The sequence below is a fragment of the Gorilla gorilla genome, chromosome 7 (assembly GCF_029281585.2).
Source record: "Gorilla gorilla gorilla isolate KB3781 chromosome 7, NHGRI_mGorGor1-v2.1_pri, whole genome shotgun sequence".
Lineage (NCBI taxonomy): Eukaryota > Metazoa > Chordata > Mammalia > Primates > Hominidae > Gorilla > Gorilla gorilla.
Window position 1 is genome coordinate 149,289,570 of NC_073231.2, and position 116,575 is coordinate 149,406,144.

The following is a 116,575-nucleotide window of genomic DNA, read 5'->3' on the forward strand; positions in this document are numbered from 1 at the left end:
AGCATTCTCCCCGCCCGAGTGTGGACCAGGCCAAGGGGCCCTGCGGGGTGTGGGGTGGGCAGTGGCAGTGCCACCCACCCAGAGCCCAGGCAGGCAGAGGGCACAAGGCTCGTGCATCTGACTCCAGGCTGTGCCGTGGGGCCCCTGAAGGTGTTGCTGGCCTGCCTCGCCCAGGGGCCACCCCCCATTTCTTTGGAGGTGAGGGAAGGTGGGAGCGGATGCCTAGAGGAGCCTTGCCCCTCCAGGCCTTGCCTCTCCCAATCCAGGGTCTGTGGCACAACCTCAGCCAGGCCTCCTGGTCAGGCCCCTCCAGCACGGGCACCCGTGCAGGGCAGGGGAACCGGGAGCTGGCCGAGCTGCCCCACCCACCATGGCTCTAGCCTGTTGCATCCGGGTCCCCAGAGTGCCCCCTAGGCCTTCCCCACCCCAGATGGTGCTGCTCAGGTCCAGGGAGAAGTGCCTTCTGACTTCTGAACCATCGTGGGAGGTAGGAAAGGGGCCCCATACTCCTGCCCAGAGGGGCAGTGCTTTCCGCCTGGTGGTGGCGCGGCAACAGTCAGGACAAGCCAACCAGTTACGGATAGAACCTTTATTGCTGAACATAAAACACCTGCCTGGGAGGCCTGGCCAGTGGCCTCTTCACTGGGCCGAAAACCTGGGTGGGGAGGGCTGGGGGGCTGCAGGGCCACTGTTGCCAATGGCAGTCGGGGACAGGCCTGGAGGCCAGCCCTGCCTGGCACCCTGGAGGGTGGTGGGGTGGGGACAGGGGCCTGGCTTGGGGGAGGAAGACCAGGCCCTGGGCACACGCTGGTCATGGAAGGTTGAGGGCCAGGCAGGCAGAGCAGTGTCCCTGTGGCCCCCAGGTGAGGCTTGGTGGCGGGCGGCCCTCCTGTGGGGTAGAGTGGTGGACAGAGCCTCTTTCCTCTCCAAGGATGAGGGTCTGAGGTAGGTGCAGGCCGGTCCCTGGGGTCCTCACAGACGTGGTTTGATGTGCAGAGGCTTCCCTATGCAAAGAGGGAAAAAGTTAGGTGCCCGGAAACACCTGGAAGAACCTCCCCAGGCTGCAAAGCTCCTGATCGGGCTCAGGATGGGGGGGCTCTGTCAGCCCAAGCACACACAGCAAGGTCTGCAGAGATATCCTCCTGAGTGCGAGGGAGAAGAGCACAGACAGGCCACAGGCTTCAGCTCCTGCCCCCTGCTGCTAACAGGTCCTGGTGAGCCTCTGTGGCTGTCTAGCCATGGTGCAGGCTCAGTCTATGAGGTCAACTGAGGCTTCTGCCTACAGTCCAGGGGTCCTCCTGGGTAGGCGGCAGTCCCGGCCACAAGGTCTGCAGGGTGAGCCATCAGTACTGGTGCACACAGCACCAGACAGCCCTGCACGTTCAGTGAGGCTGCCAGACACATGAGGCGGCCACGATGCACCTTCCATGTGGAAAGCCGGGGTGCACACAAGCTGTGGCGGGGAGGGGCAGGAGCAGAGCAGAGGCCCCAGGGTGAGGCGGGCAGGGCCTGGAGGCAGGCAGTGTGGAGGGAGCAGTTCCCCACAGCGGGGAAGCCCAGGAGCTCCTGCCCCATGAATGTTCACTCACTGGGTGCCAGCGCCTCTCCTCCCTCCCCAGATCTCCCCTCCAGACCACCCAACAGGCACCACGGTGGCCCGCTGAATAGAGATGCCTCCGTGTAGCTGCCCACAGGACTGGGCCTGCCCAGGTGCCCCTCTTCAGGGCCGATGAGCCCGCTCACCTGTGCACAGCTGAGTCGGGCCCAGCAGCCAGGGCCCAGGCTACAGACTACACAGGCTCTGACCCGTCAGCCTGCCCCTGTGGTGGCCGCTCCAGCAGCAGCTCCAGCTTCCTGCCCAGAGACTGTCCCAGGCACCTCCACCTGCCCGAGCTCCTGGCCATGGCCAAGCAGGGGAGGTTTCTGCAGCCTTTCCCAGGCCCCACCCAAGCTGCACACAGGGCCCCTCAGCACCCTGCCCACCTCCACTGGCTCTGGAATTGGCTGCTAGGTTCCTGATCTTAAAAAAAAAAAATACAAGTGGCTGCCTCAGGGCCCCATCTGCTCCCCGGCCCCAGAGAGGCCCACCCAGATGGAGGGAGCGGGTGCCCAGGTCTCGTGGGGCGGAGGGTCTGGCCACGGCTCCACGCCCCTGACGTGGAGGCTGCGAACAGGAGGCGGCCCCTCCGAGGCAGGCGTTTGAGCGTGCTCAGCGGAGCTGTTGGAGAAGGCTGCAGCAAGCATCTTCCATTAACGTTACGACCGTGAAATATGACAATAAAATGATAGCCGTATGGTCGCAAATTTGCAGCCCGCCGAGCTGCGTGGGGTTTATCGTCACTCAAACGCGCGGAGAGCTGTAAAATGTTTACAGAAAGGGTCGTTTGCAGCCATAAAATCCTCTTTTCTCTCCTAAACAAGGCTGAGTGGAGCCATTTACCAAGCCCCAAATGCTCATCGGGGGAGAGGGAACATCTGTTCTCTCCAGGAGTGCGTGGTGATCTTCCAGAACAAATTAACAGAAATGGGTGCTTTCTAATTAAATCAGCCCTCAGCTGGGGCAGACTGCGCAGCGGCCACCGCTACGCTCGCACCTTGGCTGGCCCTGCCCCAGGGCTAGCAGGTGCACCCCTGGCGCCCGTGGGACTCACCCAGGCCCCACCTGGAGATTCTGACGTGGTGGTCTGAGGGGGCATTTAAAGCTCCCCTGTGCCCGAGCCCAGCCATGCTGCCTACCTGAGCCCTTGGTGAGGGGGGCCCTGGGGGCCCGAGCCAGGCCATGCTGCCTACCTGAGCCCTTGGTGAGGGGGGCCATGGGGGCCCGAGCCAGGCCGTGCTGCCTACCTGAGTCCTTGGTGAGGGGGGCCCTGGGGGCCCGAGCCAGGCCGTGCTGCCTACCTGAGTCCTTGGTGAGGGGGGCCCTGGGGGCCCGGACCCTGGGCTGGGCTCCTGGGCTTGGCGAGGACTGCAGGGAGATGAAGGAAGGCAGCTTGCAGAGCCTGTTGGAGCATGCTGCTGCTAAGGCGGCCTCCTGGAGAGATGGTGCCTCGTGGTCCAAGGAAGCGGGAGGGGATGAGGAGGAGGAAGAAGCCTTCGAGGATGAGGGAGAGGCTGACCCCCCTGGGCAGTGGGGAGGTGCAGCCAGGGCAGCCGCAGTGAGGGCAGGGGAGCTGGGCGTCTGCCTGGTGGGGCGCTGGGCTGCTGAAGGCTTCCTGCAGGGAAGGAAGGGGCAGACGTGTGAGGTGGGGTGACGGGTGGGGATCCCAGCGACAGGCTGCCCATGCTCTTGGCTGCTTCCTGCTCCCATGGCCCTCCGTGGTCTCAGGGCAGAGCTGGAGGCACAGGTCAGGCCTGGCCCTTGGCCGCAAGGACAGGCTGGGTGCAGGGAAGGCCCCAGCTCCACACCAAGCCTGCCCCTCACATCCAGGGCCTTGGCTTCCTGGTCTCCATGGGGCTCCACACCCACATGGCAGGTGGGCTGGATGAGGGAGCCCCCAGACTCCTCCCGGGGCTAGGCCTCCCACCCTGTCCCAGTGAGCAGGTCTCTGTGAGGCCCCACCTTCCTCCATTGGCCAGGGATGCCCTTGGCTCTGTCCAGACTTGGAAGTGGGGTACGGGCATCTCTGGAGGTCATGTGATCCCCAGCCTTGGATTGGGATTTCTTTCTGGTCTGAGGCCCAAAGAGCTGGAGTTGGCGGGAGCTCAACCAGAGGGCCCTGGGCATCTCCCCAGACAGGGAGGGGCCACCCAGGCTCACATGCACAGTGCCCACTGCCCCATCACCTGGGCCCGTGGCTGGCCGAGACCCTGCTCCTGGCGGTTGCGTCGCTGGGCCCTGGGGTGGGGGACGTGGCTGCCCGCCGACTGTGGCGTTTCTGGGTACGGTGGAGCAGCTGGCACTGGGCGCCGCGGGGACACGCCCCCCTGCGGGCGAAGTCGGGGCACAGCAGCGTGTGTTTCTTCTTGCACTGCAGAGAGAAGGGGTGCAGGTGGGTGGGCCGGCTGGAGGCTGTGGCGCTGCACAGGGAAGGCAAGGAGAGCCAGGCCAGGCCCCCCGAGTACCCATGGGGCCCCATAGGCTCCGTCCAAGTCTTGGGGCCAAAGGCTTCCTCTTGGAAGGCTGAGGCCACCAGTCCAGAGAGGTTCCACCTGGGCCCTCACCCACCCACAAGAGGCCCTCAGCCAACTGCAGGCCCTGGGCACAGACTGAGAGCAGAGCAGGGCTGGGCCAGCATGGGGACTCCCAGAGCCTGCGGCCAGGCCATGGCTCAAGGCTCTGCCCACCCGCTGCCTCTGCCAGACCCCAGCCAGCCCATCCTGGCAGCACAGAGGGAACCACCCACAGAAGGTGGGTGTGGCTAGAGACCTGGGGGTCTTAGGCTGGGCCGGGAGAGGGTGGGGCAGGTCAGCCAAGGCCAGGCTGCACTGGGTCAGGGTTGGGCTGGGCACGCGATCCCTAGCACCTGTCACAGTGCTAATTATACCCACAGGGCAGGGGGTGTGCCAGCCAGCAGGTGCTCTGGGCAGCAACATGGCCCCAGCTCTCCTACCAGGCCCACAGGGAAACACAAAGAGGCTGCCCAAGGCCCCAGCGGCCCAGCCTGGCCTGTGGAGCAGGGCGCCCAGCCTGCCCTTCCTCTGCCCACCCCTCCTGGGCTCTGCTCTGCAGCCCAGCTGCCTGCCTGCCTCGTGCCCAAGGCCTTTCAGGGAGGGTATGCCCTCCCCCTCACCCTGCAGAGCCCACTGCATGGGGCACCCAAACTGCTCTTCATGGGACTAGGCGACAGGCGTCCCCAATGTGAACTGTGACAAGCTCCAAGAGTGGAGCTCAAATCTGTCACGGCACTAGAGTGGCCAGAGTGCTTCCAGCTCGTGGGGTGCCACAGCCTTGAACCCACATCCTCCCAGCCACACAGCCCCTTGCCAGGCACCTGACCTAAGAATCTGGGATCCCAGGTACTGCTCCTGTACCTGGGGCTGGCCGTGAGCACCTGCTCAGAACCGGGCCCTGCACTGTACCCCATACCTTCCCTGGATCCTGTGGTGTGGCCCCCGCCATACCCCCAGGTGGAAGCCAGGCTCAGGCCAGTGCTTGCACCCTCACTCACTCACTCATTCATTCATTCCTGCAACACGGAGTCTGAGTCCCTCTACACAGGGCCTGGCAGTGCTGTGGGGCCCAGAGACCCAGGGGCTCCTCAGGGGCCTGTGGCTGGAGAGATTCCCAGTCCTGCAGCAGAGCAGGCTTCAAGGGCCTGGGGGGGGGGGTGGGGGCAAGGCCTCCTGTGGGGGGCAGGGGCAGTGGCTGTGCCTGACAAGGAAAGCCCTGCCACCAGCACAGGCATCCCACGCAGTACTGGGACGGGCGTGGGCGTGTGCAGGTCCATTGTTCACAAAGGGGCAGGACTGCAGGCATCGCCAAGGCTGCGGGTGCATTTTATCAGATGCACCCACAGCCCCAACAACAGCTGGTGGGCAACACTGGATGCAGAGTGCCCAGCTGAGATGTCCAGAGAGCACCTGCCACACAACCAGTGTGAGCTGAGGTGTGGGTGTTGGTGTAAACCGCGTGCCAGGACTCAGACTCAGTAGGAGCAAAATAATGTAAAATACACATTTCTTTTTCCTTGATGACATGTTGAAATTTTTGATAGGATGGGTTAAATAAAACATGATTCCATTTGCTTTGGTGTATAATCTTTTTTAACCTTTTAAAGGTGGCTACTAGAAAAGCTGAAATTCACATATGACTCATACATGTTTGTACTGGACAGCGCCCATCAGAACCCTCCTGCAGAACACAAGCAAATACCGAGGATCAAAAAGAACTTTCTGAGGCCCTGCACAGTGGCTCATGCCTGTAATTCCAGCACTTTGGGAGCCAAAGCGGGTGGATCACTTGAGGTCAGGAATTCGAGAGCAGGCCTGGCCAACACAGTGAAACGGTCTCTCCTAAACCGTCTCTACTAAAAACACAAAAATTAGCTGGGTGTGGTGGCACACACCTGTAGTCCAAGCTACTTGGGAGGCTGAGGCAGAAGAATCGCTTGAACCTGGGTGGTGGAGGTTGCAGTGAGCCAAGATTGCACCACTGCACTCCAGCCTGGGCAACAGAGTGAGACCCTGTCTCAAAAAAAAAGAAAAAAAAAAAAAAAAAACTTTTTGAAATTACTTAGGAGCGATGAAGAAAGTAAAATGATGGAAGAAAATATACAAGGAAACACACTGGACATGAAATGAATCTTAAATTTCAAAGGCCTGAGACCTTCATCTCATGTTCACTAATGAAAAACCCAAACCAGCCAAACAAAACCCCCAGAAAACTCTCCAAAGATCTGGAAATGTATCATCATCTGTGGAACAGCAAAAACAGGGCTTAAAGGAAAATACATAGCCTTAAATGCTTATATCACAACAGAAGACCTAGCTTAAAAGTTAGGGGGAAAACAGCAAATGAACTCAAAGCAGAGGGAAAGAAAAACAAAATAGGAATTAAAACCAAGAGAGTTAAAAGTTTGTTCTTTTAAAACAGTAATCAATTTATCCAATAGGGTTAATCGGTAAATGAAGAGAAGGAAGATGTAAACAACGCTGGGAATGCTAAGCGTGTAACTAAAGATGCTGCAGATGATGAAAGACACCGCACGCTGTGATAACAAACATCATGCCAGTATGTTTGAAAACATCAGTGAATTGACAAATTCTAGAAAAACTGACAAGAAAAATAAATTCAAGTATTTCTATAACCATGAAGAAATTGGAATCAGTAGTTAAAAAGCAAAGCTCCAACCCAAAGGGTTTTACTTGTAGTTCTTGTTTTTTTTTTTTTTTCTGAGACAGAGTCTTGCTCTGTTGCCCAGGCTGGAGTGCAGTGGCACGATCTCGGCTCACTGCAACCTCTGCCTCCTGGGTTCACGCCATTCTCCTGCCTCAGACTCCTGAGTAGCTGGGACTACAGGTGCCCGCCACCATGCCTGGCTACTTTTTTGTATTTTTAGTAGAGATGGGGTTTCACCTTGTTAGCCAGGATGGTCTTGTTCTCCTGACCTCGTGATCCACCCACCTCAGCCTCCCAAAGTGCTGGGATTACAGGTGTGAGCCACCACACCTGGCCTTTACTTGTGGTTCTACCAAATACTCCAGATGTACAATTCCAGTCTTCCATGAACAAGTCCACTGTATAGAAAAACACAGAACACTACTCAGCTTATGGGGCCAGAATAATCTTGAAACCAAATCTGACCAGGACTATATGAGAAAAAAACATTTAGGCCAATATCACTCATGAAAAGAATGCAAAAGTCCTACACAAATTATAAATGAGAGTCTTGCAATGTGTAAAAACACTAATATATTAAGGAGCAAGTTGGATTTATCTCAGGAATGCAAGGTTGGTTTAATATTAGAAAATCAATGAACAAAAATTAGCACATTAACAGGTTAAAAGAATCATATGATCACCTCACAGATATGAAATAAGTATTTAATAAAATTCAACAGTTTTTTAAAAAGAAACATTTAGCAAATTAGTGATTGAAGGTAACTTCCTTAGCCTGATATACAGGGTTTCTTAAAAGATAACTCCCAGAAAGCATCACATGTCAAGGGGAAAGGTTGGAAGCCCACTATCATCACCAGTCAATATTGTATTGGTGTCCTATCCAATGCAGGAAGACAAGAAAAAGAAAGAAAACTTGTTTGGACTCAAAAGAAGAAGAAAAAAAAGTCACTATTTGCAAATGACATAATTGTTTATACAGAAAAATGCAAGAGAATTTATAAACTAATTACTAATATAGTTCAGCAAAGTTGCTGGAGATAAAATCCATATAAAATTATATTTCTATACGCCAATGAACAGTGAGATAATAAAAATTTTAAATATACTATTTACAGTAATAAAAGTATTAGGAATAAATCTAACAAAACCTAATCAACGGCTGGGCACAGTGACTCACGCCTGTAATCCCAACACTTTGGGAAGCCAAGGCAGGCGGATCACCTTAAGTCGGTGGTTGGAGACCAGCCTGACCAAAATGGAGAAACCCTGTCTCTACTAAAAATACAAAATTAGCCAGGCATAGTGGCACATGCCTGTAATCCCAGCTACTCAGGAGATTGAAGCAGGAGAATTGCTTGAACCTGGGAGGTGGAGGCTGCAGTGAGCCGAGACTGCACCATTGTAGTCCAGCCTGGGCAACAACAGTGAAACTTTGTCTTAAAAAAAAAAAAAAAGATAATAAAGAACCTTATTAAAACACATTAAAGGTGGGAGGCCAGGGTGGGAGGGTGGGAGGATTGCTTGAGACCAGGAGTTCGGAATCAGCCTGGGCAACACAGCAAGACCCTGTTTCTACAAAAGATTAAAAAAAACAAAATTAGCCAGGTGTCATGGCATGTGCCTATAATCCCTGCTGCTTGAGAGGCTGAGGCAGGAGGATTACGTGAGCCTGGGAGTTGGAGGCTGCAGTGACCTATCATCACAACACTGCACTCCAGCCTGGGTGACACAGTGACACCCTGTCTCTGTCTCTTAAAAAAAAAAAAGACATTAAAAGGGAGGGGTCTAACTGAAGAAATACAGATGCCATCCCCACAGGTTGGCAGCTCACTGCTCTGGGGACAGATGCCCATTCCACCAAACCAAGCTACGGATTCAAGACAATCCCAATCAAAATTCCAACTTTTTTTTAACCTGACAAGAAAAATCTAAAATGTATTTCTGGGAGAATAATGGTCAAGAATAGCTGAAATCGTTCTAAAAAAGAACAAGGTGAAAGAACTTGCTTTATTATTATGAAGCTCAAATAATTCAGAGCATGGTTTGGCTCAGGGACAAACTGACCAATGAACAAACAGAGAGCCAGAAGCAGAGCCCGCATCCACGCAGACCTTACCACAGGAGGGAGGGCTACACCGCACACCCGCTGGAAACAATGGGCTTTTCAAGGCCAGGCACTGTGGCAAAATGAAACTGGACCTCACCGCACACACCACACAAGAAAATCACCTCCAGCTGGATGAAAGTCTCAGTGTGAAAGGTAAAGACAACAAAATATTTAGAGGCAACTGAGCACAATCTGGTGTAGAGAAGAATTTCTTATTCAAGACACTAACGGTGCAAAATGTAAAGAAAACTATAAAACTACGTCCGTTAAAATCAAGAACTTCTGATTTTCAACACGTCACAAAGAAATGCAAAGATAAACCACAAACAGAGAAGACATGTGACTAACAGATTAAAGTCCAGGACATTATATATATTTTTATGTTTGTTTATGTTTATAAATTCCCTCTGAGTCAGTAAGAATCAAACAACCCAAAAGAAAAACACCCTCACCCTCACCAAAAAGATTCCAAAAATCACCAAAAAGATTTTCCAGAAGAGAAGACACAAAGGCCTTAGAAACATGGGAAAAGGTCTTCCACCTCAGTTTACATCAGAGAAATACCAATTTAAAATATCAGACAGCTTTTAATCCTTCTAATGGTCAAAAAGTAAAAAAAGGTTGAACACAGCCTTCACAGAAAGCACAGAGGCCCGTCCAAGCTGCCGAGCATGACAGGCCAGGCGGCCTGGGTGGGCTCATGTTTCCAGCTAAGCCAATGTCCACACTGCCTGGCCACGCACTGAGGCACTGCTTCCCACAAGGGGCCCTCTGGGGCCTGGACTGGGGTCCGCAACCGGAGAACTGTCTTCAGATAACTAATTGCTCGTCTGCCTTTTCTATCAGCACCAAGACAGTGGAGAGCCTCGGGTGAATCTCCCAGGCACCAGGTCACCTCTTCCCCAAGCCAGCCTGGCCCTGGGAGCATGGTCCATAGGGAGACTCTTCCAGCCTGTGCTTCCGGAGCTGACATGAGGGGTGCAGGGACTGGGCCAGGCTCCACGGCGCTCTCTTCCTTGGCCAAGAGCAGGCTGATTTGCCCAGCTGGCTTGACCACAGCAGCTCCCTCACCACCCGCGCTGGTTCAGCCCAGGGCCTGAGGGGCCCCTGCCCTACCACAGCACCCAGCCCTGCTTAGTTCTCTCCTGGGGGTGAGGCCCTAACCCCACAGCCAGCAGCACCTCTGATGGCTGTGACGCACCCTTTGTCCCCAGCAGAGTTGCCAGCTTCCTTCCCACTGTCCAAAATCAAAGCTGCCCCCTCTACCACCACCAGCCACCTTGGAGGACGTGTTCCAGACACTTCTATCCACGCTCTCCGTCTTTCTCATGCTCCCCTGCACTCCAAAATCAGTGACTTCATGGAATGTAGTATCTTGGAACAGAAAACAGCATCAGGGAAAACTGAGGAAATCCAAATAAGGTCTGGAGTTGACAGTTACACCACACCAAAGTGGATGTCTCAGTTCTGACAGCGAGATGGTACATGAGTCCATTCTCACACTGCTATAAAGGCATACCTGAGACTGGGCAATGTATAAAGAAAAGAGGTTTAACTGGTTCACAGTTCACAGGCCGTACAGGAAGCATGGCAGCATCTGCTTCTGGGGAGGCCTCAGGAAGCTTCCAATCGTGGCAGAAGGTGAAGTGGGAGGGAGGCACTTCACACGGCCGAGCGGGAGGACGAGAGAGAGCGGGGCAGATGCTACAGACTTTTAACTGACCAGATGTCATGAGAAGCCTACCACAAGAACAGGACTCGGGGGATGGTGCTAAGCCATTAGAAACCGGCAGGGATGGCCGGGGGTGGTGGCTCATGCCTCCCACCACTTTGGGAGGCTGAGGCGGGTGGATTGCCTGAGGTCAGGAGTTCGAGATCAGTCTGGACAACATGGGGAAATCCTGTCTCTACTAAAAATACAAAATTGGCCAGGTGTGGTGGTGCATGCCTGTAATCCTAGCTACTCAGCAGACTGAGGCAGGAGAATTGCTTAAACCCGAGAGGCAGGGGGTTGCGGTGAGCTGAGAGAGTGCCATTGCGCTCCAGCCTGGGCAACAAGAGTGAAACTCTGTCTAAAAAAAAAAAAGAGACAAGGCAAGTCCTTTCTACCTATGAACCCATAAAATCAAAACAAGTTAGTGACTTCCAAGATACAATGGAGGCATAGGTACTGGGTAAATACTCCCATTTCAAAAGGGAGAAATCCGCCAAAAGAAAGGGGCTACAGGCCTTATGCAAGTTCAAAACACGGCAACGCAGTCATTAAATCTTAAAGCTCCAAAATCATCTCCTTTGACTCTACGTTTCACATCCAGGGCACAGTGATGCAAGGGGAGGGCTCCCAAGGCCTCAGCCAGCTCCACCGCCATGGCTCTGCAGGGTTCAGCCCCCACAGCTGCTTTCAAGAGCCAGCACTGAGTGCCTGCAGCTTTTCCAGGTGCATGGTGCAAGCTGTCGGTGGATCTACCATTCCAGGGTCTGGAGGACAGTGGCCCTCTTCTCACAGCTCCACTAAACAGTGCCCCAGTGGAGACTCTGCATGGGGGCTCCAATGCCACATTTCCCCCTAGCAGAAGTTCTCTATGAGGGCTTGACCCCTGCAGCAGGCCTCTGCCTGGACATACGGGCTTTTCCACGTATCCTCTGAAATCAGGCAGAGGCTCCCAAACCTCAACTCGTGCACTCTGAGTACCTGCAGGCTTACCACCACGTAGAAGCTTCCAAGGCTTACTATGGTTTGCACCCCCTGAAGCAGTGACCAGAGCTGTGCCTTGGCCCCTTTGAGCCACAGCTGGAGCTGGACTGGCTGGACACAGGGACCCATATCCTGGGGCTGTGCAGGGCAGTGGGGCTCTGGGCCAGGTCCAGGACACCATTCAGTTCTCCCAGGCCTCATGCCAGTGATGGGAGGGTCTGACATGAAGGTCTCTGAAATGCCTTGAGGCTTTCTCCCCATTGTCTTGGTTATTAGCACTCGCCTTCCTTTTAGTCACACAAATTTCTATAGCCTGCTTGAATTCCTCCCCTGAAAATGGGCTTTTCTTTTCTACTACATGGCCAGGCTGCAAATTTTCCAAACTCTATTTCCCTTTTAAATATAAGTTCCAGCTTGAGGTCATTTCTTTGCTCACACATATGAGCACCGAATGTCAGAAGCAGCCAGGCTACACCTTGAAAACTTTGCTGCTTAGAAACTTCCACCAGATTGGTTGTGTACAGTGGCTCATGCCTGTAATCCCAGCACTTTGGGAGGCCAAAACGGGCTGCTCACCTGAGGTCAGGGGTTCAAGACCAGCTTGGTCAACATGGTGAAACTATGTTTCTACTAAAACCCCATCTCTACCAAAATACAAAAATTAGCTGGGTGTGGTGGTACATGCCTGTAACCCCAGCTACTTGGGAGGCTGAGGCAGGAGAATTGCTTGAACCCAGGAGGCAGAGGTTGCAGTGAGCTGAGATCGTGCCACTGCATTCCAGCCTGGAGCAAGACTCCATCTCAAAAAAACAAACAAAACAAAACAAAACAAAACCCACGACATTTCCACCAGATAGCCTAAATCATCATTCTCCAGTTCAAAGTTCCACAGATCCCCATGGCAGGAACATAGTGCAGCCAACCTCTTTGCTAGCACATAACAAAAGTAACCTTTGCTCCGGTTCCCAATAAGTTCCTCATCTCCATCTGAGACCTCCTCAGCCTGGACTTCACTGTCCATATCACTCTGAGCATTTTGGTCACAACAATTTAACAAGTCTCTAGAAAGTTCAAAACTCTCCTCATCTTGCTGTCTTCTTCTGAGCCCTCCACACTCTTCCAACCTCTGTGGGTTACCCAGTTCCAAAGCTGTTTCCCCATTTTCAGGTATCTATATAGCAATGCCTCACTCCTCAGTACCAATTTTCTATATTAATCCATTCTCGCATTGCTGTAAATAAATACCTCAGACTGGGTAATTTATTTCTTTATTGAGACAGTGTCTTACTCTGCTGCCCAGGCTGGAGTGCAGTCGCACAATCTCAGCTCCCTCTGCAACCTCCACCTCCAGGTTCGACCGATTCTCATGCCTCAGCCTCCCAAGTAGCTGGGATTACAGGCATGTACCACTGTGCCCAGCTAATTCTTTTATTTTCAGTAGAGGTGGGGTTTGGCCATGTTGGCCAGGCTGATCTTGAACTCCTGGCCTCAAGTGATCCGCCCACCTCGGCCTTCCAAAGTGCTAGGATTACAGGTGTGAGCCACTGCACCCAGTCAAGACTGGGTAATTTATAAAGATAAGAGGTTTAATTGGCTCACAGTTCACAGGCTGTACAGGAAGCATGGCAGCATCTGCTTCTGGAGAGGCCTCAGGGAGCTTCCAATCGTGGCAGAAGGCAAAGGGGAGGCGAGGCACTTCACGCGGCTGAGCAGGTCGAGAGAGGGGGCTGGAGCAGGAGGTCGAGAGAGGGAGGAGGTGCTACACACTTTTAAACAGCCAGATCTTGTGAACATTCCATCACAAGAATAGCACTGGAGGATGGTACTAAACCATTAGAAACCATCCCCATGATCCAATCACCTCCCACCAGGCCCCAACTCCAACATCAGGGATGATAATTCGACATGAGATTTGGGCAGGGACATAGGTCAAAGCACATCACACTGCTGGCTGTGGATCTGCAGGACGCTCCTGGCAGGGGAGGCTGGCTGAGGGTGTATGGGAACTCTCTGTGATATGTCTGCAACTTTTTGGTAAATCTAAAATAATAACAAGTATATTAAACACAGTAAGTGACTGGATGCTTTCTACCCTGACCAGCGAACAAACCACCAGAGAAGGCCTGTGGGGCTGCTGTGGGGGACTGCGGGTGCCCACATGGACAGCAGGGAGGGGCTCCTGAGAGGGAGGCCAAGAGCTCAAAGCACATCAGCCAGAACCCAAAACCTACAGACACGGGAACAGGTGCTCCCAGAGCAGAAGGCAGGAAGCGGGACAGGAGCCCGGGGAAAACCTAAAGCAGGAGGGAAATAATAAAGAGCAATGACAGAAGTCAATGAAAAAGAAAAGGAACAAGCAACAAAGAACACTAGCAAAACCAAAAGCTGGTTGTCTGAAAAGGGCAATAAGATAGACATGCCCCTGGCAAGACTGTTCCCAGAAACAAGTGAGAAAACGCAAATTAAATACAGATGAAAAAAACTCTAGACGCGATAAAGGATGTTGTAGACACACCGACATGCACCCGTACGTTGAAAACCTCAGTAAAACGGATCCACTTCTGGGGGAAAATAAGCCAAAACTGGCATTAAAAAGAAGTAGGCCGGGCACGGTGGCTCACCCCTGTAATCCCAGAACTTTGGGAGGCCAGGAGTTCAAGACCAGCCTGGCCAACATGGTGACACCCTGTCTCTACTAAAAATACAAAAATTAGCCTTGCATGGTGGTGCACACCTGTAATCCCAGCTACTTGGGAGGCTGAGGTGGGAGAATTGCTTGAACCCAGGAGACAGAGGTTGCAGTGAGCTGAGATCGCACCACTGCCCTCCAGCCTGGGTGACAAAGTGAGACTCTGCCTAAAAAAAAAAAAAAAAAAAGAAGGAGCTTGCATTGCATTGCTGGGAAGACAGACCCAGAGTACCAACCTACCATCCCTGTACTTCCCGCTAAGTGCCACCATAACAAACCCAAGCCACCTCTGGCTGCGGAGAAGGCGCTAATGGAAGGGATCGGGGCACGACTGGTGCTGGGTGCCCTTGGGCTGCTCCCTGCCCCATCCAAGACTTGGAGTCAAGGAAGCCACAGCCCAGAAATGCCCAGAGGCACAGGCAAAGGGCAGCCCAGCAAGACAGAAGGTCTCGGGCAACAGCCATCCTATTCCAGCCAACACGCAAAACCACTGCACCCCCAGCCAGACCAGCAAAGGCTGAGGAGGGAGCCTGGACTCAACCCTGGCCAGGAGGCCCTTCCCTTCCTTGCCGGGGTGGTGAAAAGCCAGGACATTCACCCCTTCTCCATCCCCCACGGAGTCAGTGGAGGCCATGTGGAAGAGGCACTGTAGAACTCCTTCCCCCAAGGCAGGGAGGGAAGGTTCAGGGAAGGTCTGTTTTCCACACCACCTTCCACAGTGTCAGTGAGGCCAAGTGCAGGGAGCTGGGTTTCCACTCCTAGCTGGCAAGAAGGAGGCAGCCCCTCCACCCAACAGCCAGCATGACTAGGCTCCCACAGAAAGTGGCTGCTCACACTAAGAACAAGGGAGGCTCCAAGCTCGGTGAAGAGGGGCAGCGCCAACGCTGACAGACAGGGCGTCGGAATTATTTCATAAAGACAGAACAGCATCACAAAGGCACTTCTACACGCAATACAAACATGCTGGAAACAGAAGAAAGTATCAACAGAGAAAAAGAAGATATAGTAGAACCAAATGAAAATTTTAGAACTAAAAAATACAATAACTGAAATAAAAAACTCAGTGTGTGGCTCAACAGCTGAACGGATGAGACAGAGAACTGGAAGACAGAATAACAGAAATTAACCCATCTGAACGACAGAAAGAAAATAAGGTTTAAAAAATGAACAGAGCCTTCGGGACCTTGGGACCACAACAAAAGACCTAACATTCATGCAACTGGAGATGCAGAAACAGAGGAAAAAGAACTCAAAGAAATAATACAAACTTTACAAATTTGGTAAAACACATAAGCCTATAGATTCAGGAAGTTGAGCAAACCTCAGACAGGATAGACCAAAGACATCTACCCCAGATGTCAGACAGGATAGACCAAAGACATCTACCCCAGATGTCAGACAGGATAGACCAAAGACATCTATCCCAGATGTCAGACAGTGAAAGTTAAAGACAAAGAAATAATCTTCAAAGCAGCCAGAGAGAAACTACATTATGTTTGTTTTTTTGAGACAGGGTCTCACTCTCTTGCCTAGTGGTACAATCATAGATCACTGCAGCCTCGACCTCCAGGGCTCAAGCAATCCTCCCAACTCAGCCACCTGAGTAGCTGGGACCACAGGCGCATGCCACCATGTGTGACTAATTTTTGTTTTTTTGTTTTTTTTTTTAAAGAGATGGGGTTTTGCCATGTTGACCAGGCTAATCTCAAACTCTTGGGCTCAAGCAATTTGCCCACCTGGTTCTCCCAAAATGTTGACATTACAGGAACGAGTCACAGCACCCCACAGAAACCACATTTTACCCACTGGGGAAAAATTCAAACAACAGTGGATTTCTAACTAGACACCATGGAGGACATAAGGAAGAGGCATAACATTCTTCAAGCTCAAAAGAAAGAACTGTCAACACGGAATCCCATATTCAGTGAATTATCCTTCTGGAATAAAGGGGCAATCAAGACATTCTCTGATGAAGAAAAACAATGTCACCAGCAGTCTTACCCTAAAAAGTGGTTAAAGTTCTCCAAACAAAAAGGAAACAAAAGAGAAAGGCTTGGAACAACAGGAAGGAATAAAGAACAAGATAAGCAAAAATATGGATAAACATACCAGACTTTCCATCTCTTCCCCAGTTTTTAAAATTATGTTTGATGATTGAAATAAAAATTATAACTGTGTCTGTTGTGGTTGTAACTTCTGTAGAGGAAGTATTCCAGATGGTTATAAAAGGGGAGGTTAAGGGAGATGAGGGAAGGTAGGGTTTCCACACTTCACTCAAACTGGCAAAACGACACCACCAGCAGACGTGGATCAGTCATGCAAATATAATATAATACCCAAGGTAAGCACTACAAAAGCTATATAGTGGTCCTCCCCTTTCCACTGTTTCACTCTCTGCAGTTTCAGTTACCTGAAGTCAACTGTGGTCCAAAAATATTAAATGGAAAATTCCAGAAATAAACAATTCATAACTTTTTCTTTTTTTTTTTTTCCCAGATGGAGTTTCACTCTTGTTGCCCAGGGCTGGAGTGCAGTGGTGTGATCTCGGCTCACTGCAACCTCCATCTCCCGGGTTCAAGCAATTCTCCTGCCTCAGCCTCCCAAGTAGCTGGGATTACAGGTGCCTACCACCACACTCGGCTAATTTTTTTTTTTTTTTTGTAACTTTAGTAGAGACAGGGTTTCACCATGTTGACCAGGCTGGTCTTGAACTTCTGACCTTAGGTGATCTGCCCAACCTTGGCCTTCCAAAGTGCTGGGATTATAGGTGTGAGCCACCGTGCCTGGCCAACAATTCATAATTTTTTTTTTTTTTTTTGAGATGGAGTCTCTCACTGTCACCCAGGCTGGAGTGCAGTGGCGCAGTCTCGGCTCACTGCACTGCAAGCTCCGCCTCCCGGGTTCACGCCATTCTTCTGCCTCAGCCTCCCAAGTAGCTGGGACTACAGGCGCCTGCCACCATGCCCAGCTAATTTTTTTTTTTTTTGTATTTTTAGTAGAGACAGGGTTTTACCGTGTTAGCCAGGATGGTCTCGATCTCTTGACCTCATGATCCACCTGCCTCGGCCTCCCAAAGTGCTGGGATTACAAGCATGAGCCACCGCGCCCAGCCAACAATTCATAAATGCTTAAGTGCATGCTATTCTGAGCAGTGTGATGAAATCTTGCACTGTCATGCTCTGTCCTGCCCAGGACATGAATCATTCCTTTTTCCACACTGTATACACGACCTAACATTAGTCACTTAGTAGCTGTCTCCCTCATCACACTGACTCTTGTGGTACTGCAGCACTTGTGTCCGGGTAACCCTTATTTTCATAAAAAATGGCCCCAAAGTGCAACAGTAGTGATGCTAACAATTTGGATAAGAGAAGCTGTAAAATGCTTCCTTTAGGTAAAAAGGTCAAAGTTCTCAACTTAAGAAAAAAAAAAATAGGCTGGGTGTGGTGGCTTACGCCTATAATCCCTGCACTTTGGGAGGCCAAGACGGGTGGATCAGGAGGTCAGGAGTTCGAGACCACCCTGGCCAACACAGTGAAACCCCATCTCTACTAAAAATACAAAAATTAGCTGGGTGTGGTGGCAGGCGCCTGTAATCCCAGCTACTCAGGAGGCTGAAAAAGGAGAATCACTTGACCCCAGGAGATGGAGGGTGCAGTGAGCCAAGATTGCACCACTGCACTCCAGCCTGGGTGACAGAGCTAGAGTCCATCTCAAAAAAATAATAAAAATAAAAATACAAAAATTAGCCAGGCGTGGTGGCGCGTGCCTGTAATCCCAGCTACTTGGGAGGCTGAAGCAGAAGAATTGCTTGAACCCGGAAGGCAGAGGTTGCAGTGGACAGAGGTTGTGCCACTGCACTGCACTCCAGCCTGGGTGACAGAGGGAGACTCTGCCCCCCCTCCCCAAAATAATAATAATAATATAATATTCTGAGGTTGCTGAGATCTACAGTAAGAATGAATCTTCTATCCATGAAATTGTGAAGAAAGAAAAAAAGAAATTAATGTTAATTTTGCTGTCACACTGCAAACTGCAAAAGTTAGGGCTACAGTGTGTGATAAACGTTTAGTTAAGATTTAAAAAGGCAGCCGGGCGTGATGGCTCATGCCTGTAATCCCAGCACTTTGGGAGACCTAGGCGGGTGGATCATTTGAGGTCAGGAGTTCAAGGCCAGCCTGGCCAACATGGTGAAACCCCATCTCTATTAAAAACATAAAAATTAGTCAGGCATGGTGGTACACACCTGTAATCCCAGCTACTCAGGAAGCTGAGGCAGAAGAATTGCTTGAACCCAGGAGGCGGAGGTTGCAGTGAGCCAAGATCACACTACTGCACTCCAGTCTGGGCGACAGAGTGAGACTCTGTCTCAAAAAAAAAAAAAAAAAAGACTTAAAAAGGCATTTGATTTGTGGGTGGAAGATAATAGAAACATGTTCCAAATGATGGAATTGGGTTCCATGACATCTATGGGTTCAGGTATCCATGAGGGATCTTGGAATGTATCCCCCACAGAGAAGGGAAGACTACTGAATAAAGATCTATATTGAAAAACACTATAAGTAAATCAAATAAAAATTCTAAAAAGTGTTCAAGTAACCCATAGGAAGGCAGTGGGAAGAAAACCCAGAGGGAAAAAAAGAACTAATAGAAAACAAAATAAATCAAATGATACACTTAAGCCCTAATATAGCAATAACCACATTAAATGTAAATGTCCTACATATATCAACTAAAAGACAGAGATTGGCAGAGTGAATTTTAAAACATGATTGAACTATCTGCTGTCTACAAGAAAGTCACTTCACCAGCCGCCCCGTCCGGGAGGGAGGTGGGGGGTTGGCCCCCCGCCTGGCCGGCCGCCCGGTCCGGGAGGTGAGGGGCGCCTCTGCCCGGCCGCCCCTACTGGGAAGTGAGGAGCCCCTCTGCCCGCCCAGCCGCTCCGTCCGGGAGGGAGGTGGGGAGGTCAGCCCCCCGCCCGGCCAGCCGCCCCGTCCGGAAGGGAGGTGGGGGGGTCAGCCCCCCGCCCGGCCAGCCACCCCGTCCGGGAGGGAGGTGGGGGGGTTAGCCCCCCACCTGGCCAGCCGCCCCATCCGGGAGGTGAGGGGCGCCTCTGCCCGGCCGCCCCTACTGGGAAGTGAGGAGCCCCCCCGCCCGGCCAGCCGCCCCGTCCGGGAGGGAGGTGGGGGGGTCGGCCCCCCGCCCGGCCAGCCGCCCCGTCCGGGAGGGAGGTGGGGGGGTCGGCCCCCCGCCCGGCCAGCCGCCCCATCCGGGAGGTGAGGGGCGCCTCTGCCCGGCCGCCCCTACTGGGAAGTGAGGAGCCCCCCCGCCCGGCCAGCCGCCCCGTCCGGGAGGGAGGTGGGGGGGTCGGCCCCCCGCCCGGCCAGCCACCCTGTCCGGGAGGTGAGGGGCGCCTCTGCCCGGCCACCCCTACTGGGAAGTGAGGAGCCCCCCCGCCCGGCCAGCCGCCCCGTCCGGGAGGGAGGTGGGGGGGTTAGCCCCCCGCCTGGCCAGCCGCCCCGGCCGGGAGGTGAGGGGCGCCTCTGCCCGGCCGCCCCTACTGGGAAGTGAGGAGCCCCTCTGCCCGGCCAGCCACTCCGTCCGGGAGGGAGGTGGGGGGGTCAGCCCCCCGCCTGGCGAGCCGCCCCATCCGGGAGGGAGGTGGGGGGGTTAGCCCCCCGCCCGGCCAGCCGCCCCGTCCGGGAGGTGAGGGGCGCCTCTGCCCGGCTGCCCCTACTGGGAAGTGAGGAGCCCCTCAGCCCGGCCAGCGGCCCCGTCCGGGAGGGAGGTGGGGGGGTCAGCCCACAGCCCAGCCAGCCGCCCCGTCCGGGAGGGAGGTGGGGGGGGGTCAGCCCCCCGCCCGGCCAGCCGCCCCGTCCGGGAGGGAGGTGGGGGGGGTCAGCCCCCCGCCCGGCCAGCCGCCCCGTCGGGGAGGGAGGTGGGGGTGTCAGCCCCCCGCCGGCCAGCCGCCCCGTCCGGGAGGGAGGTGGGGGGGTCAGCCCCTCGCCTGGCCAGCCGCCCCATCCGGGAGGTGAGGGGCGCCTCTGCCCGGCCGCCCCTACTGGGAAGTGAGGAGCCCCTCTGCCCGGCCAGCCGCCCCGTCCAGGAGGGAGGTGGGGGGGGTCAGCCCCCTGCCCGGCCAGCCGCCCCGTCCGGGAGGTGGGGGGCGCCTCTGCCCGGCCGCCCCTGCTGGGAGGTGGGGAGCCCCTCTGCCCGGCCACCGCCCCGTCTGGGAGGTGTGCCCAGCAGCTCATTGAGAGCGGGCCATGATGACAATGGCGGTTTTGTGGAGTGGAAGGGGGGGAAGGGTGGGGAAAGGATTGAGAGGTCGGATGGTTGCCGCGTCTATGTGGAGGGAGGTAGACATGGGAGACTTTTCTCTGTACTAAGAAAAAATTCTTCTGCCTTGGGATCCTGTTGATCTGTGACCTTACCCCCAACCCTGTGCTCTCTGAAACATGTGCTGTATCCACTCAGGGTTGAATGGATTAAGGGCGGTACAAGATGTGCTTTGTTAAACAGATGCTTGAAGGCAGCATGCTCGTTAAGAGTCATCACCACTCCCTAATCTCAGGTACCCAGGGACACAAACACTGCGGAAGGCTGCAGGGTCCTCTGCCTAGGAAAACCAGAGAACTTTGTTCACTTGTTTATCTGCTGACCTTCCCTCCACTATTGTCCTGTAACCCTGCCAAATCCCCCTCTCCGAGAAACACCCAAGAATGATCAATAAAAAATAAAAAAATAAAAAAATAAAAAAAGTCACTTCAAATATGACATATATATAAATTTAAAGTAAAAAGAGAAAAAAAGACATGAAAACTTGATTCAAAGAAAACAGGCGTGGCTATATTAATAGAAAAAGATGACTTCAAAGCAAAGAAAATCATCAGAGACAGAAACATTATATAATAATAAAAGAGTAAATCTATCAAGAATGCATAGTAGGGCCACACTTATAATCCCGGCACTTTGGGAGGCCAAGGAGGACCACTTGAGGCCAGGAGTTCAAGACTAGCCTGAGCAACATAGCAAGACCCTATCTCTACAAAAAAAATTTTAAAAGTAGCCAGACATGGTGGTGCATGCCTGTAGTCCTAGCTACTCAGGAGGCTAAGGTGGGAGGATCGCTGGAGCTCAGGAGTTTGAGCTTGCAGTGAACTGTGATTGTGCTGCTGAGCTCCAGCCTGGGCAACAAAGCGAGACCCAGTCTCTAAACAAACAACAACAACAACAAAAAGAATGCACAGCAATTCTAATGTAAATGCACCAAACAAAAAAGCTGTAAAATACATGAAGCAATAACTGTTAGCTATGAAAGGAGAAATAGACAAATCCACAATTATAGTTAGAGACTTCAGCACCTCTCCCAACAACTGAAAACTAGACCGAAAATCATCAAGGATATAGAGAACTCAAAAACACCTTTAACTAGCAAGCTCTATTAGACATTTATAGAGCACCAACAACAGTGGAATATACATTTTTTTTCAAGTACACATGGAACATATACCAAGATAGACTATATCCTCAGACATAAAACAAACCGTGAGAAACTCAAAATTAAAATCTGTATGATTTTAATCAATATAGATCGAACTAGAAATCAATGAAAGAAAGGTAACAGGAAAATCTCAAAACACTTGGAAACTAAATAACACACTTCTAAATAATCCATAGGCAATACTCTGGTTTCTCTTCAGATCATATGCCTCTTACGCCTTTTACTAAATAATCCATAGGGCAAAGAGAAAATCTCAAGGGAAATAAAACAAAAAAAGTCACAGGAGCTGGGCTTGGTGGCTCATACCTATAATCCCAGCACTTTGGGAGGCTGAGGCAGACGGACTGCTTAAGCTCAGGAGTTTGAGACCAACCTGGGCAACATAGCGAGACCTCATCCCTACAAAAAATACAAAAATTAGCCAGGTGTGGTAGCATGGACCTGTAGTCTCAGCTACTTGGGAGGCTGAGGTGGGAAGATTGCTTGAGGCCAGGAGTTTGAGACCAGCCTGGGTGACAGAACAAGACCCTGTCTTACAGAAAATTAAAAAAATTAATCAGGTATGGTGATATGCACCTGTAGTCCCACCTACTCAGGAGGCTGAGGCAGGAGGATTGCTTGAGCCCAGGAGGTTGAGGCTGTAGTGAGCTATGATTGCACCACTGCACTCCAGCCTGGGTGAGAGTGAGACCCTATCTCAGAAAAAAGGGAAAATATTCAAATCAATAATCTAAGCTCCCATTTCAAGAATGTAGAGGGAAAAAACCAGCAAAATAAACCACAAGTAAGCAGAAAGAAAGAAATAATAAGAGCAGAAAGCCCAATGAAATCGAAAACAGAAAACCAAAAGAGAAAAATCAGTAAAACAAAGAATGGGTACTTTGAAAAGATCAATAAATTGACAAACCTCTAGTAAAACAGACAATGAAAAAAAGAAGTCACAAACTTCCAGTAACAGAAATGAAATTTCCAGTATCACTGCAGATTCTGCAGACATCAAAAGGACAATTATTAAATACTTCAAACAATTATACACACATAAAATTGACCACTTAGATGAAATGGACCAGTTCCTAGAGATACACAATCCACCAAAACTGACTGAAGAGTAGAAAATCTAACTAGATCTAGACAGCAAGGAGATTGAGTCAGTAATCAAAATCTCCCAACAAAGAAAAGCCCAGGACACAGCTGGGTGCAGTGGCTCACGCCTATAACCCCAGCATTCAGGGAGGCAGAGGTGGGAGGATCACTTGAGCCCAGGACACAGCTGGGTGCAGTGGCTCACGCCTGTAACCCCAGCATTTAGGCAGGCAGAGGTGGGAGGATCACTTGAGCCCAGGAGTTCGAGACTTGCCTGGGCAATATAGCGAGACCTTGTTCTTCAAGAAAAAAAAAAAAAGAAAAAGAAAGAAAGAAAAGAAAAAAGACAGAAAAGCACAGGACCAGACGGCTTCACTGGTGAATTCTACTAAAACATTTAAAAGAAGAATCAACACCAATTCTTCTCAAACTCTTACAAAATGTTTAAGAGAAGGAAACATTTCCTAATTCACTCTGTGGGGCCAGTAGTACCCCGATAACAAAACCAGACAAAGACACTAAAAGAAAACTACCAACCAATATATTTTATGAATATTGATGCAAAAATCCTCAGCAAAACATTCAGCAACACATTAAAAGGATTACACATCAAGGGCCAGGTGCAATGGCTCATGCCTATAATCCCAGCACTTTGGGAGGCCAAGGCAGGCTGATCACCCGAGGTCAGGAGTTTGAAACTAGCCTCACCAACATGGCGAAACCCGCGTCTCTACTAAAAATACAAAAATTAGCTGGGCCTGGCAGCGCGTGCCTGAAATCCCAGCTACTCATGAGGCTGAGGCAGGAGAATTGCTCCAACCTGGGAGGCGGAGTCTGCAGTGAGCCGAGATCGTACCAGTGCACTCCAGCCTGGGCAACAAGAGCAAAATTCTATTTCAAAAACAAACCAAAAAAAGGATTACACATCATAACCAATTATTCCCAGATGCAAGGATGGTTTCATACACAAAAATCAATTAATGAGATTGTGACTGACTGTGATTCAATGTGGTCAGAGTCATGAGCTGACCACCTTAATAGAATAAAGGAAAAAGACCACAAGATCATTAGATCATTTCAATTGATCTAGAAAAAGACCTGACAAAATTCAACACCATTTCATGTTTTAAAAAAACCAAAAACCTAATAAATAGGATAGAAGGCAACTTCCTCAGTGTGGTAAACACTATACATAAAAGCCCATAGCTAACGTCATATTCAATGGTGAAAAATGAAAGCTTTTCTTCTAAGATGAGGAAAAAGACAAGGATGCCCACAGTTGCCATTTTAATTCAACATAGTATTAAAAGTTCTAGCCAGAGGCTGGGCGTGGTGGTTCACACCTATAATCCCAGCACTTTGGGAGGCCAAGGCAGGCAGATCATCTGAGGTCAGGAGTTTGAGACCAGCCTGGCCCCATGGTGTGACCCTGTCTCTACTAAAAACACAAAAATTAGCTGGGTTTGGTGGCACATGCACCTGTAGTCCCAGCTACTTGGGAGGCTGAGGCAGGAGAATCACTCGAACCCGGGAGGCGGAGGTTGCAGTGAGCCGAGATCATGCCATTGCACTCCAGCCTGGGCGACAGAGTGAGACTATGTCTCAAAAAATAAAAAATAAAAAATAAAAATAAATAAATAAATAAATAAATAAAAGGCATCCCAATTGAAAAGGAAGAAGTAAAATTATCTGTTTGCTGATGACATGATCTTATATGTAAGAAAACCCTAAAGAATCCACACACAAAAGAAGTTAGAATAAAGAAATTCAACCACAGCAAGTGGTGGGGAGGGTGTGGAGAAACGGGAACCCGTGCGCCGTTGCTGGGAACGTAAAATGGTTCAGCCACAACAGAAAACACTTTGCCGATTCCTCAGAAAGCTAAACACAGAATTACTCAGACCCCAGCAATTCCACTCCTCAATATACACCCAAAGGAAGTGAAAGCGGGGCTCAAACAGATACCTGGCTGTCAGGAATCACTATAGCACCAGTCACAGTAGCCACATACCCACCAGCACACGAAGGAACTAACAAAACGCAGTGCACACACAACGGAATGTTACTCTGCCGTAAGAAAGGAATGAGGTGGTGCCACACGTGTGAACCCTGGAAACATTATGCCGAGTGAAAGATGCCAGACACCAAAGGACAGATGCTGGATGATTCCACTGACGGGACACAGCTAGACCCTGGAAACATTATGCGGCGTGAAAGACGCCGGACGCCAAAGGACAGAATGTACGATTCCACTTAGAGGACATAGCTAGAGGAGACGCCTTTACTAACTAGTCAGGTGTCTAACTAGGGTTTGGGAAGCGGGGAGTGGAGAGTCATTGCTGAATACTCAGTGTTTCTGTCAGGAGTGAGGAAAACATTTTGGAATGTTTCCACGGTGTTGTGAATGTAGTTAGCTATTGAACTAAGTGCCATTTTGACACTTAAAAATGGTCAAAATTTATGTTATATATATTTTACCACAATTAAAAAGTAACACAGTATACCAAAAACTATTGAATTGTACACTAAAATGGGTGAATTATGTGGTACGTGAATCATATCTCAACAAAGCTGTTTTTCAAAAAAGATAGGAATGGCCCACAAGCACCCAGGTGCTCTGCGCATCCAGGCCATCAGGGAAATGCAAACCAAAACCCCGGGGATACGGCACGCCACGCCCACCAGAACGGGTGTGCCAGAAAGGCAGATACCCAGAGCTAGCGAGGAAGTAAGCAAGAGGAAAGCCTTGCTCGCTGCCGGCAGGAGTGTCAAACAGTGAAGCCGTTTTAGAAAACAGGAGGCTGTTAACCTAGAGTGACCCTGTAGCCCTGCAGTGACCCTATGGCCCTTCAATTCCACTCCTAGGTGTCTACCCAAGCGAAGCAAAAGCATCGGCCACACAAAGGCTGGAGCGCTGACATTCAAGGCAGTATTATTCACGACAGCCCCCAACTGGCAACCACCCGAACGGACAAAGAAAGTGTGGAGAGTCTCTGCAGCGGCTTGACTCTGTAATAAAAAGGGGTGCAGCGCTGAGGTGCTGCAGGACAGACCTCCAAACATGATGCAAAATCAAAGATGCCAAACAACCATGTACTGTATGATTCCAGCAACAGAAAAGGCCCACAGAAGAAACTTACCGACAGAAGTGGATGAGTGTTATGGCCGGGACTGATGATGAAAAGAGTGAGGGAATTCCGGGGGGCGATGAAAACGACTGAAAGCTGCGTTGTGGTGCAGCTGTACCACTCTAAGTTTACTCAAACCCACAGAACCGTACACCTAGAGCAGAGGAATTGTGTGGGAGGGAAACTGTACTTCAATAAAGCTGCTTTTTTTTTTTTTTTAAGCTGACACCACAGATCAAAGGGTTAGATCACTGTTGAGGGAAAGCACCCACGACATGAAGAAAAACTAAGTGAGGCCCCACCTCACACAACACGCAAACGAAGAACAGCAAACAGCAGCCGACTTGTAGGGAGGCCTCCCTGTGCCAGGGCCACCCAGGACACTGCCAGGCCCACTGTGGCCCCCTGAAGAGTCGCCATGACCCTCTGAGATAGGCAGTGCCGTTATCCCGACTGTATATAAAAGGAGACTGAGGCCAGAGGAGGAAGTAACCGTGCAGGGACAAGCGACACCCACAGCTGCCTCTTGAGCCAGCAGTAGGCAATGCGGGAGGCACTCTGTGACCGTGGGTGGAGACTGGTCCTAAACAAGACCCCGAGCACAAATCACAGGGCAAAGGATGTCAGGACCTTGCCTCATAAGGGACGAAGGATTCAGCCTAACAAAGGGCAGCACTGGCGAAAGCAAGGCACCAACAGAGAAGCGCTGTATGTGAACAAAACCAAGACAGGCGCTGTCCAGAGGACACAGGAGCCCCTGCAAGCCTGGAGGATGAAGGCAGGGTGTGTGTGAGGGGAATCCCAGGTGACTCAGGTCTCAGCTCGCACTTGGGGAGCTGAAACCCAAGGCTCAGCCAGGGACTTCCCTCTCCCGACAGCTCCCTGCAGACAGGCACCAACCACACACAGGGTGTGGGGAAAACGGCAGCGCGGAGGCTCATGGAGCAGGCACTGCAGATGCAGGAGGGCCAAGGTGTGCAGGAGCTCTCAATGCAGAGGTGGGGATGGAGTCACTGTCACCCCTGCACACGTGCACACGATGCTCCCCAGCCCTGTGCACTGGAGGCGCTGGCAGCAGCCAACACCCTAGCTGCAACAAGCACACGCAGCGCCCAGACCCTGAGTCCTAAACACACCCAGAAGGAACCAGGGCGCCCTGCAGGAGCAGCTGTCCCACCTAGAGCCACCAGGAGCAGCGCCCAGACCCTGAGTGTCTTTTTTTTTTTTTTTTTTTTTTTGAGACAGAGTCTCACTCTTGTCACGTAGGCTGGAGTGCAGTGGCACAATCTCGGCTCACCACAACCTCCACCTCCCGGGTTCCAGCAATTCTCCTGCCTCAGCCTCCCGAGTAGCTGGGATTACAGGCATTTGCCGCCACAACCGGCTAACTTTTCGTATTTTTAGTAGAGATGGGGTTTCACCATGTTGGCCAAGCTGGTTTTGAACTCCTGACCTCAGGTGATCCACCTGCCTTGGCCTCCCAAAGTGTTGGGATTACAGGTGTGAGCCACCGTGCCCGGCCCAGACCCTGAGTCTTAAACACACCCATAAGGAGCCAGGAGCGGCTGTCCCAGAGCCGCCGGGTGCTGGGAGCATCTGGGTGCCAGAAAGCAAGGAAGGGTGCAGAAACTGTCAGGCACATCATAAGGGCAGGAGCCCTGGCAGGGCAGCACATTAAAAGGGGACAGCAATGGACACAGCCGGACACACCCGTGGACAAACAGGCGAGCGGTGAGCACGGAGGAGGGAAAACTCTTCCGTTCAAGGATGCCGGCCGCGGATCAGAATTTGACAGCAGACAGACACAGCTGGCTATTAAGACTAAGGGGAGAAGGTGGAGTTTTCTAGTCTCAGAGTCTCCCCCCAGCAAAACAGCCGGGGAGATCCCTTTGACAAGGACGGAGCGAGCGCCTGAGGCAAGGGAGGAAAACAGCACTGCACCAGGACACGGACGCCTACTGGGGAGGACTCTGCGTCTCTGGGTCTGGGCAGGACGTGGCAGACCCCGCAGGTGTGTACAAACAGGCAGTCTGAAGCCATCCCCGTCCTGATATCTAGGAGGGCAGGTGGCATCTGGCAGAGGCTGACCCCTGAGCCATAGCCGTGGCCCCCCAAAAGGGGAAGGAGCGGAGATTTACTCCCAGCCTAAATTATTCACAAGGAAAGGGAATGTGGCTCTTTAACAAGCCATCGCTTTATGAAGCAAGGTTAACAATTTCACTTGATTCAGTGGAATATTATAAACTCTCTGGGGCCCATTTGAGGACTTCTACTTCAGGCGCAAGGTGACGATTCAGCACTTTTCACATTATTTAGAGAATAAAATTAACCCTTGCAGGCCCGGGCTGCCGCCTGTCCCCGCTGGATCTGGCCGGCTCAGCGCTTTCCCATATATAATTACAAGCTGCTATCCATCATGCGGGCGCCGCGGCGCGGACACACGGAAAGGCAGCAGTAAGCACTTCCACTAATAGAAGCAGGACCTAAATATCACTTTGATATTTTCATTTAAATCGAAACATTTTACAATAATCAGCCATGGCCTCCATGGGGATCCTGCCACTGCCCCCACAGGGTCTGGGGCTGCCCCAGCCAGGCCCTACCTCCCCGGAGGGGATTGCCTGCCAGGTTTCAGGTTGGGGAGCCCGGCCTGGCCAACCCTTGGCCTGGCAGCAGGGGCTGCAGGCTGACTCCTCCTGGGAAGTGGGTGTGAGGACTGAGGATGAGGGAGAGGATGCTTGGGAAGGGCCCGGCCCACCACAGAACGCTGTTCACAGGAAGGAGTGCGCGGCCCAGCTTCTACAGGACCCCACAGGTGAACCCAGCAAGGGAGGGGCAGGAGAGCCGCCAGAGCCTCGGGCCCGGTGTCCTTGTGGGTGGGCTGAGAAAGGGTTCCTGGGGTGCCTGGTGTTCTCGGCTTCACAGGGGCTGCAGACCCTGAGGCAGCACCAACACAAGTGTGAGGTCCAGGTGGCAGTGAGCCGTGCTGCAGGCCCCGGGGCTCCCTCCCAAGATGCCAGGGACAAGGAGCATCTCCAGGTCCCCCAGCTCTGGCCCCTCCCCAGCCTGAGCCACGAAGCCCCCAGCCTCAGCCACAAGCCTTAGGCCAGGTGCAGGAGCCCCCAGGGCGGGGAGAGAAACAGGCGTGAGAGGCTGGGGGAGAGGGGGCTTGTACCCGGGACCAGGCCCACTGGAGATGCTGAGGCCACACTGCTTGTGGCGGGGAGTCCTGCTGAAGCCCGGGAGGACAGGTGAGGCAGAGGGGAGGAGCTGGCTGCACTGCCGGGAACTTCCCAGACAGGTGAGCCTGTGAGTGCCTCTGCAACACAGGAGTCAGTCATGCCCCCAGGAAGAGGGGAGCCGCAGCCATCAGCTGCAGCCCAGGTCCCCAATTCTCCACCCAGCAGTGGTGCCCCGCAATGAGCTCCAGCGCCAGCTCACTCCACCCTTGCCAGAAACGGCTCAGGCGGCCCCCTTGGCTCTGCCTGGCCCACCCCTCTGCCCCAGGCTGGGTGGGAGTGTCCCGTCCACCCCCTGCCTTCCTGGGGAGGCTGCTGGCCCCACATCCACCTGCAGCCCTGCCGGCTCCCTGGCCTCCAATATCCCCTTCACTGCACTGCCACCCCCAGCAACATCCCAGGAGCTGCTCCGGCCCAGTCACCACACCCCTACCATGGGGGGCCAGCTCCTGGGGCTACCAGTGCTGCACCTGGAAGTCTAGGTCCTCTGCGCCTCACCTTCCCATGGTTCAAACCCCGCCCTGTGTTGGTGCTGTGCAACCCCGGGAAAGTTGCCGGACCTCTCTGAGTCACCTGTGAGGTGGACGTGATGACACTGACCACCTCAGGGCTGCAGAAGGGTCATACAGCCACCACGGCAGGTACCCAGGAGTGAGCAGAGGACCAACAAGCCACAGGAACCCCGCCCACTCGGGCCCCCACAAACCACTCACCTTTGCACCCAGGGGGCAGTAGCCTTTGAGGAAGTCGCTGCAGACCTCGGCCTTGCGGGACACATACACGTGGCTGTAGGGACAGTTGCTGTTGCTGCAGATGCCCTTCAGGAAGTAGGAGCACACCGGCATCTGCAGGGAGGGCCGGCAGTGAGGGCCAGCAGGCAGCCACCCTCCAGGGCCCAGAGACGGTGGCTGGGGACCCTCCTACGGCCCCGCCCGAGAGAGAAATGGACACGCGGCACCAGCAGGCAGGAAGGGCAGCCACCACGACCTGCAGGGCAAGGAGGCTGCTGCTCAGAAGTGGGCCCCAGCCTCCCCAGGTGAGCCACACCCCTGCCGTGCTCTGTCCAGAGGAGGCATGGAGCAGCCCTGTAGCCCTGTGGCTCAGCCTCAGGGGCGCCCTCCTCCTCTGAGTCCCTCACCTGTTCTGAGCCTGCCCACCGTCCAGGGCAAGATGGCAGCCAGGGCTCCCAACCACTAGCCTGTGGCCAGGGCTGCCCTTGGAGCCTCTCAGGCCATGGGGACCAGTGTCTAGGTGGGAGGACGAGCCACGGGCCAGCAGCCAACAGAGGGCTCTCCCTCTCCAGGCACCTGACCCGTGGGCCATAGGCAGTGTCCCTGGGCTCTAGGTGGGCAGGAGCCACCTGGAAGCAGGCCTGGTGTGGCACTGGCTGCAGGCCAGCACCGTGGAGGCTAAGGCTGTCAGCAGGAAGGGTCCAGCAGCGTCTTCCTCCCCAGCACAGGGCCGCTGGCCACAGTCAGTGCTTGTTATCACCACTGGGCTGGGAGAGGGAAAAAATGTAACTTTCCTCCCATCTGGGGGAACCTCAGGCCTAAGGAGCAATGGCTGGGCTAGGGCCACCCAGGGAGGGAAGCAGGGGGTCTCTTGCCATCTCCAGGAGACATCTCCCTGCCCCTCGTGGGCCACCACGGGCTCCTCCTGGGCTGCCTGGGTGTCCAGAACAAGGATGTCACCGTCCAGCCTCAGCATGGAGCCCCCACAGAGCCCCTGCCAGCACCCCAGGGTCTCCAGTCTTGCCCCAGGCTATTCCCGCTCCCCTCCCAGGGCCTTCCTCCCTCCTGGGTCAGACCACCCTCCCTGCTCCCACTACCCTTGTCCCCCTCCCCTTCCCAGCCTGCTCAGAGCTGCTGGGGCCTGAGGAGCCCTGGGGGATCTGGGCAGACCCAGAGGCTTTAAAAAGTCACTTTTCTGGGGCAAGGTTGGGGATGGGAAAGGAACTTGTCTAAGGCCAAGGAGGGAAGAAGGGGTCCAGAGAGCCAGCGGCCAGGGCTGAGAGGGAGGGAGGGAGAAGGCAAAGAAACAAAGGGTGATTTAACGAGCAGGAGTTTATTTCTAATTGTCTTTTAACTGCAGCCGCAGAGGGGAGAGGGGCTGGGGGCTGTTTGGGGCTGGCGGTGGTGGGCTGTAGACAATTCCCTTAATGTGGTTTTTGATATAGAGCCCAAATTAGCTCTAATAAAAAGGGATGATAAAGCCAACTCTACAGCAAACGGAGCTCCTCTTGGCTGTCAGAGCGGGGCTGTTATCAAGAGGAAACTGCATTCTCATTTCAATTAACCTTGTTTGCACCCCACCACGTCCACACAAATAACAATAACATTAATTCAGGGCACTGGTGCGGGGCGTCCACATTAGACAGCTTGGAATGTGCTCCAGCTTTGGAGCTGGGAGCTAATGAACCCGAAACTCGACGTGAATTTCCAAATTGCTCACAACAGAGTTGCGAAGCTCTATTAGGGAGAAAAATGCTGATTCTTTTCAAGTTCCTCAAGGGGAAAAGCTGTTGCGGCAGCAGCACCCCTGCCCAACACCGCCTCCCTCACCCAAGGCAGCCCTCACTCCACTCGCATGCTGTGGTCACACCGTGGCTGAGTCCGGGGCACAGGAGCTACATATGTCCCCGCCAGCACTGACCCCTGACCCCAGCCCCAGGGCTCTCTTGCTGCTTCCCAGCAGGGCACCCACCTTGGCTCAAAGCAAGTCTGTTGGGTTTCAGGCGGCGGGGACAACCGCATGAGCCAGGAGTCCAGCTGTTCCCCCTCCAGCCCCTCCCTCCCGCCCTCTGCCCAGGCAGCCTCTCCACCCAGCCCCTCACATACAGCTTCCCCCCTCCTGTCAACCCCAGTCTGAAGAGGCCCTGAGGCCTCAGCCCTGGGTCCACAGGGACACCTGTGGGACCACCTTCCCCTAGGCATGTGTAAGGGGGGCCTGGGGATCTGGTGAGGCCTGGTGCTGCCAGGAGAAGGGAAAAGAGACCCCTGTGCGTGGTGAGCAGGGACCCTATCAGCGCTGCTTTCCTGGGAAGAGGAAGCCTGGCTGCAAAGCCTGCAATGGGGTAGAGACGGTACAGCAGACTCTAAGGACGCCAGGGCAGGGATCTGCATGTCCCAAACCCAGGGAAAGCTGTGGGCACCATCTGCCCGGAGGCCAGGTGGCTGAGGCCCCGGAGAAAGGTGCACGGGAGCAGGGCCACCAGCGCCGCACTCACCTTCTCCTTGGACACATGGTGGGAGAAGGGGCAGGTCCCATCCGTTTTCTTGCAGGTGCCCCGGACAAACCTGCAGCACCAGGAGAAACGGGTGTGAGGAAGTGCCGGCAGGGACCACGGGCAGGGCCCTGCACAGAACCTCCCCCAGGCCCACAGTGAGGGCAGGAGGGCACCTGGTGCACACGGCCACCTTCTCGGGATCGTGGATGTAGGGGCAGCGCTCGCCGCGGTTGCACCTGCCGAAGCGGTTGTAGTACATGCAGTACTCCTTCCTCTTCTCCCTGCGCTGCCGCGCCTGCCGGATGATGGCCAGGCTGCGCTGCACTGCCCGGCTGCAGAAGGGGAGAGAGGTGCGTGAGCCTGAGGGTGAGCAGGGAGCCCACCCACTGCCCAGCCCAAAGGCAGTACCTGGCCAGGGAACGGCTACAGCTGCCTGCAGGATCCAGCCGGCCTGTCGGGGAGAGAGGCACGGGTCACAGCAGGCCACAGCCTGGCCCGCACGCCCTTTCCCTGCTGACCCCCTTAGTCAAGGCCCTCAGGGGTCCCAACACTCAGCTCAGGCACAGCCTCCCCTCCAGGCAACTGCCCAGAGCTCCCCTCCCCACAGTGGTTCAGATGCCCTGGGCCCTGCCAGGCCCCTCTGGGGACACAGCACCTGAGAGTGGGGAGCTGCTGGGCCCTGTGTCTAGCTCCTCTCCAGGGCAGGGTCCGGGCAGGGCTCCTGTCCCTGCCCTCAGAGCCAGCAAAGCCAGGCAGCACCCGCGGAGGGCTTGGCCACGTGGGCTGGAGACGCCCGCCTGTCCCTGCTGCCTCCCTGGCCAGGCTCCCCAGGGCCACGCTCTGCTGGCTGGAACCCCCCTGCTGGCTTCCTCATGTCCCTGGGTGCCCACCCTGGGCCAAGACAGTGACTGGCCTATGGACACTGCTCCTGGCTCTCTCCGCAGCCCTGGCCACCCAGGAAGCTGCCCTGTAAACAGAACAGCTGCTAAGAGCAGCACCTCCCTCTGCCAGAGCCTGTGCTGGGGCTTGGGGGGGACCCGCGGGGTCACTTAGACCAGGGTGTGAATATGGCCCATGGGGCGCACATGGTCTGGCCTTTTGGGAGCAAGAATGGTTTCTGACTTTTAGAGGGCTATAAAACTAAAGACATGCAGCAGAGAAGGTGTGGGGGCAAAGCCCGCTTGGCGGAAGCATCTGCCCAGCTGCCCACTGCAGCTGTGGAGGCCTGGGGGAAGGGCACCTGTCCCTGAAGCCCTGGGCTGGCGCTGGCAGATCCTGGCTAGTGTCTGTTACTCTAAATTTTAGAGGTGCCTCATCAGATGCTCCTCAAAACCCCAAGCATAAGCACCACCCCCGCCTTTCTGAAACCGCACACCACGGCCTGGGAGGGCGGCCTGGGAGTGCGGTGGTGGCAGGAAGGAAATGGACCTTGGGGCTGGACATGGCCGAGTGCTGCCAGGCCTGAGAGCCAAGGGGATGAGACGGGGAGGGGGTGCCATCTGGAGGAGGAGGGTCTGCTCCGGTGACACAGCCCTGCCTGCCTTTTACAGACAGAGGTCACCCAGGATCACGGGGTGGGCAGGGCAGGACCAGCCTGCTGAGGGCGGCTTTCCTGGGTTCCTCAAATACGCGCATGATCCTTCCCAGACCAGATCCAATTTCCTACAGGGCAAATGCTGAAATGGACACTGCAGTTAAGAGGCAGAGGTGACATCACTCAGAAATTCTGGGGACCTGAGGTGGTGACAAAGCCATCCTGGTTTAAAAAGGGATGTCCCAAAGCCGCCCAGCCCCAAATAGCCAGATCTGCCCCACTCTGAGCACCAGAGAGCAGCCTCGTCCTCACTCTCCCAGATGGCCCAGCAGCCGCAGACTCCCACCCGAGGACCCAAGGCTTCCGCTCCCTCACACCCCCAGGCTGGAGCCCCCCACACTCCTCGCTTTGTGCTTTGCGTCCAGCCCAGTGCTCCCTAGCTGGGGTCAGTGGTGCTGCTGCCCTTCACCCTCAGGGGCCCTGCCTACTGTCCCCACTCAGCCCGTCTCAAGTTTCAAAAGGGCAGCTCCAGAGCTGAGTGGCCAGCGAGCCCGGCTGGGGCAGGAGCAGGAGCTAGTCATGGTACCTGGGGCAGGAAAGGAGGCGTTGAAGAACGCAGAAACCTGGGGCGTGTTGGGGGCCAAGGGCAAAGGGAGGGTGATGAGGGTCTTGGTGTGGAGGGACCAACGTGGGGGTGCTCAGGGCAGCCCCCGTTCTCAGGCCGGGACCCTTGTCCCCGGGTGGGCAGCAGGGCCCAGTCCAGACGGCACGGGCACGCCCTCACACCTGCCAGCCTGTGGGGTGAGGGATGCGGCAATGCGGCGGTCTGTCGGCACTGCTGGTTCCCAGGCTCTCGCCCAGGCTGCCAGTGACACTGCGACACCATCTGCTCCAGGCAGGGACACGCCGGCATCACGTGCCCACCTGGCAGGACGGGGTGCAGCAGGAGGGGTTACCTCCCTTTCCACTTTGTGCTCTTTAAAAAAATGCCAGTGTGAGGCTCACGGCAGGAGTTCTGACAAGAACAGGAGGCACTTTTTCAAATGCTTTGCAGTGTTAAAAAATGCACATAAAATAGCTGGCTGGAAAAGAGGCAAGGGCTGCCTGAGAAGTGCTAAAAAGTTCAACTGAATAACCCCCAGCAGCTCCACAGCAGAAGGCGCCATGCATTCCAGAGAACTTTCACTTCCCCGGGATCTTCCCAGAATAGACTCGGCTCCCACCAGCCCCACCCCCTGCTCTGTGCCCCAGTGCCGGCTCTGGGCACCGCTGGATGTCAGGCTCTGCAAGGCAAGCGGGGTGGGGGCCTTGCAGTCAGAGGTTCCTCAGCACCTCCAGCCCCTGCTCCGGCCAGCACCCACTGGACAGCTGCTGCCTGGCCCAAGGGACAACATTCACGATGACCAGGGCACGCAGGCAGCCCCAATTCCCAGACCAGCCCTCTCCCAAAAAGTTAGGCAGGGCTGCGCCAAGCCCTGGTCTGCTCACAGCGCGCCAACCAGGCCCTCCAGGGCACGTCCCTCTGGCACATGGAAGCTGTACCCTTGGGAGAAGGCGGCCAGCGGCAGAGGGCACCCCAGGAGAGGCAGTGTGGGGCAGGGGCAAGCCGACAGGGCCTTCATCACCCCAGGGAGGGTGGGCAGGTGACCAGCAGGGGAGGCACAGAGGCAGGACGTGCCAGGAACACGCAGCAGCTGGCCCACAGCAGGGAGGGCCACGGCCACAGGTGCCTGGGGGTTTTGGGGACACAGAACAAGCCAAGGCCAGCCCTGTGGCCAGAGACTGGGGCCTCTGCCCCACCACAGGAGCCATCAGGCTCTTGGTGGCCACATACGGGCCATGCTCACTGGGGGCCCACACAGGATTCTGTGGGGAGGGACCCTGGAGCTCAGGCCTTCAGGTGGCAGGCGGGCCCAGGAGGGAGGGCTCGGCTTCAGGGAGTGGGGAAGCTGGGGGTAGAAGCCATACTGTCCTCTGCCGTCAGGGGCCCAGAGCCCAGGGGGTCAGCCAGGACAGCCACCCCCACCCCTTCCAAGAAGGCTGTACTTTCTTGTTGAAGTCAAATTTCTGCTGACGCCAGGGGAGGAAATTTATTTCTTTAATTATTATTCCTCTTAAGTGGGCTGGTCAGCGGTATCCCACAGCTGGGAGCCATCTACCTTCCTCATGGCGAGGCGAGGCGGTGGTGGCCCAGGCAGCTGGAGCTGTGGCCTTGCCTGTCGACCCAAAGGGCGAGTGCGGCCTCACTGGGCTCTGCACAGCCCCAGGACTGCCACAGTCGCCACCAAGGCTGGCCAGCGGGACACCGGAGGCCACAGCCCTACTCGATGGCAGGCGGGGCCTCCCCAGGGGCAGGGGTGGGAGCAAGGAGGCCCCTGGACCCCTGCCTGCCCTGGCTGGCACCAGCCTCTGTGCACCAGACCTTGCGTTGCTGAGGCTGAATGAAGGAGTTCTGGGTTGCTGCTGGTGCAGGGGTGAGACGTGCCCCAGAAGGGCTGGGGGAACCAGACTGGCTCTCTGATGGCTCTGAGCCAAGGGAAGGGCCAACAGAGGCAGAGGCCAGTCAGCAAGGGTGGCCGGGATAGACTGTTCACAGTGTGGTGACGTCAGGGGCTCTGCGCCCGCCAGGGCTCTGCCATGTGTGTAAATGGCAAGGCGAGATTCTGCGGAGCTCAGCACTTGGCACCGAGGGGGAGACACAGCAGCACCGCAGCCTCCCAGGGAGGAGTGTGGCAGCCCCTCCCTCTCCTCCCCACTGCTGAGCGGGCCAGGGCTATGCACTCCCTCCTCCCCAAAGCTCAGACCCTGGGCCATCCAGGTGGTGGGCACCGTGTCTGAGGGGGCCAAGTGCAAACCTGCTGCCTGCCACAGGCGTCTCTGTGGACACTGAGGGATGGGAGAGCTGGGATGGCAGGTGCACCTCCCCCCACAGGCCCACCCAGCCCAACAAACGTGGGCCACAAGATCCCGGCGAGGGCTGAGACGACCCAAGGGCCCCGGTGCGGGGAGACAGACCCACGCCACAAGCCCCTCCGTGGGTCCCACGGGTGCACGGTGCGGGGAGAATCCCAAGGACGCACCGCGACCTGGGTGAAGAGGCGGGGCCAGCCTTGGCCCTGTGCAGGGAGTGGGATGCAGCTGCTGCAGCGGGGGCCACTCCCTGAGTGGGTGGGTCCTCCCTGGGATGGGTCTGGCTCTGGAAAGGGCAGTAGGCATCCCCTCCCTGGCTCCAGCTTCCGCAGAGCAGGGCAGGGCCTGCAGACTGACTGCCAGGAGCAGCCTCAGCTGTCTATCCTGGCCGCCTGGGGCTCTCGCGGACGTCAGGACATCATGGTCTCCATGGCTGCTGTCCTGGCCACTTAATTATCAACCTCAGTCAGTACTATTATCATGACTACCGGGAGCTTTCTGAATGTGGGTGCAGTGGTGCCAGGTAGACCCCGCCTGCCCCCAACCCATCTCCTTCCCCTGCTGGCTGTGCACAGGGTCCTGCGATGCCTCACAGCCCCTCCCACTCCTGCCCAGGCCTCTGCATGGCGGCCTCAGGATGCTCTTGCTGCTCCTGTCCCTTCTGAGCCCCTCTCAGTTTTCAGCTCATGAGAAAGGCCTCCCTGACCGCCTGACTGGACACGAGTCTGCGTATTTACACCTGTGGGCCCCAGGAATCTTCACTGGTGTTCAGCCCACGCCTCTCCCTGCACTAGGGACGTCAGAGGCAGCATCCATGGGAGATGCAGGGCACCCTCCCACCCAGGCAGGCAGGTGAGGGCTCAGGGTGCCCTTCCCTGAGCAGAGGGATCAGCCTGGCTGCTCTGCCCACTGCCTCTAGGACCAGAGAGGAAAGCCAGTGCCAGGACTGTGCCTGCAGCGTCAGTGCACTCAGGACAGTGCCAGCCAACGTGGGGCTTGGCCTCTGCCAAGGAGGCCCAGGGTAAGGTGGGACCACCCGGCATGAGCAGAGAGGCACCTCATGGCTTTGTCCCTGGGGGTCAAGCACGATGTCCTCAGAGCACCTGCTGCTGGCCCCGGGAGCTCCACTGGTCAGGGTCCCTGTTGGCTCACATGGCTGGTGGCTGGTGGACGGCCACAGGCGCCTGGGACCTGCTATGCCAGAGACTGGCCAGGGGCTTATACTTCACTCAGGGAAATGACTGCTGGAGAGAAGCCCGAGGCCCCTGCCCTCCACGATACAAACAGCTGTGTGTAGCCCCATAGGCCACCAAGCTCCAGAGTCCGAGGATCAGAGGTAACCAGAGAAGGCCCTGCTGGGTGACAGGAGGGCCTGTCCCCCAACCCACAGCAGCATCCCCCAGGGGCAGAGCCTCACCAAGGCCCCCATGTTCTGAGCCAGCTCCTGCACTGAGCACCCGGGGTGTAGCAGAGATGAGACCACACGCACAAATCACACAGCCCAGTCCCTCAAGGTACGGGTGAGGAAGCGGAGACACACACAGGGGTGACACAGTGCCCAGGAAGGGACCCAGGGCTTCTCACCAGATCCTCAGTGAGTGGGAGGCACACACAGGGGTGACACAGTGCCCAGGAAGGGACCCAGGGCTTCTCACCAGATCCTCAGCGAGTGGGGACTTATTCCCGCCCAGTTCACCAGGGCCCCCCAGCCCCAGCCACCAGGCTGCAGGCATGGTCATGGGCACTGACCAGCCACAGTGTGGCTCAGAGCCCTGTGGGGCAGATGCCAGGGCCCCCGTGCTGCTCCCAGTGACTCTGCCCAGGAAACAGCCCAGAAGCCCCTGGAGCCCAGAGATGGATGCTAGGAACACAGCCAGGCAGGGCGGCCAGTGAGGCTGGCTTCCAGGGAGGCACGCTTCCTGCCTCTCCTCTGACCCCCACAGACCCTGCCCTCGGAGTCCACCTCCTCCAGGGGCTGAACCTGTTCTCTCTCTAGGTCCCAGGCGGGTCGGGGAGCCAGCATGGCCCAGCCTCTGCAATCCCACCACCACCTGCAATCTCCCTCTTTTTTTTTGATGGACAAGAAAGGGGGTAAAATTGGACTGAAACCAAAATATTTTTCTAGTTAATTTGTAGGATAAGCGAATCCAAAGCATTTCCTTCTCCTGAGCCTGTTTCCCTGGGCTGGGAGGGCGCGAGGTGGCGGCGCCGGCTGCCTCCAGACACAGTTGTCGAGGCGTCGCCAATGCGATTATGGGCGCCGCGGCCCCAGGTGTGCGCTCGCCCGGGCGTGTTTGCCGTACCTGGCATCATCCTTTTTCCAAAACTGAAACACGGCGCTTGTGAGCAACTCTCCCCCACCCCACAGAAAATCAGGGGCCGCTCAGCCACACGAGGTGGGCGCCACTCCAGGGCCCTTCCTGGGGGATGGCAGAGGAAGGCCTCCTGGCACCCTCCATTCTCCGGCTGCCATGTTGGTCTCACTAGGGATGGCTACGAAGGCGCCGGGTGTATGTAAGAGTGAAATTAACTCCCAGGATGGGACGTGACCCATTTTGGAAGTGCTTGTTTGGACTGGCTTCCTGGGAGCATGAGGCCCCTGACCTCCTCCCCAAGACAGGGGCATGAGCCAAGGCCCAGACTAGCCACAGCATGTTGGAGGTTAGGCGGTCTGGCCTGCAATGCCCACCACACGCTAGCCGGTCGGTGTCATCTCCCAGCGCCCCCGCCCTCACCTCTCACCTGTGCGGAGGAGGGGCCTGCTGCCCGCATCGCTGGGCTGGCCGGAGGTCTTGGAGAGCTTGTTGGCAGATACCTTGTAGAGGACCCCTCCGATGCAGCGGTAGCCTTTGCTCCGCCACCGAGGGGAGCCCGGTTGGGCTTTCCCACCCCCGCTGGCAACTGGACGCAGGCGGTTCAGCACCAGGGACCTGCAGAGACAGGAAATGCCCGTCAAACCTGGCCCCAGGACAGACTACAGCTCTGATGGTCAGTGCCAGGGGCCGAGCCCAGGCCTGGCCTCCCGAGGGGCACAGGGAGCAGCACTTGCGGTGGGTACACACTCCAGCTGGATGACCACGGGCCATTGGCCCAGCTGCCAAGAGACCTCTGTCCCCCTCTGGCCCCCAACCCCCACCTCAGGGACATTTTGGCCGTCATCAGGGAACACTGACAAGGAGTCCCAGGAGGTGGCGCCCCCGACCCCACCCACGAGGCTGGGAACTCATGCGCCCCTAGAAGCCACGGTGAGAGGGCAGCGTCCTCCTCCAGTGCACACCTCTCCCGTGGACATAACCACCCCTGGGCCCTGACCACCTGGCTGTGTGCTGCAGGGTAAGGGTCCCTGGGGCTGCAGGGCAGAGGGGCTGCAAGGTGTCTGCGTGTTGGTGAGAAGCACACCTGGCCCTTGGCACCTGGGCTGAGGCTCCCTTGAGTCGGCTTCAAGGCTGGGGCTATTTCTACCAACGCGGCCCCGGCACACACCACCCTGGCCGTCAGGACCACAGACACCATAGGGTCAGCAGGCTACCTGCCTCTTCTCCTCCTCCACCCTGTCCTGCCTCCCCTTCATCCACAGCTCAGAGAGCCCTGCACTGAGAGTGCATGGAGACAGCCTCACAGACCCCGGGCCAGGCTGTTTGAGGGAAATGCTGATGTTGCCTCAAGTCCAAGGGCTGAAGAGGCCGCGACAGCCCCTGGAGTTAGCTGAGCCGACGACCCTGGCTAGAGGAAGAGACCTAGGCCGACAGACCCCAAGCCCTGGCAGCCCCCACTCCTGCCAAATACTCCGCAGCCTCCAGGAAGCCAAGGGGCAGAGTAAGACAAGAGGGGCCTGAGCTGCACTCCAGAGGCACCTCCCTGCAGCTGCCAGCCACACCCACAGCCCTGCGGACCCTCGGGCAAGCAGCCCCCAAGGTGGGGGGCTCAGGGCCTGGCAAACTGAGCTTGATTCCACATGCGCTCATGCTCTGCTCAAGCTGCCATGACCCCTGAGGTGGATACCGCGCCCCCAGCAAATCTGGGCAAGACATTTTTGGGCAGCCATGGGTGCGCAGGCAGCAAAGGGACCAGTCAAGTGGGAGGCGAGGACGGGCAGCTCAGGCCTGGCACAGGGCTGTGCCCCTGCTCTACGCTCCCCATCCCACACTGGTCCCCATGGCCCTGCAGCTACACAGCCCTCTCTGCTGTGGAGTACCTGAGCCCCCCAACCCATCCACAGCTGCAGGAGACCCTTTTCCAGCTGGTCTGGGCCAGGGTGGGGTGCCCCCTAGACCCAGGCTTGCAGCATGCATGAAGGTGGGGCTCGCTTGTCTGGCTGGATGGGGCAGGTGCAGGGGGACAGCAGCATATCCATCAAAGCCACCCCACGAGGAGCCAACAGACCTGGTGGTACTAGGGATGGAGCAGCCCTGCTGTCGGGTTCCACCGCCATCCCCACCACTCAGCCCCGAAACCCCTCCGGGCCTTGGTCCCTCTGCCTGCAAGCTGGGGTAATTCTCAGCAGCCGGGGGCCTCCAAGGGCCCATTAGAGAGAGAATGGGAGCAGAGAGAGCCCGGCGCCGGGGATGGGAGCTGCAGTGTAAGTACAAGCACGGCGGCCGGAGCACTTAACCCAGTTTCCTTTAATTAAAATTCAAGTTCACAAACACCAATCTTGGCGGGAAAGAGCCCACCAAGGGGCCTGGCAGTGCTGAGTGGTCTGCTGGCCCCCACCTCCCACCTATCCTGTCTGCGCCCTGCACACTCCAGCTGCTCCCCAACCCCCAGCCAGGCACTGTCTGGGCCAGAGGGGTGGAGGGTAGGCATCCTGCCAGCCAGACTCAGACCTCCAGGCTCTCATCAGACCCTGGGGTCCCAGTGCAGCCCCGGCCTCCAGGTGCCTGCAGGCCCAGCAGGTGCATGGCCTGTACCTTCAGCTTATCCTGGCACCAGGCCTGGAGGGAGGCAGGCCAGGCAGGACCTCCTGCACCAGCCTCTCAGTTGGAGAACCCCATCAGCCTGGGGGGCTCAGAGGCAGGTTCTGACCTTCCACAGAAGCTACGGCCACTACCTGGGGGACACTCAGCTTGACCCCAAATCCCAGTCAGGCTGAGCTCAGGGCCCTGCACCAGCCCCACAGTACTCACAGGCCTCAGGGGTCTCACCATTGGGAGGGTGAGGGGGCTGGTGGCCAGGGTGCACCCCCCCACCGCAGCACCAGCCACTCACAGAGCCTCTGGCCATCATACAACTGGGGCCAAAGCTAACTGTGGTCCTCGCCCCGGAAAGGCTGCTCAGGGCCAGCCTGGACTTGCTCCCGGGAGCCCCCAGCTCCCTGCCTCCCCACAGGCTCCAGTGAGTAGATGGTAAGTCTGCACTCTCGGGGGAAGCACCCAATCCTGCATGCCTGACCCCGCCCACAGCACAGGCTGGGTTGAACCCTGGCCGCCACAAAGCAGGAAGGACGAGCAGGCAACAGAGCCAACCCAGCTCTCCACCTGGGTCCAGCCAGGACGCCCTGAGGAGATGGTTGGGAGGGAGGCCCAGAACCCAGGTGTGCAAGGACTCACCTGCAGGAGTGTCCCCCTGACTGAGGCTCACATGGGGACAGGCCACCACCCACTCACTGTGTGGCTCTCCAAAGGCACCCGGATGGAGGGCGAGGCCGGGGCTGCAGCACTTGCTCCCCTCCCCCAGGGGCAGCCACAGCTGGCCAGGCCCAGGGAAGGGCCCGTGGGGCAGAGGCATCAGGGCCTCTGGGGGTCAGCAGGCATTGGAAGCTTCCAGGACCGCCCCACCCACCAGGGCCGCCCCTCAGCTCTGTTTCAGGACCTCGGTCTGGCTGGGCGCTACAGCAGCCATGCCCCCGCTCGTTCTTATTTTTTTGTTTTTTTGAGACGGAGTTTTGCTCTTGTGACCCAGGCTAGAGTGCAATGGTGCGATCTCGGCTCACTGCAACCTCCGCCTCCCGGGTTCAAGAGGTTCTCCTGCCTCAGCCTCCAGAGTAGCTGGGATTACAGGCATGTGCCAACACGCCCGGCTAATTTTTGTATTTTTAGTAGAGATGGTGTTTCACCCCATTGGCCAAGCTGGTCTCGAACTCCTGACCTCAGGTGATCTGACGGCCTTGGCCTCCCAAAGTGCTGGGATTACAGGCATGAGCCACTGCTCCCAGCTGCCCCTGCTCATTCTTATGGATGAACATGAACAATTAGCTTGTCCCCTTCTCTTCCCTCCTAAAAAAAACACCTTACTGGAGTGTGAGAACACCCAGAGGACATTAGAGGATCTGGGCGGAATGGAGATGTGGCAGCCCCTGCTGAGCCGTCCCGGGATCTGCGCCCGCTCTTCATGCTTGGGAATGTTCCCAGCCCCCCACTGCCCACCATAGCCTGGGAGCCCAGGGCCTCCCGGGAATGGGGCAGAGCGCTTCCTGGTGCTCAGCACACCTAGCCCAAGAGCCTCATTCCGAGAAGCTGCATCCTGGGAAGATGCTGTGGCAGAACCTCGGGCCTGTGCAGGTTGGCGGGGGTGACAGAGAGCTGTCTGGGGTTGCCCTCACCCCTGCCCTCGCCCTGGCTGCCTGGCTGGCTTTGGAACCTACAGCAGGAGGGTGCTGGGAGGGCATGGGGCGAGGGCCTTGTAGCTTTTCACGGCCGTGGGTGTCACAGCACTCCAGTAAATTGTGACCCTAATGGAGAGGATGGCCTTTGGAAACCAACTGCATTGAGAAGGGGGATGAAATTAATGAGATAATAGCAGGGCCAAGGACCCGGAGTGCGCGTCTGCCCTCACGGAAGGCTCTGTAATTCCTTTTCTGCAACGGGAGCTGCAGATCTAAAGGCCTCTCCCATCCGTCCGGCAGGCCCACGCCGCCAGGAAATTTCATTAACGCTGGAAAATAGGAAAGGTATTAAGCGTGGATAATGAAGGCCAGGGAGGGAACAGTGCCTTAAGATAGTCTTCTTTCTCGCCTTTGTAATGGGAGGCATGAACTTTCCCTTCAAATCCATTTCTAATCCATTTGAAATACTACAGCAAATTATCTTTCCTTCAGCCCGAAAGCGGCCAGCCAATTTACTCCGAATAGAAGTGACAATGCCCCAGGATTTATCACCATAACCTTGACTACACCAGGGCGAGGCTGGGCCTCCCCTCTCGCCCCTGGGGGGGCACAAAGGCCAGGAGGGGGAGATAACATTTTAAATGAAAAGCAGCAGTAATGGGGAGAAAGACACACACACTACAAAAGCAGGTGTATAAAGAAGCTGTCTGTGCAGTACTGCCTTAGGAGTAGCTGGAAACTTCCAGGCCAGAGGCTGTCCGGGCTGGCGAGGGGCACCACAGGTGCCCAGAGGGCTGAGCCCAGGCCCTCCTGTCTCTGAAAGCCCCTGTCCTGCCTCAGCCTGGGCCCCTCGGACCTGCTGAGTGCCGCCAGCCTCGCTAGGCACAGGTAGCAACAGTGGGGGCCGGGCGGACCTCTGGCTCTCGACCCTCAGGGACTCCTGTCACCTGTCCCCAGGACTTCAGTGGCGCTGGGGGCCTGGGCAAGATGGGAGAGAGGCTCGCTCTGAGGTCTTGGTTTTCCTGAAAGCCCAGGGGCAAACCTGGTGCATCCCCTGCCGGCATCCACAAGGCATGCCCACGCACAGCCTGCCAGCTGCCAGGCTCCCGGGCCTGCAAGCCCTGGCCTGGGCCACTGCTGCCGAGTGGCCCACGCAAGGACTCTGAGGACCAACCCTGGACACCCACACTCTACCCACTCCCTGAGGGCACTGCCCGTGGCAGGTCAGAGCAGCCCCCGCGCCATGTCATGTGGGCCGTGCAGGCTGAGAGGGGCCTCACCCCAGGCCACGTCATTGATCCTGGGCACAGATGCACACATACACGTGGCCCAGATCAGTGGCCTCGCAGTCAGGGCAGTGCATGCACAGCAAGCAGGCCCCGTGCACTGCCTGCCCCCAGGGTGACAGCCTCAGCACTTGCGCTCCCAGCAGCAGAAGCCCCAGCTCAGCAGAAACACATCTGACAAACCAATGCGGCTCCTCGGGTGAGTCCAGCCCTCTGAGCACCCGGGCCCTTTCAGGCCCTGCTTCCTGCCATGGGCACTGCCTGCGGTGTCTCCGTGCCATGGGACCCAGCTCTGAGACCAATCAGAGAGCGCTGGGCCTGGTAGTCAGCGTGACTGGCACACTGGCATGGCAGGAAGGCTGGCGAAGGGGCCCGGTCTCTTGACTCAGGCAGAGGTGGTGAGGGGACTGGGGGAGGCCTCCTCCACCCTAGAGACCCGGGAAGCAGCCCAGCACCCAGGATGCCCCGGCGGGACACACACTGGTGGGACCCAAGGGTCCAGGCCACAGACAGGCAGCTTTTAAGCCCCAAAGCTGTGTCTTCTGATTGCCCAGTCCCACAGCACCTTCAGACACATGCTGCCCAGGACACCCTCCCCGAGGCTCTGTGGCTTGTTCAACAGGGTCTTCCAAGGCCTTGGGTCATGTGGCCAGGGGTTCGAGGCCTAGGCCAGATTGCAGGCAGCCCTGGGAAGGCTGGGCCTCTCCGGAGCATCCTCCCAACCCAGCCCCCAGGCCCAGTGGTGCGACCAGCGGCTACACAAAGGCCTACACAGACCACAGTGGGGCCAGAGACCCTCATCTGGAGGAGAGCCGCTGATGGGAACCAGGGGCTCCTTCCCCATAGCAGCCCCTCAGCATCCTTCCCTCCCCTCCACCGAAGTTCCCATGCCAGCCTCGGTGACATGGCACCCCATGTGAGCCTGAGTCCCTCCCCACCCTCCCAAAGTTCCCATGCCAGCCTCGGTGACATCCCACCCCACGTGAGCCCCTGAGAACTCCGTGAGGTTGTGTCTGTGCTTGAGGAGAACACCTGGGAACAGAGAGGTCGCTGTGTGACCAGGGGCGGGAGAGGCGAGGCCAGCAGAGGGGAGAGCCGCTCCCAGACCCTCCAGACCTGCCAGGGGCTCCACAGCAGGGAGGGCTGGGATTTGAAGATTTCTTCCTGCCAAGCGCCGCCACACGGTGGAGCCGGCGAGGGGACATCAGACCCTGGGAGGGAAACTGAAGGCAGACAGGGACGATGGGGACCTTCCAGGACCCTCGTGTTGTCGCCCTGCACCTCCGGCTGCTGCCAATCCAGCTCCAGTCTTGTCTTTTAAACACACTCCAGCACTAGCTGGCCCTCCTGCTCCCACAGCCAGGCCCCGCAGCCAGTGTCGGTCAGCAGTTCTCCCCATGAGGGGCCTCATCAGCCTCCACTCGGACCCGCTGCCCAGGGCCCTCAGCCTCACCACTGGCAGAAGCCCTGCCCCGAGGCAATGCCCAGGCCCTGAACACGCCACGCAGAGCCCCAGGCCGGCACTGAGCCAGCTGGGTCTCCGCCCTGGTTCATAGCCGAAAAGGGGGCTGCACCCACCCCACCGTGCCAGTTGGTTTGAAAGCTGCACATTTGATCAAGTCCCTGCCAAGACCCTGCAGTAGGTCCCCTTGTTCTCAAGATGACCAGGTCAGAAGGCCCTGCGGGGCCAGGCACTCAGGTCCTGCTGGCCACAGCCCCCATGCAGCCTCTCTCCAGCCTAGAACTCCAGTTCCCCTGGGAAGTTCTGGTTTCTGGAAAGCACCGTGCTCCCTCCTGGCGCCAGGTCTTTGCACGTGCTGTCCCTCTGTCCAGACCCCAGGGCAGGCCTGAGGCCAAGTGCAGATGTCACAGCACTGGGGAGGCTGGCCCTACTTACCACTGGGGAAAATGAGCACAGGGGCTGTATCTGCAGAGACCACTGCTGCACCCCTGGCCCTGCGGATGTGCCGGGCACGCAGGGGGCTCTGTAAATGTGTGTTGCGAGAACACACCCAAGTGTGTGCCACCCTGGGGCTCCCAAGACCTTAAGAGGTCCTAAGGGAGGAGTGTGGGGTGGAGAAGGGTCAGGAGGCCCTGGTCAGTTACAGACACTCAGGAAGGAGACCTGTGGCAGGGAGGTGGCTGCCAGGGCTTGGTCAGCAGATACAAGGAGTGGGCTCAGGCAGCAAGGGCCAGGCGCTGGGAATGCGGGCTGGGGCAAGATGGGCTCTCTGAGAACAAAGGGAGCAGCGGGGCTCAAGGAGGGAGGCATGGTCAGAACACATGCCCTGAGAGCTCCGAAAAGGGCGAGCCTGTCCCTGTCTCCCCAGCACGATGGCCAGGCTGCTACGGAGGTGACACAGGGACGTGCAATATGCAGACGTGGAAAGACCCTCGGGGGCATAAGTATGGTGACAGCAGGAGAGGCCAAGGGCTGAGCGAGGTCTTGGCCCGGCCCTAGCAGCCAGAAGAGGCAGGACCACAGGAGCAGGTACCGGGCCACGGGGACACGACCTCAGGGCCTCCTAGGCCAGGGTTGTGTCTGTGTGTGGGCCGGGGACCCAGCAGCCCCTGGCCAGGCCGCCCAGGCCAGTGGCAACGTGCAGTAGACAGGCAGTCCAGCTGAGACACAGAGAAAACAACCGGAGAAGCATTTTCAGGAAATGGAGCTCCATTTTTCGAAGCTTGGAGCCCGAGCGGGGAGTGCGAAGTCAGCAGAAGAGGAGCGGCCGGGGGGAGGCGGCGCCGCAGCGAATCCCCAAGTAGGTCAGGCAGAGCCGCGCCGTGACAGGCACTAAACTGCTTAAGTGGGGCTTTCCACTGGAAACGCTGACACCCCCATTGCCGTGCTGGCTCAGGAGGGTGAGCATCCATGTGTGTCCATGCGTGTGCGCGTGTGGGGCTGGCTGGAAGCCTCCCTCCCGGTTTCTCCTGGTGCTGAGCCACTGCGGCCCCCGAATGGGTTGGCCAGGCTACATGGGGCCCTTGCCTGGAGAGGCCCAGCCCGTGAGGCTGGGGCAATGCAGGGGAGGTGGTTCTACTGGACAGACACTCACAGAATGTCCTGAGTTCCGGAGGAGGAAGACAGAGTCCCTCGCGGGAGGGGCCCAAGCTGGGCCGGCAGGGAGGGGCGCTCAGGCCAGACAGAGCAGAGGCGTGCAGTGGGGGTGCTAGGCGGGCTCTTGGCTCCTGGACCCTGCCCCCACGCTCTCAGGGGCAGGGCTAAATGCTCAAGGGCCTGTGGCTGCCAGGGCTGAAATCTGACTACGTGGTGGCCACGCAGGCCTCATGATGGCTATGGCCACCTCATCTCACAGAAAGGACCCTCTTCTAACCTACTCCTCACAAGTCTGGGCCCCCTATCCTCCAAACCCCTATACCCAGACCGTGGGGCCCTCACCAGCTCCAAGGGGCCTCCAGGTACCTGGGGCAGTAGCTGCTGTTCAGCAGGGGCTCCGGCGCCATGGCCAGATGGGCTCTCTAGTCCCGCTGTCACCCCCACAGCATCCACCTCCCAGTACGGGGGCCTGCAGAGACCGGCCAGCTGCTCGGCTTTCCAGGATACATCTTCAGCAGGCAGGCAGGGTTATAAGCCTGGGTGGGAGCTGAGAGCCCTGCAGCAGAGGCCAGAGGCGCCATGAGGGAAAGAGCCATGCAGCCTTAGGGACAGCAGCCTTGTTTGGGGGCCCCATGAGGACAGGGACAGCCTTGAGTGAGACTGGTCCAGCTGAGGCTGAGCATGGCTGGCTCCCCGGGACCCTGGGCTGACTCGTGGGGTGGAGGCTCTGTTGTGACATCTGAAGACTTCCTCATTGGGCACTGGACCTTCCGAGGGCCATCCCTGCCCCATCTCACCCCAGTAATGAATAAGAAGGATTCGGAGGCGCCTCTGCAGCCTGGCTGGGTGGCTGGGGGCAATACTAATGACACTGCCTCCGTTACAAACATCGTGCTCCATTATGAGGGGCTGGGACTATTTTATGTATTTTATGTGCTCACATCTATTCAATTGGTATTTCGATCAATGGATGCATGACAAGCTTTCCCTTTAAGAGCCTAATAAACAACAAGATGGAAAGTAAAATTCTCCATAAAATGACACTTTTAAAAATCCATTTCAGCTGAAGCTATTGGTGTTTTGTATGTCAGCTGCAAAAAAACAAGTATTAGTGCGACTTCATGGCCCCGGAGTGCCGAGTTCAGCTTGTCCGGCAGAGGTGCCAGGCGGCCAGGTGCAGCTGTCCTTGGCGGGCCCGCGACCCTCTGCACCTGTGCCACCCTTTGGGCTGGGTCATCGGCCCAGGACCCACTCTGTCTGTGCCGGCTACTGAGGGGCAGGCTGGCCAGGAATCCTGCCTAGGCCCTCAAGGACCCCTCAGGTCACTGCTGTCTAAAGAGACTCACAGCAGACATCCCCCCGCCTCCCAGGCCCTGGGACAGCCCCTCCGAAGACCACACAGCAAATCCGGCTCAGCTCCCTGGAAAGGGATGGTGACCTCAGCAAACTTCATGCGGCCCTTGCAAGGACAGTGGTATCTGCAAAAACCACGGGAAACCCACAATAAAAACCCACTCACTTCAGAGGGGTAACCAGAACTGATTATGAAGCAAAGATGTGTGAAAACCAAAGCCCTGCAAGACAGCGGCAAACACCAGTTGGAACATACAAAGAAGAGAAGCCAGAAACACTCTCAAATAACTGAGGAAAAATTCTACAGCAGGGGTGTCGGGCCAGCATGTGGAAGTTATGGAGCATGGGTCCCCCTGGTGCTGAGAACAGGAGGGAGGCAGGCAGGGCCAGGGATCTGAGGTGTTTGTTGTGTGTGTGGCTGAAACCCTAAGAAGAAGAAAATGCAAATCTATGATTTGGAGGCTGGTTCCTTGGTGAGGCCAAGAACCCGATCCAGTGTTTCTAAGGTGATCTGGAAGAGTAAGCATTCAGGAATAATGAAGGGCACAGACAAGTGGGTCAACAGTGAGGATGGAGAGTCTGGGAACAGCCCATACATCTGCTCACCCGAGTGACGCGGGCGCCCCTGCACCTGAGTGGGTCAGGATCTCATTTCAATACATGTGTCTCCACGTGGAGACAAAAGGACTCTGGCCCCTACCTCAGACCACAGGTAAAAATTAATTCAAGAAGCCTCAGGCTTAAAATATAAAAGCTAAAATAGCCAAGCTTCTAGAAGAAAACATGAATGTGGGATAGACAAATATTTCTTAAATAGGACACAAAGAGCACTACTCATAAAAGGCTGAAAAACCAGATGCCGTGGAAGAGCAGGTCCCTCGCTGTAAGCAGACGTGTGGGGCGGAAGACATCCACAACAAAAACTCCCACAAATCAGCCAAAAGGCAAATCACACAAAAACAGGCCAACACCCAAAGAGGCCCTTTACAGTAAAGGAGGGCACCACCAGGAGACCTGAGTGAAGAAAAAGATGCCCAGCAATGCCAGCCAGTGGGATGGGCGTGAGGCCCCACACCCCCCAGCATGGCGAGAACAGGAGACACGGGCCTGTGAATCCTGGCCAAGGCCACGGGCCAGCCACAATGCTCACATGCTGCTGCTGGCAGGCTGGGACAGCTACCTGGGACAGCTTCCAAAGCTCAGTGTCCATCATCCTCTGAGGCAGCAACTCCACAGAAACGAGGGCTACCAGCACCCAGAGACATACCCAAGACAGCAGCTTCATAACTGGCAAGGATGGGAGAGACTCCAGATACCCACCCATCAACTGCAAGATGGACACACATGGCGTATCCGTATCACAGACCACCACACGGCAGGGAAAAAGAATGAGTTCCTGCCAGGCGCGGCACTGTAGCGGAGTGAGAAGCGTGGGCGCCTACGGCTGCCTGGCTGCTGCCATGGAATGCTCTGCAGTGGGCGGCTACGACAACAGAAACACACTTTCTCACAAGGCTGGGGCGCCGCACCGAGGCTCTGGCAAGGCTGGTTTCTGGTGAGGTCTCCCTTCCTGGCTTGTACTGTCCTCCCGTGGCTTTTCCTCTGGGCATGTGCCCCTGGTGGCACTTTTTATTCTTGTAAGGACATTAGTCCTAGTGGATCAGGGCCAAACACGTATAATCCCATTTAACCTCAATTACCTGTTTGAAGACCCCATCCCCAAACATAGTCACATTGGGGGTTAGGGTTTCCATCTATGAACTTGGTGGGGGACACAATTCAGTCCATGAAAAGTGATGAACAAAAGAAGTCAGACCCGCTACATGACCCCACCACCACGAAGCTCACACACAGAACAGCACCCGCTACACGACCCCATCACTATGAAGCTCAGACACAAAACAGCACCCGCTCCACGACCCCATCACCACGAAGCTCACACACAGAACAGCACCCGCTCCACAACCCCATCACCACGAAGCTCACACACAGAACAGCACCTGCTCCACGACCCCATCACCACGAAGCTCACACACAGAACAGCACCTGCTCCACGACCCCATCACCACGAAGCTCACACACAGAACAGCACCCGCTACACGACCCCATCACCACGAAGCTCAGACACAGAACAGCACCCGCTCCACGACCCCATCACCACGAAGCTCACACACAGAACAGCACCCGCTACACGACACCATCACCACGAAGCTCAGACACAGAACAGCACCCGCTCCACGACACCATCACCACGAAGCTCAGACACAGAACAGCACCCGCTCCACGACACCATCACCATGAAGCTCAGACACAGAACAGCACCCGCTCCACGACACCATCACCACGAAGCTCAGACACAGAACAGCACCCGCTCCACGACACCATTACCACGAAGCTCAGGAACAGGCAAAGCCAATCGAGGTAGGCAGCGAGCAGAAAAGCAGGTGCTCATGGAGTAGACATGAGTGGGAAGGGCCAGAGGGAAGCTTCCAGAACTCATGCCATCTTAGGTAGGAAAGGCTGTTCTAAGCACATCAATACATGAAATCTCAAGAGACTGGCAGATTTAAGTGCACAGAAAAGTAAAAACTTCTGCAAACATCCTCACGAAATTCAAAGCAAGGAAAATGACAAAAAGGCGACTCCCCCTGAACACTTGGAGTTCCATGAATCCATAAGAAACAAGCCAGCTGGAGACAAGCGAATAGGGAACACAAACCATGTTGAACTTGACCAAGAATTAAAGTTAAGCCTGGATGGCACCCTCCTCAGATCCGCTGTCCATGTTTCTGCCCGTGGCTGCTGACGCTGACGAGGCCCGGAAGGGCCAGCAGTCCATGCCCCCTCTGTCCCCCAAGCCAGTGGCAGCGCTGACCCCCAGGACTGTTCATCCAGATGAAGGCGCTTCTCTGGGAAGGGCCTAAGACCAGCAATGAGAGGAGCGAGGTGGCGCCTGGGTGGTGATCAGCTTGTGTCTACCTGGCCAAATGTCATTGCCTGCAGGGAGCCTTCCAGGCTGCAGACACCAGAGAAAGGTTGGAGCTGGGTCTGGTACCTGTGCCCTAACTGAATCCTCTCCTTGCTCTGCCACTCCCCATGACTGCTAGTACCCACTGGGCAGGGGACGCCCCAGGTGGGAAGGGCTCAGCCAGGGCCTGGTTCCAAGAAGCTGGGTAGGGTGGGGTGGGGGAGTCCTGGAGGACGTGCAGCCAATGGAAAGGAGGGAGCTGGGGCCCCTCAGCCAACCTTTGGGGGGATGCGCCCTCCCACCGCGGCTGGGCCACGGAGCCCCGCCCACCACCGTCTGGCCCCGCCCACCGCCCTGGCCAGGGGAGAGAGACAAGGGGAGGAGCCGGCTGGAAGCAGCCTCGGCAGGCAAGGGGGCGCCTCGCCCCTGTCCCGCCCCAGGACCGCCCCAGGCAAGCCAGAGCACTGAGGGTACTGAGCTGGGCCATAATTTATGCCCACCCGCCTATGCTTTATGGCTTTCTTAATTCGGCTCCTGCTACTATTAATGTAGTTAATGCTGAGATTATATCTATTTTCTGGCGTCAGGCGGTGATTTATTCAAGCCATTTTTCCGGTGGAGGCTCCCACGCTGTTAAATCAAGCGCCTTGCCAATTAAGTGCTGACTTGGGAAGTGGACGCAATCTTAGCAGACATCCAACCGCAAATTAAACCGCGCCTGACTCTGGGGAGTGGACGGGGCAGCGGGACCCTTGCTGACTTGCAGGAAAGTCAGGAAAGTGGTGGGTGCATCCTACCCACTGTGGTCCCTGGGCCAGTCCCTGGGCCTGTCCCTGAGCCACGGGTCTCTGGAACTGCAGCCCACACCCACACTCCAGGCCACAGGGTTCCAGGGAAACACCCTTAGACACCCGTGGTTCCTAAACCACGCCCAGCAAGCACCTGACACACAGGGCCCTGGCAGGTGCTGGGGATGGGGCAGGGGTGGCGGGGGGGAAGGGGGCCATGAGGAAGGTGGGAGCCTCCCCAGCAGGTGGGTGGGGCTGCACAGTGCTCAGCAGCTGGGAGGCCCCCCGGGGCCTGGACCCTGCAGGAGTCTCACCCACGGTCCCATCTCTGAGGGCCCACATAGCAACACAATAGAAAGGAGGTAGGGAGGCCAGGGTTGGGGGCAGCCAGGCTAAGGACTCCCACCCCCAACAGGCCCAGCTCTCCTGAACACTCCTGTCCCCTGTGGGGGCCTCAGTCCTCTGTCAGGCACTGTCCACATGCCAACTGCAGTGACCACCCAGGCCCAGCCCAGAGACCACCCAGGCCCAGCCCAGAGAACCTGCTGTCACCCTCCTCCCCAGTGGGGCCCTGGGACAAGGTAGGCAGATGTGCCACCCTTGTCCATCTGCCAGATACTCAGCCCAGCCTTGAGAGGTTAATCATGTTTTGGGGTGAGATCTGGCTGGAGGACTGATATATTCGAGGAGTTAAATAAGATACTGATGGCCGGGTGCAGTGGCTCACGCCTGTAATCCCAGCACTTTGGGAGGCCAAGGCAGGCGGATCACTTGAGGTCAGGAGTTTGAAACCAGCCTGGCCAACATGGTGAAACCCTGTCTCTACTAAAAATACAAAAATTAGCCATGAGTGGTGGTAGGTGCCTGTAATCCCAGCTACTCCGGAGGCTGATGTGGGAGAATTGCTTGAGCCCAGGAGGCAGAGCCTGCAGTGAGCTGAGATTGCACTCCAGCCTAGGCGACAAAGCAAGACTCCATCTCAAAATAAATAAATAAATATTGACTATGTAAATGATACTTTACGACCACCTCTAAAACCAAGGTAAAGTGGTATTTCAAACGGCGGCACCCAGGTAGCGCCGAGTGACAAGGACATTTTATTTCTTCCTGTCAGGGGTGGTTTTTCAGTTTCCAGGAATGTCCATGCTTGCCCCTCCCTCCAGGGAGCCCAGGCACCAACTGGCAGACACACACGTATCCACGGCTGGGCAGACGGGGCAGGAGGGCCCAGGCACAGGAGGCTCCGCCCTCCCCGGCCTGAGGGGAATTCCACGGATCCCACAGGAACCCCCGGGGGGCCCTTGAGCTCCCTCCCCGAAGGTCCTTGTGCAAACTGAAGGAAGGCTCCCTCCAGATTTGTCACCAGACACTCCCTGCAGCCTGTCCCTACGATGCCACTGCCGGCCCACACGGAACCGCGCTGTGGCCTGCGGTTCCGCCAAGGTGGCAGCAGCATCTCACCAGGGAGCTCCTGCATCCTGTCCCAAGGGCTTGCCCACAACATGGACAGGGACAGCCATTCACAGCCGGGCCTGGGCGAGGCTCACACTCGTATGACCCCACAGGAGACAGCCCGAAAGGGCAAAACAGCATCTTGAGCCCCACGGCTGGAGACGCAGTGTGCCACACCCGGCTCGGGGCACATGCCCCATCACCAGCTCCTCAGGCCAGCCCAGCCTGGAGCCATGCATTGGTCACAGTGGTACAGAGAGGACCCCCCTGTCCTGGACTCACGGGTCCCTCTGCCACCGTTGCCCAGCAGGCCATGCTCTCACAGCAGGGATGGGGTGGACTGAGCAGAGCTGCCCTCCGGGGCAGGGGAGGAAGAGGCCGTGCAGGGCTGTGGGGCCGGGTGCAGGGTGGGCCCTAGAGAAGGAGCAGAACAGGGCATGACTCCCTCAGTCCTGCAGGCACAGGACACCCTCGGCCCTGGGCCTGGCTTGGACCACTGACAGCACCTGCTCCTTTTGGCCTCCCTCTTTGCTAGGAAGCCCTCAGCCACCGTGTTTCTGGCAGCCCACCCCACAGGCACGTTGCCTCCACCTGGTGCACCAGGTGCAGCACCTAAGCGTGGCTCGTATCCCTGGGGAGGAGGGCAGAGAAGGAGTGAAAGCAGAAAGAGGGCACACTACAGAGAGCTGGACACATGCGTGCAGACAGGGAATGGAGAGGAGAAACAAGAAGGAAAAGACAGACGTTGCATGGGACCAAAGGGTGGAGGCCTAAGAGGCACAGAGATGCAGGGACCAGCCGGCCCAGGTCGGGCGGCAAAGCCTCGGGGGGAGGAGTGCGCTGGCCTTGGAGGCCTCCAGGCGCCCCCTCCTCACTGGCCACCCACTGAAAACACCACAGTCAGGGGATACACACCACAGACTGGCCCAGTGGGGGGGATCCGGTGGCGGCCACCTCCCTCCTCCCACCAGGGCCTCAGCATCAGGCCACTCCCAGGGCCCTGGCCCGCCTTATATCCCCCACCATCTGGACCCTCAGTCCAGGACACACTGGCCCTGACCCTCTGCAGCACTGACCACAGGGCCATCCTGAGCTCCCTGCCAAGAGCTGCCCACCTGTAGCGTCAGGAACGGAGCCAGCAAACAGACCTGGACCCAGAGCCACTGCCGGCTTGATGCTCAGCTCCCAAGGGACTGATGCCAGAGGGGCCTGGGGAGGGCCTCACCTCGCACCCACACCTGTGTGGGCACCTGACCACATGCACGTCCTGCTGATCAGAACAGCAAAGGAAGAAGGCACCCTGGCCCAGGGGCTCCCTCCTCAGGGTCCTGTGTCCTGGCCCAGGGGCTCCCTCCTCAGGGTCCTGTGTCCTGGCCCAGATCTGCCCTGCCTGCCAGCAAGGGCTGGGGTCTAAGATCTCCACGAAAAAGTCCCTCTCCCTTTGTCCGGAAAAAGTCCCAGAGGATCAGAGGTGTCCCTCAGGGACATCCCAGCCTCGGTGTGGATGCGGGCTAGCTCAGGCCCTGGCAAGACTAGCTCTCCTCCCTCTTCCCTACCCCAAACCACCAAGGCCGAGGCTGCAGGAGGGGTCTGGCCCTCGGCCACACCTGGAGAAGGTGGAAGGTATGCAGGCTCGGGGGGATGCCAGCTCAGCACTGCTGCCATGGGCACTGCCAAGGACTCCACTCACAAAGCCGAAAGGCCTGCCTGCCTCAAACAAACAGAGAAATAAATAAATAACCACAGCACACTTTGAAACAACTTCCAAATTAAGAGTTGCATCCATGCTGTCAAGCCCCTGCTAGCAGCTTCTGTGGCACCTTCCGTGCAAAACCGTATCTCAGCCCATTTATTAGAATGATGAAGGCAAAAGGGATCTAAAAATTGCACTCCTTCCTTAATGAGCAGCCGAAGGGATCGGTAAGCATAATTTCAGAGGCCAGTAATATTTTATATAATCGCCGAGTGGTTTAAATTGAAAACCCCCAACTGAATCAATATTTACTGCATTGAAACGAAATGAATAGTAATAAGTCACTAAGCTCCCTGTCCTGTTTCATAAAATAAAAAATTATAAAAATGAGCACAGGCACAGGGAGGCCATCACATTAACTTTTACAGCACTTGGGGAGCCGTAACCGCCTGTTCCCATAAAATAAAACTCTAAAAAACCTGCCGGAGTCCTGCCTCAGCAGCACGTGGGGAAGCCTGGGGAGTGGGAGGGGAAGGGGAGCGCTGAGGGCCATCCCCACAGGCCTCCCCAGGGCCAGGATGGGCCCCAAGACCCCACAGGCTGACCACGCCTGGTGCCCACCCACACCCCACACAGAGGCCCAGAGCGCCCTGGACCCAGCTTCAACAGAGACTTCCTGCCACCCTCAGGCCGAACTTCCTGCTTTGATTTCTTTACCAGTTTTCTTAAATCACAGAGTATCTCAGAGAGCGTGAATGAGAAGCTCAGGCAACGGGACCGGTGGCAGCCCGCCAGCCCTCCCTCTGAGCAGGCCCCAGGCTCTGGGTGGGAAAAGCACAAATGCCTGCCAGCGTGGAGAATGGGGCTCTGGCAGATGACCCCCGAGGGGTGAGCGCAGGACCGCACCCCACAGTGCAGGAGCCTGTGGCCACCCCTGCGAACAGGCCCACACAAGGCCCGGGAAGGTCAGGTCTTCAGAGCACAGCAGCGCCGGCAGAACCCAGAGCGAGGGCCAGCCGGGAAGGAAGGGCCAGCCGGGACAGGAGGGAAGCGGCAGGTCGGGGGAGGGGGGTGCTGTGGGCAGACACACGAGGGGATGGGAGCACAGGAACACGGCCCCCAGAGGGCCAGGAGCCCCCACACTCACCCTGAGACCCTGGGCAGGAACAAAGGCCTCGTTCCACCACGTAAGGCTGGCTCAGCAAGGTGGGGAAGGGGGCCTCCTGCAGTCAAGAACGAGGAGCCAGAACACCGGCCACCAACGGGCAAACGGCCTGAGCAGACCTTTCACACAGAAGACCACCAGTGGCCTTACGTTAGCCCGAGCAGGTACTCAACATCGCTGGACACCAGGGAAACGCAAATGAAAACCACAGTGAGAGGCCACACACGTGAGAATGCAGATTAGAAAGCCGGTAACACCACATCTGAGGGGAACAGAAAGGGTCGCGGCACGCTGGAAAGCAGTTTGCTGATGTCACATCAAGTCAGCAGATGTCTTACGTCCCAGCGATCCCACGCGCGACAGTCATGGAAACACAGGTGCACAGAAAGAGCTACACAAGGACTCAGCAGGCTCTACTCACAGTCACCCCAAACTGCAAGTGACTCAAGTAAAATTAATGAAGTGCGGAACAAGAAAGGAAGGCTCCCTGGCAAGGATGGGAAATGCACTGTGAAGCCAGCAATGACATGAGCCTGAATCAGATGCCAAGTGAGTGAGCCAAGCTGGAAGCAATGCGAGAACATCTGACTCCATTGACAGAAGCTCCAGAGCAGGCAGCTAATCCACAGTGAGACTTAGAGCCACAGGATGCTCCAGAGCAGGCAGCTAATCCACAGTGACAGACTCAGAGCCACAGGATGCTCCAGAACAGGCAGCTAATCCACAGTGAGAGACTCAGAGCCGGGGCTGCCTCTGGGGATGGAGGCCTCTACCGGGAAGAGGACAGAGAAGGGCAATGGCAACGTTCTTTATCTCGACAAGGTATGCGTTGCACAGGTGCATGCGTTTTGGGGTTTCTGTTGTTGTTTTTGAGACAGAGTCTCACTTTTTCGCCCAGGCTGGAGTGCAGTGTCAGTCAGGGCTCACTGTAACCTCAACCTCCTGGGCTCAAGCGATCCTCCTGACTCAGCCTCCTGAGTAGCTGGGGTACAGGTGCATGCCACCATGCCTGGCTAGTTTTTCTTTTCTTTCTTTTTTTTTTTTTTTAACTGTAGAGACAGACGTCTCACTATGTTGCCCGAGCTGGTCTTGAACTCACAGGCTCAGCTATCCTCCTGTCTCAGCCTCCCAACGTGCTGTGATTACAGGTGCAAGCCACCGCGCCTGGTGATTCATTTGTTAGAACTCACAGACTGTTAGATTTATGCCTCCCACTATACGTAAATTCTACCTAGAAAAGAACTATGAACACATGTGGACCTCTAGTTAGTAGCCCTGCTTTGCTCCGTGGTATCTGTGAATAGTACTGGAACTTGTGTGCTAGGCCTGAGCAAATGAGCAGACAGACTGAGGGTGATGGGGCAGGTGTCTCGTGGCTGAAGAAGAGTCAGGAACACGGAATGAGGGAAGGCTGAGTGAACCAGCAGAGATGGAGTGGAACTTGTGCTGTCAGGGTGCGGGTGTGCATGGGAGTGGGAGCAGACACTCAACGCCCTTGTTCTGACTCAAGAGGGCAGCAGCGTGTGCCCCCAGGCCAAGACCTTAGCACCACTGACACCTGTGGCTACATGTTTCTTGGCCATGGAGGGCCGAGAGCCACTGCCCCCCAAGGAGCCGGGGTTCTGCAGAGAAACAGCTGACTCCACGGTGAGCCTGGAGCACCTGCCGTGCAGAACGTGACGACGTGCCCAGGAATGAGAGGACACATCAAAGGGACGCAGGCCAGCCTCAAGCGGCTTCCACCAGCCAAGGCTGGGACCAACTGAGAACCAGAATAACAGAGCAGATTACAGCCTATCAAGTGGGGTAAGACTCCTGGGTCCACACCGTTAAAGCAAATCAACAACGACGCAGGGCAAAGGCGACAGGGAAAGCCACCGCTCACAGCATGGAAGGAGGGGTGGGAAAGTTATCCCAACATCTAGAATGAGTGGACAGAAGTCCGGTAAGAAACAGGATGCTCCCTCAGTCCTCACGCTTTTCCCCAACAATTGCCCAAAGTAACCTGCTCCGCAGAGAAACTGCCGGATGGCCTAAACCCAGCGGTCAGGCCAACACTGCTGCACCAGGCAGCCTGAGGCCACACCAGTGCTGCCATGGCTTTCCCGCCAAAATTGCGAATCTGCATCTCGTCACAAAAAGACATCAGATAAGCCCAGTGGAAGGACAGTGCACAAAATAGCTGGCCTCTCTCGTCCAGACTCCCAGCCCTTCCTGCACTGGAGAACTGCGCATGGTCACAGAGATACCCCAAAGCACCAGGCTCCGGGGGCACCAGGGCTCCGCTTCTGTGCAAAAGCTCGTCTATAAAGGGAGAGAAAGCAATACTGCAAATGTGATGAAATATCATATAAACAACTGGTGAGTTTCAGTAAGGAAGTCCTGGGTGGTATTTTTGCAACTTCTGTAAAAGTATATCAAAACAAAAAGTTATCCCAAAAAATTAAATGCAAGAAGCTAGTTAGGAGAGGAAAGAGGAGAGAGCCCAGGAGCCACAAAACTATTCTCCTCCCTCCCAGGGGTTCCCAGAACAGCCAGGACAGGGAGACTCGGCACCCAGGCCTGCCCCAAGGCTTCTGCATCCACCTGTCCATCAAGCAGCACCGCCTTCCCAATCCCCCCCAACCCCGCCACCAGTCACGGCCACCTCATCCCTGCAGCTGGGTGGGCAGCAGCAGGAAGCTGCCCCCGAAGGTGCAGCCATAAAGCCAGGGGGGCAGCCTGGGGTCCACATGGGCCATGAGCCACAGAGCAGTACCACCTCCGACAGGCAACAGCCCAGGACCAGCACCGCCTGCCCCTGCCCCATCCTGGCAGCTGTGGTCTTTTGGTGCTGACTGCAGCCACTGGTAGGCCAAGGTCTCAGTGGAGTCCTGGAGTAGGCAGAGCACAGACGCGATGCTGCGGTCAGGAGGGCCCTGGGCAGCCAGGGGCCAGGGCAAGCCTGAACACAGATGTCACACCTACCGGCCAGCAGCCCCACAGCAGGAGCTGAACCAGGGCCGTCGCTACATGGCTGTCTGGTACGGCCAAGTCCAGGTCCCCTCAATGGTCTCCGGGTCTCACGTGTGTTATCGGGGCCGCCAGCAGCTCGAGGCCTGGCCAGGTCTCTGCACTCGAACACGCTGTGCCTCCCACAGGGCTTTCTGGGGCTCCCCGGTGCTGTGCCAGCTGCTTCCTTCCCCAAGAGAGTCCCCTCTCTGCCTGGCAGGCACCACAGCACGAAGAGGCCCCAAAAAGCCTGTCCCTAAGTCCCCACGGGGCCATAGCTTCCATGCAGGCAGGGCCAGACAGAGATCAGGCCCTCAACACACACCGGGTGAGCGAATGCAAGTGAAGGAGCCAAGGAGAACGGCAGGAACTGCCTGGGCCACGCACCGGGGCCTGGGGCAGGGGCTGTGTCACGCAGCCTGCTACAGCCACCTGCCTGGGGGACCCTGGAAAGAAGGTCAAGAAGCCAGACCTCAGCCTGAGTGGCAGCACCCACAAAACCCCATAGACTCAAGGCTCCTACTCAGTTAAAAATCACAACCCAAAGCACCACCCCTCTATGTGAAGCCCTGTCAGGCCGGGTTCTCCCAGAACCTGCAGGGCTGAGCCTTCCTGCCCTTCTGGCTCGGGGGGAATCAGGAGATCCCGGTACTTAGGGTCACTTGCACCCAGACCCCCTGACCTGAGTCCACAGCCTCTGAGTGTGGCCCGCTCACCGGTCATCTTGCCTGGCCAGCCTGCTGTCCTGCCACGGAGGCGAGGAAGGGCCGTGGAGGCTGTGGTGGCTCCAGGACGCCCCCAGAGCTGTGCTAGGACATACAAGGTAGGCAGCAGTGCTCCCAACCAGCCTCCTGCCCCATGCAGCCCTGTCCTCCCCGGCTGAAGGGGGTCACCCCGTGTTCTGCCCACTCACCACCTTGGGCCTACTGGCCCCCACACTGCTGTGTGGACCAAGCAGCCCAAGGGGGATGGGAACCGGGGGCAGAGGGGTACAGGGTGGGGCAGAGGGGTACAGGGCGGGGCAGAGGGGCACAGGGCGGGGCAGGGGGGCACAGGGCGGGGCGGAGGGGCACAGGGCGGGGCGGAGGGGCACAGGGCGGGGCGGAGGGGCACAGGGCGGGGCAGGGGGGCACAGGGCGGGGCGGAGGGGCACAGGGCGGGGCGGAGGGGCACAGGGCGGGGCGGAGGGGCACAGGGCGGGGCGGAGGGGCACAGGGCGGGGCGGAGGGGCACAGGGCGGGGCAGAGGGGCACAGGATGGGGCAGAGGGGTACAGGGCGGGGAAGGGGGCACAGGGCGGGCAGGGGCAGAGGCAGAGCCATGGCTCAAACGCAAGCCACCGACGTGAGCCTCCCCCAAGAAGCGGCGGAGAGCTGCCGAAACCACGCAAGCCGCATTTCCGGGCCCTTTGCTGGCCAGGACCACTGCCAAGCCCAAGATTGCAAACACTGAAGGACTCAGCAGAGGCTCCTGGCTGTGAGGGAAGCCTGGGAGCAGAGGGAAGCGCCCAGGAACAGAGGGAAGCGCCTGGGAGCAGAGGCTCGCTCCTGGCCGTCAGGGAAGCCCAGGAGGAAGAGAACCGCATGTCCTGGGTTCTCTGGACAGAGGGATGAGGGGGCCTGGAGGTTGAGGATGCCATGCAGGGCATCAACACCCAGGGCCAGAGCATGGTGGGAGCCGGGAAGGCAGTGGCAAGGGCTCCCAGCCCCTCCCGCCCAGCAGCCAGGCCCCAGGGCTCCCCGCCCCCTCTGTGCTCTGGCCCTGGGTCTTGCCCCTCTGTCCTGAGTGGGCACCTAGCCCTGCGCCCAGCCGGTGTTCAGTGCAAACACAGTGGGTGCATCTCTCCTCCCACGAAACCAACACTTGCTTTTAACAAAATCAGTCGAAACTCAGCAACTCCATTAACCAAAACCAGAAGGGACAATGCCATCATTCTTCAGCATTTTCACAGCATTCAGGGCCGCCCTTGAATGCCCTCTCCAGCATTCAGGGCCTCTCCAGGCTCTTTGCGTGAGCTGCTCACAGTAGAGCCAGCACCGGGCAGCAAGGATACAGACAGGATACCTCCACCCTCCACGGAGGCCCTGGGGACCGGGCCAAGCTAGACACGGGCAGACACAGGGCTTCAGCACTCTTGGCAAAGGCCCAAGCTCCCCAGGCTCCATGTCAGAGGGGAGGTAGCAGGGAGGCAGTAAACACCCTGGAAACGTGCCCTGGAGCCACACCGGCCCTCACAGCCCAGGAGGCCCACAGCAGTGCCGCCTCTCAGCTGGCCTGCTCCTCACCCGGGGCTGGCCCTGCCCTGATAACCCCTGGCCCACCAGAGCAGCGGCCGGGCTGCAAATCCCACCTTCGACACCACCCCCCAGCCCCTATCCTCTCTGCAGACACTCCAAACCCTTCGTGGTATGGCCATGCTGGCCTCTCAACCCCCTACAGGCCCCTGCCCTCAAAGGGGCCTTCTCTGAGCCCCCCACAGATCCATCCTGGGTGGGCCTCAGCACATCCGGCAGCAGCCACCCACAGAACTATCTGCTTCTGTTGTCTGCTTGCTTCCTGACCGCTCCCCACAGAAGGACAGCACAGTGGGCAGAGCCTGCCTGCTCAAACTCTGGAGCTGCCTGCTGCCCAGGTATCTGTGGGTGGGGGGAGCCCCACCCATCCAGTGCCGGGCACTCAACAACTGATGCTACACACTGACACCCCTTTGGTGTCTAGGACCTCCCCATGCCAGCCTGTAACAGGGTCCCGGGCCTGGGGCTGGCTGAGCAGAGCATCTGCACACTGCCAGGATGGGGCAGGCAGGGCATCTCTGGCTCTCACCAGATGCAGAGCAAGCCCTGGAGTCTTAAGTCCATTTTCTGCTGCTATAACAGAATACCACAGCCTGCGTCATTTATACAGAAAACAAGTGTCTTTGGCCCACGGTTCTGGAGGCTGAGAGATCCAAGAGCATGGTGCCGGCACCTGGTGAGGGTTTTCTTATGGCAGAAGGCAAGCAGGTGCCTGAGATTGAGAGGCAATCATGCCACACCCTGCCTTTCTGATCAGGGGCCCCTCCCACCACACAGCACTGACCCATCCACAGGGGTGGAAGCCTCACAGCCAATCACCTCTCACAGACCCCACCTCCCCACACCGTCACGTCACAATGTCTATTTTTTTTTTTTTTTTTGAGACTATCTCACTCTGTTGCCCAGGCTGGAGTGCAGTGGCGCCATCTTCGCTCACTGCAACCTCTGCCTCTGGGTTCAAGCGGTTCTCCAGCCTCAGCCTCCCAAGTAACAGATTACAAGTGCCTGCCACCATGCCCGACCTTTTTTTTTTTTTTTTTTTAAGTAGAGACGGGGTTTCACCATGTTGGCCAGGCTGGTCTTGTACTCCTGACCTCAAGTGATCCGCCTATCTCGGCCTCCCAAAGTTCTGGGATTACAGGGGTGAGCCACTGCACCCGGCCATGTCTGTTAGATGTCAACATAAGTTTTGGAGGAGACATTCAACACCAGGGCACCCAGAGTTGGGCCATGATGGAGTGCTGGGGTTTTTCATTTTTGTTTTTGAGACAGGGTCTTGCTCTGTCGCCCAGACTGGAGTACAGTGGCATGATCATGGCTCACTGCAGCCTCAACCTCCTAGGTTCAAGTGATCCTACTGCCTCCTCAGCCTCCCAAGTAGTTGAACCCACAGGCACAAGCCATCACACCCAGCTAATTTTAGTACTTTTTGTAGACATGGGGTCTCACCATGTTGCCTGAGCTGGTCTTGAACTCCAGAGCTCAAGCGGTCCACCTGCCTCGGCCTCCCAAAGTGCTGGGATTATGAGTGTGAGCCACCACGCCTGGCCACAGGGCGCTGGTTTTACATAAGGATTCATCCCAAGTTCCTCTGATCACGGGTGTGAGCCATGATGCCTGGCCACGGGGCACTGGTTTTACATAAAGATTCATCCCAAGTTCCTCTGATCACGGGTGTGAGCCATCATGCCTGGCCACAGGGCGCTGGTTTTACATAAGGATTCATCCCAAGTTCCTCTGATCACAGGTGTGAGCCATCATGCCCGGCCCCGGGGCGCGGGTGTTACGTTAGGATTCATCCCAGGTCCTCTGACTGACACACCCTTTGAGGCACATCAGAAGATGGCGAGAACCCTGCTGTGGGCTGAATGTTTGTGTCCCTCGAAACCCGATGCTGAAGCCCTGACCCCAGCGGGATGGCGTGAGGACGCAGGGCCTTCAGAGGTGATGAGGTGAAATGGTCCTGAGGTGGGGCCCTCATGATGGGACAAGCATCCTCATAAGAGACCCCAGAGTGCACACGCACTCACCACGCTCTCCCTGCCTCTCTCTGGGCCATGCAAAGATGCGTGGGAAGACAGCTGTCTGTAAACCCGGAAGAAGGCCATTGCCAGACACCAAGTCTGCCCAGCAACCTGGTCTCAAACGTACGGCCCAGGACTGTGAGAAGTCAGCGTCTGATGCTGAAGCCCCAGTCTGTGCTACTGTGTGACACGGCCCCAGCCGACGAAGACAGTGCCCAAACCAGAAGACGGGCAGGAGGTGGGGCAGGGCGGCTGGCGTCCCAGGAGGCTGTGCAGGCACACCTGCTCATTAAGGAGACACGCGTGGGGAGCGCAGCATCGCGGTGAGGACCCCTCCCGTCCCCAGGCTGAATTCCTCTTTAATGAGATGCCACTTTGGAGAAGCGTTTCAGAGCCCTTCAAAATCCTGGCCTAACCCTCGTCAAAACTGCACAGATTACTTAAGATTTACCGCACAGACACAAACTAAAATAAAATAAAATAAGGCAGCCCAGCGAGAGGTGGCCTCGTGACAGGACCATTTGTAGTCAGATGGAAAAGGCTCCGATTCATCTGCTTAAGCGCAGCAGCTTCTGTTTATTTCGCACTTTCATGTCAAATGAATTTGGAAAGAGAAAAAAAGTGACAAGCAGTTAGGGATATAAGTCACATTTCAGCTTCAGTTCAGATTAATGAACTTGCTGGAGCTGGTGAGGGCACCGGCAAATCCACAAATCTCAGAACAACAAAAAAATTAAATCCCCTCAGCAGAGCCTCAGCCTTCAGGGTGACTCCTCCAAAACCCTTCACTGACCTTCTGCCTCGCACCCCTGCATTCCAGGCCCTCTGGGACAGGCTTCACTTCAAGGCAGCTGTCCTGGGGCCCAGGGGAGGGCTGGCCAAGGCCGGCTCTCAGGGACCACTGTGGCATGGCCGAGGCATGTGTAAGGCAGCAGTACAGTAAGCTCCCAGCGTCCCCAAGCCAGAGCAACAGCCCCATCCTGTGTATTTGGCAGATGCGACGGGCACCACGCTCAGCAGAACAACCCAGTCCCATGCCTCAGCTTCTGGGGAGAGGTGGCACATGGCCAGCACACCGCCAGCATGCCCCCATCAGCTGTTGCCCCGCCCCAAGCAGCCACATGGCCGGGCATCTGCAGGCCAGGGCAACGCGGCCTCTGATGGGAGCACAGGTGGCACCGTGGATGCCACCCATTGAGGCAGGAGTCCCGTTCTGCCCGTGGCATACAGGCACTGCTCCTTTTCTCCTCCCACCCTCTGCCCCACCCCGGTCTCCACACATGATGTCTGGCGCATGCCTCAATGGTGTGCCCATCCTCAGAGACCCTGGCTGGCAGCACACAGAAGCCCCAGAAGCTACTGCCCAGCAGCCTCTGCCTTCCATCTGACAATGACAAGCACTGGCCGGCCACAAACCTGAGGCCACTTGGTCAGCACCCAGCCATCTCCCGACCACCTCCTCCAGCACCCAGCCATCTCCCGACCACCTCCTCCAGCACCCAGCCATCTCCCGACCACCTCCTCCAGCACCCAGCCATCTCCCCACCACCTCCTCCAGCACCCAGCCATCTCCCGACCACCTCCTCCAGCACCCAGCCATCTCCCCACCACCTCCTCCAGCACCCAGCCATCTCCCCACCACCTCCTCCAGCACCCAACCATCTCCCGACAACCTCCTCCAGCACCCAGCCATCCCCCGACAACCTCCTCCAGCACCCAGCCATCCCCCGACAACCTCCTCCAGCACCCAGCCGGCTCCCCACCACCTCCTCCAGCACCCAGCCATCTCCCGACCACCACCACCTCCAGCACCCAGCCATCCCCCGACCACCTCCTCCAGCACCCAGCCGGCTCCCCACCACCTCCTCCAGCACCCAGCTGGCTCCCCACCACCTCCTCCAGCACCCAGCCATCTCCCGACAACCTCCTCCAGCACCCAGCCATCCCCCGACAACCTCCTCCAGCACCCAGCCGGCTCCCCACCACCTCCTCCAGCACCCAGCCATCTCCCGACCACCACCACCTCCAGCACCCAGCCATCCCCCGACCACCTCCTCCAGCACCCAGCCGGCTCCCCACCACCTCCTCCAGCACCCAGCCATCTCCCAACCACCACCACCTCCAGCACCCAGCCATCCCCCGACCACCTCCTCCAGCACCCAGCCATCTCCCGACCACCTCCTCCAGCACCCAGCTGGCTCCCGACCACCTCCTCCGGCACCCAGCCATCCCCCGACCACCTCCCCCAGCACCCAGCCATCCCCCGACCACCTCCCCCAGCACCCAGCCATCTCCTGACCACCTCCTCCAGCACCCAGCCATCTCCCGACCACCTCCTCCAGCACCCAGCCGGCTCCACCACCACCTCCTCCAGCACCCAGCCGGCTCCCCACCACCTCCTCCAGCACCCAGCCATCCCCCGACCACCTCCCCCAGCACCCAGCCATCTCCCGACAACCTCCTCCAGCACCCAGCCGGCTCCACCACCACCTCCTCCAGCACCCAACTGTCTCCACCACCATCCCCTCCAGCACCCAGCCGTCTCCCCACCGCCTCCTCCATGTTCAGGTCCAGAGAAAGCCGCTGACAGGGAGGAGAGGCCCCAGCCCCTATTACAAACCCAGCCATCAAGGGGCCCTGACGCTGTCCTCCAGCCTTCCACATGGGCCCAACATGACCACCAGGCCGACAGTAAGTTTCTACTTAAATTAGGAGGGGGAGAGAGAGGGCGCGTGTGCCAAATCACCCCCTGGGACAGGGCAGAGGCCTAGACTCAGGCCGGGCACTCACTTGCCTACCCTCCTTCCCTCGGGCTGCAGGGAAGGGGAGTTTCTAGAGCTTCCCAGAGGAGGGAACAGGCCTAATCACCCTGAGCCCTCCCCAGTGCCCAGGGCAGAGCTAGGGCCAATAGCTCAGGGCCTGGGGCTCTCCAACCGAAAGCTGAGAGGAACTGCAGAGGGGTCCTGGGGGCTCATGGCCAGGAGAGGGGCCCCTTCTCGTGCCTCCTCAGGGCGGTGCAGTCCCCGCCATGAGCATCACAGCCAAGGGGAGGGGACGGGAAAAGAGGGCAGGGGAGGTCCCAGGGACAGGGACAGAGAGAGGACAAGGTGAGGGCTGTTGTCAGCAGCAGAGCTGTGCAAGCTTCACTGCGGCAGCCTGTGTTACTGTTTCTTGTCCCCACCTTGGGCAGGGCCCAGTCCCATTCCTCTCAAGACGGGTGGTAGAGGTCCTGCCCCCTCCTCCGTCTTTGGGGTTCCAGCTCAGGCCCTGTCCTGAACACCCCACCACAATCGAGCCTAGAGACCCTACCCATTTCGCATGGTACAAGCAGGCAGGGACGGGCTGTCAGGTTCACGCTGCACTGCGCTGCCCCCAACTACACCCTACCCAAGATGCTCAGCCACTCCCAGCACCTGGGACCTTCATGTGCATCCTGCGGCAGGGTCAGCCTGGCCTTCACACACAGACCCCCAGGGCCTTCCCTCAACACTCAGAGCCCCCTGGGCCTCGCTGTACTCCCCACTGCCGTCCCTTCGCAGAGCCTCTGCCAGCGGCTCCCTCTCCTCCCAGAGCAGTGCTGTTGGCCTCGTCCATCTCCCAGGAGCTGGCAGCTTCACAGAGAGCAGGCCCGGCTCCATGCTCGGAACTCGCGGGTCTGCTTCAACAACAGAGCAAGATGCTAAGGCTCTGAGGGGAAGAGGCCTAGATGACTTCCTCTCAGGGTGACCAGATCTCCAATCATAGTGAGGGGTCGGCAGGGGGCATCCCACACTGGCGCTGTCCCTCAGCCACTAGTCACCCTGCCTCCCTCCGCTCCCGCGTGTCCACCAGCCCCTGCCAACTCTGACCACCGTGGCTTCCAGGACTGCTGGGGCTTGCCCGCCAGCCCCTCCAGGGATGGGAGAGGGAGCTGGGGCCCAAGGAGAGCTCTGGTCTCAGGCTCCACCCAGCCAACTGGCAGGACAGCCTGCCTTCTTCCTCTCCATGGCAGCCCTTAGTCCATGGTGGCCTGGGCCTGCCCAGGGAGGGCTGAGGGTCCAGCCACATGCAGGCAGCCCTGGCTCTGATGCAGCACCAGAGATGGCGCATGGGCCAGGCTAGACCAGCCGCTGGCCCAGACGCCCTCTCTGCCTAAACAACCCCGAGCCCAGGCAGGCAAACAGGCAACAGCAGGCCAGGCAGCCATGCTGGGACGCAGGTGGCAGGTGACCCTGGGCGAGGCAGGCCCAGCCCACTGGTGGCCATTCTCCCAGGACTTCCTAAGAGTCGTGTCCCTCAGCTCAGCACCCTCCCCCCTCCACTCCCACACCCTATCCACAAGCCCAGGGTTCGCGTCCCGAAGGGTCCCAGACGCCTGGCAAGGAGTGGAACAGGACTGGGGTGAGGCGGTCAGGAAAGCAAGGAGGGCCCCTCACACACCCCCTCAGCCACATGTGCATCCTGGGGTGGACTCAGCCTGGCCTTCACACACAGAGAAGACAATGAGGCCTGGAGCCCATGGCCACCAACCACAGCCAGGGCCTCCAGGGGTGGGCTGAATTCAGGCTTCTGGTGCTGGGGCCCTTGATCCATCAAAGGCGATGCCTGCTCCACCTCCTGCCCACCGATGCCTGTGGTGCAGCCCCTACACCAGGCCACTCAGAGAGTCACGGCCGCTCCCTGCAGGGCAGCTGGCCAGGCTTCACTTTGGAAGGACAGGGAACTTGGAGGGAGCCTCTCAGCTGACCCGCTGCTCTCAGCCACACGGCGCCGACAGGAGGCCCTGGGCGCTGGGCCGGCTGCCACCTCCTCCTCCTCCCGGCCTCCTCAGCCCCAGGGCATGGGCACCTGTTTCTGTGCAACAACACCATCAGGGCCCTCCTGGGCAGGCCCAGCTACAGGACCCAGACCAGCCGGACCCAAACCAGAGGCCTTCTTGGCCTTCAGAATCCAGAAGGAGAGGCCCTGCTGGGTCCGCCCTGAGGAAAATCATCACTTGGCCCCCAAGCCGCACCCCTGGGAGAGGTGGACCCTCGACGTCGGGCTGACGACGACCACAGGACGGGAAGCAGGAGCGGAGAATCCATAAATCTGAACCTCATTCCCGATGATCCGGGGCTCTTATTAAGTAAATTAATTTAAGTTAATTTAGCTCGATCATGACTCCCGATCACAGTGATTTAGTGTGGGGGAAATTGCATTAGGAAAGGCCATGCTCACCAGATAGAAGAACGGAAGAAAATTAGATCCACTTAGCAATGTGAATTAATATGGAAATAGCAGGTGTAAATTTAACCTTATCGAGAGAATAAAAATTATCTTCATAAATTTGTAGAAATAGCCCCCGAGATGCTTATAAATCTATTTAAAACAAAAATATTACAAAAAGTGCAGTAAAATTAATTTAAAATATACTCCAGCTATTGCCTCCAGAAAACTCAGCAGCAGGGCCAAGCTGAGTGTGGCCTGGTGATACGGGAGGCAGCAGGACACCACCTGGTGGGCTCGCCAGCTGGCTGACCTGCCACAAGGCCCCAGAGCTGGGTAGGGCTGTCCATACTGGTGGGTGGATCCCCCGGGGTTAGCCTCAGGCCTGGAAACCTCTGGCTAGCAGCAGGGAACCGCCAGGCAGCTACGGTCCAGTGGGTGGCCGTGCCCTGGACCGTGGCTGCTCGCCCTGAGGCCCTGCCCACCATCTCTGGCCCACGCCACTCCCCCAGGAGCAGACTCCCGCGGGGAGGGTCAGAAGACAGAGGGAGGGGTCTCCCACTGCCTGCTTCCCATCTGCCTGCCAGGGCTATCACCCTCTCCCAACCTGGAGATGAGGCACCACCACCACAGCAAAGGAAGGGGCCAACCTCCTAGAGCCAGGCCTCCTGAGGCCCAGAGGCTGAGCAATCTTGACTGAGCAGGTGGCAAAGCCTCCCGGGGTAGCGGCCCCAGGAAGGCAAAAGCCGTTCCCTGCCGACAGAGCCGCCCTCCCAGCCTGCATCGAGGTCAGAGTGCGAGTGGGGGCCAGACCACGGACAGGCAGCCAGCAGCAGGGCAAGGAGTAGCTCACATCACCGCCTTGACAATCATACTTTGACAGCTTCCAGACAGACCACTGAAGGCCCAGCCTCTCCCACCAGAAGCTTCTCCCCGAGAGATGCTCAGACAGCACATGGCGTGGGCCCTGACCGTCTGGGCAGCAGAAGCTTTCATGGCACAGAGCCCTCACCAGCTAATACGCTTGCTGAGAACAGCAGAGCATGTGTGTGCATGTGTGTCCGTCCGTCTTCATGTGTGTGTGGTAAACACAAGCTGGCCTCCTATTTGGTGCAGAAATTGCTAAAGACACAGAAAAATCAGGCTGGTCCCCAGCCAACGAGCCCAACACCAAGCAGTTCTGGGATGCGCTCAGCTCCCCCTGGCCCTTGGATTCTACCCTGCAGCCCTCAGGGGCAGGGCCAGACAGCCCAGTTCCCAGGCCTGCAGGAGCCTGCGGGAAGCCTTCCTACCTGGATAGTGAGAGCCGCCGGGCCCGCCAGGAGGGCAGAGACAGGGGGAAGGGCGGGGCGCTGAGAGGCGAGGCCGGCGTCTTCTTGACAATGCGGTAGCGGGTCTTGATCACCTTGCTGGTGGGTGCAGTCCGCACGGCATGCAGGCTGGACGCTGTAGAGAAAACCCAGGGCACAGACATGGGTCAGGGAAGGCCGGCAACGGTAGGGTCAGAGAGGCCACCCACAGTGCCAGCTCTGCCCATGCCTCCGCCGGAGCTTGAAGACCCTCCATCGCCCCGTGGATAAAACCCTCAACCCATGTGGCACACACATCCCCAGGGCGCCTGGCAGCCGACACTTCAGGAGCTAGCCAGTGCAGCCTCTGAGAGGCGGGCACCAGCCCCGCACACCCTCCAGCCATCTGGAGAAACAAGGGAATGCCCACACCACAGGAAAACCAGGAGAAGCCAGGAGTCTGGCAGCTGGGGATGCCTTGGAGTCCCCTAGACAGTATCCGCAACAGGGGGACTCGAGGTGGCTGACTGACTTCCAGCAGAGCAGTGAGGAAGGCAGATGGGCCACCTCCGCCCAGGCCAGAGGGGCGGGGCTGGGAGGCTCCTGGCCTGTGCCCTGCACAGGGGAGGGGCGCTGGAGCACTCACCTCCTCAAGGGGCAACTCCTCACCGCTGTGCCCAGACAGACTTATGTACTTAGTCACTGTTTTCATAACATTTTGCAGGGTGATAGACACAACGGCTTTTTTCTTGCTGAATGTTTCATGCAATTAACAGGAATCTTTTGCCCGAGTTCCCTCCCACCCGATAGCTGGCAATTTACCCATAGCTTCGAGGGTTGCGTCTAATTGCCCAACTTGCATCATGTACAGCTCTGACTGCCCAGATCATTAAAGCTAACCCAGCAGTGGGCACAGGCCCGCCTTCCCAACAGCTCCCCTGGCAGCCCAAGGCTCAGGGGCTGCTGCAAGAGGCCCCCGCCCCCCTCCACCCCCTTCAGGGTCGCCCACAGGAGGACCTCACCCAGCCCAGCCCAGTGGACCTCACTTCCTTCCAGTCAGCGCCCAGCTTCCCCTGTGCCCGGGACCCCTGACTGCCCAGGACACACCCTCTTGGCCCCCACAGCCAAACAGCCCTCGAGGCACCCTGCTCCTTGGACAGGACCAGTAACTGTTACCATTTCCCAAATTCTTTTCCAGAGCCCTAAACGCAACGGACCTTGAGCAGCCAGGGCCCCTCCTTGAGGCCGAGCTTCTAGCCCATCTCTCCACAGACTCGCTCACTCTCCTGCCCACACTGCCCTGTCCAGATGTCGGCAAAGGGCCCCTCCCTCAGGCGTTCCCCCAGCACCATCCAAGCTGCAGCCTCTACTCAGGCACCTGTCAGCCTGCACGGGAGCAAGTCAGGAACACTTGGCCCCAACATGACATCAAAGCCTTCCCCAGAGCCCCCCAGAGTCCACACCAGAGAGTCTGCCGATTGTATTTTCAAGGTCTTACAAACAAGGAGAAACCAGCAAAAAAAGCAATAATAGCTTGTTTCAACTAAGCGCTGGAGAACGTAAGAAGTCCTTAAGTTATCAATAACCCCGAGGTGACCTCGCCACCTTCCAGCCCTGCTGCAGGCTCCTTGCTTCTGCCTGAGGAGAGCATGGGCTGCCCGGCTGCTCCTGCCCCACCTGGGCCAAGCTGGGGGCCAGCCTCGGCACCTGGGCAGTCAGGGCACCCACTGGAGCACTGCCAGCCATGGGGCCGGGGCTCAGGGCTGCCACCAGCCCACCCCCAACCCCAGAGTGCCCAAATGACCCACTTGCCAGCCTGCAGCCTGCTTCCCACCATGGCTTCCCACAAGCCTTCCAGGCCGCCCAATGCCTGCTGCTCTGGGACGCAGAGCCTGGGGCGATGCTGGCCCCTTGGAGCCACGGCATGACAAAGCTAGGGTGCAGTCCTGCTCAGAGGCCAGGTGGGGCCAAGCAAGGCAGGAGGGACACTGGGCCACACTCGGGACACTGGGCCACACTCGGGCCCCGGGGGTTCATGTTCCCCTCCCCATCAACCTCTTTCCCCAAATTCTAAGTACAGGAGCCCCCAGACCTGGCCCAGTTCCATTCCCGTCGCCAAACGCACAGCCTCCCTTTGGCTAAAATCACTTCTAACCTTGGGAACCAGAGCTTGCCCTCCCTCCCAGGTCCAGCACATGCCAAGTCCTCTAGGAATTCCCAGCCCCGACTGCACACAGGACTGGACTCTGCATTCTAGAACACTTCTGCCCAGGAGGGGCAGCTTGGGGCAGGCAGGGCCTGGCGGGCGGCGGCACCATGATCACACTCCTGCGCAGTGCTGGCAGCGGTCAGGTCAGGCTTCTTTGCCTTACTGCGTGTTACTTCTTAGTGCCCAAGTGTCACTCCTGAAAACCACACGGTAATAACGCAGCCCCAGCCTCTTGTCACAGCCCACTCAGGCTGGGCAGGTATATTCTGCACGTCACCTAGATAGACCCCTCTCCTACAGTCCCTCCCAGAGTGGTGGCACTTCAAGGGGCTCACAGTGACAAGGTGGCAGCTAGTGTGGGCCCAAGCTGGGCTCCAGCCTGCAACCCACCCCCACAGCAGGGTCGTGTCCCCCACGGCCTGGCCCTGCAGACCATGGGCAGTCCCTCTCATTCCCAGATGGGCAGCTCGGACAAGCTCATGACAACCCAGGATGAGCAGGGCACAGCCGGACAGATGGGTAGTAGCAGATGAATTCTGAGCTGGGCCCCCAGCGGCTAGCAGGAGCAAGGGCTCCTAAGACCATGCATGGCACACGGACCCAGAAAGTCAGGCTGCAGGAAGGAAGGGTCCCTCCCTGGCCCTGTTCCCCAGGGTGTGCAGAGATGGCGTGGGCAGGTGGCAAGGCTTGGGAGGCTGCAGGACGCTGCTCTGTAGCCAAGAAGGACCCAGGCAGAAACAGGCCTCTGCCCTCCTCCCTGAGGACACAGGCCCAGGCGCCCATCCCTCCTGGCTGGCTGGGGTTTGTGTAGATAATCGTGTTATTTAGATAGGATGTTGGTTTAATTCCCTTCATTACAGACTCCCAGGGCTGTAATTTTTTTTCTCCACGTGATGCATTCCCGTGGCACACTCCGCGCACATCAAGCCCCTTGCGCCTTTATTGCCAGCGATGCCCCGGCCCGCGTTATCAGCCCCACACACGCAGCCCTCTCTGCCCGCCATCAAGAGGTCACTTCTAATGACTAATCGATCTCATTAGCTTTCCTAATTAAAAACTTTACTACCGCAATGGAAGGCAAACTACAAAAAAACTGCTGGCATCATATGTGAATGGGATATGAGCCCATCCATCAGCAGGGTTTGAGCTCTTGCACACGGCACCATGCCCTCAGGCCGGGGACCAGGTGGGGCAGCCCTCAGGCACCTCGAGAGCCCTGCTGTGTACCAAGCACCACATGCCCAATGACGCATCGTCAGGAGGGCGGCCGCTGAGGCTGGGCCCGGCCATCAGGGGTCCAGGAGTCCTGCAGAGCCTGGCTCTGCCCACCCGGCTCACTCTCCTCGGACAATTCCAACACAGATGGCTGGTCTGATCAGATGGGGGTCGCAGCCTTGCTCTGTTTTATGTGGAGCAGGAGTTGAGGGAGAGTTCAGATTTTTATGGAACTTCAAAGGGAAATAACTAGGAAGAAAATGAGTTGCTAATTTCACAATTCGTTAATGAATAAGAAGATGAAACTAGAATTACTACTCTGTGCAAAGAACTGTCTGAGGCTGCCAAGCAGGAGAGAAGGCTGCTCCACCACTTCACTGTCCAGCCCACCAGGGCCAAGGTGAGTATCCTGGGGAGCTGTCCAGCTATCTGTCCAGCTCCCAGCCTGCTGATGGGAACAGGACCAGCTCCATCAGGGAGGGCCTCGCCCATCAACTGAGGTGGAGACCCAGAAGGCCTCTGACCGTGCCCCAGGCCAGCATCCACCAGCCCCTGGGCCTTATGCACAGTGGGCTACAGAGATGGGAGCACCAGGGCCTCCAGAAATAGCAGGCACAAGAGCGGGCCCTGGTGCAGACGGGCCCCGCGCAAAGACAGCAAAACTGTCACTGCTGGGCTGCCAGCCTGAGAAAGTACCCTGGTTCTAGAAGCCCCTTCCCCAAGCCTCCGCAGGCTTCATCCCAGCTGGGGAGCAGGGACAGCTGAGCAGGAGGCCAAAGACTGGCACGGAATTTGCTGGAATAGGCCACAGCCACCCCCACAGCAGCAGACGGGATGGCGTGGGGCCCACGAAGGGATGATGTTGACTTGCCCGACAGACACCTTGCACCACACCATGTTCCCGGGAGAAGTGACAGCAGCGAGTGGCCAGGATGGGCCAGACCCACAGAACAGGCCTGGGGCAGCCCAGACCCTGCATGCAAGGAGAGCGAGCAGGGAAGGGGCTAGTCCAGGTGCAGCCCCCGGGGCCACTGCAGCGCTGCCCAGGGTGATGGATGGCTGTGGGCTGAGGGCATTCCAGCCAGTCAGGCCCCCCATCCCTAATTCCTGATGATTCCACCTTCTTTGTACACTGCCTGATCTGCTTTTTATCAACAGCTGCCCTGGCACCTCATCACCATCTCCACACTGCCTATGCCCTTCTCTGACTAACGGCAGCTTGCACGCCTGCAAACCTACTTTTCCTGGTGTCTGTGACCCGTTTCTGTGTCTTTCCAGTCCTCTTGCAGTTTCTGAGGCGGTGCCAACTCTGTGCCAGCCCAGGTCTCTGGCCCCAGTGCCCTGAGCACGAGGCAGGAGGGGCCGGGCAGCAGCACAGACTGGGGATGGCACCTTCCAGTAGGGCCGTGAGTGCCCCACAGGCAAGCAGGACACGGCCTAAAGAGAGGGCAGGAGGCCCTGTGCCATCCCCAGAAACCTGAGTTCACCCGGCCCCCGGACACAGCTCCAGTCACAATCCCCGCCCCACTCACTGGCTGGGCCTCTTCCCCCGGCACTGCCTGACCAACCCAGAGCTCAGGGGGTTGCACCTTCAGCCCCACAGCCGCAAGAGGGCACCAGGGACGAGGCAACGTCTCCTCCCACAGAGCAGAGTTCCCACGATTAATCGCCTAATTAGAGCTGTGATTACAACTGAGAGTGCTCAGTGGCGCGGGGAGGTACATGCAGCGGGCAGGACCCCGGGAAGTGCCCCTCCAGGAGAGCCGAGCCTGCCTGGAAGGAGCAGAGCCTGGGGTTCCTGAGAGAGGAGAGAGCAGGGCATAGGCCCAGCGCTAGAGGAGTGGGGGCTGCAAGAGGCGGGGACAGCCTGGGCAGGGGGTGCCCAGGCGCTGTGGGGAAGTCGGGGCGGGGGGCGTGGGAGGAGAGCTGGGGGCACTGGGAGTCAGGGCCAGACCCGCCCTGTGCTGCTGCATGGCTGGCACCATGCTCACACCCACGGCCTCAGCTGGCTCCACAGCCTCTGCGACCATGCCGCCCTCAGGAAGCACCTGCCAAGCGCAGGCCCCACCTTCCCTGCAGGTCCAGCTCAAAGGCCCCTCACACCCGCACCCCTCCCAGCTTGGCTAGGAGACTGCTGAGGGGCAAAGGCAGGGGAGCAGGGGGAGCCCCAGGGAACGAGGCAGGCAAGTTCCAGACCAGCCGACAAGGCAGGTGAGCCCAGAGTCCCCATCTCCTCTCCTGCAGCTGGCAGGTGATCCTGCCCCCACCAAGGCTGCTGCACACCCAACACCAGGCCCCACGCTGGAGACTCTCAGGCACAAGGAGTCCCATCAGGCAGTGTCCCTGACAGTGGCTGATGGCGCTCTTGGAGAAACAGCCATGAAAACTCCAACAGAGCATGTGGCCCATGTTCCCGAGAGCCCTGGGCTCTTGCATTTCAGACCATGACATATGTCTGAGCGGGGCGCAGACCCCCGGGCCTGCTTGGGGCACAGCGCCTGCTACTGCAGCCAGTCAGAGGCAGCGTCCGCAGAACTGTCTCTCATTGAAGGCAGCTCAGGCAACAGCTCTCGCTGTTCCCGGGGCAGGAGGTTCCGCCCATTGTGAGCACAGATGCCCTTCCCTGCACAGCCAGGCCTAGTCCGAGGCACCTCCTGGAAGGCACCTGGGCCTGGCAGCTCCTCACAGCCTTTGCTGAGGCTAGTGGGGGTGGACAGGGTGGCCCAGCCAAGGTGAAGGGCTGTGGAGCAGCTGAAATCCAGCTTGGCCCCTGACCAGTGTAGCTTGCCAGGGCCTGTACAGCAAGGGCCCCTCCACCAGCCCCTTTCTGAAGTCCGCCCAGTCTGAGTTGTCCCCTGGGGCCACACAGAGTCGCCACCTTGGTAGCCTGGTGCTCACCCCTGGCACTTCCACACGCTAGGTCCTGAAGGTGGCGAGGCCAAGGCTACACTGGGGGTGACATGGGCTCTGGCCTCCAAGAAGGGGTAGGCAGACCCCAGGGGCCATCAGGAGTGGCTTCCCCGAGGTCCACCATGTGCAGGGGGCAGTGAGGTCAAACAGGAGGTCTCTGGCCCTCAAGTGCCACTGTGAGGTCCACAGGAGACTGCCCTCTCTCCCAGGAGCCTCAGGCCGTGTGTCCCCACCATTCCCACCCGGGCTGCCACTGCAGGCCCCATCCTGGCTCGGGCCCTGGTCTCCCCAGTGTCTGCAGCATCCACAGTGGAGCTGGCCTGGAGCCATTGACCCACTCAGGGCCTGCCTCCCAGCGTCCACTCGGTGTTACCACACAGCAAACATGATCCTGCCGGGACACACAAGCGCACTCAGGAGCACATGCAGAGACTGACATGCACACATTGGGCAGTGGGCATGCACACAGGGGTGAGCACACGTGCATGGTCATTCCCGATCCTGTGGCTCTCGCCCCTAGCAGCCAGGACGGGGCCAGGTTGCTCACCCCACAAACCTGTACCCTGCTCTCGCGCCCCCTCAGGCCCTCGAGTTTCACGCAGAGCCAGGCCATGCAGTTCAACTGCAGCCCAGCCCAGGAGCGGGGCTCACCGCCTGGACGTGCACCTGCGGGCACCCATCTGCAGGACCAACAGCCTCGTTTCTACTGACACCTGGTGCAGTGAGGGGCTGCATGGCCACGCTCCAAGGCCACTCTCCGAGGCAGGACAGGAAAGCCTCCTTGGTTCTTTGTCTGTTTCTTCTCTCTGCCCTCCTCAGTCCCCCCCGTCAGGCCCATGTGCGGCTAGGCCTGGCCGCCGCATCTGCTGTGGTCCTGGGTGTCTGCTCCTGCAGGACGAGGCCTGTGCCCGGCCAGTGCCCCCACCATCCTGCAGACACACGCCCCTCCCGTGAATGCTGGGAGCTCAGGGAGCCTGCCATGCCTTGCACCCACCGTCTGGACTCACCAGTCCTTACTGCTGGGTTCCGAGAAACATGAGGGTCAGTCCCTGGGGCCCAGGCCTGCCATGGGGCTCCCGCCTCGCTCCCCGATCCAGAAGCCCAGCCTCTGCTTTTCTCTTCCCCGACCACACATGGGCAGTTCCCAGCTGCTTTTCTCATCTAGACACCGAGCAGGGCAGGATGGAGCCAGTCTGTGGCGCATACACACTCTCCCGCCTGCAACGCCTCGGCCCTCCATCACGCCAGCCAGGCGGGTCATCGGCAGGGCCCCTGGGGCACAGCGAGGGGCTGCAGTGATTAGTACTGATGAGCACACAAACCGGGCCAGTCATGCGTGTCATCAGCTTCCTGCAGGCGGCACTGGCAGGCTGTGGGGACCCTGCAGTTGTGCGGAAAAGTGGAATCATAGTGGGCACCACGGGAGGCTCAGGCTCTCCCCACGAACGGGCCTCCCAGGCCCCTCCACTGTTTGGAGGGAAAGATTCGGGTAGGGCTCCTGCCTGATTCTGGCCAGCTCAGGCAGAAAGTCCCCATCACGAGAAGGAAGGCACCTCTGCCCCTCCTGGCCACCACACAGAACCCACAATGCCAGCCACATCAGCTGAGGGCACCTCGGCCCCTCGGCCCACAGGTGGGAATGTGGCCAAGGCCTAGAGGAAGACACCAGCCCACGATGCCCACAGATGGCACAGCTGGGCCAGGCAGGGGCTGGGCCAAGGAGCCTTCGCGGGTGCCTTTGGAAGGGATGGAGACTGGAAACACCGGCCGTGTCCGCCTGCACAGGTGCTCCACCTGTGTCACTCAAGACGGCTGGACACACCGGCCGCCTCCGCCTGTGCACCCGGACCACCATCTATGTGGGCAGACCCCTGGCTGTGCTGGCACAGGCTCAATGCCCACCTGGAGCCAACCCCAGGGGTTACCCACACTCAGCACCCTGGCATCTAGCCAGCCCTGCCGGTTCCAGCCCAGGCCCTGCAGGTGCAGGGAGTGTGCTGCTGACATGGCTGGGCCCTCCGCCCCTGCCGGCCCTCCCCTTGCGTGGCTGGGTGTGCTTCAGGCCCGTCCATTTCTCTAAATGAGCCGCAATGGCAACCGAGGCAGGGGGCGGCTGGTGAGTGCCCCGCCCCTACGCTGGCGCGGCAGGAGCTGCCAGGACCGCACTCTAACGAGCCTCAGATGTGGGATGACTGGAACCACAAAGTATGAATTTTTATGAGTCTAATAAATCACTCCACTTTTCTTGTGTGTGATGGCTCCCAGGACCTCAAACGCTGCAGACAGAGGGAAGGAGCCCCTGTATGTGGTGGTGGCCAGGAGCAGGGCCACGGGGCCGCTGGGGCCCTCCTGGGCACCCTCGAACCCTCTGGCCCCATGCCCTGAGGCTGCTCAGCAGGGTGGAGAGCAGAGACCTGCTCGCTGCCCCCATTAGGCCCTCCCTGCCAGAATCCCACGTTGGCAGAAAAACTTGCCTCAAAGCCTCGTCAGCGCGAAAGGAAACTTTGCAGTCACACACACACACACACACTCACTCTCATGCACATGCTCACCCCACAACAGAGACCGCAGAGGACCCCAGCCCCGAGACAGGAGGAGCAGGTGCATCCGGCCCCTCCTGGGAGCACTGCCAGGACTGCCTGGGAGGCTGGGCCCCAGCACCTCCCCAGGTGGGTGCAGCACGTGGCCAGCCACGTGAGAGGATGGCCCCTCAGCTTTCACGTCTTGGCCTCGCGTCCCTGGGCCGCAGCCCCGTGGGATCTGGGGATTCATCTTTGACAAACATTTACGGATTATCAAATCACAACGGCAGCCCGACAGGGCCATAAGTCACCCTAAGCAGCCATCCGCAGTGCAGTCTGAGGAGTTTGGGCAGCACAGTGATGACAAATGACCGCTGTCAGCCGCCCTGTCCCCCCGTGTGGGATCCGTGCTCTCTGTTGTTCCACACTACCTGGTGTTTAATGACAACACTGTCAGCTGGAGACGCAGCACCACCGAAGCCGCTGCCGCGGACTGTCAGAGCCCTATTAAAGGGAAGATTGAGACCCTACTCTTCTTAAAGTCACTCAAGCAACACAAGCTGCTAGTTCCCGTAATTATTGTGCGCGAGCCATCGATCGCACGCCGACACCTGACCCGTCTGTATGAAATGGGAATAGTTTGCTCCGTGACAGTTGCTATAGATTATGGAGGGTGGGGCTTCCTCCCCTCTTCCCCACGGCTCTACCCAGCCTCAGGTGCAGGGGAAGGGAGGGGGCCTCCCTGCCCCCCACGGCTGGAGGAGACAGTGCAGCAGGCAGCTAAGGGGGTTCCCAAAAAGGGTGAACACAGGCCTTGGGCAGGGGTGCAGAGGAGCAGGAGGAAACAGGACCAAGTTGGGCCTGTACCCCAGGCCACACTCCAAGCAGGTGGGGTAGGCTCGGGGCATGCAGGCTGCAGCGAAGGACAGCTGGGCTTGGGCCTGGCCAGGTGTGTGTGTGGCCAAGCGTGCACCCAGCCTCAGTCCCCACTTCACAAAGAAGGGCACTGGGGCCCAGGGCACGTGCTCTGTGAACGATGTCCCCCAAGCTCTCCCCACTGGCCTGCAGCCCCAGCCAGCCTGTGTGTTCAGAACCCCAGGCCTGCGGCTCACCTGCTCCCAGTCTGGCCATAAGAGGCACCTGGGACGGGCCCTTCCCAGGGCTGGGAGCTCTGCCGGATTGAGAACGCCTCTTCACCTTGTCTCTGCTTTGACCCCCCGCTCCTGCCTGCCCCGCACCTGAGCTCCCTCCCCGAATCTCCAGGCCCACCTGTGCTCCCTGCCCCACCTGCACACACAGTTACTGGGAGCACTCAGATACTCGAGGGCGGAAGAGCAGCCCCCAGAAGACAGACCTGCTCGGGGCCAGGACAGCAGCTCCAGGCTCTGAGTGAGGCACGGCCAAGGCCCGAGGCCCTGGCCACCACATCTCAGGGTACAGGACCTAGAGGCGGCCACTCAGCACAGCCTCAGGCCTCCTGGTCCACAGGGCCCCCAGCCCTTCTGCATGAGCGCCATGGCCCTGGTGCTGCAGGAGGGGCTGGCGCTGTGGGCCAGCAGGCAGCTCCAGGGCCAGGATGGCCTAGCGCAGAGTCAGGCTCCTGTCTGGGGGGACCCAGGTGATTCCACTGGGCAGTCCAGGCTGGAAACGGCCTCAGCCTAACCCAAGGAGCCCGAGGCCCTTCCCTCCCAGCCCACCCCTGACCTTCACATGGCTGGGCCTGGCTGGATCCCAAGGTCAGTGGAACAGATCTGGGGCCAACTGGCTGCCGGGCGGCACGGAGACCCAGCTCCGCCATGTGGCACGGCCTTCTCTCAGGAATCCTCTTCTGCTTCCTCTGAGCATAGCCCAAGAAAGACCCTTTGGAGAGAGTCCTGGCAACACCCTCCACAGAAAGCAGCATCCCCTGAGAGAAACGACGTGTCCCACTCAGACAGAAACCGCAGGCTGCCAGGACTCCCCGGCCACATGCCGCTCTCCTCTGGGCCACTCCTGGCCTTTCCTGTGACTGCGGGACAGTGGGCAGGCCGCAGAGGGGAGGTCGTGGGTGCCAGGCACCAGGTGTGCCCTGAGGGCCTCCTCCAGGGCTGGTCTTGGCAGCCACAGCACCGGGGCCAGGCCCAACAAGGCTGGAGATGGCGCGTGGGAGCCACAATCGCAGTCTCAGGGACACTGGCTCGACCGCTTGTGCTCCCTCTGGCACATACAAACGTGCAACTGGGGACCCTGAGAAGGCAGCAAGGGAATCCCTGCCCTCAGCCCACCCAACGGGAGCCACAGGGGCAAGGGACAGAGGCTCCCCTGGCCTTGACCGGGGTGGCACCAGCCCGGCAGGCAGCCCATTGCCTTTGAGGGAGGCCCATCCCCTCTCCTCTGGATCCTCCATCCCCAAGCACGGGGTGCAGCCCCAGCAGCAATGCCTGCCTCCCGGTGATGCCTCCCCAGTGCACAGTGAGCAAGGGACCCTATGGGGGCTAAGGCCAGGCCAGGGTGCAGCGAGCACTACGCCGGCCTCCCCAGGAAGGTGACTCACCGGCCTCTGAAGGAGGGGAGGGGAGGGGTAGCAGCGAGTGTGCTGACGGCTGACCCGGGGCAGTGGGGCACAGGGCCAGGCAGGCAGTGGCCCAGCATTCGGGTCAGGGTAGGAGCTGGGGAGGCAGGCTGCAGACAGGCCCCCTACCAGCTCCATTCCCCCTAACTAGACTCCTGGCCAATGCCCTGGGGCTCCAGCCTTCAGGGCCAACACAGGGAAGGGTGGGTGAGAACCACCGGGGCCAGTGCCAGCCCTGGCCTTCAGGGCCCCAGACCATAGTGCAATGGGAGGGACCTGGGGTTGGGAGCTCATCTTTCGGTAAGATGAGCTCATGTGTCTTGAAAGCGCAAAGGTTAAAAATGACTAAGCCTCGCATTCCTCGTTACCCCAGGCCTGAGCACCCCACATCACAGCTGCAGAAACGGAGGCTCAGGCTGCCCGGAGGCAAGCCCCAAGCGGCACGCAGGATCTGACCAGTGTTCATGTGTGCTCACACTGGCACCCGTGGGAAGGACAGGCGAGCGTGCCGTGCTGTGTGTGTGCACATGGGCCACAGCGGCCCACACGGCAGCACGGGGCAAGCGGCCCGCCTCACCTTTCACAGCCGCAGGCCCCACGGTCAGGCCACCTGGGGACAATAGCCTGACCAGACCCCAGGGCAGCCAAGGCCACCGCTCCATCCATGCACAGGACTCATCATGGGCCCAAAGGCTGCACTGCAGGGGACGCAGGACACCCCCGCAGTCCCAGAGGTGCCCTGCCCTGTGGGAAGCCACGGCCCAGCACCTCTGAGCCCGACGGTGCCACAGGGGAGCTGCGCCAGCCCCATGCCATCCCAACAGACGCAAACCACCCCCCAGCCTGCCTAGGGCCACCCCCCAGGCCTGGCAGGACTGGAACAGCACTGCTCGCCCCACCCACCTCCTTCCCACACGAAGGCACAATGGAACTGGGTGGGCTTCTTCAGGGCTCAAGGAGGAGCCCTGGCAGAAGGCAGGAGCAGTGGGGGTGCCCAGAGCTCTGCAGGGCAGCCCCAGCCCTGGATGCATGGCCAGCATCATGAAAATGCTGCCTAGGGGCCACCATGAGAAAGAGGCAGGTGGGGTCTCCCCCTCAACAGAACAAAGAAGAGGCTGAGAGCTCTTCAGCAGGGGACTGACGTCTCCAGGGAGAGGGCAGGTTGGGGGCAGGCTCCCCTGCTGGACCCCGACTTGGGAGGAGGTAAGAGCACCCTTCCGGGGCCACTCCAGCCCTGCATGCGGTGAGGCGGCAGCTGGAGGCCACCAGGAAAGCCTGGGGGTGGTGGAGCCGATGGCCAGCTGCCCACCCTGCGCCCCCACACAGCCCTGATGCTGCTTCGTCCTCCCAGGCCCACGCAGTGGGAACCGGCTGGGAAGCACCGGGGTGCAGGTCAGAGATCTACCGCAGGGTGCTGGTTTCAGCCGGGCCCACCCAGACACCCCGAGATCACCCAGCCTTGTAAGCTTCTGGCTGGAGCCAAGCTTTGCGTCCTCCAATCCTCAGGCAGAGCCCAGGCTGAGCCGTTTCCATTTGCCACAAGGTTCCAGGCCTTTCCACGTTTTGTGAGCGTCCACCTCGAGACACCCCAGATCCCAGCTGGCCGGCACTGCCCCACTAACAGGGCTGTGGGGCTGAATCTCACAGCGTCCTTCTGCCCCATGGGACAGAACATCTGATTTCCCACTGACAGGCAGCTCACGGTGCCCACCAGGGCCCACCCCTGCCCAGGAGCTAGGCCAGGAGCTGCCCCCTCCCTGCCTCGTTGGCTGGTGCTCTGCCCAGCAGCACCCTCCATGGCTGGGTTTCTGGCCTGTATACCCAGAGAGGGGATCAGGCTTCATAGCAGCAAGTTTCCCGCACACACTCACAGCCACACAGGTAGACGGCCCGCCCGGCCCACAGGGCTCTCAGCTGCAAACAGCTGGCCTGGGGCAGTGAAACAGACCCTGGGAGGGGCAGGCCCACCCCTGCCACAGCCCCTGCCCAGCCCAGAGGGTTCTCAACAAGAAAACCACGGCCACCCCAGGGGCAGCCTGGCTCCTCCCAAGAGGCCTTGCCAATGAGACGAGGCAAGGAGGCTGGAGACACAGGGCAGAGGCACGGGTGGTGGGACTGGCCCGAGGTCACAGGGCTACTGAGCACACCAACACCCAGGCCGTGAAAGTGGTGATATGTGGGTGGAGCCTCGAAAGTCTGAAGGGACTGACCCCACACTCCACCCACTGGTACCCCCTCCCAGGTCTTGAGGGCTCCTCAAGTCCTGGTGCCCCACTGGGCAGCCCCTGCCCCCAGCACTATGTCTGCCTCTGGGGAGCTCCCAGCAGGCCGGGAGGACTGGGTGTGGGCAGGAAGCCCAGGCTGGAGCAGCTCCGGGCCTCCTGCACATGGGGCATCTGCTACTTGTGTTTTCAAAGGGCCCAGCAACAAGCCACGCCTGCAACCCTCCAGAGGTACCCACCGGGGCAGGCAGGAGGTGGGACAGGCACGGAGGACTTCCTGGGAGGCCAGCCCTATCCAAGCAGCCTCCCCGCACCGCCTTACTTCATTCTCACCACCCCACAGCTGTGAGGCCAGGACTCAGCCCCGCCCCCACCAGCGCACCTGCCTGGGGCTCTCAGAGTCTGGGGCCCCCAGAAGGGGTCCCCAGGAAGAACGTAAATTGAGCACACATGCATCTTTCAGGGGTGCTGGAACAGGAGGGAGGGTTTTTCTGTTCTCCACCCCCCCATCCCACCCATGCAGCCCCAGCCTCTGGCCACAGAGGCGGCTCCCATATTGAAAGGAGAGCCAGCATCAGTGGGCACGGCTGCCATGGGAGTCCTCCCTGCTGGGGGCTCAGGGGATCCCCGCAAAGTGCCCTCTATGGAAGGGTCAGACTAGAAGGGGTGTGTCCACCCAGGTGTGTCTGTGGGGTCCCTCTGCTGCTGGTCACCCTGTAAGCATGTGGCCCAGTGCTGAGCCCCCTGACGCCTGGTCCTCTGTCAGCCTTCCCTCGGGATCCAAGTTCACCCCGAAACAGAACTGATGACCCGTGGCGTCACCAGAGCCTGGCTCACTGCAAACATCATGCTGCTCCTGACAGGCCTTTACATGGGCCACACACAACCCTGTGGGCCACAGCACCGCACAGCACAGAAGACTCCCTGACCTCACTACAGGCCTATTTCCTTTGCCTCATTAAAAATGTATTGGAAGCCAGGCGCAGTGGCTCATGCCTGTAATCCCAGCACTTTGCGAGGCCAAGGCCGGAGGATTACCTGAGGTCAGGAGTTCGAGACGAGCTTGGCCAACATGGTGAAACCCCATCTCTACCAAAAACATAAAAATTAGCCGGACGTGATGGCGTGAGCCTGTAATCCCAGCTACTGGGGAGGCTGAGGTGGGAGAATCTCTTGAACCCAAGAGGTGGAGGTTGCAGTGAGCCAAGACTGTGCCACTGCACACTCCAGCCTAGGGAAGAGAGCAAGACTCTCTGTCTTAAAACACACACACACACACACACACACACACAAATATATTGGGCTAGGTGCAGTGGCTCACGCCTGGAATCCCAGCACTTTGGAAGGCCAAGTTAAGCAGATCGCCTGAGCCCAGGAATCGGAGACCAGCTTGGGCAACATGGTGAGACCCTGTCTCTACAAAAAAAAGAAATACAAAAATTAGCCAGGTGTGGTGGCACACACCTGTAGTCCCAGATACTTGGGAGGCTAAGCTGGGAGGATCACTTGAGCCTGGGAGGCAGAGACTGCAGTGAGATGGCGCCCTTGCACTCCAGCCTTGGTGACAGAGCAAGACCCTGGGAGGCAGAGACTGCAGTGAGATGGCGCCCCTGCACTCCAGCCTTGGTGACAGAGCAAGACCCTGTCTCAAAAATATATATATATATTGCCCTTTGATTTCAGCAAGAGTCCTGTCCTGGGTGACTTGGAGCCATCCAGCCTAGCCCTTCACATACACAGAACCTGAGCCCCCTCATCCTGATAGTCCAGGGCCCCTCAGGGTCAGGGGCTAGTGACGGGGCAATCTGCCACATGCCCTGCCCAGAGGTGCCCCAGACTGGGCCTCTTCTCCCTGGAAGAGGTGCTTTACCTCCTCCTGCTTTCAGCAGTGCTGGCCACTACTCCCTCGTCAACCAGCACTCTGGTGGGCAGACCCTGGCTGGACCACCTGGCCCCCACACCTCCCACTGCACACAACCCTCCAGGTTTGCTCCACGTCCCCAGGGGCTATAGCAAAGACAGACACACGATGAAACCAAGCTCACCTGCAGCGCCAGCGGCTCAGAGCCAGATGGGGGTCCCACAAGAGCAGGCAGCTTCAGAATGCTGCCGCCACCCCCCTGCAGTTCATGTTTTCCCGGTGCCCTGTCTGGAAGGTGATCTCAGGGAGGGTGGTGTTTGCAGCCATCTTGGAAGACACTCCCCGCTGCAAGCTCCATGTGGCCCTACAGACGGAAGCCACCTCAGGACAACTGCCACCATCCCTCAAGCACCAGCTTGGTGAGCTCCCAGAGGCAGTAGGAGACCACAGCTCAGAATTCCAGGACATCCATTTGAGGACCCCTGTCCCCACCCAGCTTGGGCAGGCAGACCCTCTGCTGCATTCCAGGGAAGTGGCCACCGCCAGGCTTCACGCCACCAGGAGTGCATTCTCCGCAGGCTCCCCACCCCCGAATCACCCCGAGATAACGCAGAGGGCAATCAGCAGGAGAAGAGCTGCTGCCTCCCACCGCTGACCCGCTAGAGCCAGAGCACACTGAGACGCAGCACAACGCTCCAGGGCCAACTGAGTCAGAGCGGGGCCGCAGGATGACGGAGAGCGAGCTGGCATGGGCTGGGGGCAGGTGAAGGACGGGGCCTCACTACAGGCCCCACAGGGCCACGTCTGAGCACCCAAGGCCAGCCAAGCCCCCGGGGCAGCCTGGATGCCAGGAGTCTCCCAGACACAGCTAGCCAGCGGGGGAGGGCGCAAGCCTGGAACAGAAGTCCATGTTCCCAGGTGGCCCCGTCTCTCCCCGGCAGCCTCCCCATCCCCGAATGGGCAGGAGGGGCAAGTGTGCCTGGGAGAGACACCGGGCACAGTGCCCCTGCAGTGCCCACAGCCTGTTTCAGGATGAGCCCTGGAGCAACATGTCCGGCACAGAGCAGACCGTGGTGGGCTCTGAGCCCCACTCCCTCAGTCCTCCCCACAACTCCAGCAGGTGGGGACCCAGTCCCAGAGTCCACAGTTACTGAAGCCAAACAGTCTATGACACCAGGCCCTAGGGGAGAGCTCCCTGGGAGTCTGGGCTAAGGTTCCCAGGGCCCTGACATGTGCCATGCTCTGCTAGGAGCCAAGCCACTGCAAGCGCAGGACAGCCTCAGTACTTCATGCCTGACTGCGCTGGTCAGACACACCCGGCCGAGGGGCCAAGAGCTCACCGCCAGCTGGTCGGCCTCAAAGAAACCCCAGCTGGGCCAAGAGGCCGCAGCCTCAGAGCCGGGCCCCCAGCCCATCACACTAGCAGCAGGCAAGTCGCACAGAGGTGGGTCAAGGAAGCGGCCAACAGCAGCTGGCCCCCGGCCCTTGGGGAGGAGACTGGTCCCTGTGAGCTTCAGGCACACACCTGACACCTGCACTGGGCAGCACCTTCGAGGCAAAGGGGAGTGAGCTGCACTGCGCTGCACTGGTGGCCGTGTGGCCCTGGCCTTCAGCTCCCCGGGGGAACAAGAGGAATAGGGAGAGCAGCTGATGCTTCTGCCCACAAGACCCCACAGCAGGGCACCTGCCAGCCATGCTCTGCCCCAAGCCCATGCTCTGTGTCCACGCTGTGCAGACCAACCAGTGGCAGAAGCTGGCACATGTACCAGCCCCTGGATCAAAGGCACCAGAAGGGAGCTTGGGGCCCCAGGGCTGATCTCCGAGACCAGGGCTCTGTAACAGACACTCGAGCAAACCAACAGCTAACTTGACACTTGATGTCTGCAAGCTGCTAAACTTACGGTCATCGCATCTAGCCACACACCTCCCTTGAAATGCCATCTACTCTCTCCGTGAGCCCCAAGGCCCAGGCCAGGCAGAGTCGCACCTCGCCATCTCCAGCCAAGCCCAGACACAGCCATGGCACTTGCTTGGCTTCTCCTGGCCTGGGTGGCACCTCCCAGCAGCGCTCGGCCTGCCCTGAGGCTCCCCCAGGAGCTGGTGACAGTACCAGCCTCCTGCTGAGTGAAAGCTCCTGACAGCAGGGTCAGCACAGCCTTGGAGAGCCACAGGCGAGGGGACCAGAAAGGAGGGCCCTGAGGGGTGGCAGGTGGTGCAGGCACAGGCGTGGGCGCGGTCTCCTCTTCAGGATTCCTGTGGCCATCTAGAAGCCCTGAAGAGGGACACATGGCCCAGCCCTTTCCAGAACAGCTGGGCCCAGAGACTCTGTGTGCCTTCCCAGGCAGAGCCACCCAAGGGACCCCACAGCACGGAAGAGAGAGCTCTCAGCTGGGAGCTGGGAGAGGAACGTCCCTGGGGCCCATCCTGAGGGGGCTCCTTGCATGTCGCCCTGCTCCCATGAGGACACGGACCAGAGGCTGCGGTCACCGGACTCAGCCCTGGAAAGAGGGGGCTCCAATCAAGGGTGCCACAGACAGCCCTGGTCTTCCTGCTATGCCTTCCCATGCACCTCTCTACAGGAAGCACAGTTTGACCAGCTGGGATGCCGCCACTCAGCACCCACGCAGTGACCAGAGCTGGCCATTCACTGCAGCAGTTCTGTACCGAGGGACAGGATGGGACAGGAGGACAGGGAATGGGCCAGGCCATGGAGGCGGGCAATGCCTCTGCACCACTCTCCCAGGAGGCCTCCCCACCCAGCTGGATGCCACGCCTGCCACACAACCCCAAGCCTGCCGTCCGCCTGGGCGTGGCACTGGCCCCGCTTCAGCGGCATCGGCCTGCGGCTGGCCCAGAGCCCAGGGTGCTGGCACTGGTGCTGACGATGTGGGGGGCCTGGAGAACCCCCACAGCCACCATAGTTCAAGTCCACCCAGGGCCACACCAAAACCCACGCTAGGATGCAGGCTGCTGCCCCAATGGGGCCACAGAGGGCACTGACTTCAGTGGGGGTCCAGTGGGAGAGGCCCTGGAGAGACCCTGGCTGGACATTCTCTGTCTGCCATCAGGCGAGAGCCCAGCACCTCCCACCAAGAGTCAAACCCATGACGTCAGGGCCTCGCCGGGCTGGCCCACCAGTCACAGTCCCAACATAGCCCCAGAGCTCAGCGGATGCCCAGTGAGCAAGGGCAGGGCCAGTTCTGGAGAATGAGTGGCAGGAAGACCAGGTGCCTGCGGGCAGGAGACACTGGGCTGGGGCTGCTTCCTCTCCCAGTCCTGCTGCTGGTGCCGAGCAGGAGACCCCTCAGGGAACCAGGACTTCCTTCCCATCAGGACCCCGCCCAGCACGCGATTGGACTTGGTGCAGGGGGAAACAACCAGTGGGGATCACGGGGTTCCCAGACGATGCCCAAGTCCACATGGACTCTGACCACACCCAGCTTTGCCACGACCCACCTGTGGGACCACAGCAGGTGCCCTCAGGCAAGGGTCAAGGTGGAGAGACAGAGGAGGCTGGCAGGGGCCACTTACGGGCAGCAGATGGGGCACAGAAGGCTACAGCCCCAGCAGGGGCCTAAACAGGGGCCCAGCAACATCCTGACCCCATGCAGAGAAGGGGCCAAATCCCAGAAGGTGCAGGCCACATTCGTCCCCAGCTGGAAAGCCGCCTCAGTGCCCAGAGCCACACCCACTCTCCAGTCCCTCAACAGGAGGCCAGCTGAGGCTGGCAGAGCCATGCCCCCATTACTTCGGTGGGAGAACCGAGAGCTGGTGAAAAGACACCGCCAGGAGGCAAGCAGGAGGCAAGCAGCACGAGCCCTGCTGGCCATGCCTGAAGATAGACCCCTGAGAGGCCGGCACAGGAAGAGGACAGGCAGGCAGAGTGGGAGGAGGACCAGGCCAGCAGGAGTGGCCATCGGGACAGCCCTGTGCCGTGCCCACCCGCCACCTGAGCACTTGGCAACGTGCCCCTGGCTGCCTGGTGGGGGTTAGCAGGTGGTGACAGAGCCTGTGTCCTGCACCCCAACACCCACTGCCTGGTGGACTCCTGAGAGAGGCCACCAGGGTGAGGGACCTACCCAGGCTCTCGGACAGGTGTCCTGCACTTGATTCAAAGTCTGCCAAGACACGTGATTGGGGGGATGTGCCAGCCCTGGGCTGGGAAGAGAGGAACAAGAGGACTACCTCAATCCATTCAACAAAAGGAGCAGCCCAAGCTGTCCCCAGTCTGGGGACCCAGGGTCCTACGGCGGTGTGAGTTCTGGCTGTCCTGAGAACGCCACCCTGCCCGGGCAGCCCAGGTCTTCAGCTTGGCACCCACAGCGCAGTGCAGCACCACCACGGCACACACGCGATCCCACGCCAGTTCTGTGGAGTAATTAATTAGCACAGCCACAACCCACGCAAAACTGGAAGCCGCCGGCATGCCTGATAATTTATGCAAGATTCAAAGATCGCTGTGGCTGCCTTTCCTGAAGCCTAATTCAGCATTTTCTTTTTCCCTTATGAAAGCAGGACTCCAGATCTAACTGCTCTCATGCCCTTTCACGGGGTTCACCACAGTAAAATTGAACAGCCCAGCTGCACACAGCAAGCAATGGTGGATCACATACCCCAGAGGCGCCAGGCAGAGCCTCCCAGGTGGGCAATGCTGGCCGGCAGCACAGCCCAGCAGGAACATCACACCGGGCCAAAGCACCCAAAGGCACCGCTCAGCCCCACAGCAAACACTCCTGACCCCATTCACAGATAGGGCACCGAGCACCAGCAAGGACAGACAAGGCCAAAGTCTCCCGCCAGGCCACGCCCACACCACGCCTGGGGGCTCATAACCCTGCCTCCTGCATAGGTCCAGGCCTCCAGCACCAGACACGGGGCTGCTCCCCAGTACCTAGCAGCATGGGACAGGGTGCCTGCTCCTCACTCTCGCTGGGGCCAGGGGAGAGTCTCCGGCCCCTCTGGCCCTGGCACCCTCCCCCACTGCCAAGACACAGCAAGCCCACCCTGGCACCCACCCTGCAGTGCACCTCGGGCCCTGGGTGCCCCTGCCTCCTCGGGGGCCGCCACTCGTCTCTGCGCAGGGCAGGGGAGCCATCTTGTTTCTGACCACAGCACTCCAGCTCCCCACAAGGCTGGGACCCAGACCCAGCCAACTCACAAGAGAAGACAGGCGGCACTGCCGAGGCGCCGTGGGGCCAGCGGCCACGCCTCGGCCAGGCAGCGACAGACACCCTCCACAGTCAAGCTTCCGTCCTCAGGCTCTGTGCAGCAGGTCAGGGCTCCACCCATGCCTCACATTCCATCCACGGCCAGCCTCCCGGGGAGACCGCCAGGCTCAGAAAGGCCTCCCAGCAGCCTGGCACAGGAGGTTACGGCGAGGATGGCACAGAAACCAGCCCCTCTGCTGGAGGCCGGGGATCGAGGCTGGTGGCACTCTGCCCACTTGCTCACTGAGCCTCTGAGTGCTGCTGCTGACCTCCACCGGCCTGCACGTCTCAAAGGGGCAGGACAGCGTCGGGGCAGGGAGCCCTGTGTGGCTTTTCCTCCTGGTGGGCAGCCCTCTGCCAGGCCCTCACCCCTCGGTTGCCCGCTAAGCATGGTGACTGCCCCGCCTTCCTGCCCATGGCCTGCCCATGGGGCCTCCTGAGGGAGCGAGGCCCTCCCTTCTGCCCAGGTCCAGTCCTCTGGGAGGGGGGGCGCCTCACCCACACCAGCAGCTGCCGCAGCCTGAGGCTCACGTGCACGCAGGGCAGCCAGGGTGCTCCCCACAGCACCTTCTTAACGGGCAGGATGGACAATAAGCCGGCAATTCCTGCAATACAAAACACGAGGCAGGAGGAAGGAATGCCCATGGTGGCGGGGCGGCTGGCACGCGATCTTAGAGGAGCTGGCCTGGCAGAATGGACCACGGCCCACCTCACAGACTCCCGAATGAGGGGAGCAAACTGTGCACACCTAAGGGTGGGGGACGGGCCTGGCCAGAGGTTGGGCCTGGTTGGAGCAAGCCGGGCCTTCGAGGTGGGGCAGGGCCAGTCGAGAGAAAGCGGTTGGGTTTTTCCCATGCACTGGAATCCACAGGCTGCGCTGGTCACCAGGAGAAGCCGCTGGGGACAGAGGGGCAGAGGGGTAGGGGGCCATCACACTCCCAAGCTGGTGCCTGCTCAGTGACACCCCCATAAGCATCTGTGGCCAAACAGTGCAAAGCCACAGCACGGGCTGGGTGCAGAATCCACCCAGGCCTCTGATGCCAGGGCTGCGTGGCAAACCAGCCCCTCTCCAAGGCACCAGGAGGCAACACAGAAAGGATCATGCGCACAGGGAGTACCCAAGGACACAGGAGGGCCCCAGGGACCTCGGAGGACTCAGAGAGGCCACATGAACAGCCGTCAAGGCAGGCCCTTCTGAGACCGAGCAGTCAGGAGGCAGCGTTCCAGGAAATGTCGCACCGCAGTCGGGGCGAGAGCCCACACAGGACTGGGCGGGCGGCCAGGGCTCTGGGGAGGCTGCCTTTGGCTTCACCAGGGCTAGAGGGTGAGACCCAGTATCCAGAGAGCGCCGTGTGCCTGAGGGACCCCAGCCTCTCAGGTCCCACTGGGGTCCTGCTCTGGGGCTGGGGGAAGCCACGACAACCACCCGGTGGCAGGGAGGGGCTGAGGGCCAACAGCTCACACAGGCTCTCCCTAAGCACTTCCTCAGAGAAACTTGGACTCGGGGAATGGGCATCCAGGCCCCAAAAGAGTCACCCAGGCAGGACAGCCCTGGCACCTAGTGACACCAGCCAGAGGTGGGTCCAAGACCCACGCCTGCCCTTTCTGCCAGTGACCTGGGGTGAGTGGAGACTCCACTTCTCGTCTGCGAATGCTGACAGCAGTTCCTCCACACCCAGGGGCGGGCACGGCAGACTGAGGGACGGGTAGGAATCGCCCTCCGTGTGTACAGCAAGCTCTGGGCCAGAGGCAGATGCCCGGCCTGGCTCCTGTCAAAGCCTGGGCAGCCGGCAGGCCTCGACCCAGCCTGGTTGTCCACACGAGACCACCACGCAAGCCAGGCCCTTTCTGTCCACCACAGGTGTGCCCAGGACCTGCCAGGCCCGCACCCTCAACCAGCACACTGGCGACAAGTCTGGGAAGGCGGCTGCTTCCCAGGCAGGGCCCTGGGCTCATTCCAGGCCACAGGGGAAGGGGGCAGGCCACCGGCATGCATCCACCATCCTGGGTGGGTGAAGCAGAGAGGGCCCTCCCACTCCAGCAGATGACGACACCACTGCCTACCCACCTACCACGACTTTTCCCTGGCGTAAAATAGCAGACGTTTCCATGTGGCTGGTAGGAGTCCCATCACCTCCTGCCACCAAGAAGCTCCCCAGCCTGGGCACAGGGTGGTGGGTGGGAGAGCTGGCCCTCTCCTGGCCTGGCCTGGAGTGTACAGCCTGGACAGCATCCCTCTACACAGGCCGGCCAGGCTTAGGGAGTCATGCCTGTCATCTCAGGGTGGCTGAGCACAGCGACGGACCACGAAGCTGGCCCCACTTCCCCCGCACCAGAGTGAGAGCCTGGCCACAGTGCTCAGCCGTGTGTACTATAAACACTGTACTCGAGAACACTAATTGCCACAGTTATGTGAGCGGCAAACAGGACACCATTTTTCAGACTCCAAAAAGGTTTTCATCTCTTCTGCCCAAATGCCCCCTCTAGCATGGGTCCACCAGAGACAGATCAACCCAAGCAGGTCTCTACTGCAGCCTCCAGCAAACGTTACTCGCCCAGGCCACCCTTCTGGGGCTGTCTTCTATCTCCTTTTTTTTTTTTTTTTTTTTTTTTTTGAGACAGGGTCTCATTCTGTCACCCAGGCTGCAGTGCAGTGGTGCGATCATGGCTCACTAGAGCCTCAACCTCCCAGACCTAAGCAATCCTCTCACCTCAGCCTCCCGAGTAGCTGGGACTACAGGCATGTGCCACCACGCCCGGCTAATTCTCATGTTTTTTGTAGAGATGGGGTTTTGCCACGTTGCCCAGGCTGGTCTTGAGCTCCTGGGTTCAAGTAATCACCCGCCTCAGCCTCCCAAAGTGTTGGGATTCCAGGCATGAGCCTCAGCGCCCGGCCAGTGTCTCACATCCTCATCCCCCAGCTGCCAACAGACCCATCCCCAGGAGAAAAGGGAAGGAAGAAACAGAAGGCAAGGGGCACACTGACAGCAGAGGGAGAGACCCCCAGGAATCCCCTGCCCCGCCCCCAGCCGAGGTCTGACTCCAGGCCCAGAGGACTTCGGAGGGCCGGGAGAGGCAGGGAGGGGAGGAGAGGCACCGAAGAGTCAGGCTGAAACCTTCCTAACAGTCTCAGTCCCCAGGCGTGAGCGGCCACAGTGCTGCTGAACAATGCACTTTTGAATTCAATTAAAGCGATTATCTGTTGTGCCAAATAAATTGTGTACAGCATATATCCCGAGGCACTTTACACCTCCGGGCTCATTATTCCCTAACTGTTTCCTCCTGTTTCTGCGTCTCAAATTAAATTGCTGATAATATGCGCCAAAATAAAAAATGAACGCACCTTGTCCCAAGAAAATTGATTCTCCCTTTTCCTGAACTGGCGATGGCCAGGTTTTATATACTCTGTTCTTGGTGATCATTAGTAATTCAATTTTCTTTTTATTAGCCCCCTTATCTGCTGAGCAATATAGTGGCAGGGCTGACCTCTTTCGCACGGGTAAATGTTTAAAATCTTTTCCCTGATTAATTTTGCCAGTTAAGAAAAAGAGGAGAAATGGCCCGGCTCTTAGCCATCACAATGAATAAAGCTTAATGTTGATTGTGATGGAATTTCTAATGCCAGGGAAATTGATTGAACGCGGCAATTACGCTGCAATAGTAACTCAGGGGAGATGGGATCGCTTTCTCCTGGCCGTAGCCTTTTGGTTATTTAAAATAATCCAATTTGCAAGGATAATTATGTATTAGCGTTTTATCTGCCACTTGAAATGAACAGGGGAGTTTCGATACTGGCCCAGCATTAGCAGGTTATTGCTGCAAATTACTTGGTATCTGCTTTCTTTCACATAAAAAGGAAATTAGGCGATCAATTACCAAAAAAGGGTGGACGGAGGCGATAGGAGGGGCAAGCACGCCCTCTGCTGGCCACTGGGCCGCACGGCAAGGCTGAAGTGCGGCGGGGGAGGGAGGCGGCAGCAGGGCTGCCTGGCAGCTTTCAGAAGCCCCTGTCCCTGGTGCAGGAGCCCACAGGGCAGTCGTCCCCAGCTGGACACTGGGACACTGCCGTCTCCTTGAAGAGGAGAGATGGAGCTGGAACTAAGCTTTTGCTGGGCAGAAAATGGGGAAAGAAAACTCCAAACAGCCAAAGGCAGGAGCAGTCCCACCTGGCTGCCCCATCCACAGCCCACACGACCCCAGCATCCAGGAACGAACACCCCGGCCGATGGAGGCCTTGGCCACCCGGGAGGGCTGAAGGAGGGCCTGGGAAGGGCTCACTGGCTCACCAGAGCACTGCAGCATTCAACGAAACAAAGCTGGGCCCTGCCCAGAAACCCACTGGCCAAGGCAGAGGACAGGCAGGCCTCAGTTCTTAGGCAGGCAGGCATGGAGACGGTGGGCCTTGCAGGAGGGCACCTGGGGGAGCCACTCAACAGCTTCCTGGGCCCCAGCCTCCCATCTCCTCAGCAGACGCCCTGGCCATGCCCACCTCCCCTGCGGCCAGCTTGGAGTCTCGCGGTGGCTGTCTCTGGGGTCAGCCACCTGAGTGACCAGGCCAGGACGCAGGCTCGGCCTCTCACCTCCGCGCACATCTCCACAGGCTCCCTGCCTGCTTGAGAGCCTGCGGACTCCGTTCCTTGGCCTGGCGTCAGTGGCCTCACGCACAGGCCCTCCCGACTCTGCCCACTCAGGCCTGCCAGACACCCCGGGGCCCTGGACACGCCCCTCCCAGGGTCCTCCCCTGTCCCTCCCTGGCTTCCCAACGTAACCAGAACCAACCCCCCGTTCCCTCCTGTGGCCTACAAGACCCTTTCCCAGGAGCTGGTCCCTCTGCCCCGTTGGCTGCATCCTCTCCAAGCCACACTCCCAGATGGTGAACTGGCCCCACAGCCTCCTTGTGCTCCAGAACGCAGTAAGCTCGTTCCCACCTCCACCTCAGCCTCAGAGCTGAGCCCTATTCGCTCCTCTCTGCTCAGGTCACCTCCTCAGAGAAGCCCTCCCACTCGCCGACCACCTCTCTGCAGCTGGCCCTGTGCTCTCCCCCTGCCTGTTCCTCAGAAGGCGTTTTCCACCCAGGAGCACCTTCCTGGCTGATGTACAAGCACTCCAGTGGCTGCCTGTCTCCACCACTGGAAGGCGGCTCCAGCCTCATCATCTCTTCACCTTCACTGCAGTATCCCCAGGAGCCGGCAGGCTGCCAGGCACAGTGACTCAACCGCACTTGCCAGTTGGGCCAGTGGTGGGCAAGTGAGTGGGACACCTTCCCCACCCCTTCCTCACACAGGACCCTCTCCTCTCACTCCATGCAGCCGCCACGCTGGTCTTTTTTTTTTTTTTTTTTTTGAGACAAAATGTCACTCTGTCGCCCAGGCTGGAGTACAATGGCACGATCTGACCTCTGCCTCCTGGGTTCAAGTGATTCTCCTGCCTCAGCCTCCCGAGTAGATGGGATTACAGGCGCTCGCCACCACGCCCAGCTAATTTTTGTATTTTTAGTAGAGACCGGGTTTTGCCATGTTGCCAAGGCTGGTCTTGAACTCCTGACCTCAGGTGATCCACCCGCCTCGGCCTCCCAGTGTGCTGGGATCACAGGCGTGAGCCACCACGCCCAGCCTCACGTTGGTCTTTAACTATGAGTTTGGCTGGGCACAGTAGCTCACACCTGTAATCCCAGCACTTTAAGAGACTAAGGCAGGAGGATCACTTGAGCCCAGAAGTTCAAGACCAGCCTAGGCAACAAAGCAAGACCCTGTCCCTACAAAAAAATTAAAAACTAGCCAGGCACAGTGACATGCACCTGTAGTCCCAGCTATTCAGCAGGGTCACTTGAGCCCAGGAGGTTGAGGCTGCAATGAGCCGTGACTGCACCACTGTACTCCGGCCTGGGAGGGAAGCACGGCCCTGTTTCTAAAAACATTAAAAAAAAAAAACAACGATGAGATCAATTACGCCCTTCCCTCTAGTGAGGCAGGACCACAGCAGCCCCTCAGCTGTGCACTCCGAAATGGTCAGCCGGCGAAGCTGGTGGCCTCCCAAACCCACTCTTCCCGGCAGGAGTCCGGGGGGCGCCGAGCAAGGCCCCACCAGCAGGAAGCAACCTCCCCCATCCCCTGCCTATACCCCACTCTACTAGAGGCCTGAAGAGGGAGCAGGCCAGGTGAGCAGGGCTGAACCTGCACCCAGTGGGGAGCCTCTCACCCCAACCACCACGCCATCTGCAAGCCTCGGCCTCCTAGGGCTCAGCAGCCCCTGCTGGCCTCCCAGAGCTGGACACCTCCCCAATCCCTCCTCCCCAAGTGACCAGGGGATACCGCCAACTGTCCAAGCCACCCCTACCATCCACTCCCAGACAAGCCCACGACCTAACCGCCATCCGGCCACCTCACTGTGGCCACCAGGGACCGCATGGGTCTCTGCTTGCTCCCTGTCACCAGGATGAAATCCACGTGTCCTGGCGTGCAGCAGGTGTCGGCTAACGGGGGACAGCCGACCAGCGCCCCCAGCCCCACCTCCTCCCACCCCACTGTGCTGTAACACCCGGCTGCATCGCCCCATTCAGCCTTCCACCTGGGACCCAACGCCCTGCCCTCCCGCGACAGCCCCCACACGGCTCTTGGGTCTGCCCAGGCCCAGCTCCTTCCAGAGCCGTCTGAAGCCTCCCTAGATGACGGTATGCTTGGCTGGGTTTCTTTTTTTTTTGAGACAGAGTCTCGTTCTGTCGCCCAGACTGGAATGAAATGGCACGATCTCGGCTCACTGCAACCTCCCAGGCTCGAGCAATTCTCCTCCCTCAGCCTCCCGAGTAGCTGGGATTACAGGTATGTGCCACCATGCCCAGCTAATTTTTGTATTTTTGGTAAAGACGGGGTTTTGCCATGTTGCCCAGGCTGGTCTTGAACTCCTGGCCTCAAGTGATCCTCCCACCTTGGCCTCCCAAAGAGCTGGGATTACAGCCATGAGCAACCGCGCCCAGCCTTGGCTAGATTTCTGAGCACCGGTTCCCAGTCAGAGTGCCCAGGTCCAAGCCTGCTCAATCCCCAATGCCCCACCTTCTCCAGATGTCACAGACACGAGCTCGGGAAGTCACTGCCCTAACGCGCCCAGCAGAGCCACAGAGTCGCACAGGACCAGGTGCACACAGACGAACGTGGCTCCACGCTGACCCCCACAGTGTCTGGGGGGTGCCATACCCAAGGGCTCTGGACCCTCACCACATACCCCCAACCACGTGCCCGCCTGGAGGCCACTCCCCCAGTGTGTCCTGGCAAACATCACCGCAGTGGGGGTCAACCTCAACGGGGCTACGCCCCACAATCTGCAGGCCGGGGCCTTCCCACGCCACCACAGGGGCTCTCAGGGGCTCAGACCAGTTCTCTCCAGGCGCGACTGGGCACACTTAGAGTGGTACAGCAGGAGACCAGACCAATTCTTTCAGGCCACTCAAAAAACTCACACAGTACCATGTGACACTCAGAAAGGGCAGGGCAGGTAGACCTGCAGCCCCAGCCAGCTGAGCACAGAAGGGCCCTGGAGGAGGCAGAGGCCTGGGGGTGCCCAGCGCAGCACAAGCGAGGGCTTCACCCCTGCTTAAGGGCTCAGCAGCCGCCGCCCTCTCCTCCCTCAGGAGGGACACAGCTGGGTCCATACCAAGGGACACACAGAAGAGGCCACAGTGCCTGCCCAGCAGCACATCCCACACCCAGACTGCAGGACGCAGCATCCGGGCCCTATCCTCTATCCGCCAGCCCACCACCACCCACTGTCTGCCAGGCAGCGCCCTCCCAGCCAGGGCCTCTACCAGCATGAGGCAGGGAAGGTGCCCATGGCTCCTGACAGGCCAGCATATCCCGTCAGGCAGGCCCAGCCCCAGTGCCCAGCGCCACTGCTCCCAGCATACCTTCCTTGGTGGGGAGGTGGGCCCGGCTCGGTGGCAGGCGACATAGTCGGTGCGTGGTGACCTGTACCAGGCCCTTGTTGGGGGTCTTCTTCAGGACAGGGCTGCTCTTCCCCCTGAGGGCCTGTCTCCGCCGGAGGCTGAGGTGGCTCTTGGTGGTGGTGGCAGGTGAGGTGCTGCTTTTCTTGTCTCCAGGAAGGCTGTGGAGACAAAATACAGGCAGCTCTCAACAAGCCCTGGGGGTTCTGCCCACCCACCCTTCCTCACCAGGACCCGAGGAGCGTGGGAGCAGCTCCTGAAGGCCAGGACCAGGCCACAGCGGGTCCTTTCTGGACCCTGCCTCTCTCAACCCATGGTGGCCCTGCCCACCCTCCACAGCCAGGCTGAGGCGGCAGGCTTGGATCCACAATCCCAGATGACCCCAGAACTAGGGCAGGCTGCCATGCTCCCAGGGAGAGCAGAGGGGCCTCAGTGCTCCATCCCCACCCGCATGTCCACCCCCTCCCCATCTGCCCAGGAAAAAGGAGCCTCTACATGGGGCAAAGAGAAGGGCCGACATCCCTGAGGAGAGCGGCCACCGGCCCCAAGTGGCCTGCCAAGCCCCTCAGTAAGGAGGCAGCTTCTCCACGCTCCCTCTCCACACTTCCTGGACAGAGGGAGCTGCCAGCATGGTTTAGAGCAGAGTTGCCACCGAGAAACGGCCAGGAGCAGGAGCCGGGTGCCCATGCGCCTCAAGACGGCACCTATCTGGGGGACGAGAGCCAGAGAGAATGAGCTACACGAGCCAGCAACCTAGACCAGACGGCAGGGCGCCACTGTGCCTGATGACGAAGGCAGGACCTCCGCCCTCTGCCCAGCAGGTGCAGCCACCACCTTAGCTGCCAACCTCATGGAGTCCCCGAGCCCAGACCAAGCACTGTGCCATGACACCATCTCTGAGTCTCATCACAAGTCCGCAAGGGTGGAGGCCAGGAGAGATGTGCGCCAAGCAAGTGACTGACTCTGCCTGGCTGCCTGGCCAAGGGGGCTGGGACCTAACACCAATCTGCTCGCCCTGGGACCAAAGGCCAACTGCAGCCTCAGCACTCCGCGAGGGAGGCCACAGAGCCCAAAGCCAGGAATGCCTAAGGAGGCTCCCACCTACCAGCAGCCCCCGGCCCCTGCCCACTCAGCCCAGCTGGAGCAGCCCTCAGCCGGAGGGCCAGCAAAGGCCAGGCCTCCTGGAGCCCAAGCCCTAGAAACAGGGCATGCAGGAAAGAACAGGCACGCCTGGCAGGGCCCAGAGCTCTGGTCCACCTCCCAGCACAGACCCGTGGCCAGCAGGTCCAGGCCAGGGGCAGACACACTGCTCTCTGTCTCACCATCCCCCTGGGGACACATGGACCCTGGGCTGGTCCCTGGGAGCTACTCCCCCTGCGCCTGGCCTAGCACAAAGCCTTCCCTCTGTGAACCCTGTGCAACTGGAATGGAAGCTGCCCCCAGCGAGCTGCTTGTCTCTCACCGGCAGGACAAAGGATGGGCTTGCCAGCAGTGTGAGGGACGGGAAACCTGTCCCCTAAGTCTATGCCGGCCAGGGCCCCGGCCCCAGGCAAGCCCAAACCACCACAGCAGCACTTCCTGCCTCATTTCTTGCTGGAAATGTGAACGCAACTGCAGGCAAAGCTCCGAGCTCAGCAGATCCATTAGGGGTGCCAAACAAACCCTCCTCACAGCCCCTCACACTCTACCGCAGCCAGCCGGGATGCCCACCTTGTGCTGCCACGTCTCCGGATGATCTTGGTGCGGCTCTTCACTTTGTAAGCCGAGAGCGGGGTCTCCCCAGAGAGGGGCTTCAAGCCACTGTGTCCTACTGCTGGTCTGTCCCCCGACGGGGACCTAGACAGGACTGGGGAGAGCTGGGAGGCATGGTCCTTGCTGCCGGCCTCCGACTGCCAACGGAAGGAGGAAGAGGAGGAGGCAGAGGGGCTGGAGGCCTTCCACTTGTACTTGCTGGGGGCAGACCCTGGCTTCGAGGACGTGGCTGGCTTCCTGGGCTTGGGCTCTGGGTCAGCTATGAGCTGCGGCTTCTCCACCTTGTTTGCCATGCCAGCAGAGGCCTTGCACACGTTCTCTGCAGCCACTCTGGGACTGAGGGCCCTCCGAGCAGCACGGGGACTCTTCGCGGAGGCAGCCACCCATTTGTAGTTGTTTTTCCGGAACTTGTTAGTTCGACAGGTCACAACCAGCGAGGCCTCCCGGGCCTGCCTGGGTCCTGAGGCCGGTCTGGCGGGGCCCCCCACTGAGCCAGACGGAACTGGCTGATCTGTGTGGCCAGCATCTACTCTCCTGTCCCCAAGGAGCTGTGGAGCACAGCTGGCCACGGAATGAGAACCCAGCTTCCGGCCCAGGGCCACGCCAGTGCGTGGGGGCAGAGGGGAGGATGGGAAGCTCGCCTTGACGGCAATCACGCTCTCACTGACTGTCCGGCGGGGCTCCCGGGGGCTGTCGCCCACACTGCCCACTGACTTCACCATCCTGGGCTTACCAGGCTCTTTCTGGCAGACCAGAAGAGGATCTTCCACACTGCAGGTCCCCCTGGCTCTTGTTGGCCTCGAGGGCTGCAGCTGTCCCCAAGGGGGCTCACCTTCACCTTCCCGGGGCCTTTGGTCACTCCAGGGGGTGTCCTCATATTCTTCCAAAGAGCCCCGCTGGGCCCCTGAGGCACTGGCAGAGCCAGACTTTGATGGCGGTTTAACTTTGATGACCACGTTCTGACCTTGACTGAGCTGGACCTGTCCCTCAAGGACATGCTGCTGCGGGACAGGAGCCTGGCACCCCCGGGCCTCGTGCAACGGCCGCACAGCATGGTCGGCAGGAGGGTCTGAGGGTCCCGGGGGCCGATTCACGAGGGAGTATTTCTTGCGCCACGAAGGCCCATGGTGGGAAGAGTAGCCCCTCCGGCTTGGACGAGGGTAGCGGGCACTAAAGACTCTGCCACTGTGGTAAGTGGGTGGCTGCCACCCAGAAGTTGCTGGGGTACCAGGGGCCGGGGCATTGCCGTGGAGGGTTTTGTAGTCATCAATCAGACCTGAGAAGACAGAACCACAGGCCCAGTTAGCCAGAGGGTAACCGCGATAATCATGACTACCCTGGAAGGGCTTCAGCTGGCAAGATACCCCCAGATCCCATCTCACTTCTGAGCCCCTGCCAGTTTCAGGAGGGACAGCTCCCAGAGCCTGGGACTCACTGACACCTCAGCCCGCGTCACCTGGGCCTGTCGCTTCTATGAGCCTTTTCTCCATCAGCTCCACTTCAGTCCCACTTCTGCCTGCTTCACACAGAAATGAACCGTGTGGTGTAACAAGCCTTATTTGCTGGTCTACTGAGCCCACAATCATTTGATGAGACGCATCACTCAGTCTGAAGAGAATCGCAGCGATCCCCTCTGCACTGCTTGAATCAGAGGGGACACGTGGCCGCACAGGCCCTCTGGCTTGCCTACAGATGGAAAGGAGTCACTCCACTGAGCGTAACAGAACTGACACTCTCGAGGACCCCACGCCTGACAACAGGAAAAAAGAATACTAGGAGCAGAGGCCACTGCTCTGCCAGATTCATAGTCTTCCCTGCAGAAGAGGAGACAGCAATGGGCTAGAGTCCTACTGCAGTGAACTGACACAACCACAGGACTTTCCAAATAAGTCCCTGGATAGCTACCCCGGTGCAGGAGGGCCAGGAACACAGGCAAGGGCAGCAGCAGCCAGCCTCCCAGTTATTAGCATTCCCCCACCACAGGCCCTGCCCCCGGGGGCACAGAAAGCCACATCCAGACGTGTTGATGCCCCAGAGCAGGTGTGATGGGAGCCCAAGAAGTGTCCCCAAGTGGGAGGCAGCCCACCTGGCCTCTTATCCATACACACTTTCCCAATCCTTAAGTATTCCCTTTGTGAGAGTAAAAGCAAAAAGGATTTTTAATTTTTAAAGTTTTTTTTGTTTGGTTGGTTTTGGCTTTTTATTTGAGATGCGGTTTTTCTCTGTTGTCCAGGCTGGAGTGCAGTGGCCCAATCACGGCTCACTGCAGCCGGCACCTCCAGGGCACAAGCAAACCTTCCACCTCTGAGTAGCTGGGACAACAGGCGCAAGCCACCACGCCCATCTCACTTTTTAAAATTTTTCTGTAGAGACGGGCTCTCGTCATGTTGCCCAGGATGGTCTCAAACTCCCGGGCTCAAGCCATCCTCCTGCCATGGCCTCCCAAAGTACTGGGATTACAGGTGTGGGCCACTGCGTCCGAACATGGATTTTTTTTTTAAGTTTAGAAAGACCAATTTGGGTTTTTTAATGTTTAAGTGTGGAAGCTGAAGCCTGTTCAGTCTGCGCCTGGAATGGCAAGGGGAGTGTGACTGTTCGGAGAAAAGGGGCATCAAAACCGGGCGTCGAGGCTGGGAGCGGTGGCTCATGCCTGTAATCCCAGCACTTTGGGAGGCCGAGGCGGGTGAATCACCTGAGGTCGGGAGTTAGAGACCATCCTGGCCAACATGGTGAAACCCCGTCTCTACTCAAAATACAAAAATTAGCCAGGAGTTCTGGCGCCTACCTGTAATCCCACCTACTCCGGAGGCTGAGGCAGGAGAATCGCTCGAACCCAGGATGAGGAGATTGCAGTGAGCCGTGATCGCGTCACCGCACCCCAGCCTGGGTGACAGAGCAAGACTCTGTCTCAAAAAAAACCAGGCGTCAAGGAAGGAACCCGCGTGCGCCCTTAGCCTGCTCTGCTGAAATGAGCCATGAACTAGTCCCAGCCCCGCAGTGGGGCGCGGGGAGAGAGAGTGGGCGCCGGGGGACGAGACAGCCCGTGGTGGTGGGGAGGGCCGCCGCCCCCCGCGGGTTACTAAGCGACGGCCCTGCCTCCACCCTCTGCAGCCCCAGCAAGGCCGGCACCACTCCCTCGACAAAGCTGGAGTCGGGGACTGACCCCGGCCCTGAGCCGGCCCACAAGTCCTGACGGACCCTATCGTCCCCCACCCCAGCCGCCACCCAGAACACGCGGGCGGTGAGCGACCCCTTCGACAAGGGGGCAGGGGACCCGCCGCGAGGTGAGGGGGAAAGAAGGGGACTCGCGTCCCGGCCCCCGCCGGACCTACCCTGCAGTAGGCGGATCTGCCGCCGTAATATCTCCTTTTCCTCCATCTCCCGAGTCCGCGACGGCCGGCCAAGCCCCCGCGACGTCACTGCTACGCGACCTTTTTCCCGCGGGCGGGGCGGAGCGGGCCAGGGCGGAGCTGCCGGGAGCAGGCCCGGATGTCTGCCGACCGCCGAGGACCCGCCGTCGCCCTGACAACGGCAGCGGGGAGGCGGAGCCGCGCACGCGCAGAGCGAGGCGGGGACGTCACTAGTGAGCGCCGGGAAGTGGCCTGGTAGCGGCTGGGAAGGGACTGCTTGGGCTCTGGGAGGCCGCGCGGGCCTAGCTTGTGCAGTCCGGGATCGCGTCCCCTTGGGAGACTTGGCGAGGGGCGAGACCTGGGGCCCACCCAGCCCATACCGCAGTTCCTTCCCACAGTCCCTGCGTTTCATTTCGCCCCGGTTGAGTGTTGGGGGGAGTCTACGCTGGGACCCATGGGAGAAGGGCCAGTTAACAATTACTCTTGACCCAGGAGGGTCTGTGAAACCTCTTACTGTGGCCAGAGGAGAAGACATCGGAGAGCAGGGTTCCCTGGATAGACATGTTGAACGTCTGAAAACATGAAAGTTTTTAGTTCGTCATTGGAAACATGTACAAGTGTAAACCTCTGTGCGCTGTTGGTGGGAATGTAAATGGCGCAGCACCGCAGAAAACTATGGAGATTCCACAAAAGGTTAAAAGTAGAACTACCGGATATGAGGGCGATCTGGCTGCGACACCTGTCATCCCATTGATCGCCAGGGTTGATTCGGCTGATCTGGCTGGCTAGGCGGGTGTCCCCTTCCTTCCTCACTGCTTCATGTGCGTCCCTCCCGAAGCTGCAGCTCAGTCGAAGAGAACGACCATACCCAGTAGAGGAGCTGGGCTTCCCTGGTAGAACCTCCAAACAAGCTCTCAAGGTCCATTTGTAGGAGAACGTAGAGGTAGTCAAGCTTCCAAGATTCCAGACACATCCAAATGAGGCGCTGCATGTGGCAATCTGCCTTTCTAGGAGAAAACAAAAATGGAACTACGGTATGATCCAGCAACCCTACTTCTGGCTATATTCCCAAAAGAATGGAAATCAGAGACTCAAACATATTTGTGCCCCCATGTTCACTGCAGCATTTTTCCCAATAGCCAAAAGACGGAAACAACGCAAGTGTCCACGGGTGGATGGAAGGATAAACAAAATGTGGTCCATACAAACAATGAAATATTTTTCAGCCTTAAAATGGAAGGAAATTCGGCCGGGCGCGGTGGCTCACGCCTGTAATCCTAGCACTTTGGGAGGCTGAGGCGGGCGGATCACGAGGTCAGGAGTTTTGAGACAAGTGTGGTCAACATGGTGAAACCCCGTCTCTGCTAAAAATACAAAAAATTAGCCAGGTGTGGTGGCACGCACCTGTGGTCCCAGCTACTCAGGAGGCTGAGGCAGAAGAATCGCTTGAACCCGGGAGGCGGAGGTTGCAATGAGCCAAGAGCAAGCCACTGCACTCTAGCCTGGGCGACAGAGCTAGACTTTGTCTCAAAAAAAAAAAAAAAGAAGGAAATTCTAACACAGGATACACCATGGATAAACCTTGAAAACATTGTGCTTTGTAAAATAAGCCGGTCACTAAAAGACAAATCTTGTGTGATTCCACTTCCATGAAGTATCTAGAATACAGATTCCTAGAGACAGAAGGTAGATGAGAGGTTCAGTGGCTGGGATAAGGAGGAATGGAGAAATGTTGCTTAATGGGTGTAGGCTTTCTGTTTGGAGTGATGAAAAAGTTTTGGAAGTAGTGGTGATGGTTACACAAAATTATGACGGTAATAATGCCACTGAATTGTACATGTTAAAATGGCTAGGCTGGGCTGGGTGCAGTGGCTTATGCCTGTAATCCCAGCACTTTGGGAGGACGAGGCGGGCGGATCACAAGGTCAGGAGATCGAGACCATCCTGGCTAACACGGTGAAACCCCGCCACTACTAAAAATACAAAAATTAGCTGGGCGTTGTGGTGGGTGCCTGTAGTCCCAGTTACTCGGGAGGCTGAGACAGGAGACTGGCGGAGCGAGACCCTTTTTTTTTTTTTGAGACTGCAAAGCCCTTCTTAAGGTTCTGTACCAGCACTTTGGGAGGCCGAGGTGGGTGGATCACCTGAGGTCAGGAGTTAGAGACCAGCCTGACCAACATGGTGAAACCCTGTCTCTATTAAAAATACAAAAATTAGCTGGATGTGGTGGGGGGGGTGCCTGTAATCCCAGCTACTCAGGAGGCTGAGGCAGGAGAATCACTTGAACCCGGGAAGCCGAGGTTGCACTGAGCCAAGATCGCACCATTGCACTCCAGCCTGGGCGACGAGTGAAACTGTATCTCAAAAAAATAAAAATAAAATAAATTTCTTCAGGCTGAAGAGGATACAATATGGAGACTCAGATCTACAAGAAGAAAGAGTATAGGAAATGAGAAGTGTGTTAGGAAATGAAAATGTTTTCTCTTTTCTCTAAAACAAGTAGCTGCAGCAAAAATAAGATACCAAGGTTTCTAACATATGTAGACGTGAGACACATGGCAACAGTGACGCAGAGGACTCCCGTGCATGGTGCCTCTGAGGAGACACCTGTGCACGCAGGTAAGGACGCAGTCCACAGCCTCCGCCCAGCCCGCCTCTGTCCTGCTCCCAAGGCCAGCACTAGCGAGCCTAGTGTCAGTCCACCTCACATACAGTGATGGGCACTGTGAGGGCTTCTCTAGCGGCAGCAGCAAAGGCAGCTTGCTGGCTGGAGAGGGCTGGCTCCCCGAGCAGAAGGGTGAATGAATGGAGGCTGGGAAGTCCAGGCAGTAGAACAGGCTGACTCAGGCCATGGGAGCCCCAGCCAGGAGTCCCACCTAGCCCAGATGGATCTAGGAGAGGCGGAATCCATGTGAAACCATCTTTGCTTCCTGCTGCCTTGCAGACCCCATCCAAGTGCCACCCAGTCCTGTCTATCCTCCCTCCTCATCCTCCTCCTCTCCCGTTGCAACTCTCCCAGCTGAACACTTGGCTAGAGTTTCTGCCTCTCTCCCTCCAGGCAGCCTGCGAGTGGCCTGGAGACAAGCCCATGGGTGACTCTGGAGTGACCTATGTGCCAGGACATGGGTGACCATGAGAGCACTCTGAGAATGAATGGGATGAAATTTCCCACCATGGGGCTTGATGAGCACTTGTGCAGTGGACTAGCCCTGTCTCGTTTCCCTGGAGACTCTTGTGGCCACTGCCTTGTGACAGCCGGGACTGGCCTACCGGACCATGACTAGCACATGCAGAGCATTGAGAACGGAATGTTTGCGCCCCCACATGCTAAATTCCTCTGTTGAAATCCAAACCGTCAGTGTGATAGAATCAGGAAGTGGGGCCTCTGGAAGGTGGTTAGGTCATGAGAGTGGAACCCTCGTGAATGGGACTAGTGCCCTATAAGAAGCAGACAGGACGAGCGCGATGGCTCACGCCTGTAATCCCGGCACTTTGGGAGGCCAAGATGGGCGGATCACGAGGTCAAAAGATCGAGACCAGCCTGGCTAACATGGTGAAACACCATCTCTACTAAGAATACAAAAAGTAGCCGGGCGTGGTGGCAGGCACCTGTAGTCCCAGCTACTTGGGAGGCTGAGGCAGGAGAATGGCGTGAACGCGGGAGGCGGAGGTTGCAGTGAGCCGAGATTGGTGCCACTGCACTCCAGCCTGGGCGACAAAGCGAGACTCCGACTCAAAAATAAATAAATAAATAAAAACAGGAAAGGAATAAATGGGTGGCTATCGATAGCAGAGTAGCAGTGTGGGCTGCTTGACTGACTCTTGTTACGATCATTTCTTCATTACGTGATAAACCAGCAGTGGATTACTCATGAGTTTTCCAGGAAAGGGGTGGGGAGTTCCTGGAACGCATTGTCCTCCCCCTTTCAGACCACATAGAGTAACTTGTGGAAGATACTGGCGTTTGTAAACCGTCATGGTGCCGGCGGGAATTTCCCGCAGTATGCTAACGTGTTGCAATGAGGGCACAGTGAGCCGTGAGGATGAATAGAGGTCCTTTCATCACCATCTTGGTGTTGGAATGAGACCACCACTTCTCCTGTTGTCCTTCCCAGCTTCTCCCCCACCTCCCCTTTTCCCTAGTTTATAAGACAGGAGAAAAGGGAGAAAGCAAAAAGTTGGAAAGAAACAGAAGTAAGATAAATAGCTAGACGACCTTGGTGCCACCACCTGGCCCTGGTAGTTAAAATAATAATAATAATATTAGGCCGGGCGCGGTGGCTCACACCTGTAATCCCAGCACTTTGGGAGGCTGAGGCGGGCAGATCACGGGGTCAGGAGATCGAGACCATCCTGGCTAACACGGTGAAACCCCGTCTCTACTAAAAACACAAAAAATTAGCCGGGCGTAGTGGCGGGCGCCTGTAGTCCCAGCTACTCCGGAGGCTGAGGCAGGAGAATGGTGTGAACCCAGGAGGCGGAGCTTGCAGTGAGCCGAGATCGCGCCACTGCACTCCAGCCTGGGTGACAGAGCGAGACTGCATCTCAAAAAATAATAATAATAATAATATTAACCCCTGACCAAAACTACTGGTGTTGCCTGTAAATTCCAGACATTGTATGAGAAAGCACTGTGAAACTTTTTGTTCTGTGAGCTGATGTATGTAGCCCCCAGTCACGTTCCTCACGCTTACTTGAGCTATCATGACCCTTTCACGGGGACCCCTTAGAGTTGTAAGCTCTTAAAAGGGCTAGGAATTTCTTTTTCAGGGAGCTCGCTTCTTAAGACATGAGTCTGCTGACGCTCCCAGCCTAATAAAAACCTCTTCCTTCTTTAATCCGGTGTCTGGGTTGTTTTGACTGCGGCTCGTCCTGCTACAGCGTTGATGGGTTTTGACGGGCTTCTTTACCACAGCCCGCTTTATCAGTGGGCTCTTTGTGACCTGTATCTTGTGAAACAAGTCATGCTGAACTCCCATCACATCGGAACCAGGAAGTGGACCCTCACCAACAACCCAGCCAAGCTGGCACTTTGCTCTCAGACTCTCAGCCTTCAGAATTATGAGAAATTTCACTGTCTAAGCCACTGATTCTTTTTTTTTGAGACGGAGTTTTGCTCTCATCACCCAGACTGGAGTGCAATGGCGTGATCTCAGCTCACTCAACCTCTGCCTCCGGGTTCAAGCGATTTTTGTGCCTCAGCCTCTTGAGTAGCTGGGACTACAGGCACCTGCCACCACGCCTGGCTAATTTTTTTTTTTTGAGACAGAGTCTCGCTCTGTCACCCAGGCTGGAGTGCAGTGGCGCGATCTCGGCTCACTGCAAGCTCCGCCTCCCGGGTTCACACCATTCTCCTGCCTCAGCCTCCCGAGTAGCTGGGACTACAGGTGCCCGCCACCACACCCGGCTAATTTTTGTATTTTTAGTAGAGACGGGGTTTCACCGTGTTAGCGAGGATGGTCTCGATCCCCTGACCTCGTGACCCGCCCACCTCAGCCTCCCAAAGTGCTGGGATTACAGGCATGAGCCACCACGACCGGCCCAACGCCTGGCTAATTTTTGTAGTTTTAGTAGAGATGGTTTCACCATGTTGGCCAGGCTGGTGTCGAACTCCTGACCTCAGGTGATTCACCTGCCTCAACCTCCCAAAGTGCTGGTAGTACAGGCATGAGCCACCGTGCCCGGCCATAAGCCACCGATTCTGTGGTGATTTTCATAGCAGCTCGAGCTGAGTGAGACTCCAGTTTCCTACCACTGACCCTCCTGCCAACAGTTATCTGCCCAACATGTTGGCCGACTGACTGTCTCTTGCCCGCCAGTGAACCCAGATGGCACCACAGGGACCAGACTTGAGCCATCTTAGGCGAACACAGCCTAAATTACCAACTCCCGTAACTATCAGCAAATCAGTGGATGTGGTTTTAAGCCACTGCATTTTAGGGTGCTTTGTGACACAGCAAAAACTGATGTATTCTTGGGTAGTAGGGTGGTGGGAGAGGCCCAGCCACTTGCTGAGACAGGGCAAGGTGTGTGAGTTTGTTTTCTGGGGTTGTGAAACTGTAAATGGGATGTGAGCACTGTCAGAGTCAACTTGCTAAAACTGGTCCCCGCAGTTACGCTGAAAGCTCTGGCACGTGTGAAACTGGCAAACGTGAAAACAACCCACCTTGGCGGGAAGCAGAGTCACCTAAACCGCCTGCCGTGCACACCGGTGTTCGGAAGGGCAGCACACTGCACATCCTGGCCAGGCTGCTTCGTGGCCATCTCTCCCACCGGGGTCTGCAGGTGCTGGCCGCCCACTCTTCCTTGGTGTCTCCTTTCTTCTCGTGGAGCCCCTTCCCATAGCGCTGCCCAGTGTGGGTCTGAGTGGGGTGGGATTCCCATCAGACTTCAGTAAACAGATGAACCCCGAGAGTAAGCCATCACTGTTGTCTGTTGCGGTGGACTTCTCCCCTCCTTCCCCACGGGAGATTTTTCTCTGTCCCCATCCCACCTCCCTCTGCTCTCCTCCCCTCCTCAACACCCAGCTTCCAGCTCTTTTCTTATGCAGAGGCTTTCTCTGCACCAGAGCCTAAGCAGCCTTCTTCCCTCTGGGTCCGCAAGCTGCCCTGCGCCTGCCCAACACCCCCCCAGGGGTGCCCTGGGCCTCAAAGCACCCCACTTCTCTCCAGCCCAACCTCAGAAGGCTGCCCCAAGCACTAGCCTCTGTTGGGGAAGGGAGGACTAATAAGACGCAGTGTAGCCATGCTAAACGCACTTTTATCAGGGGACATGCACAGAATGTCAGGCCTTTTGTGGGCTTGTTATGCACCCCACGTCCCCCAACACCACTCCCCGGACCCCACCACCCCTCCACCCCACCCCTAACCCCATCTCATTGCCCTGCAAAAGTCCCTGCCTCTCCCCTCCAGTGACCCAGCCACACCCACCTCGGGGGTGTGGCCCTGGAGCCCTGACCCCTCCAGCCACCTTCCTTGCCAGGTGGGGGTTCTGCATGCAGCCAGGCCCCAGGCCCTCATGATAGTGGCAGGAGACAGACAAATGCCTACGCAGATAGGAGTGGGTCCCTGGTGGAGCCCCACCTTCAAGCCAAAGACAGCCTGAAAGCCAAGCTACAAGTTAAATCCTCAGACCGGATTGAGAACCTGTCTTCTGTCTGGCGTGCTTTCCTCTAATTCGTCCCCACCCTTCACCTATTTTACATATACCTACCCTACTGAATTGGCTTTCTACATCATCATGCCCACCTTTCAGTGGTGCCTTTGCTTTAGTCTCTCTTTGAATGCCCACAAACCAATCAGCATGCCCTCCCCTGTTCTGAGCCCATAAAAGCCCAGGACTCAGCCACATTGGGAGAGAAACCGCCCCAGCATCATCCCCTCCACTGACAGCTATTCCATTGCTCCTAAAATTATTCTCCACCCTCCTCACTCTTTATTGGGGTGTGTTGGGGTTGTTTGGAGACAGAGTCTCACTCTGTCACCCAGGCTGGAGTGCAGTGACGCAATTTCGGCTCACTGTAACCACCTCCTGGGTTCAACCAATTCACCTGCCTCAGCCTCCCGAGTAGCTGAGACTACAGGTGCCCACCACCACACCTGGCTAATTTTTGTATTTTTATTTTTTGAGACAGAGTCTCACTCTGTCACCCAGGCTGGAGTGCAGTGGCGTGATCTCAGCTCACTGCAACCTCCACGTCCCGGGTTCAAGCGATTCTCTTGCCTCAGCCTCCCAAGTAGCTGGAATTACAGGTGCCCACCACACCTGGCTTTTTTTTTTTCTTTTTTTTTTTAGTAGAGACAGGGTTTCACCAGTTGGCCAGGCTGGTCTCAGACTTTTGACCTCAAGTGATCCTCCCACCTCAGCCTCCCAGGCCTGAGCCACTGCGCCCAGCCCCTCCTCACTATCTGATTGTCAACATATCCTCATTCTTCTTGGATGCAGTACAAGAGCATGGGACCCATCAAACGTGGTACACAGAAGGCTGTAACACTGTGGTCCTCTGCCCTCCATGACAGAAATGGCGGTGGGCCTGAGCCAGCCCTGAAGTTGAGGGCCGAGGCAGGGCAAGGGCCGGCTGGGTGTCTCCAGCTGGCAAAAGTGATTGAGGAAAGTCCTGCATCACTCAGGTGGGAACAGGTGTCTGGCTAGCCACACCCAGTGCCCCATGATGCCCCTTGTGCCCTCTATTATGGAGGGAGAAAGTGACGGTGGGAGAAAACTGCTCTAGAGGTCCGGGGGTCCCCCTCATCCCACTCTCCCCACTGTCACGGATGCGCAGTGACACCTACCTCCCACTGCAAGGCCCTCACACCCTCTGGGCTGGGGCCCTTGGGAGAAAGTATATTTTTATTTTTGAGATGGATTCTTGCTCTGTCACCCAGGCTGGAGTGCAGTGTTGTGATCTTGGCTCACTGCAACCTCTGCTTCCCAAGTTCAAGCGATTCTCCTGCCTCAGCCTCCTGAGTAGGCGCATACCACCATGTCCGGCTAATTTTTCTATTTTTAGTAGAGATGGGGTTTCACCACGTTGCTCAGGCTGGTCTCCAACTCCTGACCTCATGTGATCCGCCCACCTTGGACTCCCAAAGTGTTGGGATTACAGGCATGAGCCACAGCACCAAGCCAAGAAAGTGTATTTTGTTGGTCTCCTGTTCCTGAGGTCAGGCATTGCCATCAGACTCTCCGGGACCATGGTGGGGGGAGGGTGTGAATCTCTCTGTGCCAGGCTTCCATGGGCATTAAACACTGGCCAAAGCGCAGGAGTTCCCCACCTGCATGGAAAACATTCCCCACCCCAAAGTAATGCCTGGATCCTGGCAGTGACAGCTTCTTCTAGCAAAGTGAAGAGAGGCGGAGGCCCAGAAAGCCAGAAGCCAGGTGGGGAATGCTTCTGTGTCACCCTCCCTCAAGCCCACCCCAAACCTGCCCAGGGAGCAACACTCCTTCCAGAGCTGGGGAGGAAAGGACAGGCCTCAGGGCAGGGACCCCAGAAGGAGACAGGATGGGGGGTGCGTGCCAGGGAAGAGCGCTGGGAGGCAAGGCCTGGGTTCCCTGCAGGCAGCGGCTGGCCCCTAACCCCATCGCCCTCTGCCCCAGGAGGGGGTGTAAGCCGTGGGGTGCCCAGGAGCTGCTGGGGGAGTTTTCCTGAGGCCCCCTGGCCTTAGCAGGGCTCTTCTGCCACCTGCCTCTCCTCACTCTTGGGGCGCCTCTGAACCCGACACCCCCTCCCACAGGGCCCCCATCACCACAATCCGCCCCATGTGGGCTCAGACGCCCAAAGCCCTGGAGGTGGGGTGGGGGGTGGGTTGTGTGTAGAGCACGGGGCAGGAGGACCAGCAAAAGTGAAGCCGTGAAGAGGCAGGGTGGGGCAGAGTGGGAAAGGCGGGGAGGGGTAGGGGAGTGGGGGGAGGGGAGGGGAGGGTGGGGGGAGGGGAGGGGAGGGTGGGGGGAGGGGAGGGGCAAGGCAGAGAAGCCAGCGAGGAGTGAGGCTGCCAGGACATGGTGGGGACTTCCCCGGCACCCCAGACCCCCTCGGGAGCTGCTGCCAGGCCAGGACAGGGTCTGGCAGGCACCTGAAGTCCCGCCCTGAGCAGGGCTGGTTCCCGAGGCCGGGTTGTCCAGGTCGCGGTCAGGCGTGGGTCCTCGTGCCCTTCCCGGCTCCGGGATCACCTCTCTCGCTGGTCCCCTCCTCCGTGCTCTGCGCGCCTCCACCCTAGCGCTTGTCTTGGCTCCTAGGACCAGGGGCCTGGACGCTGCTCAGGGCAGAGGCGTCCCCTCTGAGGGGCTGGCCCCTCAGCCGCACTCCGAGACAGCCGCCCCCGGGGCCGCCCTTCCTTGGAGCCCCGCCGCCCGCCGCTCACTCTGCACACGCAGCAGAAGGGACGTGGTGTTCCCCAGGCTCTGGCCCCCCAGGACCTGCGCGGATCTGGCCCAGGGCGCCTCGCCGACTTCCGTAAACTGGGCGGAGGGATGAACCCCGGCACAGGGGACGGAGGCGCTCGCCCTCTCGCTGCAGAGTTCCGCCCTCAACACTTCTGGCCCCGCCTGTGAATGGGGGCTGGACCGATGGGGCGGGGCCGGCCTCCCTCCCTCCTCCCAGGCTGACCTCTGCCCTCCTTCGAGCACTTCCCGTTCGGGGTGTTGATTAAAGAACTGAGTGTGGACAGAGCACCTGTCCTCGCCAGCGCCCAGCTGGAAGCTGAGGTAACTTCGTCACTGCCCGTTGACCTGCGGGCACAGTGGGCCACACCTTGCTCAGCCGTCCGGGCCCTCACCTGCCCCTCCTGCCCGCAGACGGCGCCTGCATGGCCTCAGACCAAGTCCCACAGGGGCTGCCGTGCCTGCCGCCTCCACCCCATTCCCCCACGAGGCAGCGAGGCCTTCCCGGAAAATAAGCCTGGGCTCTTCACACCCCTGCTGGAGGCAAGGCCCGCCCTGCACTCTGGAGGCCGCCACCTCCTGCCGGTGTCTGGGAGGGGCCTGACGCACCACAGACCTAGAGGCTGCGAGGCTGTACAGGGCTTTCCAGGAATTTTGCTGCAAAGGAAAGGAGAAAAGCGGGAGGAGAGGAGGAGGGAGGAGGCTCAGACGGGCTCACCTTCCTGCAGCGGACAGCCCCGGGCGTGGCGCTGGCTGCGCACCGTGACCTGCACACGAACACACACAGCGACATGTGCACACACAGGAACACAGAGGCCCACTTACATATAAATGCAGATGCGTGCCTGCATCAGCGAGCGGGAGCACATGGGCAAATGCACGTGTACATGCCCTACGTGAACACAAACCCGTGGACACAACACGCACGTGCATGCACCCGCACACAGACACGCGCACAAACGCGCACACGTACGTGTATGCACACACGCACAAACATGCACAAAACACGGACGTGCATGCACACGCGCACATGTCCACAACACGCACGTGCATACACATACGCACAATACGCACGTGTGTGCTCACGTGCACAGACGCACACAACACGCACGTGCATACACGCGCACAACGCGCACACAACACTCAGGTGCATAAACACGCGCAAACGCACAACACACACGTGCATACACACGTGCACAAACACGCTCAACATGCACGTGCAAGCACCCGCATACAAACACGCACACAACACCCAAGTGCATACACACGCACACAAACACGCACCTGCATGGACACGCGCACAACAGCCACACAACACGCACGTGCATACACACGCGCACAAACGCGTTAGTCTCTACTTAGGCTCCTGGAGCCTCTTACTACCATAAGCAAGGATTCTGGGCCCACACCCAGCTAATGGGCTCCAGCTGGACCAGAGCTAGAAGCCCGCCAGGCCGAGTTGGGTACCCCCTGCCCTAGGTGCCCATCACCAGCCAAAGCTCTCAGGCCTGCCTGTGTCCAGCCTGGGGTACACAGCAGTTCTGGGTTTCTGATTACACAAGATAATGTTTCCTTCTGTTGGCATCTGAATTTCCAGTTATTTGTGGCTGCAGCATTCCAACGCACACACCACCAGAAATCCCCTTCAGCATACTGGCCTCAGACCTGCCAGGGCAGAGACCTTGTCTTGTTTGCTGCTAGAACCCGGGATCGCTGGAAAATCACCTAGCAGCAGGTGCTAATACACATTTGTTGGATGAATGAGTGAGTGTGACAGAGCCTTCAGGGTGAGGCTCAGGCCAGGTCAGCCAGGCAGGGTGGGGGGCTGGTGTGGCCCCAGAGCTCTTGGAGGTAAAGGCCAAGAGGCAGAATGTGGTGGTGAAGGGTGGAGGGTGCAGAGCCCCAGGCTGCCGCAACATCCCTGCCCTGGACACCTCCAGCTGGGCTCAGGGTTGGGCTGCAGGATCTGGGTGA

The 116,575-nt window shown here is 58.3% G+C and overlaps 1 protein-coding gene across 5 annotated transcripts; it reads right to left on the reverse strand.

The window, feature by feature from the left end:
* Positions 1-574: 574 nt before the first annotated feature.
* Positions 575-114,770, reverse strand: ZC3H3 (zinc finger CCCH-type containing 3). 5 transcript variants are annotated; one of them, XM_063709572.1, is made up of 14 exons: positions 114,295-114,707; positions 110,886-111,081; positions 104,702-105,722; positions 101,328-102,645; positions 99,582-99,778; positions 70,991-71,144; positions 39,639-39,826; positions 32,861-32,903; positions 32,626-32,784; positions 32,453-32,522; positions 29,940-30,071; positions 3,784-3,968; positions 2,899-3,212; positions 575-1,004 (listed from the first exon to the last, which is right to left on the reverse strand). In XM_063709572.1, exons 3-14 carry the CDS (start codon positions 105,252-105,254, stop codon positions 973-975), a joined length of 3,345 nt encoding a protein of 1,114 aa, XP_063565642.1. In that variant the 5' UTR covers positions 105,255-105,722; positions 110,886-111,081; positions 114,295-114,707; the 3' UTR covers positions 575-972. The 5 variants fall into 5 exon arrangements, with proteins under 5 accessions (XP_063565642.1, XP_063565645.1, XP_063565644.1 ...); XM_063709575.1 differs by lacking the exon at positions 110,886-111,081 and having other exon boundaries at positions 114,295-114,770; XM_063709574.1 differs by lacking the exon at positions 110,886-111,081 and having other exon boundaries at positions 104,702-105,726; positions 114,583-114,684.
* Positions 114,771-116,575: the final 1,805 nt, after the last annotated feature.

Excerpts from the sequence above, each read along its gene's own strand:
- ZC3H3 (XM_063709575.1), bottom strand. The coding sequence starts at position 105,254 with ATGTCTTCTCCTCTGGCCACAGTAAGAGGTTTCACAGACCCTCCTGGG. Across the intron at positions 99,779-101,327 it reads CGGAGACGTGGCAGCACAAG|CCTTCCTGGAGACAAGAAAA; the intron begins GTGGGCATCCCG and ends TTGTCTCCACAG. Across the intron at positions 32,904-39,638 it reads CAGGCCCCTCCTCCGCACAG|GCCGGCTGGATCCTGCAGGC; the intron begins GTGAGAGGTGAG and ends TCTCCCCGACAG.